This window comes from Benincasa hispida, chromosome 11 (assembly GCF_027475165.1).
Source record: "Benincasa hispida cultivar pf3 chromosome 11, pf3_genome.v1.1, whole genome shotgun sequence".
Taxonomy (NCBI): domain Eukaryota; kingdom Viridiplantae; phylum Streptophyta; class Magnoliopsida; order Cucurbitales; family Cucurbitaceae; genus Benincasa; species Benincasa hispida.
Genome location: NC_143488.1, coordinates 87,948,940 through 88,093,118, shown reverse-complemented (window position 1 = coordinate 88,093,118; position 144,179 = coordinate 87,948,940). Strand labels below are relative to the sequence as shown.

The 144,179-nt window shown below is 31.9% G+C and overlaps 5 protein-coding genes, 1 non-coding gene and 1 pseudogene across 6 annotated transcripts; 5 read left to right on the top strand and 2 right to left on the bottom strand.

Annotated features, from left to right (window-relative positions):
* The first annotated feature begins 25,323 nt into the window (after positions 1-25,323).
* Positions 25,324-28,200, top strand: LOC120089718 (2-aminoethanethiol dioxygenase, putative (DUF1637)). Its single transcript, XM_039047085.2, has 5 exons — positions 25,324-25,922; positions 26,725-26,843; positions 26,944-27,127; positions 27,510-27,716; positions 27,797-28,200. Exons 1-5 carry the CDS (start codon positions 25,694-25,696, stop codon positions 27,922-27,924), a joined length of 867 nt encoding a protein of 288 aa, XP_038903013.1. The 5' UTR covers positions 25,324-25,693; the 3' UTR covers positions 27,925-28,200.
* A 1,849-nt stretch (positions 28,201-30,049) lies between these two features.
* On the bottom strand, positions 30,050-37,026 carry LOC150033008 (uncharacterized). Its single transcript, XM_090307411.1, has 4 exons — positions 36,871-37,026; positions 36,152-36,612; positions 30,748-31,357; positions 30,050-30,611 (listed from the first exon to the last, which is right to left on the bottom strand). The coding sequence occupies exons 1-4, from the start codon at positions 36,964-36,966 to the stop codon at positions 30,156-30,158; spliced, it is 1,623 nt and encodes a 540-aa protein (XP_090163537.1). The 5' UTR covers positions 36,967-37,026; the 3' UTR covers positions 30,050-30,155.
* On the top strand, positions 34,302-34,385 carry TRNAL-CAA (transfer RNA leucine (anticodon CAA)). The gene has a single exon. It is a non-coding gene; the product is annotated as a tRNA-Leu (tRNA).
* Positions 37,027-40,234: 3,208 nt separating the features above from the next.
* LOC150033007 (uncharacterized) lies at positions 40,235-44,832 on the bottom strand (annotated as a pseudogene).
* Positions 44,833-64,608: 19,776 nt separating this feature from the next.
* Positions 64,609-68,079, top strand: LOC120089767 (uncharacterized). Its single transcript, XM_039047157.2, has 5 exons — positions 64,609-64,919; positions 65,031-65,080; positions 66,690-66,813; positions 67,046-67,153; positions 67,272-68,079. Exons 1-5 carry the CDS (start codon positions 64,673-64,675, stop codon positions 67,892-67,894), a joined length of 1,152 nt encoding a protein of 383 aa, XP_038903085.2. The 5' UTR covers positions 64,609-64,672; the 3' UTR covers positions 67,895-68,079.
* A 7,102-nt stretch (positions 68,080-75,181) lies between these two features.
* LOC120090059 (3-dehydroquinate synthase) lies at positions 75,182-78,801 on the top strand. Its single transcript, XM_039047545.2, has 10 exons — positions 75,182-75,343; positions 75,454-75,705; positions 76,192-76,358; positions 76,802-76,900; positions 77,015-77,083; positions 77,160-77,300; positions 77,376-77,465; positions 77,570-77,737; positions 78,355-78,433; positions 78,543-78,801. Exons 1-10 carry the CDS (start codon positions 75,259-75,261, stop codon positions 78,662-78,664), a joined length of 1,272 nt encoding a protein of 423 aa, XP_038903473.2. The 5' UTR covers positions 75,182-75,258; the 3' UTR covers positions 78,665-78,801.
* Positions 78,802-122,620: 43,819 nt separating this feature from the next.
* LOC120089699 (Glutaredoxin family protein) lies at positions 122,621-128,287 on the top strand. The gene is made up of 2 exons (XM_039047064.2): positions 122,621-124,493; positions 127,922-128,287. The coding sequence occupies exon 1, from the start codon at positions 123,187-123,189 to the stop codon at positions 124,477-124,479; it is 1,293 nt and encodes a 430-aa protein (XP_038902992.2). The 5' UTR covers positions 122,621-123,186; the 3' UTR covers positions 124,480-124,493; positions 127,922-128,287.
* The last annotated feature ends 15,892 nt before the right edge of the window (positions 128,288-144,179 follow it).

Genomic DNA, 144,179 nt, shown 5'->3' with positions numbered 1-144,179 from the left:
TGAAGTTTATTCAATTTTAGTCTATATATTTTCAATTGTCCAGTTTAGTCCTCGCTACATTGCTAATTTCTTCTTGATTTTTTAAAATATTTTTTATATCTATTAATTTTTTTACTACAAATTTTGAAAGCATATTCACATATTATATTTCCTTTCATGAAAATATTATTATTATTTAACCAATTTTTTTAAAAAAAAAAAAAAAAAATTGAGGGGCCAACTTGAAGGTTTATTGAAAGTAGGATGAGTAAAATTGGACAATGGAAAGTATATTGACTAAAATTTAACAAACTTCAAAGTATCGAAAACAAAATAGTATTTTTACCTAAAAAAATCAATATTTTTCTCTTAAAATTCCAATTTTGGTTTTAACTTATTTTTTCAAAAAAAAAAAAACAATTACAATTTTGTTGCTATTTGTCGTGAGTTAATAGATAGATAGGCTAACATGGTTATTGATATGTGTATTAATGTGTTACTTAAGTAATATAGTGTCAAAGTGAGTATAACTCTATAGTAATTCACACGTACGGAAATTTTAATTTACAAACGCCACTTGCAACCATCAAAATAAATAATAAATAAAAAACATGCAATGAAAATACATTAAACTAGTTAGGTATGCGTCGATGTTTATTACAATTGGACACAGATGAGGTGAGGTGAGAATTTAGTTTTAAAAATAACTTAGTATGTATGATTGGCTAGGATTATATTATTATATTAGTAGGGTGAGTATTTAGGCTTGAATATAACTTGGTTCTTTAAAAAAAATTATATTCATCAGCGTTCATCATCCTACACTTAGATCTGTTTGAATTGATTTGAGAACAAAGTATTTAAAAAAATTAAAAAAATTAAAAAAATAAATAAATAACTCATTTTTATTTCAATACTTTTTTGACAAAAATTGTTGACAATACACTTCAAAAATTATTTTGAATGGTTGCTAAATGCTCCATTTTTTTTCAAAATGACTTATTTTTTAAACTAGATATTTGAAAATGCATTCCAAACACACCTTTAATTGTAAAAGAATTGGACGAAATGAGAAAAAAAAATGAGGAAGGTAAAATAAGACCAGGGCTAAACGATTTTTCTGTTTAAAGATGAAAATGAAATTTAAACTTTTGTGTATGACAAAAAAATGTATGAAAATACAAAAATATTTATATATAGATCTTTAGATACATATATTTTTTTTTTTTTTTTTTACCAAACATATATACATGTCTTAATCGGAACTTGAAACTTACAATAATTTGGTTGAGTCTTCCAACATAGAGATTTTTCCCCTTAAATATAACAACTAAAAGTATGAAAATATGAACCTCTCAACTTCAAGAAAAGTAGCATGTGTGTCGATTATTGATCTTGAACTATGCTATTTAAAGTTGAGATTGAGGTGAAGTAATAATTAGACATATTACAAGTGTATAGTAAAATATTTAAAATAAAAAATATATATATTAATTAATTCATATTTTTTTGGTTAAAATATTCGATGGATTTTCATCTACTAGATTATGTTTGGATTGGTGACTAATTAATGCCTTTTTTTCCAAGAGAAAGATAATTAATGTTATAACTACTGATATACGTTCATATTGGCAATAAAAATCAATTCATAATTTAAATTCTAACGTTTTTCTTATATTATAAATGTTGAGATAATATTGAAACTTTCAAAGAGATTACTAATATTTCTTATTTAGTTGGGATATACCAATTAGTTAGGAAAAGAAAACCTTTCAATTTATAATTCGTATAAAACAACATACAAATATTTAAAAGCAAATTTTCAATCTTTTCTAGTGCTTATTTAGATAGTCAAATATTAATGAAAATATTATAATAAAACTTGATTTTGGCCACACTCTAAGCATGCCCTAGTTTTCTCAAGCAAAAAAAAAAAAAAAAAAAAAAAAAAAAAAAAAGTTTTTTTTTTTTTTTTAGTGAAACACATACTTTGGAGGAAAAGTAATTAATTATTTAGAAGTATTTTAAATATATATTATTACACGTTTTTAAATTTCTTAAACTATCATAACTATTATAATTTTTTTTAATAAAAAAAATATTTTTAATCCTTAAGATTTGTAAAGGACATGTTAAGAAACACTTTAAATTTTAGATTATTGTTTCATCTAGATGGTAGAAAAAGTTAGTGTTTGTTTGGTAGAAATTTGAAAACAAGAGGTTCGATGAAAACAAAGTTGTATTTCAGATTTTTATATATGTGTTTGGTAGTAGATTCAGAAATAGTTGTTTAAAATATGTTTGATACTATATATTTATAAATCATAAAACTAGTCGTCGATATCCACTAATATTTAGTTGACAATAAACTATTATTATTTTATTTTAAATATAATTTATATTTAATTAACAAATTATATCATTATTATTTTATACTGTTATATGATTTATAATACATTACATAATACATATATAATTTTTCAAAACTTGAATAGAGTTTGTAACCTGACATATTATATTCTAAATATTTTTAATATTATTTAATATAATTATGCATTTTAAATTTTAAAATTCAAAATTTGGATAAATGAAAACATAAAAATATTATTTTCAGAATTTGCACGATTTAGATCACAGAATCCGAAAACAATTTTTAATTCGAGTTTTTTGCGAAATACATATATGATAAACTCAACGAATCTAAAAACATAAAACAAAATCTGGATTCTCTACCAAATAGATCCGAATTATTTATATATAATTAATAAGGAGTTGACATCTCCATTGCCAACTAGAAGCATTTTGTTTATTTTGTAATTGGAATTTGGATCTGCCTTTTTCTTTAGAAAACTCTGGTTAATTTTTTTTTTAATCTTTTTTAGAGATATTCATGACCATTCAATATTTGAACTGTAATTATTTATAATAATAAATAATGTGTTTGGATATCTAAAGTAATTAATTTATGGAAATTAAATGTCAGTTATTGAAATTTAAATAACCAAATTTCTTTTAAAAAAATGTTAGAAAATTTGTCAAAAAACAAAAAAAAATTATTTGAGTGGATTTTTTTTTCTTATAACCAAATAAAATCAAGTTTATACAATTATTGAATATAAATAAAAGCATCAAAATTCAGTTGTGTTTAAAAATAAAAGTTTCCAACTATGAATTTTCGGTGTAATTTTTTTCGTATTTTATTTTTACCTTTTCACTTTTATCAAGTATTAAACTTATGCTAAAATAATTTAAATTTAACATATAAATCCAAACTATATTTTTCATTTAGTTATTATAAAATTTGCACCTACCTTTCTAGTAAAATAAACATATAAATTTTAACAACGCGTGGAAAAGTCTCCATGACCATTTGGATCATGAGTATTATTCTATGGATGTATATATTAAATATCTACGAGTTGAATATTTGAGATTTAAATATTTGAGATATCAAATATTTGTGTTTAGTATGCATGGTAATTAATGCATTAAAATGAAATATCACTTTTGTTTTATCACTTATATTCGAGAGAATTCTATTTAATTAATAAAATAGTTAAGTTAGTGTAATTATAAATTAAAATTAGTATTATTTAAATAAATATAGATTAATAAAGGTAATAATAAATATTAAAATTAATAACAAAATTTCATATTAAATAATTAAGATAAAATATAATATTAATTATAGATTTCTTTGGTTAAAATTATTAATTAAAATAATTAGTTACAATTAATGTCAATGAACCTGAATACATCCAATATAATCAAACTTGGCTTAAAAAACAGACTAACCTTATATTATAAGATACAATTGAACTTTTGATTCTTGTATTTAATAAGTTATTTTTTATTAGACAAAATGAGACATAATTTGGTATTATCAATCTTGAGATTGTATCTTTGACTTTAAGGTTAATAATATATTATTTGTACTAATTGAATTATATTTACTATGGGGTATAGTTGATTAATTAATATCTAAATAGGATTGAAATTTCATGATATGGTGATGATAATATTGGCCTATCCTATATTAATCACTTAACACCTAATTATTGCTTCTTTATGGTCATTGTCTTTAGTTTTTCTTGATCTTTGGATTAGATCCCCTTAAAAATCGTACATATATATCTCTCCTTTCTTTAAATGAGTATGATAAATTAGGGTCTTAGGGGTGATTATTGAAATCGCTAAAATCGAACAGAATATTAAATCGAACCGAAATCGAATAGTGTGGTTCAGTCTCGGTTTGACATATGTTGAAACCGATTTAATGCGGTTCGGTCGGTTTCAAATCAACCGTTTTTAAATGAATATATTAAAAATATATAATTATATATAATATATTTAATACTTTTTAGACCTTAGGGTTTCTTAATCTCTTTCAGTCTTTCTCATTCGCTTGACGCCACCTCAAATCTCTTCTCTCTCAGACTCGTTTGATGCCGCTGCCTCAAATCGCTCAACGTCGCCGTCAATCCTTCGATCAGCCGTAGACCTCTTTCCTCCATCCTCCGTCAAAGTTTTTGCAAATTTCGAAGTCCTACGATCAGTTGTTGAAGTTCTCCGATCTCACGTTTTAGCCTCTGAAGGTACCATACAATTTGTTTCTTTCTTATTTGGTTGGATGATGATGATAATGATGGAAGAAAGAAATTAGGATATTTAGAAAATAGGTAAATACATCTTTCTCCATGAAAGTCTTGGTTTTAAGGACATCTCCTTGGAAATGACAATCTTTTCATTGGAAGGGGAAATATAAATCAAAACATACCCAAATTTGAAAGAAAAGCTTGATTCTTTCATTCACTTTACAAGTCAAAGAAAAAAAATTCAATGTTAGTAGGTATTTTTGTTACATAACATTCCGTCGAGAGTCGTTGAATTTCTCGCATGTTGTGAGCAATGAAAAATGGTTGTATAACTGAAATGACTCGACCTTCGACCATCATCTCAAGTGTCCGATTCATATTGACTTTTAATTTTAAGTTATTGATTTTATCAATATGAATCCTACACTTCTACGAAATTTGGACTCCACCCCTAACAACTACAAAATTTGGGACAAATACGCCACATCCAAGATTTTAGGTAGAAGACACGAATTCATATAAATATAATTTTAGATATATCATTATAATATTCAAATCATATAATATTGCAAAAAACGAGTATGATTAACTAACATATAGACAATGATAGATTCAAAATTTCATGTTAGGGGCACAACTTAAAATTTTAGCCCATTAACGTCTCAATTTATGTGTTATATAGTTCTTGGACTTTAAAAACTATATACGAAATCACTGACATCTCAATTGTGTGTCTAATATGTAGTACCATACCTTTTTTGTAAAAAAAAGATGTAACTATTAGGGACAATATTAAAATTTTAAGGTTCAATTAGAAAAAAATATTTTTCTGTTTAATACAATGGTTTTTTTAGGCAGTTTTATGCTGTATGAGATTTGTAGATACTAAATTGAAAGTTTATATATTTTTTAGACATTTTTAAGAGACTTATTAGAGTTGAAATTGAAAGTTTAGATATTTATTAGTCATAATTTTTAAAATTAAGGATTATAAATTGTACTAAATTGAATGTAATTTAAAATAATAATAAAATAAATAATAAAAATATGTAGAAATAGTGTTTATGTACCTTAATTTTCAAAAACTTAAAATCAATCACCAAACAATTACAAGACGAGCTTAAAATTTAAAAATATTTGTAAATAGACATGAACACATATGTAAGAAAAAATAAAAATGGAATTTAACTTTTTAATTGATTATGTATATTTTAAATTTTAAGCAAATAAAAATAAGTTAAAAGGAAAAAAGAAAAAGAAAAATTGGTTAAAAGAAAAAATAAATAAATTGTTTCCTAGCCGCTTCAAACTCTGGTCATCAGGATAAATGATAGCTGTCAAAATGAGCTATTATTCCTAACTTAATTTAGGCTTGTTATTAGGTTTTACATGTTTATTTTCCCTATTTTGTGGGTACCAAGCAACTAAGAAGTAGAATCAGTGATTTGAAGCTGTTCAGGTTAATTTGAAGTAATTTGGAGTAGATTTGAGCATCCGGACTTCAAAGGATTCAAAAGAACCAAAATGCCCCTATTAGAGCGTCACAACGCTCTTGATTTACCTAACCTGACGCTCATGCAACGCTTGAAGGCAGCAGCTCGAGGAACAGGGCAACGTCGCAACGCTGCCCTGAGCGTTGCAATGCTCTGAATGATCATCATCACCACCGTTGCAACATCGTGCGACGCTCGACCCTGATGCTTGAAGAGCATCGCGACACTGTGAACTTTGATGGAAATCTGGCCGTGCGCATACTCAAGTGAGCGTTGCAACGTTGTTTTCAGCGTTTCGACGCTGCCTCTATTTCTATAAATAATCTCTTCAGCCCTATGTCAAAATATACTGAATTTGGGAGGCTAAATTTGTGGAGGCTGCAATAAAACTCGGCCCTTCTTCTATTCCCTTCAATTTTTAGCATCTCTAGGTTAGTTTTTCTTTTCGTTTTGGGTTGTAATCGATGGAACAGATGTGTATCTTGGATTTGTCGATGAATTGAGAGGTAAATTCTATATAGTTTATTTGAGCAAAAGCTCTGTGTTTAGTTTTTTAAAGGTTTCCTAATTAATTTAACTCCAATCTTGTGAATTCTTTGGTTGGATTCGTTTTAATCTCAATAGAGTTTCGATGAATTATCCTGACAAATTATTTTGTTGAAATTCTTGTTTGCAAAATCATTTTAGCCTATGCATCGTTGATTAATTTAGTTGCACGTATTAGGATTGCATGTTTAGCATCTAGACTTTTTTCTGGCCAAACTCATGTATGCCCTAGTATAATCTTTCCAAATAAATCATGTTATAAGATATGGCTTTTCGGCTTGTAGTATGTCTCAACAATTGAACCCTTTCGTAATGCAATTCAATTTTAACTTGTATGTCGCTAAGAAGAAAGAGTTGTAAATTGAATTAGGACTAATTTGGTTTAATATCGAATTTGGCTAATTGAGCTATTAGATTTTCTAATAGGTTGAGGGATTGATAGATTCACTGTAATTAATTGGCGTCTAATGAAAGAAATTACATGGGAAACTCTCTCTTGCTCTAGAAATTAGATAGACTCCTATCCTAGATTGCATTTACCCTTTTTATGTTCGCACATACTATCTCTTCCACACCAGAATCCCTAATTTGTCGCTCTAGTTAGAAAATTAACTCAACGAAACTAATCGCGTTTCTCTGTGGATCGACTCGGACTTATCACTGTTACTACGTCTTTGTAGTAATAGGAGTAGTTCGATATTTGTAAATTTTATTTTATTTCGGTTTGGAATCTAATTAACAACGTCGATTTTCGATCTGATCAATAAACAAGGCTTAAAGAATCACTTTCGAAAGCAAGCTCCATTTTCATGTCTAGGAGCACACGCTAATATATTCAAAATATAAACAATATTTTTTATATTTAATAAAAAGTAATATATATGTAAAACGACACGATGCAAGGGAACACATATTTTCTTGATTCCTTCGTAGATCTGTCCCTGCTAAAGTAGATTCAATTGTCTGTTAAAATAATAACTATAATTTATTAATAAATCAATCATTTTTTTCTTTTCAAATAAAAAATTATTATGTTTTTTTCAACAAAAGAAATAAATAATAATTATGTCTGCTTTTTCTCTCTCTCTCGAATTTATCGATCGTGTTAATTAGCGTAGGTGTGCCGCAACCGCAGTCCGCAATGTCCGAGAAAAAGTAAATTTAACGTTAAAAATATAGGGAATATGTTTTTTTGTTATTTTTGTTATTTTTCTTCTTTCTTCTGTCATTGCAATTTGATTGGTGGAATATTTTGATTGTTGTCGTATAAATTTGCGCATAAAGGTCAATCAAATAAAGGTCAAACTTTTAGATGACACAAGGTGAAGATTCAAGGTTCTAATCATTATAACTCTTTCCTAATCGATTGTTTTTTTTTTTTAATTCATTGAATGGTTTCATAGAATTCAACTTATTTTCCTTGAATGATATGATTGGATGCAAATTTATTGATTTGTAGGCCTAATTTCAAAGTATGATTTTATAAATAGGATTAGAGGGAAAGGACGGTTGAGTAGAAATTTTGACCAATTACGAAATGTAAGGTATCTCCTATCTGGCCATTTGATCACAATAAGTCCATCAACTTTAACGATGATAAGACCTAGACCGCGATCAACAAATTTGGTTGGAAGTTCGACTGGGCTTTAAGTCATAGATTGGACCAGGCCGAGTAATTAAATTCACTCAGATCCAAAATTTGACCCAATTCGAGCCTACAATGGAAAATTTGGATCGAAAAAAAGATTGCGCCAAAGCCCAAACTTTAACCCAATAACCTAAAAGCAAATGGGTCCAAATCCACCTAAAAGCCCATGAAAATCCTCTATAAATAGAGGTCTTCCCCTTTCATTTAGGGGAGATTGGACAAGTTGGCGACAAAGTGCTAAAGCTTTGGAGATCAATATTAAAGCTCTGAAGCTCTCAAGACTTTGAAATTCTTATTGATCTCGAGATTACCATCTTCTTAAGATGGAAGACTTGGAAGATTAAAACTTCATTGAATTCCAAAAGATTGAAGCTCAAATCAATATCCAAATTACATCCATTTGAAGATTAAATACTTGGAAGATTAAAACTTTCTCGAATTCCAGAAGATTGAAGTTCAAAGCAACTCCCTTGAAGATCAAGAGACATATTAAAACTATGAAGTCTAAAGCTCCCAAGTTTTGAAGATCAAAGCTCTTCAGCTTTCAAGTGTTGAAGATTGAAGCTTTTCTAGTTCCAAGACTGAAGCATTCAAGTTCTGAAGAACTGAAGATCGAGAATATTAGAAACTTCACATATTAGAAGACTTCAACAATTTGATCGTATCTTTACAATCTACAAGCTGAAGATTCAATCTCCTCAGACTCAAGGAGAAACTCACAAGTAGATCAACAAGCCAGAAGCCGATCCAAGCTAATCAACAAGCCACAGGCCGATCCAAACTGATCAACAAGTCCAGAAGCTACTCCAAGCTGATTGATAACTCCAATGGCCGATTCTCCAAGAAGATCATCAAGCCTAATAGTCGATCATCTAGGAAGTTTAGCAAGCTTAAAGTGAAGTTTATTTTTTGAGAGAAAACATCAAAAGATTATGTATTAGAGATTGTACTCACATACTGAAAAAATTAATATAAATACGAAGTTCAAATTCCACGAATTAAATTTCTGTCGAAATCTCATGTGAACAAGGACATATTTATTAAATGTGGTTTTAAATCATGATTTAAATTTAATTTGGTAGTTAAGTTTGATTTCCTTAATTTTAGATTTTATATCTAATTTTAGAACATATATTTTGATATTAAATTCCACTCTGACATTAAAAAATTTAAGAGTTTTTGAGCCAAAAAGTTTGTGGGTCTCACTACTCATCTTAGGACTTTTAACACCTTACCATGTGGACCCAAGAGTTCACAACTCTCCTTGCTTCACAACTCCACTCCTAACCTATCATTTGTTTGGAATCAAAAAAGTTAAAGAAATTATTTTAAATCCTATGACTTAAAATCTGAGAAACTATTTTAAATTAATTACTTAGTTTGGAACGAGAAATATTTGAAATGAATATATTTAATATTTTCTGTTAGGATGGCGATCGAAAAAGAAAAGAAAGTTAAGAATTTATTAATATAGGTTTTTATCGATGATGTAGTAATTGAAAATGAGAATATGACAATGTTAAGTTAGTAATTTACTTCTAAATCCTATGAAATCTTGTGAACTTCGACCCTTTTAATCAACAAAGTTTTTAAAGTAAAAACAGGATTTGAAATCACTTCAGAATTTTAAAATCATTATAACAAACAACGAAATTCATCTGAAATTCATTATGATTTGAAATCCCTCAAACCTATGAGGTTTCAAACCGACCATAAAAAGATTTTGAGTCAATATAAATATAAATAAGGTTTTTTTTCCATTTTTTTTATAATGTACTCTATCTTTGCTTAAGAAAAGAAAAGTAAATATCTTGACAACATTAAAGTTACCTTCCTAACCAAGGGTGTACAATGGCTCATTTTTTTAGCTAAATTAAAATAATATCAAGAAAAAAATTAGAAAAATTGAACCATAGACTTACAATTCAAAGATGAAAATGATAAAAGAGTAATGGTCAATTTAGTGTTATAATTCCAACGGCCTATTGTCCATATTTGTCTGATTCTGTTTTTGTTGGTTTTCCTTGGTACCTCTAGTCCCAATAAAAACAAATTTAGTAAGAAAATTTTCAATTGCTCACTAGGTTTATTTCCTTTGTCTAACACGCCAATTAAAGAGAACAAAATCTTTTAATTCTCTCACCTTTTAAAATTAATTGAACATGATACAAAAACAATCACATCAAATCTTAAAATTAAAAATAAAAATGAAAGGAAAAAAAAGATTCTTTTCAACGTTTAATTTCACAAAGGAGCTTAATCCAATAATAATGGAAAGAAATAGTAACTTGTATATCAAACATTGCAAAAGTATAGTATAAAAGAGAATGAGACCTTTGGCCTTCTAGACCACTTTATTTAAAGTTATTGCTTCTTACGGAGCAAATGAAGAACTCAATGACAGAGTTTATATCACCGTCAGGTCACTAGGATATGAAAAAGTTGAATAGTTTTTCATCTCGAAATATATTGAGGAAATAATTAAAATTTCTATCAACCTGATAAACAGGGAAGATAAGTGGATTAGACATTAGCATTGGGAGTACTCAATGAAGATTATGTGTAAAGTATCCATTTTTATATGGAACAAATGTCATAATTGTATTTCAACAATGGCCAATCTCAGAAGTAGGTTCATGGATGTTGATCCTAAGTGTCCAGGTTGCAGAAAGAAGGAAGAGACTGTGACTCATGCACTGTTTAGATGTCATAGAGCAAAGGTAATTTGGTCCGTTTTGTTCACTGATATTTGGCCTTTTGGTGTTACGTATAAGACAAATTTAGACATCTGGATTGAGCTTGAAGGGCATCTAAATTGAATCGGCACAAACTTGTATTACGACATTGATCATTTAGGGGGATAGGAATGAATTTTATAACTTAGAACCAGTTTCATCAGACGAAAATAGGTGTGAGTAGATCATGGAGTATGCTATAGATGTTGGCAGCATTCTGCAGGAGCAACCATTATGCCTAAAAAAATCCTTAAATTTATGATATATCTCAAAGAGAGTTGAGTAATTACTTGTGGATGCAGCACGTAAAATAGAAACCTCTACGATTGGCTTTCGTGATATTATTAGAACTACTTAGGGATCCATGATGGCTTCTATGTATGGTTTTTAGGAATTTACTTTTTAATCTTGCAAGTGTCGGTACCTTTGCTATCTACGAGGGCCAGTAACTGAAAGCATCACTAGCTTACTCTCTGACCCAAGTAGCATGGGGCACTGGAATCCCGTGTGCCTTCGATTGGTGGCCTGTCTGATTCTCTGGTAGTAATTCATATGATTAATGGCATAGTGGAAGTTTTGTTAGATTTGTCAAATTATGTGGAAGATATTATGACGATAGTAGCTTCCTTCCATTCAGTTACTTTCCAATATGTACCCCACATCTCAAATTCAACAGTGCATATGTTGGCAAGGTTGGGTGGATCAGGTTTGAGTATGTTGTGCCTTGTTGCTTTCCTCCATAGGTCCTTTCTTTGTATTCAAGAGATTTTTCTTGTCTCGTTAGCCATAGAACCCTAGTTGTTTCTATTATGTTTATTAGTATATATATATACATATATATATATACATATATATATATATATATATTTATATATATATATATATTAAAATGAGCAATGAGGGAGAATCTTTTCTTCCCATTTTGCCCCTCATTTTATCCTTCACTCCTATTAAAACAATCTTTTTGAAGCACCTTATAGAAAGTAACTATTATTTGATGATTGCCCTTTATTAGGGTTAGCAACGGGGGCGGGGGAGGGTTTTTTGTCCCCGTCCCCGATGGGAGATTTTATCCTCATCCCCGGCCCCCCCCCCCCCCCATCCACGCCATTTGAAAGCGAAGATAAGGACGAAGATTCCTCATCGAGGAAACAGGTCCTCGCGGGGACTCATTTCCCGTTTTTCCTTTTATTTTTCTATAGGGATTTTTTTAATTATTTTTTTGTAAAATTATCTTTGGTTTGGGGTTGGACATTTTAGTTAAAAAGTTAAATGCATAATATATATAGAGAGAGAAAGAGAGAAAATATTAAAAAAATCTAATTATATATATAGAAAAAAATATTTAAAAACCTAATCGGGGCGGGGTCGGGTCGGGGACACCTTTCCCATCCACGATTTGACCCCATCTTCGATCAAACAGGGGATTCCCCGCCTTGATCGGGGCGAGTCCCCGTGGAAAATTTTGCCAACCCTACCCCTTATTTAAGGGGGTAATACACAATATCTTTTTTTTTTTTTCCAACAAAACACATATTTTCATCAAAATCTACACATTTGATAGTGAAAAATGCATCATCAAATAAGGAGGAAGGTGTATTATCTATCTATCTATCTATCTATCTATCTATCTATATCTATATCTATATATATATATATAAGTAAAGCATATAATGATGGTAATAAAGGATCTCATATCAATGAGTTCCATCAGCGCGTTCGGATCATTCCGATCTCACCATGATCGAAATACAACATTATACATTCAACGCATACAGTTATGCAAATAAACTCTAATTAATGGCATACTGTGAACAACAAAAATATAAGGGAAAGAGTTCCATACCAGTTGAAGACTATCTTCAAACTTCAGAACTCCTACGCAACGAAAACCCTCCCAGTGATCTACTAACGCCCGACGGGAACGTCGATTGTAGTAGCATGATCAACGCGAGCTCACTACCGTAACGGGGACGAGACCACCACTAATGAGCCCCGGGTATTCTCGAAGTGAAAACCCAAAGGGTTGGCTTTGGTGAATTTGGTAGAGGAAGAAGGACACACGAATCGTGTAGGCGATAAACAAGTGGGAGAGCAAACGACGCTATGCATAGCAGAAGTTCTTATCGTCTAGAGGAACTACATGATCGTGTAGGATTTATTGAACGGTCATTTAGGAAAAGGTATATAATCGTTTAGTTAAATCGGCACACTATACGATCGTTTAGAGAAGCTATCCGATCGTGAAAGCGAGAATATGCGATCGTTTAACGCGAGATGGACGATCGTTTAGGCAGAGAAGCGACTATCGTATAGGCTCTCGAGCGATCATTTTACAAAACACCAGCGCGCTTTCACGAAATCTTTTGTGCGAATGACCGATTATCGATTGCACGACTAAAAAATGAAAACATTTTTCATTTTAACCCATCGGTTACTATAACCGACGTTGCCCACTAACCCACGTCTAAACGTGATATTATGATTAATTATCATATAATTAATCAATCAATCAATTAATTAATATAATCATATTATATTTTTATCCTATAGTTTGATATCACATATCTACTATAGTATTTTCTCCTCTACTTGATATAAATCATATTTATATATAATTTCCTCCAAAATAATGTATCTCATACATTTTCCAATTATACCACATATAATTAACCAGTCCAATTATATCATATATAATCAAACTACCTCTTGTCAATTTGAACATTTCAAATTAACCCAAATACTGGTTCTCGACTTTATCCAAGCTACCCAGGGGACCTAATGGACCTGTGGCTCGAAACTCCAACGATACGTGAATAGCTGACTAAACTCTTTAGCCACGAGATCCACCATCCGTTAACTGTCAGACATTCCACTAAAGACCAACAGCTGAACTCTTCTTACCACAGATATATTTCTGTGTCCATCGAATCATGAGTACGATGACCTTTCACAGATGCTCGTAAGTACAGTTGGGTCAAATTATCGTTATACCCCTGTAGTTACATCTCACTCATTAAGTACCACTGATTCCTCTAATGAACAATACAACATAGTCCAACTATGTGTGAACACCTCTCGGGCCAAAAGTAGGTGTGTGGCGCTACATCGTTCAATCTCCGGAATCAGCTCTTAAGGGAGCTATCTATCTACTTACCCCTGCCTCGGGGAAGGAGTGAATTCCATCTTGTGTAGCTGACTTCCCAGCTCCCAAATCAAACGAATCCCCAAAATGATAGGTTTGAATTGGCGACTTGGCCACTCGCACCCATACAAATCAAAGGACCACCCTCAATGGCAGGAGTTCCTAACTCACTCGGGATTGAGGTCATGTTACCTATGGTCATCCTTGTGAAGTGAAGTCTCTGTCATGAACGGTGTTATATAACGAGGCGTTAACACTTTGTGGTCAGGTCTTATACAAACTCTTTGTATAGGACGTCCCCGCTCGCATGTCCCCAATACAAATGATCAGGATCAAACCATATGTGACAAGTCACAACACTTGTGACCATTCCACAAAGCGGGTCGCGTCCGTAGCGTTACCAGGATAAGGTTTCCCTCATTTATCCATATACTACAGACCATTTTGGTTATCACTGAAGAATGATCCACTTGTATGTCACCACATACATGCTTGAGTCACATACAGATAATCAGTGATTTTATGTTTATTGATTTGTGGTAAAGCAAATACAACAAGTAACTGAGCAGAAATACAAGATGTGAAGTAAATATCATATATTAACAACACAAGTGTTCGTACATACTGTTTATAAACTACAGGACACGAGACTTTAGGACATCAACCCCAACAGGTAATTCTTGTGTATCTTTATGTGTGTCTCTATTTAATCACTAAGGGGATGTTTGATAAATGAGTATGAGTTGAGTTGAGTTGGGTGGGTATTTATTACCCATATTTGTTAAGCCCATAAAGAAAACCTATGGATTATTAAAACCCCTTTTTTACCCCCTCAAAACTCCCCTTTTTTATCCCCTCAACTAACCCTAAAAATCAATATATTTTCCAACTCAACTCAACTCAACTCTGCACAATAAACACAGACAATAATTACCAACTCAACTCAACTCTGCACAACAAACACAGACAATTTAACTTTCCAGATAATTTAACTCTCCAGATAATAATTACCAACTGAACTCAACTGAACTCTCTACTTTTATCACATACCAAATACCCCCTAAGTCTTTTAAGATATTTTTTAATAGTGAAAAACTTATTATTAAATAAAGTGTTTCATCATTTTTTTTTTCTTTTTTCTTAAATATGATGTGTCTAAATTTGTTTTTTTGGAACATTCTAAATTACATTCAACAATTATATAATAATAATAATAATAATTTTCATGTCCATTTTGGAGCACCCGATAAGGTTTTTTTTTTTTTTTTTTTTTGGTATTAATTGATGTGTCTCTTTAATCATTAGGGTTTTATTCCAAGAGACACATTGAATTTCTTGATGTATACAGATTTGTTTATCGAGACATTTTGAAATACAATAAATAATTTTATAAATATATTTATTTTCGTATATATCTTGGAACACCCAATAAGTTTGTATTTATTTTTTGTGTCTCTCTTTAATCACAAGTTTTTTTTTCAAGTGACAACCGCATCATGAAATAAGCTATTTCATCAATTCTTTTTCCTTTTTTTAGTATAGTTTTATTATCAAATGTGTATTATAAATTCGTTTTATTTTGATAGACATTTGTTTGTGTTCAATTTTGGAACCTTATATGGGCATTTCTTTAATATTTTTGAAGATTTGAGCGAATAACTTTTAATCAAAGGATTTTATTTTTGGTACTATATTCAAATTCAGACTGATTTAGTTGAATACTTTTTTTACCTTGTTTGAACGTTCAAATCTTGAAATCAAGGTACTTTATCTAAATAATTGAACTTTTTGTTTTAATATTTTGATATTATTTTTAAATACTAGGTCTTTTAAAAAAAAAATTGATAGTGAAAAAATTTTCAAATAAGTTTTTCATTTTTTTCATTTTCACAAAAAACTATTTTATTCCATCGAAAAAGTTATCTATTGTTTTAGTTCATGCTTAATCCATCATTAATTTTTTTTTAGAATGTCTTCTTAGAAAGAACTGTTCTAAAAATAAACCAGTATTTAGATGTAATATTCTTTTTTTATTTTTTTCAACCGGATTATATTTTTTTTATTGAATTTTTACTTTAATATGTCTATTATTTTTACATTTTATGGATGTTCAAATCTTGAAAACAAGTTTATGTATCTAAACAATTTGAGAATATATACTTATTTATTAATAACCTACTTGAAAATGCATGTAAATATAACAGAAAAAACTATGTAGAGCTCTTCCCTTGAATTTAATTTTATGAATGTTCGATATTTTTTGCAAATGAAATAAGATTTTGTATCTAAACTATTCCTTTTTATTTTATCATTTTAATTTTAAGAACATATAATATAACTGTTATTTGATTACGTATTTGAAAGTATAAGTAAGTTTTTTTAAAAAGCAATAAATAACTTATTTTATAATATTTTACGAATCTTTATTTTATTTTATTTTTTTGATAGAAACACAAACAAGTTTATATATCTAACCAAAGTAAAAAAAAAAAAAAAAAAAAAAAAAAAAAATTAAGGACAAAAATATAACTTGATAATCTTTTAGGAACCTTTATTATTATTATTTTTTCAATAGAAACACAGACATTTTTATGTATCTGATCATTTAAAAAGAAAATTAAGGAAAAAAAAATGTGTGTGTTCATTTTTATTTTATTCTTTTAATTTTAAAAACATATAATATAATGGTTATCTGATTATTTATTTGCAAATGTGAGTATATATTTTTAGAAAAACAATAGGTAACTTATTTGATAATTTTTTACGATTTTTTTTTCAATAGAAACAGAAACAGGTTTACGTATCTAAATAATTTTTTTCAAAAAAGAAACTAAGGAAAAAGATGTAAGTGTGTTGATATTGAATCTAAATTAAGATTTTTATTTTTAATATTGAATACAAATAGGTGCTTCATTTTTTAAAAATGTTTATTATTTTTTTTTAATTTTATAAAGCTTCAAAACTTGAAAACAAATTAGTGTATTTCAAACAATTATATATATATATATTAAAGAGATTTATTGATAACTTTATTTGTCCCAAAATTATGTGTTAGAACATTTTTGTTTTTTCTTCCAAAAAAAATAATAATAATAATACATATAACTTATTTCATAAATTTTATGAACCTTCAATTTTTATTTTTTAAAGATTTTAAGAAGACAGAAAACATAAGTGATGCTCTAGCCATATTGTTTTCTCTTCTTCTTCTTTTTTTTCTTTTTCCCAATTGATTGAATTTAACTGGAGTTTTATTTTTTAAACTTTCAAAATATATAATTACTTATTGATCACACATAATATCTTTTCATGGAATTAATAATAAATTTGCATAGAAAATAACAATAAATGGTTTCTTAAGATTACAAAATTGTTCCATTTTAAATAGTTATAACCCTTACCCCTAAATATTAAAGAAAGTACATATTTAGCTAATATGAATTTATATAATTTAAAATTTTAATATCTATTTACGCTACTTTTTTATTTTAAAATTCTCTAATTCAACGTTGTATCATTTTTATCTTTCCCCCCAAAAACCAATCAATTCAAAGAAAAAAAAAACATGTGAACCCCCTTGTAAAATTTAGTTTATAACTAGTCTTTTGATTACATATTTTAATTTTATCCATTATTTTTTCCCATTTCTATCCTTTTATTATTTTCAAAATTAAAATTTAAGGTCACATATATTTATAGTTTCAACATAATGAAAAATGTATTTATTCACTATGAAAATTATTTTATATTAAAAAAAAATCATCTTTGTCAGATTATTTTATTTTTATGGTAAGTTAACTTAAAACAAAATACATATAGTTTTAGTGACTATTTTTATTATTACTAAATTTAAGTCAAATACTTATTATCAACCTAAATGGCCCACACATATATATACGTACATATTCATTCAATATTCAAATTCTACCATAAAATTTTAATTTAAAAAAAATTAACCACAAGCATTGCTCACGTCTTTTAACTAATATATATAAAAGAGAGCGTTTTGTTTCTATATTAAAGTTAAGAAGCTGGTGAAAAGGAGTTTTTTAATTCCATTCACCTTATAAAATTTATGTTTGCTTTTTCCCTTAACTTTGGTCATATTCTTTGAAGAAATAATTAATTAATATACAAATTTAAAACAAAAAACCAAAATTTTAAGCGTCGTATGATATTCATTTTATTTTTTATTTTTGTTTTTTAAAAATTTAGCCTATGACACTATTTTCATCTTAAAATTTCTTAATTTTGACCAATAGTTTAAAAAACCAAGCAAAATTTTGAAAACTAAAAAATGTAACTTCTAAAAAGTTATTTTTGTTTATGAAATTTCGCTAAAAATTCAACCATTATACTTAAAAAATATGCAAATACAATTGAGAGTAAATATACTTAATTTTCAATAACCAAAAACAAAAAATGAAATGGTTACCAAACGGGGTCTTATAAATTAGTTTTCAAATTTTGCTTGATTTTAAAAAAAAAAAGTAAAAACGGTAGAAAGTGGATTATAAAATATTGAAACTTATAGGTGGAATAATATTTCTAAGTTTAATTTTAAAAAAACAAAATTGTATTATTTTAGATAGAACATGATTGATTATGTTAATCAAAGCATAGTTTAGTAGATAAGATATCAATTAGCATTAAAAAAGAATCCATAGCTTGATCTCTCATGGGATAATATAAAAAAGAATATATTAATATTAATATTATTTGTATTTATGTGCCACCCTTGTTTTATCGGTTCAAGCATTCAAATGTTGGTTTGGTGAACAGAACCTTTTTATTTATTTATTTATTTTTAACCCTTTACTTTTTCTTTTTTTTTTTTTTAACCTGTTTTTCAAAGTACATCACCCTTCGGCCTTACACCCTAACAAAAGTCAAATTTATTTAATATCAATCTTCTTCAACTTAGTTATGTCTCATTGGTCAATTGTGAAACATTCATGTTTTGGCTTAATCTATTTAATATATAAATATACTAAAAATTAGAGATGTTCACGGGGTGGGTCGAGGTCGGGATGTCATTTTCCATCTCATCCCCACTTTCCATTTCATTTTCTATCCCCATGAAATTCCTTAAGAAAATTGAGGCGAGGATTTCCACGGAATTTTTTTTCAGTTATTTTTTTAAAAATAAAAAGTCAATTGATTTAAATCACTGATGTGAGCAAATTGTAATTAAATAATTAATTTTATCACTAAATTGTTTATTATGGTTAGTATGACAATTTGAATCTAAAGATGAATTAATCAAATTTTGATCTAAAAAAACTAATTAAATTTTTTTAATAGAAAAAAATAAATATAAATCAAATTATTCACATATATAATCTAAATTTAAATATTCAATTTAAATATCTTCATTATCTTTCTCAATAAATAATCAAATTTAAAATTTAAGTGTAATACTTAAATAATAATAATAATAACATAACATTAGATAACTATATTAAATAAATATGTAGAAGCTAAATAAATATGTAGAAGCTAATCCAGGCGAGGACAGGAAACAAGGCAAGGGTGGGGACGAGGAATGCATTCACCGTCTCCGTCCCCGTTTAGCTCACAATAGATTTTTTCTCTCACTTCCTCCCCGTTTAGTTAACGGAAATTTTTTTCCCCATTCTCTTCCCCATTCCCCGCCTAATCAGGGACCCCGTACCCATAGAAAAATGGGATATCTCTACTAAAAACCACGCATTCTAAAAAAAACTTTTTTTTGGATAATTATGTCCACACTTTAATTTATATATTTAAAAAAATGTCATTAACATTAAATATTATTGAATATTTTATTAAAAGTGTTAACTTTGTATTAAATTTTTTCGATAATAGACCTTTTCAAATATATATATAAAAAAAACATTTTTAAAAATATTTATAGTATGTTAGAAAAGCATATATCTTGCTTGTTCCTTTTCATTATTTTTTAATTAATTAAATTAATTTTCAAAAGGTTCTTATTTTATTCCTCTCATAACCACGTTAGAAGAAGCAAAAATAAAAGTTTTACCTAAGTTTTTGTTTTTTTTACAATATTTAATACTTTATTTTATTATTTTCTTCCCTTTCTTTTCTATTGCAGTTAATTTATTTATATTTGATAATAATAATTTTCTTTTACAGAATTTTGAGTAAATATTTTTGCGATTTTATTTTTCATATACCAATTTTATTTAATTCTACTGCGACTTTCTCGTTTTATTTCAAATATTAATAATGATAACAACAAATATTTATATTTTATTTTGGGAAATTCTTATAAATGATGTGACTCTCACAGAAAATTTCTTATATTTTTATATTTAAAAAGACTTCTTTTGTTTTTTTTTAATTAAACTATATTAATTATTATTAAATATATATTCTTTTTTGGAAAATTACATTATATGACAAATAGATTTTAGGAAACCAAAACCATAACTTCAACTTTTTTTAATTACATGTGTGACAATCACATAACAAAATATGTTTCTAATTCTTATAAAAAATATGTTATTCAATTGTTTTTTAAAAAATATTTTTTGAAATATAAAAAAAAAAACTATATAATACACCCACAATATAGAATTATTAAAATCTTATTTGGTTAAGAAAATAAAATTGGCAAATAAAAATTTATTGTTCATTATTTATTAATTTTTCATATAATTGTGATATACAAAAAAAAAAGTACATAATGTTTCAAAATAAACCTTGATTTTTTCATCCAAGTAATCTAAAATTAAATTATTTTAAAATAAAAAAATATACGTGTAAATGTACGTGATAATACACTTTTTACTCGATAAAATGACTTAGTTGAAAATTTAATTATATTAAAAGATAACATTGAGAAATTTTAAAAGATTAAAAATAAATTTGAAAAGTTTTTGTTGGACATATATTAAGCTAGTGTATACTATTTGGATTGTTTTCAAATAAATGAAAATGAGTTAACTTATTTATAAATATAACAAAATTTCAATAAATTCCAATAAACCTCTATTATTGTCATGATAGAAGCCTTTCGCAGTCTATTAGTGATAGACAGTAACATTGTGTTATACTTAAAAATATGTTTACCAATTTTACCATTTAAAATAATTATCTCTTAAAATAATTATATTTTATAGTATAGCACTTTATAAATATCCTATTGTGATAAATTAATTTTAGGTTTTTCTTTCTACTATTTACATCCATAGAAAAAAAATAGCATATTAATTTTATTTTTTTGAGTTATAGTATATTATATTAATTCAATTTTATATTTCTCATCAACATGAGCCTAGCTTGATTAATATAGTGTTTATATTATCAATTTCAAATTAGAAGTTTCCATTCTTTCATCCTATATATTGGGTTTTTTTTTAAAAAAAAAATTCAAAACACTTTTTTTTTAAGAACTTTATAAGAATTGTTCAACACTTGCCAATAAAAAAGAAACAAATAACCACGTCATCGGTTTTGATCATGACGTTTTATGGACATTTAAGTATTTTCTCTGTCTCAAAAAGAAAAGGCAAGCTTTTCTAATTCTCATTTATTGTCAATTATACACATGCATCATAGATTGTTTTCCAAAATGATGTAGTTTTTTCTTTCTTTCTTTTTCACTTTAATTCAATTTGTAAATTTTGGGATATAGATAATTTAAAATATATTTTTTAAGTATAAAGAAATGTTTTCTATCCGGTAAATTGACTTAATGTTATGTACACATAAAATTCAGTCAAATTATAAATTTAGTAGTGAATTATTGGAAAAATTAGTAGTGTTTTATTATCAACCTCAAAGTCAGAGGTTCGATTCTCATATATTTTTGTCAAAATAATAAAATAAAGGTAATTCTGATAATATTTTATGAGATTTAACAAAATTGTAGTAACTAAATTAAAATCAAATTCATATGTTAGAGCTTCTAATCTTCAAATATCCCATATTTAATTAAAAAATATAAAAATAAAAATCTTAATTTAAGTTAATTATTGATGTAACATGATCTACAAAATTATTATTAAATCGATGCTAACAAATAAGACATTTAACATATAATCACTATTTTATCCAAAAAAAAAAAACACTCATTATTCCTTTTTGTCTTTTGATGTAAGATTTTTTTTTTTTTACTATAGGAGGAACCAAAGTTCCACCAACCCTTTTGGCCCTTTTGGAGGCTCAAAAGTTAAGTTTTCATTTATTTACTTTTAGACTCGAGTATTTATATAAATATAAATATAAAACTTTTCGCTCAAAATGATGAATCGATTAAACGTAAATATAATTCAATTGATATAAAATTTATTCTATAGATTAGTTAAATTAGATTCATCTTTTACCGTTTTCTTTTTAGTTTTAAAAGTACAAAGGATATTTTTAAATAAATACTTAAATTAAAGTTTCAAATCATTATAGACTAAAAAAATATAGTTAAAACATATGCTGATCATTTTCCTTTTCCTTCTAAAAAATAATTAAAACGGATGATTTTTTTGAATTTTTTATTATTCCAAGTACTATTTCATACATTATTGGACTACGCTAATCATTTTTTTTCTTTTAAAAAATGTGATTTTCAAATAAAATAAAATAAAAATGGTATAAATATGTTATTTTGATTAAGTAATGCATTCTAATTCGATGGAAGATCGGTGAAAATTCTTCTAATAAATTGATTCTTCTATTTATAAAATCGTGGCTTAAAAACCAAAATGATTCTATATTTAACTAGCATAAACATCATAATATCAATTTTAAAGTAAGAGGTTCGATTCTCTAATTTTGTTATATTGTTATAATAAAAATAAAAATTGAGAGTTAACATTTGCATAAACCTAAATCTATTGATTTTTTATGTAGTTTTTTAAAAAATGTTATTTTTTTTAAGAAATTGTTTAAGAATTCATATGTATTTATAGGAAATATGAAAATTAAGAGTACAAAATTGTGAGAAAACAAACACAAATTTAAAAAACTTAAAATTAAAAATTGTCGAGAATGGCTAACATAGTAAAAGAAAAGACACAAATTAATTGTTGATAATTAATTCTAAGAATTAATTTCAATTAATTCTAAGAATTAAATTCAATTGATTCTAAAATCGTTTTTAAAATTAATTTTAAAATGATTTTTCGTTTTTAGAAACCGATCTTACCTTTCCTTTAAATAGCTGTTAGTTTTAAAAACAAAGAGATTAGATAGAGCAATTTTTGTCTTTCATATTCATATGTTTTTTTCTCTAAATCTATTGTTTTTTAATCATAATTTTCATTGATTCTAATTAATTTTTCGATGAGAGCACACTTGAAATTGGAATGTATGATAATTTTGGGAGCAACCGGCACAATGATTAGCACCAAGATCACGTTGTCATTATTGGCAAGACAGTGATTCTTCCACGATATAACAACTTTTTGATATTTATATCTAACAAAAATTAAATAGTTATCCAATAAGACGTAAATTATTAATTTTATGAAAATACATGAACTAAGTTTATTTTTTAATCTTAATTTTAGTACTAAAAAAACTCGTGTGTCCGATTTGCATCTTCAATCTAAAAAAAAATGTAAAATAAATGTCATATTAAAAATACTATAAAAATAAATAGATGCCATCGTTGAGTGTCTTAAAAGCCATGTGTCAATATTCATGTTGCCTATGTGTCTTATAGTTATCACACTTGTGTCCACGTAAACCCACATCCTACTTGCCACTTTGCCTTAATGATATTTGACGAATTTTAAAATCACACACATTGGTGAGAAATCCACTTCAAATTTATACTAAATTTTAATAATTTTAGTTAGTTTATTTTATTATCTATTTATTATTATATTATATTTTCTCCATATTCATTGTGCTCCTCAATTTCACAACAGCATGGGCTCCTGTTTCTTCCATTGTTGAAGGTAGGTCGGTTTTTTTTTCCTCTTTATTATAATTAATAAATTAAATGTTATTTTTGTATATTTAGTATATATTAAAATTTCAATATTTTGTGATAGTGTTGTCATGACAAACATTACAAAATTATAATTTGCAGCCCTTGACATTGATTGTAATAATTATTTGTCATGGGTGCTCGATGTTGAAATTCACCTTGATACTATGAACTTTGAATAAACAATTAAAGAAGGAAATACGACAATAAAATAAAACCTGTGATTTTCCTTCATCATCATCTCCACGAGGGATTAAAAATTGATTACCTTATAATAAAAGATCCCTGTATCTTGTGGAAAAATTTAAAAGAAATATATGATCATAAAAAAACAGTTATTCTTCATAAAGTTCATTATGAGTGGTTGCATATAAGGTTACAAGATTTATAAATCAGTAAGTGATTACAATTCCGCAATATTTAAAATCAGTTCAAAAGTATTGTTATTCGAAAAGAAAATTATTGATGCTCATATGTTAGGGAAGATATTTTCTGCATTTCATGTCTCGAATATACTCCTATAACAACAACATCGAGAGAAAGATTTTAGACAATATTATAAACTAATTTCACATCTTCTCGTGGTCGAACAAAATAATGAGTTATTAATGAACCCCGAATCTTGACCAACTGGAACAACACAATTCCTTGAAGTGAATGTTGTAAATGTTAATAACCGCGGTCGAGGTCATGACCATGACAGTGAAATAAATAATTATTATTTTCGTGGTGATCGTTCTAATCATTCAAATTTCAAAGGAACCACACAAGGAAAAACTTCACAACATAAGAGTTCAAAGAGTGTTGAAAATAAATGTTTTTGGTGCGGAATGACTGCGCATTGATCACTTATCTGTCGTATGTCAAAACACTTACTTGACTTCTATTAACTATTCCTGAAGGAAAAAGAGAAAAATGTAGAAGCAAATTTTGTATACTAAGATAATTACATATTTGACGAATTATAGTCCTTTTAAAAGTATAGAGATTAAATAATAATAAACTAAAGTGTTACATTTGTAGGGACAAAAATGATTTTGAACCAGTAGATTATCAAATATAAATTCTTAAAATAGCAAAGAAATTAAAATAGAATCATATAGAAAATTGAATGTGAAATTTAGTAGAAGCAAAAGGCAAAATATAACGAAGGGAGGAGTAGACAAAGAGCAAAAGAGTATGAATCGAGAGGAAAAAGAGAGAGAATTATATATATATATATATAAGAAATAAACCCCACTAAATAAAAAAAAGAAAAAAAAAAAAGAAAGACAGAGAAAGAAAAATCCGCTGTTTGGAACAGCCCACTGGAATGCTCCGAATGGCCCCTGGTTTTCTCTTCTTCAAACCCATCTCTCCTCTCTCTCTGCTAAAACCTCCTTCCTTTTATACCCCTTCTTTCTCCCTTCCTCCCTTTTCTTCTCCATACGGAGATGCCCATTTTTACATCTCCCCACATTCTGTACTAATCTGTACCTTCTTCCCCTGTTTCTTGGCCTTTTCGCTTTTGGGTTCTATCCAGATCCCCATTTTCCCCGACCCCTTTTCCCAAATTCCCCAACTGGCCACTTAATTTCATTTCCCCCTCCAATTCCAACCAATTTCTGGAGGTTTAATGGGGATTGAGAGGTCTCTGGCCGATCGCAAAGGGAAACAGTTTTGTGAATTGCCTAAAGAAACGACTACGAATAACAGGTCCAGAAGGAACCGGCGCCGGTTGAGGAAGTCCTCCTCGCCGTTGCCGGTTCAGAAACTCTATGAAACTTGTAAGGAAGTTTTCGCTTCTAGTGGGACTGGAATCATTCCCTCTTCTGAGGATATTGAACGTCTACGAGCTGTTCTGGGTATGTCTTTGTTTATGTTTTCGTTTTTACTTATGAAATCCCTAATTCGATGAACCCTCATTGTGGGTTAAGCTCAATTCTCAATTCTGATTCATAATGTAGCTTCGTATTGTGATTATAGGCTTGTTTCCATTTTTTTAATTGATGGGTCTTTTTAATCCGTACTAATTGTACGTACCTCGTTTGAGCAAAGCTTTTGTGTTGGGCTATATGAATTTTTCATGGGGTTTCATTCTCCTTAATCTGATTTGTACTTTCCAATGACCTGTTGGATTGTGGGTGTAAACGATTATATATATATTTTTAGCTCTGTCTTTTGGGCTGTATGTGGCAACTTGCACTGCCTTTTGCACGTGCTGAGGTTTTTTTTTTTTTCTTTTTTTTTTATGTGGTTGTGTGGTTCTGTTCTAGATATTGGTGCTTTGAGTTATTTTAGTTTGGATAATGATTAGCTTCAACAATGGATTTGGTTTTTCTATTCAATGATTACATATGAGATCATTTGGAAAGTGCAAATTAGTTCAAGTTCCACAGAGGATTTTCGTTATAGAATAAGCTGCCCTATCTCAATTTTTTATGTCCCAATTGAAATTAGGAGCTTTTGGGAAGTTTTCTCGGAGTAAACCAATCAAAACCCAATTGGTTTCTTTTTTAACCTTAAAGTCTATCAAACTGGCTGACTTGTACTTTGTAAACAAAGATAGATACAACGCAACCCTTGAAGCTCTTTGTGTTATTGTCATTTCTTACTTTGTCTGGCTTTTGGTTTTTGTGTTACTCATGAATCTTCTTGTATATATAGATAAAATGGAGCCATTAGATGTTGGGTTGTCGGCGGAGATGCCGTATTTTCGGACGACTGCCGATCAACGAACTCCTCCTATAACATATTTGCACCTCTATGAGAACAGCAAATTCTCTGTATGCATTTTCACTTGCTTTATTAGAAAGAAGTCTAGTTGGGGAAGTCAACTTTTAACTCATATTGTTTTTGACCATTTGAATTATATTTGTGGTACAGATGGGAATATTTTGCTTGCCTCCTTCAGGTGTCATTCCACTTCACAACCATCCTGGAATGACAGTCTTCAGCAAGCTTCTCTTTGGGACCATGCACATCAAAGCATATGACTGGGTGGAGGTCGCTGCTGAGAATGGTGCATCTGCACTTGTTGACACGTCTAGTGGCACAGCTCCTTCAAGAAGTGAGTCTCCATACAATATTGTTCTATGCTTACTCTGCAATTGGTTGAATTAACAGTCATCTCTTAACCGGTTATGAATAGAGAATGTGCAATAGCTTTGTACTGATTGATGTTGATGGTTATTTGTCTGTGTTGTCTGTTTCATAACCAAAACTGATGAGGTCTTTCTGATAGAGAGATTATTAAATGGCTTTGCTTTCATAGGGTAATCCAAGTGGTATAGTCATTATAGTGGCCTTGATCTTAAGTACTTAAAACTTCATGGATCATATAATATAACAATGTAGAGATCACCTAATTTTCAGTTATATTATTCAGAGAAATGGATTTTAAGCAAGTAGGATTATAATCTATATGCATTTGTGTTGTTCAACATCTCCAGGTGTTCGGTTAGCCAAAGTTAAGGTAGACGCAGACTTCACGGCACCGTGTGACTCGTCCATTCTTTACCCTGCAGATGGAGGAAACATGCATTGCTTCACGGCTGTGACTGCGTGTGCAGTGTTAGATGTGCTCGGCCCACCTTACTCTGATCCCGATGGTCGGCATTGCTCGTACTACCTCAACTTTCCCTTCACTGAATTTTCAGGTACCCTGTGACTTCATAGTATGTTATATTACCATAAACTAGATGAAGCAGATGTTTGACATGGTGGTTTTGTTGGACAGTGGATGGGGTTTCAGTCCCAGAAGCGGAAAGGGAAAGCTACGCATGGCTTGAAGAAAGAGAAAAGCCTGAAGACTTAGCTGCAGTTGGGGCAATGTACGAAGGGCCAAAGATAGTAGAGAATCGATGAACTCTGGAAACAAATCTTCTTCATTCCATACAATGCTGTCATAGACTGCTTCCATTTCTGTGCAGCATAGAATCTTTGTTTACTTTCTACTTCAAGGAAAAGAAAAAAAGAGAGAGAAAAAGAAAAACAAAAGAAGCTTCTTTCATTGATCTTTCTTCTTTGTGGAACATGAATTAGGTGCTTTTTTCCCCCCCTCTTGTTACTGTTTTTAATCATCTTTTGTATGTACATAGTCAAGTTAGAAAGGGACAAGTAAAAAGGACTTTGAATTTGTTATGTTCTCCCAGTTTATTGATGGTATACTTATAACAGATTCACCTTTAAAAAAATACACAAGGACGAAAAGGCTTCTTTTCAGATTGTCCTTGTACTTGAAATTCATCCTTTTTTTTTTTTTTTTTTCTTTTTTGGGAAGAAAATGGTAATTTTGTAATTTACATGAGATTATGGAAAGCTACGAGATTTTACTCTGGTCAGTACTAGTAGTCTAGTCTCCATGGATTGATTTAATAGTATTGATTTTTTTCCTATTTTTTTGGGGGGTAAGTATAGTAATGGTGTAATGTGAGGTTGAATCTGTCCCTATCATCAGATTTGTAGAAAATGTGTTACAGTGTTCATATCCTTTTTTTTCCTGACATCTTAATAGATTTGTGCTCCAGAATATTTTTTAAAATATTTATGTAAGGTTAAGGTAATATTGCAATTTCCCCCCCAATTTAGGGGTCAATTTAATCTTTTTTTTTTTTTTTAAATGCAATTTTTGGCTTTTTCATATTCCTAGAAGGGTTTTTTCCCTTCCTTTTTCTTTCTTTTTGAAGCAAAAGTTCAAATCATATGATTTGATATTAAAGAGGGTGGGAAAGTATTTAAGAATGAGTATTAAGAAAATAGTATATAAGAACTGAATACACTAGTAAAGTGGATTATATTTTAGATATAACCAAGAACCTTAAGATATTATGGAGACATTAGTAGGTGGTCGAAGTAAATTTTTGAAAAATGTTGTCTTAAAGATAATTATTCATTCTGCACAAGATGTAGGCATACTAAAACGGTTATCTCAATATGATACAACGACCAATCCAGTAGAGCAACAAATTTGAACTACTCAGATCTGGCAGAACTGTTGGATACTTGCTATTAACTCAGCTCAAGAAAGAAAGGAAGAAAGAAAATAGAAAACTTTTCAAGTTGGAATAAGATATTACAAATGAAGAAACAAGTAGTTATTTATATGTGAACAACTTAGTAATTCTCCAAAATACCAAATAAAATCAAATAACTATAAAATTAAAATATTTGTCAAATTTAACTCATTTGAGTTGTTACTTGACCAAAATCGAACAATAACTCATCCAAATTGAAGAAACTACAAATTTAACTTTTATAATGTTAAATTTGTACGTGAAACATTATCTAATTTGATGGTTTTAATCCAATTTGAAGCTTTTAACTATGAATTTAATATACATAATTAAATTTAGTTATTTTTAATATTTTAATATTCAAGAATGTTTTATTTTCTTTCACTACCATATAAATATCCAACAAATACGTGTTGTTGTCTTTGGCAAGAACATGAGATGTATTTCTAATTTTTCCTCTCTTTTTTTGCAAAGAACATGACCTGTATTTTTTCTTCTTTTTCACAGAGATGTGTGTGACATGCAAGTACCTTGAATGCTTCTCTACCGTGCTTATAATAAGGAAGCTTGTTGTATCTAATTTCTCTGATTTAAATGAAATTTATTTATTTATTATTATTTTTTTTAAATGTTTGACTCGTGTATTTTGATGAGGGTAAATCACATGGCTATTTGTCCATTAATTTTATTGTTTTTTTTTTTTCAATTAGATGAAACTGAAAGTAACCCAATTCTACTTCATCCTTAAAAAAAATTGTAGTTTTTTTTTTTTTTAAAAAAAAAAATTCAACATTATGATTGTGGGAGCGGGAATTCAATTGGTTTCTACTTTTTCATTTTTAATAATTCAAGAGATCACTTTTCTTCTTCGTCATCTACAAAATATTTTATTCAAGAAATATAAAAGTTATCAATGGATTAAACTATAAGATATGTAGAATTATAGTGGGTGGTGAAATATAAATTAAAAATTGATAAATAAAAAAACTTTAACTTAGATCAAAATAAATTAAATATCCTCACATGCAATCACAACATAATCCCATTAACTAAAATGAGATCAAGATTTCCAAATGAGAAGGGTTAGACACAGAAGGCATAGAGGGAGGTCCCAGCTGTGTAATTTTTGTTAACAAATCCGATATGTTCTTTGTAGCCATTGCCAACATAAATGCACCCTTTGCTCACTGATATGCCTCCATAAACTGTACCTCCTGTGTCATGTGACCATAGAATTTTCCCCGTCTTCGCATCCATCGCATAGATTGGTCCTTGCCGATATGTAGATCCTGCAAACACCACCCCGTTAGCTACCGTGACGGGTCCTGGAGCGGTCGCATCGTTAAGGTTTGCAGTCGACCAAATTATGTCGCCAGTTTTAGCTTCCATTGCCACCCATCCTCCTGCAATTGTGCTTGTGTTTGTTGGTTTGAGTGTGAAGTTCTTGTGTTGGCTGTTGGCTATGTTTGTGTACACCTTTTTCTCGTCTGTCGCTGCACCCCACATCCCACCCCCGCCTAGACCACCCGGTCCAGCCTCCTGAAAATTAAGAAAATGAAGATATATGACATCTCTACTCAACGCCTCAAACATTCTAATAATAATGTAGGTATGTATGTAGATAAAATACGAAATGAATTTAATTCAAGTAACATGATCTAAGAAAGGAAGGAACAAAACTTTCCTTAACCCAGATGAGATCGCCATTGTCACGATCAAGAGCCCACGCAAATCCACTTTTCTGAACCGCAACGACGATATCACGCTTGGTGTTACGCACGAAGACGCTTAACATCATGGGCGACTCCCCGAAATCAGCGTCAGAGCTAGGGCCAGGTGGACATCTAGGGTCCAAATGCCAGTTACAAGCACCAAACCAAACATCATATCCACCCAATTGCTTATACCATTTAATATCACCAGAATCAATATCAAGAGCAAGGATTGAGTTGGAGTGGTTCTCAGGTTCAATACATTTGTCGGGCAGTGTCGGTTTGGTTTGGTTGTTCTGTCTTTCCTGGCACTCGCGGATATGGAGTGGGGCAGAGTAGAGGTTTCCAGTGGCAATGTAGAGGAGATTGCGGATGGGGTCGATGGCGGGGCTGCTGCCCCAAATGGCCGCTCCGGAGTATTGTCCGGTGTCACCGTGGTTGTCAGGTAGCATGAAGGTTTGCCACAGAATGGTACCAGTTCTGGCGTCAAGTTTAGAAAAGCTGCCCCGGAATGTGCAGCACTGCTCCACGGGAAGCCCTTCTTCCAGTGATGATGTTCCAACGAAAAAACTTCTGTACTATAACATAAATATTATATAGTTTACACTTTACATTTATTGGAACCTTGATAAAATATTATAATGTCAATTAAGAAAGTATGGCCTTTTTACACATCAGAGTATTACTAACTCTCCAGAAATAAAATAGAATTCATTATACACAACTTATTTATTTTTATTATTATTTTCAGTTCATTGAGGGTTAGGAGTAGAGATTTTATTATCCTCCTTTGGGACACTAATTAGTGATTTATTCATTGAGGATTTTTTTTAAAAAAAAAAATTGTAATTTAAATTTATTTATTTATTATTTATTAATACCCATTAAGGTAGCTAGGTTGAATTCTTAACCATCTAGGTGATAATTTTTAGTGGATAAAAAGATTTTACACAGTTTGAGTTTTTATAATTTACTAGGAGTTGAATTCTGGGTAGAAATAGCACCATTAAGTTTTTACCTTATAAAATTCGCATGTGTTTTTTAAAATTTGTAAAAGTAGTTTTTCTCGGTTCATTTTGAGCGACCATGAGGTTTTAGGTAAATATTCAAAAGTCTTTTGGGTACATGTCAGTCTGATCACATACGAAGATTTGCTAATTCTCCCAAATCTTATATCAAATCTTATCTTATTTTCAATTTTTTTCAAAGTCGGTTATGTTTACTAAATATTATATCAAATTGTTACGTAATTTTTCAAAATTTTAGCATAATTTATATTTTTACAATTATATGAATTTCCAAGTTTTCCAATTGTCAAAATAGATTTTTCAAATTGATTCAACATTTTTAAATTTTGGGAAATATCAAACTTTTCAAAAAAATTGGTTAAGATGTTGGATATATACAAAATCTCGGTGTTAATCTTGTCCTAGATTCCATCGAGAAAGCTCAAATATATGAATTTCGGTGTTAACTATGTCTGAGATTTCACCGAGAAAGATTAAATATATAGAATCTCAATGTTATTTTGTCCGAGATTAGCACTGAGACACATATAATCTCAGTGTATAATCTAGCGAGATGTATTGAGAAGACCTTAAACAATTGGAAAAAGTTGGTTTTTTTTAACTAAAATCTCGTGGTCGATCTTGTTTGAGATAAACCGAGAAAAATCATTTTTACCAGTTTTCAAAAAACGTGCCAGTTTTATAAGGCGAAAACCTAACCATGCTATTTTTGACAATTTTTGAGTTTTTAATTAATGTTTAAGATTATTAATTATTTATTTGTCGGCTATATCCCTTTCCCTAATTCAATCCTTATTTTTTAGGCTAATTCAGTCATTATTTGATGTTAATCGATTATTTTACTGATATTATTATTATTGTTTTTTTTTTTAAAAAAAATATTATTATTGTTATTAATTGAATGAAATGTGTGTTGCTTCGAAGGAACTAATTAGGAGTATTATATTCGTCCATATAACTAATTGGATTTCTATTTTATAATTAATGAGATTTTTTTAGAAGTAATTAATAAGAAAATTTACAAATGTGTGAGGACAAGAATTTTAAGTTCGAAGCGTAACTTATTTGTTTCTTAGTTTTGTCCATATTATTATACATATAACTTAAAAACTCATTACTTTTTAAAACCAAAATAATAATATCCATAAAGTTTAAAAACTTATCAATCACTAATTTTCTGTTGCCCCATGAAACTTTTATGCCTGGTAGTTGAATAGTTAAATGGGAAATTGTAACAACTAGCTATAAAAAAATAGCATGGTTAAACGACAAATTACTTATTATTTTGTAATTAAGTATTATTTAATTTTTAGCATCAATATATATTTTAATCTTCGGTGCTTATCATTTAGATTTACTAAATTTTTATTAATACATTCATTTATATAACTATATATTAAATAATAATTATGATTACGTTAATTTGTTCTCATACATTTAATTTTAATTGATTAAATAAAGAGATATTTTTAAATATAGAAAAATAAACCAAAATATTTATAAAATATAGCAAAATTTTAGAACTATCAATAATAAATAATGATAGATATTGATAGACTTCTACCAGTGTCTATAAATGATATTATAGACATTGATAGAAGTGTATCAGTATCTATTATTGTCTATCATTGATAGTTCTAAAATTTCTTTATAACTTTTAAATATTTTCAACAGTTTTACCATTTGAAATAATTTCTATTAAATAAATAGAATTCTTAAGAACAAAAGCCTATAAAATAAACACGAACAATAAATCCTCAAATATTAATTAACATAGTTGTGTACATTGGTTGAGTTGATTGAATTGAAGATATTTTTTTTGGACCACTCCGAAAATTCGGATTGGTTAGGTTAGCAACCCAAATGACCCAAATAAAATCTTCGACCCAACCCAACCCTTAGAATTTGGATTGAGTTGTCGAATTATAACTTATTTTTTCTTTTTAATTAAAAATATGTAATTTTATGGACAATACATGACTAGTAATTAAAATCTTATAAAATTGAAATTCTAAATACCAAATATTTATGATATTTATTGCAGACTTTAAACAAAGACAAATATCACAACAATTTTAAAAGAGAACAATATTAAAAACTCACAAATTAATCAATACAAAATAATCAAAATTTAAACAAAGAGAAATTATATATATTTATATATTGGATTGGGTCGAGACAATCCAATTTTTTTTTAATCCAATTCTAAAAAATAATAATAATAATAATTCAACTCAATCCAAGAACAAAATTAAACCAACTCAATTCTTACATTTTGGGTTGGACATATTCGGATGGTTGAATTATTTGAACATCCCGATTAACAACATATCTCAACATGTATTATTTGACCTTTTATATATACTTTTAGTTTTGATCTTTTAACGTTTAATCACGAAAAATAGGGTTCCTAATAATGCTTTGTCCGGTTGTGCTAGAATAGCTAAATATTATTAAATACAATAATTTCCTCATTAAGTAACATCAAAGTCAGGATGGCCGAGTGGTCTAAGGCGCCAGACTCAAGTTCTGGTCTTCGTGAGAGGGCGTGGGTTCAAATCCCACTTCTGATATATTTTATTTATTTTAGAAAAAAAAAATATAATATTAGATAAAGCTTTAACGCTTATTATGTGGTCAGGATGAGGATTAAAATAAAAAATACATGAAAAATATTAGTGTTTATACTAAAATTACTTATAAAAAAAATGCTGCTTTTAATGTTGATAAAATTAAATGAGTCATGAATTTGTATTTTCTTAAGTTTTGAATTTAAATCCCATGAATAAAAATTTTGAAATAACCACCAAAAATTGCATCTTTAACTAAACATTATATATATTCTCATAAAAGATACTAGTAATTCAGAAATATTGTATTATAAATCTTTAATATCTGTAATTAAATTGTTCTTCTTTTTTTAAAAAAATACTTAGAATGTTAATAAAATAAATTCATTGTTCATGATTTTTTTTTATGAATTCTAAATTTAATTTTCATGAATAAAACTTTTGAGAAAACCACAACATGTTTTGGTTATAAAATAATAATTATTGAGCATATATAATAAAAAAATATTTATTAATAATCTAGACACATTGTATAAGTAAAAAAGATATGTTTTATAATTTTCTCAAAGAAAAAACATCGTATAACAAAAATTTCATATGAGATAAATACTTAAAATATGGGCTGTCAAAAAAAAAAAAAAAACTTAGATATGTAAATAAAAAAAAAATTTATTTAGATTCTTTTGCAAACCAGTATTTAATAATTATACTCATCAATCAAACGATATTACCAATATAAATACCTTGTATAAGAAAAATTCCCATGAAATTCAATTTTTAGCCCTATATTTAGAGATTGCAAAATCTCCTAATTTGAGGACATATGTGACCTAAGAAGGGTGTGATTTTATAATAAATACTAAAAATCACTTTGGACAAAACTACAAGGTATTTTAAAAACCATTATGCCTTTTTAAAATGAGAATGTATAGACTAATTAATTTCTAAACTAAAATTATAATATTGACAAAGACTTCTCAAATACTAATGTATTATATATTATATACATATCAAAAAGTTAAGCTAATATTTTAATTCAAGTGGGCAAAAATAAGTCAATCCTAACTTTGACCTTAATTCACGTGGATTCTTATTTCTTTATGAACTAATTTATTTCCATAATCCATGTAGTGTACATTTAAAAAAATAACCCATATTTCTAGGTTGAGATATCATTTCAATTTTGATATTTGAAGTATCGTTTTCTTAATGTATATGTACTTTTAAGTGGTCACATTTAATTTGGTTATACTTTTAGCAAAATCTCAAATTAAATAATAATAGAAACGTTTATACAAAGAAGAGAAATAATTAATATGAATATGTTATCAAAAATTTATAGAGAAAATGTTCATTTAATTTATTTTTCTAAAGAAAAAAAAAATCAACACTAATCAAATAGTTAGACTAATTTTAAAATTTATTAAAAAATATAGAAACTAAAATGGATTGAGACCTCAAATTAGAGGACCAAATATTTTACTCATAGTAAAAACAAATACTTAAATAGTAAACAAATATTTTATAATTTTTAAATAAGTGTAATAAGTTTATTATTTATATTATATATAAGTGATATTTTATTGTTTATTGTTAAACCAACCAATGATAAAAAAAAAAATTAAGTAGATGGATTAAAGTAAATTTATTTATTTATTTATTTTTGATGATTTTTTTTAATTAATATCAATTTACTTCTAATTTATAGAAATATAAAAATAATTCGGATATAATTTTTAAAATAAAGATTGAGATGATAAATAACTAACCCTTCGTAGTATGTGCCAGACATGGTGATGAAACTTCTATTTTTATAATCCAGCCTCGTCGACCACACAAGCTTCCCTGTTGATCTTTTAACGGCGATGACGACGGCGGGTCCATAGATTCCAACAAGGAGCAAATCTCCAGCCACCGTGGGGGTGGATCTCGACACCGTGGAGTTAACATTTAGAATGAATCCGGTATTGTTGAACCCTGTCAGCTTTTGGAGATTCTTCTTCCAAATAAGAGCTCCATTGGAAGCTCTAACCGCATAGAGAAACCCATTCCAGCTCGGAAAATAGATCGCGCCATCGTAGATCGCGGGAGTTACAGAAATGTCGCCACCGGCATAAAACTCCCACTTCAAATGGAGATCGGAAACTGTTGATGGGCTGATTTTGGTTTCTCTGTTGGCGTATCTTCTGTTCTGCAAATCTCCGCCATGGTTCAGCCAGTTGCCTTGAACCTGACAATGTGAAAGGATGAATGAGACAGTTACGACATACTACGCTCATCATTTTAAAGCCCACTTCAACTGTATAATAGAAAATTTTAAAAATATTTAAGAAATAAAAAGAAAAAAATTCTCACATTAAAAAAAGTGGAGGTGATGTCAAACATAAAATTGATTTTGAATCTAAATAATTTCAAAGATAATAAAAGTGATTTTAAACGTTTTAAAATATCTCTCAAACATGAGGTGACGGAGAAGAGAGAGACTTACGTTAGGAAGTGCTGCGACAGTCGTAGCGATGAGAAGAAAAGAAAGGTAAAACGTGAGAGTAAAATGGCGAGTGTGAAAGAGTTGAGAATCCGCCATGGGAGAGAAATTGAGGAGCTTCTTCTCTGCAGCAAATAAAGAACTTTTGGCTGGAAGATGGTGTGTGTTGATTTAATGGATTATGGTCTTTAATTTAAATATTGTTTTTTTCACGTTTTGAAGGAGAAGTTGGAGATTTTGAAAGACTCAACCATTTTTTCTTTGCTTTAAATAATTAAGTTTGTCAGAAAATATGAAATAACAATTTTTTAATATATATTATGAGGAAGGGACAGAAGTTTTATTAGGATTGAATTAAATTATTGAATTTGGTTGCTTAATAAAATATTGAATTTGGTGCGGTCAACTCAAACATCAGTGCAATACAGCACTCTCTTGGACAAATTATATGCATAGTTTTGTTCTTTGATAATGTATAACTTAGGTTGTCCTTTAATGGTCATTTGAGCTACGTTTCATAACCTTCTTTAATTATAATTTCACGATTAATTTTTTGCTTTTAAAATTTATGTTTATTTCTTTCCAATCTTTCGGTTATGGTTTTTCATATCTTGAAATTAGTTGTAAAGACAAAAATAATTTCTTAAAAATTACTTATGATTTTCACTTATTAACTTAATTTTTTAAACCATTAGTAGAAAGTGTTTAGCAAGATATAGATACCTGTGGATGGAGGTTATATTTATAAGTTTAATTTTTGAAACTCAAAAACTAAAATTCAAATTTTTATAATATGGTCTTAGCTTTTGATGTTTGAAAATTAACTTTATAAACAAGATTTGTACTCATAATTTTCATGGTTTTGTTATCCACTTTCTATAAATATTTTAAAAAACCTTGAAAATCTTAGTAAGGAATAGGAGAATAAAAAAAAATAGAAAATTTAAAAAAAGAAAACTAAAAATTAGCTCATTATCAAACGGAGCCTTGGTTTTGATTTTTGAAAACTATGTTTTTTTCTTCAACGTTACTATAGTTTAATCTTTTCAAATAAACATTTGAAAAATTCTTGGTCAAAGTTTAAAATCATAAACAAATTTTAAAAACTACTGGTTTTAGTTTTCATGAAAGTAAATAACAAAACAAAGAAAAAAGAAAGAAAGACTAAGATCTTGTTAGATCACCATTTAGTTTTTTATTAAACATTCAAATAAGATGAAAATCTTAGTAAGGAAGTTTTAAGAAAGGATGCACAATTTTTAAAAACAAAAAGCTAAGGCCTCATTTGATGACAATTTCATTTTTTATTTTTAGTATTTGAAAATTAAGCATATTTCCTCTCATTTTCTTACAATGGTTTGCATTTTTCTTAAGTACAAGAGTTGAATTATTAACCAATTTTAAAGAACAAAAACAAGTTTTTAAAAACTACTTTTTTAATTTTCAAACTTTGCCTTGGTTTTTGAAAACTTGAGTATAAATTAGTTAACAAAACAAGAAATTTAGGGGTAGAAAAAGTGTTTGTAGGCATAACTTTAAAATATTAAGGTCCCGTTTGATAACCATTCCATTCTTTGTTTTTGGTTTTTAAAAATTAGGTCTATTTCTTCCCCATTTCTTACCGTGATTTGCATCTTTATTAAGTACAATGGTTGAATTCTTAGTGAAATTCCAAAAACAAAAACAAGCTTTTAAGAGCTACCACCCCGTTTGTTAACCATTTCGTTTTTTGTTTTTGATTTTTGAAGATTAAGTCTATTTTCTCCACATTTCTTACAATGATTTGCATCTTTCTTAAGTATAATGGTTGAATTCTTAGCCAAATTAAAAAAACAATACAAGTTTTTAAAAGCTACTTTTTTTAGTTTTCAAATTTTGATTTGGTTTTTCAAACCATTGGTAAAAAGTAGATAACAAATGAAGCAATTTAGATGAGGAAGTAGTGTTTATAGGCTTAATTTTCAAAAAAAAAAAAAAAAGATGATTACCAAATGAGGCCTACTTTTTAAGTTTTCAAAAATTTGGCTTAGTTTTTAAACTATTGGCAAAAGGTAGGTAACAAAGGAATAATTTTGAAGGTGGAAGTAGTGTTCATAAGCTTATTTTTAAAAAACAAAAATAAAAAACTAAATGGTTATCAGACGAGGCTTAAATAGTTATCAAACGTGTAATTCCTAAAACTTTCTCTTTCATTTCCTGAAGTAAATTTTTTTTGTAATCTTCTTTATGAGGTGAATGAATTAAACACTTAGTAAATTTTAAGAGTGAATTGGGAAGGAAAGGTTAGGTGTTGAGCTTACAAAGTGAAGACAATAGAAAGTTGTATGGTGAAATGTTGAAGGGTAGGTAGCTTAAGTGAAGGAAAAATTTTGCTAAGTACATAAGCTAAGTGTGGAACCTAAAGTGGGAGAAGGGAAATTGGCCAAGTAAAGGGCGAACTATGCGTTGATGAAGTGTGAGGTGAGGAGAAGGGTGTAGCATGCACTACAGAAAATCTGACTTGTCCTGACGTCATATTTCGTCGGAAAAGTGTGGAAAATTCGTTGGGAGAGGATCTTCTGACGCATAAACGATCGTCGGGAGTTTGATCGAGAGAAATCCGTCGGGAGAGGAACTCCCGACGCAATTTTAAATGGCGTCGGGAGTTATGGGGGAACTCCCGATGCATTGTAGTGCGTCGGAAGTTCCTGGAACTGCCAATATACAGTGTCGGCAGTTTCAAGAGCAAGAGGCAGGGAGAGAGCACGAACTACTGCAGTCTATCTTCGATTATTTTCAACACACACCATAAAGAATACAACTGCTTATGTTTTAAAATACAGAGCCCTAAACATAAGGGGAAAATAGTAAATGAATAAATAATGTCAGTGACATGTGTCACTTTTCAATAGGAGGCCCTTCTACAGAATTGGCTGGCTGGGATAAGGCCATATCACATGTTGACATGGGCTGGTTGGGCTTGTTTTTCTTTGTCCTTAATACAAAATAGCCAAGTTCAAGGACAAGACGGGTGTAATGAAACTCTACCCACCCCCCACGACAAACATGGAACCTCCCGAACATAAAAAACATACAAAACGAGTAAACAATGACCAACACACATAAAACTCAAATTTTTCCCTAAAATGGTTTAACCCAAATTTTACACTCCCTCCCCCCCCACAACACATTAAACTTCGTAAACATTCATAAATACACAAGACAACCAACAAAAAACACATCAAAATCCAGTTGTTTGGCTACCATAACTGCAGGATAGCCAACAATTCTTTAATTATCATAAAACTACTTAAGACATAACTAAACTTTGCTACCATAACTGCAGGATAGCAACATATTAGGCAACTAAATAATGTCGTAATCATACTTAATTTGATGGGTCTCCTCTATGTGATCGTACCATGTCTTCAATCATTTTTTTCATTTCTTCCATTTGTCTTGCATGATCCTTTTGCATTCTTTTCTGAACGTCTTCAAGTTCCTTAATCCTCGACTGAGACTGTTGGAAATTGACTCTTAATTACTCCATTCTCGCCTCCGTTCCTCGAGTAGATGACGAGCTTGATGAGATGCTACTCCTTCTTGACTTAGGCTTAGGGCCCCAACCTAGACCTTTTGAATATCCGGGTCGTCTACCCAAAACCGTCTCACAGATTTCATACCCTGTTAATGGTTGAGAACCATCTAAAGTGGGACTGGATTGTATTTCTAACATTTGATGCTAGACATAATAATTAAATGGGTAAGAATGAGAGACTACAGTTAAAAGTGAAAAAAAAAACACGATAGTAAAGCAAAAAATGTTACATGTGCATTTTCAGCTGCTTCGTTCACAAACTTGCCACCTTTAGAGTGTGTTTCCCTAAATAGGGCAACACGTCCTATTTCTCGACCCTTCTTTGCTTGCAACTCTGCATGAATTTGCAGGAATGACTTCGATCTACCTATGTGGTCGAACGATAATTTCTCTCTATTCTTCATGTTCGTCACAGACATTTCCTACATTTGAAGAAAAAAAATATGTCAATAGTGTGATGTATTAGTAAATGCAGCAAATGATACACGCCATAAATATTCTACCTGAAATGCTTCACTCTCAAAACGGTCATACAAAAAGTACCAATCTTCTGGCCTATTTTTAAGCCAATTAGGCAAACTGGCACATGCTTGCTGAGGATCTCCACATTTTCTGTAATGTTTATGCAAATCTTATCTAAATTCTTTGAAGGAGTTTTGCGTTTGATGTTCTATAAAATGGTTAAATCGTTGACTGGACAGATCAAGTTCGAAATGAGCCTACAAAAGAGGGAGGGAAGAATTAGCATAGATGATGTTCATGACTGTAAAAGAATAAACTTATAATTACTTACCAATAATTGACTTTTAGCCAATTCTATGAACTCGTTTGGAATCTCAGCAAAAGTACGACAACGTATTGGAAATGCAGATCTCACGGCAACACCGATCACATTACTAAATCGTACTGAATGTTGAGATATCGGTTTCGTCTCCCCCTCATTTATCACGATTGTAATTTTGACGTATTTTTCCAACTCGATGTTCCGCGAATGCTCTTGTTTCTTCCGATTGGATGCTGAGCTACTATCTGAAGAATAAAAAATTTAAAACAGTTTATGATGTATTTTAGTTAACAAAATATATGTCGAAATATACTAACCTGAAGTATCACCCACAGAAGATACCATGTTGCCTAGATATAACTCCTGGAATTCTTCATCAGCCTTTCGTTGCCTATTAGGGGTTGACATCATATCTATACAAACACAAAAAAGAGAAAACAATATTAAATTAACAATAAATGCATGTAAGCTAGAGAAAAAGAGAATTGAGTAGATACATCATTACTCATCATCGTAATCTAATTCAAATTATTCATCAGCACTTAAACTGTTATTGGGAGATAATTGTTCTTCATCATCATCGTTTATGAAGTCATGATCGCCATATACAATAATTGGTCTTTCCACAACTGTAGGATCAACTTCAACTCTACATAAAGTAACCTTCTCAATGGTTTCATCCACTCGAACACCACCAACAATTTCTAGTAAATCTAATTGTGCATTTTCAACATCATCCACTTCCAGTACATCCTATATTCATTTATTTTGGACTACTTGAACAACTTTCCAATTGCTACTATGTTTGATGTCATCAATGTAAAAGACTTATTGTGCTTGGATAGCAAAGATGAAAGGCTCGTCGACATACCAAAAGTGTGATGTATTGATCGATTTTGTATCCTAAAGCCACATGTGTCCTATTACTTTTATTGTTATCTGTGTCAAACAATCTACACTTCAACAACAAAACGCGTCTTCTGTTCGCATATTGGAAATCTAATACTTCGTCTACAACACCGTAGAAATTTTTATCCACACTTGTGTTCTCACTGATCTCCCCGGCCATTAAGACTCCATTATTTTGTGTAGCTCGACGATTATCACGCTCTATAGTGTGAAACTGTACACCATTAACAATGCATCCATTGTAAGAGCGCACCACAGACAAAGGTCCCATTGCAAGTGAAAAGAAATCATTGGAGATATCTTCTCTCTCGTGCCGTTGTAAAACCTGATAATTAATTATACATTAAAAATGAATACGAAAAATGAATCATCCCTCAACCGTTCCCTATAAAATGACCATGTATACCTGAGATTTGAACCAATAGGAAAATTTGCGTTAATGTTTTATATATAAGTCAGAGGCGCTTTGAGCTTCACGAGGAATTAACCTCAAACGTTGCCTACAAAATTGATCATTTAAATGTTATATCAAAGGAGATACACTAGAATTTAGAAAAAGAAAAAGTTTGAAACGTACTTGTGATAGTCTGTTATTTCTTTACAATTGTTGAGAATGTACCAATGTGCAATTGTTGAGAATGTACCAATTGTTGAGAATGTACCAATGTGCAATACGCTTTTCCTCTGTTGATAGCGTCCGTAAAGTTGACGCCCCTAATGGTCGTACCCTCTGCCTAAATAATTCAAATTCACCAAATATCTTGTGATCGGGAATGTTATCATCATTTCGTTCATCTCTATTGAATCTCGTTTTAATCCCACTTAGATATCGCGAGCAGAAGTTCCATGATTCATTCATTGCATATGCTTCTGCTATAGACCCCTCGGGACGTACTTTGTTCCGTATAAATTGTTTTAATGTTCGTAAACTTATTTCAATAGGATACATCCAACTGTAACTAATTGGACCCACCACTTTGGCTTCATATGGTAGATGAACTGCAAGGTGTACCATTACATCGAAAAAGGCAGGTGGGAATATTCTCTCCAATTTACAAAGTATGACTATGATGTCTGCTTGTAGTCTGTTCAAATAACTTACACATATTGTCTTTAGACATAAGTCGCGAAAGAATGTACACAACTCAACAATAGCAGTGGATATGTTCTTCGGTAGGTATGCTCGAATACCAATAGGGAGTAGTCTGTGAAGCAACACATGACAGTCGTGTGTTTTCGGCCCCGATATTTTTCCATCTTTGTCATTGACACATCGTGATATGTTAGATACGAATCCATCAGGTAATTTCACTAATTTCAAATACTTACAAAACGAAATCCATTCACCATTTGTTAATGTGTATGCTGCGTGTGGTTTTACAAATCTGTTATCGACCTGTATTAAGTGTAGGTCCTTTCTTATCTTCAAATCTTGTAAGTTTAATCGAGCGTTCGTTGTATCCTTTGTCTTTCCTTCAATATTTAACAATGTGCCCGCCAAATGGTCGCATATGTTTTTTTTAATATGCATTACATCCAATTTATGTCGTAACAATAGTCTGGACCAATATGGAAGTTGGAAAAAAATATTTTTTAGTCTAGTTTAGAATTCGCTTTTTTTTTTTTTTTTTAATTTTTTTTTTTATCTTGCTTCGATGGATGTTTGCTAAGCACAGAAAAGTTTAGCGTATTTATTTGTTGTAATATCTTTTCTCCATTCATTACGACTGGTGGAGGTCTACGTTCAACTTTTCCATCATGTTGTCTACTTCGACGCCAACTATGATTATCTGGAAGATAACATCGATGTCCCATAAATGATATTTTCCCTCTTATCCCGAAGGACGAGTTATCTTCTTTACATATTGAACATGCTTGATAACCTTTTGTACTCCACCCAGATAAGTCACCGTACGTAGGGAAGTCATTAATCGTCCATAATAAGGTAGCATATAGTTGAAAAAACTCACCAGTAACAAAATCATAAGTTCGCACCCCAATTGTCCACAAACTCACCAACAACAAAATCATAAGTTCGCACACCAATTGTCCACAACTCTTTCAACTCTTCAATCAACGGTTGCAAGTAAACACCAATTTCCTTTCCAGGAGATTTTGGACCAGGTATGAACAAAGACATGAAGAAGTTTATTTCCTTCATGAATTTCCAAGGGGGCAAATTATAAGGAATTATCACCACAGGCCACATACTATAAGAAATGCTCATATGTCCAAACGGATTGAAGCCATCTGAAGCTAATCCCAAACGAACATTTCGAGGATCTAAAGCGAAATGAGGGAATTCACGATCAAAATGTTTCCACCCCTCTACATCAGCTGGATGTCGCAATACATCCTCCGTTTCAACTCGCTTATCTTTATGCCATCTCATGTAAGAAACGCCTTCTTTTGATGCAAACAATCGTTTTAATCTCAGTATCAATAGAAAATGACGCAATACCTTATGTGGTATTTTTTTACCCTTGCCATCATTAACTTTGTACCGAGACTAACCACAAATAGGACATTGTTGCAAATCTGCAAACTCTTTCCAATACAATACACAATCATATTTGCACGCATGAGTAGACTCATAACCTAAGCCTAAATCACGCAATTTTCGTTTGCCTTCATAAAAGGAAGTAGATATAGAGGTGGCAGCCGGAAACGCTGCTTTTAACAATTCCAGCAACATGTCAAACGATTTGTTACTCTAGTCGTTCAGAACTTTGATATGCATCAACTTCACTAAAAAGTTTAAGAACGAAAATTGCGAACACCCAGGGTATAATTCATTACGTGCTTCGGTCACTAAATCCTCGAATAAGTTTGTGGTATCTCTTTCTTGACCATTAAAGGACATTTCATTATTTTCAATCCTTCCTTCATTTGTATTTTCGTTTTTAATTGGAACTTGTAAATCGTTTATAAGATTCAACATCTCATTTTCTTCGACAGCATTACTCTCTATACTATCTACTTCAACATCCTGTATTGAATGACTTGTATGACTTCTAGATAAGTTTACTGGCTCTCCATGATATATCCATTCACAATATGAGGGAGATATTCCATATGTTAATAGATTTCGTTCCTCAATATCTATCTTTTCCCAAATTGAATTCATACAATTCTTGCATGGACATCTTATTTGTCCGGAATCATTAACATGAAACCTTGCCATATCTAAGAACTGTGATATTCATTCTTTATACTCTACTGATAATTTATTCCTTAGTTTAATCCATTCTTTATTCATCCTTAAAAATAAATATTTTCTAACCAACTTGTAATCCAAAACAATAACCTGGATTAGAGGACAAAGTACAAAGTATTATTAAGCATTGAGTTCCATAATTTTCATTTCTTAAGGCAAAATAAACACATAGGTCCCTAGGTCACTTAAATTGTCTTAACAATTTTCAAATGTTTTATTTAGTACGTCTCCAAGCTTTCAATTTTGTGTCTAATATAGGCCTTTCTTCTATTCAAGATCTTCTAAAATTTACAAGCCTATTGGACACAAAATTTAAAGTTCAATTTTCTATTAGACACAAAATTTAGTTTTATGTCTAGTAGATTCTTTAAACTTTTTTAAAATATTAAATGTGTTAAGTACCAAATTGGAGGTTTAAAGATTTATTTTATATTTTTTAGATTAATATAGGTCTTTCATTTATTCAACATCTTCGAAATGTTAAATCATGCATGCTTAGGCTCCAAATAACCAACATCATATGACATGTTCGTTATAAAATTACTCTCAATAATTTCAGAGAATTGTAAAACAAATATATTCTGCAAAATTGACAAGATATTAATGGGCATGATTTGTACAAAAAAAAATTCAGATAAGATTTTAATGGGCATAATATTGATGGGCATGATTTGTACAACAATTTCAGAAAATTAACAAAAGCGAATACAATATTTAACACATTTTAATGGGCATTTCACATATGATTTAAATAAATATACAAGATAAAATAAAATGAGAAAATTACTGACAAGGGGACGACGACGGCGACGGGTAGTTGATTGCAGCAGCGGCGGCGGCAGCAAAAATTGATGGAAGAAAAGGGAGAAATGGAAGAAAAATTTTATGGGGAAAATGGAAAGTGTAAAAGGATGGAAGAAAAAGGGAGAAATGGAAGAAAAATTTGATGGAAAAAATGGAAGAAAAGTTGGATGGGAAAAATGGAGAAAATGGGAGTTAAAGTGTAAAATGATGGGAAAATGGGGAAAGGGAGGAAGAATGGTGAAGAAAAATAAGGAAAATGGGAGAAAGAGGAAAAATTTTGAAAGGGAGAGGAAGAAAATAGGGGCGGCGGCGGTGGTGGGGAGAAAAAAATGGGGGAGTGGGGAAGAAGAAGGTCTGGTTTAAACCAGACCCCTCTCCCGACGTCGTCTGACGGTCAACACCCGGCGTCAAGAGTTCCCCGACGAACTCCCGACGAACCTTTACGGTGAAGGAACTCACGACGATCTTTTACTTCGTCGGGAGAGACCGTCTCTCCCGACGACCTAACTCCCGAAGCTCTATTTAGGCGTTGGGAGAACTTTTTCTTGTAGTGATGCGTTGGTGTGGTTGAGCATGAGGCGATGAAGAAGGGAATGTGTGGCCAAGAGGGATGCTAGTAGGTAAAGAGCATCTCAACTATCTTTTAATTTGGATAAGTATTGGAAAATTTTATATTAAATAAATTATAATTGGTAAATTAAGTGGCTTGCATATTTATGAGATTGCATTATACTAGTATGATTTGAATCAATATGTTCTAAGGGAATCTATTTATTATTCATGCTTTGATGCCTATGATATGTTTATAGTATTTTGATGTTAAAGCACAATTTTATGAACTCTTGAATCATTTACCCTAATTTAAAGGCTCCTGATACTAAAGGAGATGAAGGTATTCAGGAAGTCTATTGGATGGATATAATATAGGTCTTTGAGACTGACCTTGACACACACATAGGCTTTGGGCTGTGTGCGGGGGTGCTAAATCTTTTGGGGGCATTTCTACCTGCATGTATGAGAGTTATCAGCGCTAATTGTATTGAGATTACTCTACACCAACTAAGGTTATCGACTTCGAGTGTATTGAGCTTGCTTTACCTCAACTAAGGCATTGATCCCAAGTTCATGAACTATTTATGAGTAATGAGATTTAAACATGTTTTCTAGATTTGAAATTTTCTTAATATCTCTATAAGTTATGGAAATGTTCCTTGGATATTTTATACACTTGAGGTTTGAAAGCATGTTTCGATTCCAATCTTGATTATTTCTTCCAAGTATGTTTATACTTAACTAGTCACTTATTGAGTTTCTCAACTAATGTTTTTAAAATGTTTTCTTCCCCAAGTATAAATAAGTTCTCGGTGCTTAGCCTATAGCAAAAAGATTTGCCACATCCTCAGTCGTAAGATAGATTAAAGTCTTCTAAGTATTAATTATATATCTTGTTTGTCACAATGTATTGTACATATTAGTTAGGGTTTTGAGAAACTTTCTGGATGTACTTAGAAATCTGTAAATATTCTTATATGTTGGACCTACATTTGTAAAAGTTTTTAGTTGCCTAAGGGCTTGAAGAATGAAATGAATGCATGTTATAAACATATTTATGTTTATCAGGTCAAACAAGTAAACAGGTCTAATAGGAAATAGGTGGGCAGTAGATATCATAAAAGATTGATATTTGCTATCTTCACATCCCTTCCTAGGTTAAGAGGGTAATCCGGAAGGGGATGTGACAAGTTGGTTCCAGAGCAAAGATTTTGGGAATCTACGATCATGCATATTAGCTAGGAGCATGCATATTCTGTAATATATTAATATTATGATATATTATAGGAATTACAGCCCAACATGGCAGACTGCAGCCTGGAAAATGGGACTTAGAATGCTACTAAGAACCAGTAGTGGGGAGTGTAGCATTTGAAGAGGAGTTTAGTCACCGTCGGGCAATCTAAATTAAATTGCATATTTTATGTGGTCTCCAAGTAGGGAAATATTCGAAGGAAGACTTTAAGTACATGGTGTTATTTCCCTTCTTAAACTGGCTTATGAAGGTTTGGAGAAACTAAGATCCTAGCTAAGGTGAACTTTGATACTCCACTTTTAGCTTTTGAAAAAAAGGCTTCAATATAATTTATCACGAAATTTATGATGTACAGTCCTGTCAAACATGAGAAAAAGTTACTGGAGATGATAGGAAGGAAATTGAAGAAGAACAATGTGGCCCTTGACATTGTTGATTTTGGTGAAGAAGATGATAGCAAACTTAAGAAACTGGAAAGTCGAATCCAGAGAAGAAATAGAGAATTGAATAGTAGATTTTCAATAGGATAGCTCAGAGGTTATCTATTACTGTAGGTTCGTATAGGAGGATTTAGAGAAGAAATATGGTATTGAGAGGCTGAAGGCACTAGGTGCCTCTATATTTGAGGGTACTACAGACCCAGAAGATGTTGAGGCTTGGCTGAATCTGATAGAGAAATGTTTCAAGGTTATGCGATGCCCTAAGTATCGAAAAGTTAAACTAGTGGCATTCCTATTCTAGAATTGGGCAGAAGACTGATGGAGAATCTTGAAAACTAGAAGAGAAGACACAGGTGCAATGAGTTAGGAGGGCTTAAGGAAGACATTTTAGGATAAGTATTATCCCAAATCTTTCTGTGAAGCCAAGCAAAATGAGTTTCTGAGATTGGTCCAAGGTTCAAGGATAGTGACCGGGTATGAGAAAAAGTATACCAAACTATCAAAGGGTTATAGCACCATTATTGTAGAAGAGACCAATCATTGTAAGAAATTTAAAGAAGGATTGTGGAAAGAGATTCCTAGAGATTCATACTTCTGTGATCTCTACTACTGACTAGACGATTTTTTCCAAGCTAGTGGAGACTACTATGAGAATAGAGAAGGGCTTAGCATAGGAAAAGCAAGAAAAGAAGGTGAAGTGGATGAGCTGCTCAACTATCAAGTGGACCACGTGAATGTTCGAATAGGAGATTTATGTCAGGAGTATCTAGTAAGGGAAATTTTATGCCCCATTCAGTGGTCAGTCTACTTCTAGGGGAAATATAGTGGGATGTATGCAAAGACGAACAAAGAAGTTCTAGTTATCCAGCAGAGTCTGCTGAGGTGGCCATTTAGGTTAACCTGGAGAGTCTACAGCTAGTTCAGCAAAGAAACCAATGTGTACGACTTGTGGGAAGCATCATTGAAGATGGTGTTACAGCGGATGGAAAATAGGTCATTTCAAGAGAGAGTGTTCTCAACTAATTCAAAAGGACAAAATTAAATTGAATTTTGAATTCAATTTCACATTTAGTGGAGAATTCTCAATTTGAACACCAAGGTTTTCCACATTCTTTATGCCTTTGAGGTGTCAATTTGAAGTGCAATTGGGTTGCATGGAGAATTGAACAAAAATAACTCATACTTGCTGTGATTTGGGATATAGTTTTTTTTTCCTGAAAAAAGAGATGAAGAACGGTTCAAGCTCATTTTGGTTCCAACAAACCAATAGGTCTAATAGAATAGTAGGTAAGATCAAGTGGTGATCTATCTAGTTAGATGAAGATTCAAGTTGGATTGGAGAAGATTTGAAGATGGCTTCTTCAAAGGTATGTCCCTACCTCCCCCCCCCCTCCCCCCCGAAACCCTAATGAATTGCATGTTTGATTACTCAAATTAACTTAATTAGGATTGCTTAATGATTCTGATTGCTTCCACTAATTGCATGCCAACTCCATCAAGCGAGGATATTCTATACAAAGGAGTTTATATAAAATTGGACCATAAAATGACTAGTCTCATTATATAACGGTGTTTATAATAGAGACTTACATTTCACTAGGATGACCATAGGTGACCTGACCTGAATCTTGAGTGAGTTGTGAAATCTTGCCTATGGAGGCGATTCTTTGATTTGTATGGGTGACAGTGGTCAAATCGCCGACTCAACAGGCCTATCATTTTGGGTATTCTTTTAATTGGGGAGTTGAGAACACAACTATACAAGACGAAATTCACTCCTTCTCCAATGTCGGGGAAAGTAGATAAATTGCTCCCTTAAGGGCTGATTCTGGGGCTTGAACAATGAGGCGCCACACCTTCTCCTGGCTTGAGAGGGGTTTGGTCATAGTTGGACTATGACTTATTGTTCATAAGAGGGATCAATGGTACTTAAAGAGTTAGACATAATTACATGGGTAAAACGGTAAGTTTTGCCTAACTGTACTTACCAGCAATTTATGAAGGGTCATCGTATTATTGATTGGTTATATCCAATGGATACAAGAATATATTTATAGTGTGAGTGTTGGGTTGATGCCCTAAAGTCTTGTATCTTGTAATTTGTAAATAGTTTGTACGAACGCTTGTGTTGTATAATATATGATATTTACTTCACATCTTGTTTTTTGCTCAGTTGCATATTTTATTTGCTTTACCACAAACCAATAAATTTAAAATCCCTAGTTATCTGTATGTAACTCAAGTATATATGTGGTGACATACAAGTGGATCATGTCTTGAATGATAACCAAAATGGTCTGTAGTATATGGATATAGGAGGAAAACCTTATGATGGTAACGCTATGGATGCGGCCCGCTTAGTGGAATGGTCACAAGTGTTGTGACTTGTCACAGTTGATATGATCCTGATCATTCGTGTTGGGGACATGTGAGCGGGGGCGTCCTATACAAGAGTTTATATAAGACCTGACCACGAAGTGTTAACGTCTCGTTATATAACACCATTCATGACAGGGACTTCACTTCACTAGGATGACCAAAGGTAACACGACCTCAATCTTGAGTGAGTTGGGAACTCCTTCCATTGAGGGCAGACACCGATTCAAAACTACCATTTTGGGGATTCGTTTGATTTGGGAGCTTAGAACTCAGCTACACAAGATAGAATTCACTCATTCCCCAAAGTAGGGGTAAGTAGATAGATAGCTCCCTTAAGGGCTGATTCCAGGGCTTGAACGATGTAATTGTGTTAACTTATAGGGAGAAACGTCAGAAAATCAAATCAGACGAATCCCCATGCTGGGAACTTACCTGGAAAAGTGAATTAGATAGATTTTCTACAAGCATGCAATTGTTGACTAAAGTTTATTAAAGTGTTTAATAAACATTAATCAAAGTTATTTAACTATCCAAAGTAAGTATTACTTTTGGGAAAATTTAAACAATCACTTAGTAAAAATAATTAGCCTTATTTTTCTAATTTAAAGAACCATAGGTAAAACACTCAGTGGGAGGAAAATGAATATATGATACTTCATTTTTCCTTTCTCACGTTTCTCCCTATAAGTTCACACCGTGAGATATATACTCAGCCTCGAGGCACCTTTGCTTATGTCCCTCTATGGGTGGTGTTTATATAGGTCAATACCAAGGTGAATGGAGAGAGTGTTTATAGTAGTGGGAGCGGGATGTGTATCAACACATCCCTCGGTCTCTCTCATTAGTTTGTAGTAAATTTTCATGCTCGACCTCGAGGCACCTTTGCTTGTGTCCCCCTACGGATGGCATTTACCTGACTCTTTACTCAAACTCTAAAAATGGATAGGATTTCTTTAGTTCTTGCCTTAATTGGTTTTCCCATATGGTCGGCTCATTGGGGCGGAACTCTAGAATCTAAAATGAGGGGTTCCACTTACAAGAAAATGTTAAGCGAGTTAACAGTTTCTGGACTTAACAATGGTGACTGATATTTACAGTAACAAGGAATTGTTCTGTAAATTATTTAAGATAGTCTCATTTCAGTGAAGTGGTAACTGATCGCCCTATGGTGGTTTTTACTCTACCTCACTGAAACATCATTGCAAAATAGATGTCACGTAGGGCGCATTATATTATTTTTCTAAATTTGATTGGTTTTTTTTTCCCAAATGGATAATGATTGAATACTAATTTAAATAAATTGTATGTTTTAGCAAATTTCATTATGACTTCCACGACGCTAAATTTACTCGCCGCCGACAAACTTACTGGTGAAAAGTACGCAACATGAAAGAACACAATCAACACAATAATAATCATCGATGACCTAAGATTTGTCCTTATGGAGGATTGTTCTCCTGGTCTTGCTCAAAATGCTCCTTGAAATGTTCGGGAATCATATGAGTGTTGAACACGAATAAATGAAAAGGCTTGAGCCTATATCTTGGCAAGCCTTTCTGAAGTCTTGGCCAAAAAACATGAGCCCATGATCACTATCTGTGAGATCATGGAGTCCCTGCGGGTGATATTCGGACAACCGTTTGCACAACTCAGGCATGATGCTCTAAAACACATCTTCAATGCTCGTATGAAAGAGGGGGCATTTGTTAGAGAACAAGTTCTCAACATGATGACCCATTTCAACGTGGTGGAGATGAATGGGTCTGTCATCGATGAGGTCAATTAGATTAGCTTCATCTTGGAATTTTTGCCTAAAAGTTTCCTACAGTTTCGTAACAATGGTGTTATGAAGAGAATTGACTACAATTTGGCCACCTTGCTCATTGAGCTACAAATTTTCCAGTCCTTAATGAAAAGCAAGGAACAAAAGGGAGAGGAAAATATTGCCTCGTCCTTTAAGAAGTTCTACAGAGGTTCAACATCTGGGACTAAGGTTGTACCTTCTTCTTCCGGTACCAAAATTTGGAAGAAGAAGAAAGATGGAAAGAGGAAAACTAACCCACCAACTGCTGCCCAGAAGGGCAAGAAGGCCAAGGTTGCAAAAGGAATATGTTTCCATTGCAAGCATGAGGGACATTAGAAGATGAACTGTCCCAAGTACTTAGCATAAAAGAAGAAGGCCAAACAAGGTAAATGTGATTTACTTGTATAGGAGACTTGAGTAGAGAATGACGATTCAATCTGGATAATTGATTTTGGCGCCACTAACCATGTTTGTTCTTCATTTCAAGGAATTAGTTCCTGGCGGCAACTGAAAGTTGTGGAGATGACGATGCGTGTTGGAACTGGGCACGTCGTCTCAACTGTGACAGTGGGAGGACTTCGACTTACTTTACAAAATAGATATATTTTGTTGGAAAATGTATTTGTTGTTCCTGAATTAAAGAGGAACTCAATTTCTGTAAAGTGTTTATTGGAACACAATTATACTATTTTCTTTGATGTAAATAAATTGTTTATTTACAAAAATGGTATCAATATTTTTTCTGCTAAGCTGGAAAATAATTTATATGTATTAAGACCGTTAGTAACTAAAGTTCTCATGAACACTGAAATGTTTAAAACTACGATAACTCAGAATATAAGACTTAAATTTTCTCATAAAGAAAATGCCCGTCTTTGGCACCTGAGGTTAGGACACATCAATCTTAATAGGATTGAGAGATTGGTTAAGAATGGATTTCTAAGCTAGTTAGAAGAAATTTATTTTCCTGTATGAGTCATACCTTGAAGGCAAAATGACTAAAAGATCTTTTATTAGAAAAGGTCAGAACCCTCTGTCACAATCGCTCTTTCTGAAGCTTCTCATAGCGATTGTGCGACACTTGTTTCCGCTCATGAACAAGTCAGCTAACTCAAACATGGACCGCAGGTGGCACACCAAGTGCCTATCGCAACCTCCACCCCCGTTTTAGAGAAAACAGTTTTAGAAAACGGGTTTGGAGAAAAAGGTTTTCGAAAGCATTTTTTAGAGTGTGAATAAAGAAAGAAAGATTGTAGTATACTAGAAAGCAATGAGCAACAACGACTTTATAGAGTACTACTCCGGGTATGGGAAAGTGATAGTTAGAGTTTGTACATTCAGACCTCTGTGGTCCAATGAATGTTAAAGTAAAAGGAGGGTTTGAATATTTCATTATTTTTACTGATGAGTAATCAAGATATGAGTATATTTATTTAATGAAACAGAAGTCTAAAACTTTTGAAAAGTTCAAAGAGTTTAAGGCTGAAGTTGAAATGCATTAAATAAAACAATTAAAACATTTCAATTTGATTGATGTATAGAGTTTTTGGATCTTACATTCCAGAACTATTTGATTGAACATGGAATTGTATCCCAACTTTCAGCACCAAGTAAACCTCAGCAGATTGGTGTATCAAAAAGCAGAAATCAAACCTTGTTGTACATGGTTCGGTCTATGATGAGTTATACTTCTTGCCTGACTCATTTTAGGGATATGCAGTACATACTGCAACTTATATTTTGAACTGTGTTCCATCCAAGAGTGTCACGAGATCACCTTTAGAGTTATGGACTGGTCGTAAATGTAGTTTACGCCATTTCAGAATCTGGGGTTGTCCAACACATGTGCTTCAGATAAATCCTAAGAACTTAGAACCTCGTTCAAAATTGTGCCTATTTGTAGGCTACCCTAAAGAAACAAGATGTGGTTACTTCTAAGATCCTAAAGAAAATAAAGTGCTTGTGTCGACAAATGCTACATTTTTAGAAGAGGACCACATAAAGAAGCATAAGCCTTGCAGTAAGATTGTATTGAATGAACATTCCAAGGAAACTATTGAACCTTCAACAATAGTTGTTGAAGTACCTAACACCTCAACAAGAGTCATTGAAGTTAGTTTATCTAGTGGGTCATGTTCACCTTAAGTGTTGAAAGAACTTCGACGTAGTGGGAGGGTTGCGAACCCGCCTGTCTGTTATATGGGTTTAATAGAAATCCTAGCTATCGTAACTAACGGAGATGTTAAGGATTTATTGTCTTACAAGAAGGCAATGGAGGATGTTGACAAAGATGAGTGGATCAAAGTTATGGATCTCGAAATGGAGTCTATGTACTTCAATTCTGTTTGGGATCTTATAGATCAACCTGATGGTTTTAAAAGCAAACTCCCTCCTTGGACGAGCACGAGGCTTAGTCAAGTAGAACTTAGCTTAGGAGCCGTGTGAGATGAAAGTCTCATTCACAGTTTTGAATGAGAGAAAGAAGTGAGGAATCCTTTTTTCGACTCTAACTCTCCCAAACCTATAGGGTGCACATGGATATACAAGAGAAAACGGGGTGTTGATGGGAAGCTGCAAACCTTCATGACTAAACTTGTGACAAAGGGTTATACCCAAGTTGAGGGAGTCGACTATGAGGAGACTTTCTTACCTGTTGCCATGTTGAAGTCTTTCTGGATCCTCCTGTCCATTGCCTTATATTATGACTATGAAAACGGCAAATGGACTTTAAAACTGCCTTTCTGAATGTCAATCTTGAGGAGACCATTTCTCTGGAGCAGCCTGAGGGATTTATAACCCAGGGTCAAGAGCAAAAAGTTTGCAAGCTTAACCAGTCCATCTATAGATTGAAGCAAGCTTCTTGATCTTGGAATGTAAGATTTGATACTACAATCAAATCTTATGGCTTTGATCAAAATGTTGATGAGCCTTGTGTTTACAAAAGAATCATCAATAGTTTAGTAGCTTTTCTAGTGCTATATGTAGACGATATCCTACTAATTGGGAATGATGTAGGTTTACTGACTGAAATTAAGAACTGGCCAGTGACCCAATTCCAAATGAAAGATTTGGAAGAGGCACAGTTTGTTTTGGGCATTCAGATCTTTAGAGATTGAAAGAACAAAACGCTAGCTCTATCTCACGCATCATATATTGACAAAATGTTTTCAAATTTTCGATGCAAAACTCCAAGAAAGGTTTACTCCCTTTTAGGCATGGAGTTATATTGTCTAAGGAACAGTATCCTAAGTGAAGGATCTCATACCGAGAGTTCCATGAGCGGGCTTAGATCACTCCGATTTCACAGTGACCGAAACACAAACGACATACATTCCAAACATATAGTTATGCATATAAAACTCATTATCGGCATGCTCAGAATACAAAAATTAATAAAGAAGAAAGGTACATACCAAATGAAGACTGTCTTCGTATGTCTGAACCCTCAGCAGCAGAAAACCTCCCATCGATCTATCGGCACCCGGCGACTATGTCGACTGCAACAGCATGATCTGAACGTACACGAATAATGCGCAGGGACGCACCACCACAAGAGAAACCCGGGTATCCTCGGCGTAAAAAACCCAAAGAGTGGGCTCGGTGTGTTTGGTAGAGGATGGAGGAGAAGACGTCGTGTAGACGATAAGCAAGTGGGAAATGAACTCTGCTATCGTATAGCGAAAATGCTTATTGTATAGTAGATCTACATGATTGTTTAGGAAAAATTGAACGATCGTTTAGGAAAAATGTATACGATCGTTTAGAGAACGCGTGAGCTAGACGATCGTTTAGATGAGCGAGCTTCTATCGTATTGGCTCTCGCGATTGCTCTTTCACGGATTCTTTTCGGCGCAGGCGATACGAATGCATGATTGAATTATAAAATGAAAACGATTTTCATTATTTTAATCCGCCAGTTACCATAACCTTTACAACCCCACTTCCCACATCCGAACGTGAACAATCGATTAATTATCAAATAATTAACCTATTAATTTAATTAATAAATATAATCATATTATATTTACATCCTATAGTTTGATATCATATATCTACTATAGTATTTTCTCTTTTACTTGATATAAATCATATTTATATCTAATTTCCTCCAAAATAATGTATCTCATATATTTAGCCAATTATATCATATATAATTAACCAGTCCAATTATTTCATATATAATTGAACTTCCTCTTGTCAATTTGAACATTTCAAATTAACCCAAACACTGGTTCTCGACTTTATCCAAGCTACCCAGGTGACCTAATGGACCTGTGGCTTGAAGCTCCAACGGTACGTGAATAGCTGACTAAACTCTTTAGCCACGAGATCCACCATCCGTTAACTGTCATTGATTCCACTAAAGACCAACGGCTGAACTCTTCTTATCACAGATATATTTCTGTGTCCATCAGATATAACCAATCATCAGTACGATGACCATTCAAAGATGCTCGTAAGTACAACTGGGCCAATTTATCGTTTTGCCTCTGTAGTTACATCTCACTCCTTAAGTACCATTGATTTCTCGAATGAACAATACAACATAGTCCAACTATGTGTGAACACCTCTCGGGCCAAGAGAAGGTGTGTGGCGCCACATCGTTCAAGCCCTAGAATCAACCCTTAAGGGAGCCATCTATCTACTTACCCCTACCTCAGGGAAGGAGTGAATTCCATCTTGTGTAGCTGAGTTCCCAGCTCCCAAATCAGACGAATCTCCAAAATGGTAGGTTTGAATCAATGACTTGGCCACTCACACCCTTACAAATCAAAGGACCGCCCTCAATGGCAGGAGTTCCCAACTCATTCAGGATTGTGGTAATGTTACCTATGGTCATCCTAGTGAAGTGAAGTCTCTGTCATGAACGGTGTTATATAACGAGACGTTAACACTTTGTGGTCAGGTCTTATACAAACTCTTTGTATAGGATGCCCCTGCTCGCATGTCCCCAACACGAATGATCAGGATTAGACCATCTGTGACAAGTCACAACACTTGTAACCATTCCACAAAGCGAGTCGCATCCGTAGCGTTACTAGGATAAGGTTTCCCTCCTTTATCCATTTACTATAGACCGTTTTGGTTATCGCTCAAGACATGATCCATTTGTATGTCACCACATACATGCTTAAGTCACATACAGATAACTAGAGATTTTATGTTTATTGGTTTGTGGTAAAGCAAATAAAACAAATAACCGATCAAAACTACAATATGTGAAGTAAATATCATATATTAACAATCACAAGTGTTCGTATATACTGTTTACAAACTACATGACACGAGACTTTAGGGCATCAACCTCAACACTAAGACACCTTAAGAAGTTTTGGAAATGAGACATATCCCCTATGCATCGACTTTTGGCAGCCTGATGTATGCGATGTTATGTACTAGACATGACATCTGCTATGCAGTGGAGATAATTAGTAGATATCAGTCTAATCTAGGATTTGATCATTGGACCACCGTTAAAAACATCCTCAAGTATCTATGGATAACGAGGGACTACATACTCGTGTATGGTTCTAAGGATTTGATTCTTACAGGATACACGAACTCTGATTTCCAAATTGATAAGGATTTTAGGAAATTCACATCAGGATCAATGTTCACTTTTAACGGAGGACCAGTAGTTTGGAGGAGCACCAAATAGGGGTGTATTACTGACTCCACCATAGAGGCTCGGTACGTAGTGACTTGTGAAGCCGCTAAGAAAGTCGTATGGCTCAGGAAATTTCTGATTGATCTGAAAGTAGTTCTAGACATGTCAAAGCCCATCACCCTTTATTATGATAATAATGGTGCTGTGGCTAATTCCCGAGAGCTTTAGAGTCACAAGCGCAGGAAACATATAAAACATAAGTATCATCTCATCTGAAAGATTGTGCATCGAGGGGATATGATCGTTAAGTAGATAGATTCGGAGCACAACGTTGCTGATTCATTTACAAAGACCCTCATGGTTAAGATGTTTGAGGGTCATCTGCAGAGTATGAGTCTACGGGATATGCTATATTTAGTCTAGGGCAAGTTGGAGATTTTGCATTGGGTGCGTGTTATGCCCTAGTTTATTGCTTTGTGTACTTGTATATGACTTGTATATTGTACACGCTACTAGTTTTAGGATAAGTGGGAGTTTGTTGGGGTTGATGCCCTAAATCTCATACGATCCTATAGTTTGTAATTGTATTGTACAAACATTTTATTTATTTAATAAAATATGATATGTCTTATTTGACATTTAGTAGCATTAAACCCACAAACCAATAAGCTAACATCAAAGGTTATCATCTGTAGCTTAAACATGTATGTAGAATGTATGTAGAGACATATAGGCGGATCATGTTGAAGTGATAACCTAAACAGTCTGTAGTAGATGGATAAGGCTGGATACTTTATCCTTGTGACACTATGAATATGGCTCGTTTTGTAGATGTTATAATTGTTGTAAAGTGCTACAAATGATCTGATCCTGATCATTCATGTAGAGACATGTGAGCGAGGGTATTATATATCAAGGAGTTTGTATAAGATCGGACCACGAAATGACTAGTCTCATTATATAATGCCGTTCATAATAGAGACATACATTTCACCAGGATGACTATAGGTGACCCGACCTGAATCTTGAGTGAGTTGTGAACTCTTGCCTGTGAAGGCGGTCCTCTAATTTGTATGAGTGAGACTGGCTAGATCGCTGACTCAACAAGTCTACCATTTTAGGGATTTGTCTGATTGGGAGCTGAGAACACAGCTACACAAGACGGAATTCACTCCTTCCCTAATGTCGGGGAAAATAGATAAATTACTCCCTTAAGGGCTAATTCCGGTGCTTGAATAATGTGGCGTGACACCTTCTTCTAGCCCGAGAGGGGTTTAGTCATAGTTGGACTATGACTTATTGTTCATTAAAGGGATCAGTGATACTTAAGAAGTTAAATGTAACTACAGGGGCAAAAGGATAATTTTGACCTAGTTGTACTTACGAGCAATTTGTGAATAGTCATCGCACTATTGACTGGTTATATCCAATGGACACAAAAATATATTTGTAGTGCGAAGAGTGCAACTGTCGGTCTTTAGTTTAGTGCCCGACAGTTAATGGATGTTAAATAATATAATTAAAGAAGTTTAATTAATTATTCAAGTACCATTGGAGCTTCAAGCTACAGGTCCATGAGGTTCCCTCCGTAGCTCAATGGAGATTGAAGAGAATTAATTTTGGATTAATTTGAATTGTTCAAATTAATTGAGGAAATTAATTATATGTGATATAATTAATTTAATATAATTATATATGATATAATTGCTATAATATATTTGATACCTTATAATATAAAGTTTATTTGAGAGAAAATAAATATTTGAATATGATTCATATATGAATTATGTGAATTGGATGCATATAATTAAATTTAATATAAATAGAATTTATATTAAATATCTTTGTTGAGAAAATTAAAATTATAGGTTATATTGTATGTGATATAGTATTAAACCATAGGTTATATGTTATACATGATATAGCATATAATTATATACATATATGTACATATAACAAGTTGGTTATTATATATATATATATTAAAATTATTTTAATTTAATTTTGAATTTTGTTTAGGGAGGGAAATAACTTCCCTCTATTTTCTTTCAACTCATGTAGTGTGAGTGGGTGGTTGGGAGAGTTTTCATCTTCTTCTTCGTTTGACAGGGGAGAGGTAATATAGAACAGTTATGAAAAATTCCCAATTTTTTCATCTCCTTGTTATCTCTTATCTCATCTTTCACTCTCCTAGAATTCTAAGAGCCCACAAACTCCTTAGATTCTCATCCCAAAGAATACAGATGAAACCAATTGGTGGTGGCCATCTTGATTGTTTGTGATTTTTTGGAGAAGGAATTTGAAGAAGAGTTCTCCAAAGGTATTCTTGTCTCTTTTCTATGTTAGGGGCTCTTTTACCTTGAAAAATCATATAGTTACCTCACGGAGAGTTAGCCACACTCACAAATGAAATAAATACTACTGTTGCTTTAGCTTTACTCACATTAGTGGCATATTTCTATGCGGGTCTTAGCAAAAAAGGATTAAGTTATTTCGGTAAATACATTAAACCAACTCCATTTTATTCAATTTACCAATTAACATGTTGTAATTTTTAATTTGATGCATAAAGTATAATGATTTTGTAAAATTGTGCATTTTGTAAAAATTGGGATTTGAGACCGATCCCTATTTCCACTCAAGGACCTTCACCGGTAACATCTACAAAGTGAACCGTATTCATAGTGTCACAAGAATAAGGTACCATGCCTTATCCATTTACTACAGCCAATTAGGTTATCACTTAAACATGATTCACCTGTATGTCTCCATATATATGTTTAAGCTAAAGAAAATAATCTCGGATGTTATTTTACTGGTTTTGTGGGTTAGTGCTACTAAATGTCGAATAAAACATCTCATATTAAATAAATAAATTGTTTATACATTACAATTACAAACTACAAAATTCACGAGATTTAGAACATCAACCACGGGCTGCCATACCAGCTTTGATATTTAAATAGAAAAATGAAGTAAAAAGGGTGTTAGGTCTTTAAAGGATGTATATTTTCTATGTTAATTTCCCCAAAATTATGTTAATTATTTGCTTTAATTGCTAATTTTGTAGGTAAAATGATCCCTGAGGAGTTTAGGAGTCATTACAAGAAAACCGGGCCAAAAAGATAAAAAAAAATGACTAAGAAAACCAACAAATTGAAGAGAGTCGAATAAATTCCCAGAATGCCATCGAGTAAGGTTGTTGAGTAATCGAGCATCGAGCATTTAGCAGAATTCTATCAAATACCATCGAATAAAGGCTAGCGAGCATCGAGTGTTCTATATTTCATATCATTGAGTAATGCATCGAGTAAATGCCAGTGAATATCATCGAGTAATCAACCATCGAGTCATCGAGTACTATCGAGTTTCTTCTTATTCATTTTTTCATCGAGTAAAAGCTATCAAGTAAAGGCCAACCAGCGTCGAGCATTGAGTAAAGCATCATCGTGCATCGAGGATCGAGTTTAAAACAGAAAGCTCACTTTTTAAACTGCAAAAACTCGATGCGTTCATTCTTTTTTCCAGATTTTGATTTGATTCATCCCCGCGCCTCACGTCGCTTTGCTGCTGATATAAATTTTGGTCCAGTTCTTTAGCAAAACATATATTGTAGATATAATTTTTTAGAGAGAAACTTGGAAGAAAAGAAAAACCTATTTTTAGAGAGAGAAACTTCGAAAAGAAGAAAAACCCATTTTTTAGAGAGAGGTCTCGAATTTACAAAGCGATTCTTGTAATTTTTTATTCAGTCTTTGTATCAATATGCAACTATCAATGGATTGCTTGAAGAATTTCATTATCCATGGGTAGGTAATCCTTTTTCTTGGGGAATTATGTAGATTGACATTTTCTTGACACTTTTTCTTATTTTCTTTCATGTAATTACTTTCTTTTGAATGTTCTTGCTGAGATTTGGAATAAAATTAATTAAGATTGAATTGACGACACAAGATCAATCAATTTTTGTATGCAAAAATTACATGGTTCTATAACAAAATTGTAATTATGGTTGCAAGAATTAGTAGTCTTGATAGAAATTGTGACTTCTTTTACTCTTTTCTATAAGGAATCTATTAGTTCAGAACATTCATGCAATCAATCTTGAATTTTCAAATTTTTGATTTCAAGATTAAAATAGTTAAGAAAACCCATGAGTTTAATGCAATTTAGGGATTAATTGTGAAATGTCTTTAGGAAGCAATTAAGACTAGATTAGGGTTAATTGTCAAATTAGCTAATTAGGGCATTAGGAATTTATTCTTAATGAACTATCGAATAATCTAATTGCATGATTTTTTGTTAAGTCAATGATAGAATTGTCTAGTTTACATAAAATCCCCAAGATTTCATTTCAATTGAATCTTATCTCATAATCTCTTATTTCTTTCATCAATAAATTTTCTATATCAATTCTTGTCTTTTTACTTAGTTACTAGTTCTTAAAAACAAACAACCCCCATTTAATCTTTAGCATTTTGCAATTTAAGTAGTCTATTTTAGGCCAATTAATTGCGGTTCTCTTGAGATCGACCTCTTACTCCGCTATTACTACGTGTTAATTCTAGTTGTAGTTAGAGTATAATAAATTTCATTTATTTTGGATAAGATAGAATTAACGACACCTATTTCACACCAAACAATACCTCTCTTGGAGCGATGTTTTTCTATTTGTTGTGTGTTAAGGTTTCTCATTTTTCGACTTAGAATCAAATAAGAAGAGGTTGAACTAGGCTCAAAAGATTTTACCTGAGCCAGATGCGTGCCTGAGACATGCCTAAGTGGAGGATAAGCATCTCGACCTCGCCCTTCATTTAAGGGGCCATGTGGGCCTTTGGCCCTTGCATTGTGGCTGCTACCTTCTTCTTCTTCTTGATCCTCTTTTTTTAGCCTTTGAAGTATTTTATTGGTCCAATTTTTCTATGTTATAAAGAGGTCAATTTTATGTAATTTATTTTGATAACATAAGAAGCCCAATTGATACTAAAAAACATTTAGAATTCAAACAACTTACCATTCTTAAATGCTATTTCTTAATCAAATAAATTAACATTATCTGGAAGAATCCAATGAAACTAAACCTAAATATATTAATTAACACATAATAATAACAAACTTAAAAAATTTGGGTCTATAATAAAATCTCCCAACTTTGTGCCATGAAAAATGACATTAAATAGAACATATATATCTAGCTTCAAACATGACAACTTGCATCATCTAGTATTAAGAAAAAAAAACATTAGGATATATATTCATGTACTCTTCATGGGTGAGCAGATAAGTCATCCTTTTTTTTTTTTTTTTAAACACTGTTTGTTAATATTTAAAAGAATCTTAAAGCTGGCTATTTCCACATCATAATTCATAAGGACTTCATGTCAATATTTATTAGCAATTTCAAAAGTCCAATTAACTATGTCCCATGTGCTAAGGAAAATGATCCTCCCCCCAATAAATATCTTCATCATTTTCCTTTTTTTCTTCTTCTTCTTCTTCTTTCATCTTAAAATAAATAAATAAAATAAAAGTATGTTTTGAATTCTATTTTGAATCTTAAAACCTTCCATATTTTTTTTTTGTTTCTGTAGGACTTCTAAATATTTTATTTTAGTAAATTAACCAAACATGAACTAGGTAGATTTTTTTTTCTTTAAATATTAGACATCATCTTCATGATTTTGGTTTTAGATTTATCCAAAAAGTCTTGTTATTTACATATGATATGATCTTTTCATTATTCGTTCAACGTAAATTTTATCTTTATACATAAAGAACATCCGCAAATTTTCACAAAACATGATTATACATCACTTTTAAGAGAATTTATGTCTAAGATATATCTAATTTCTTTTTATTCAAATTAGACCACTAGTGGTTGATTTGTATATATACAATTATCTAAATAGGGTTAATTTTTCATGCTGTAATCAACTATTATTCATCTATTCACTATAAACATGAGAATTTAAATGCTCCAACATCTAGGATTCCCATGAAATAAAGTTTAAACACTAATTTTTGGGATCTTTAACATAAAAGGATAATATACTTTTTATGGCAAGATAGAATTCATTTTACAGCTGGTCCCTTCTCTTATATTGAAGCAATTCACAGTGATCATTAAAATACTAATGATTATTCATTGAAAAGATGATGTTATACATGGTCCTAATCACTTATTTTTATAATATAAGTAGGACTAAACTTTCTACTTTATCTTATCTATCACCCGTAAAAAATATACTTTTCCCAAAGAAAAATCATTGGAAAGATGACACATTTTGACTTGTTGCCATTGAAGAAAGGGCAAAATAAAGTTGGGGCCACTACGTCCAAAATTCAATTTGATGATAATAAATTTTTCTCTTTTCTGTTTTCTAAGTCAAACCCAGCACTCACATGTCTCTTTCCAGCCAGATGGGTCTGTCAGTTTCACGATTTTTATTCTTCTTCTTCTTCTTCTTCCATTTCGATGCTTCTCTTTATAAGGCAGCTGAAGCAGATATGGAGGAGGGCAAAACTTCTTCTCTCTTGGGCAAATATGGCCAAATTTTTCCTTGCTTTGCTCTGTGTTATTGCTTTATCTGTTTTTGGGTTTGCTAATGGGTATGAGAAGAAAGGGGAGATTGGGATATTTGAGCTTAAGAGAGGTGACCTTTCAGTGAAATTCACCAACTGGGGTGCCACTATTGTGTCTCTTGTTGTCCCAGACAAGCATGGTTTGTCCCCATTTTGGTCATCTTTTTGTGGGGTTTTTAAGGTTTCCGTTCTTGTGTTTGTTATTTTGTTTCCCTTTTTCTCTTATGGGGGATTTTTCTTTTTTCATTCAGGGAAGTTGGATGATGTTGTTCTTGGGTATGATTCCATTCAGGAGTATCAGGTGAGGTTTTTCTTTTTCCATATGGCTTGTTTTAGCTGCTTTGAGCCTTGTTTTTCCAACGGGACACTCTGATTGTGAAGTTTGATACTTCTACTCCTGTTTCTGGCTTTCTGTTTGGTTTATAATTGCTTCCATTTTCCATCTTTCGAAAGGTAAAAAGCCATAGGGAATAAAAATATCTCATAACCTTGTCATGATTAAACAAGCCTGGCCCAAATTCTTTAAGATGTGATATTTAAAGTGAGAAAAAATTGAGGTTTGTGCTGATAGTAGAATGATGCAACAATTAAGGTGAAACAAATTGAGGTTTGCTATGATAGTAGAAAGATAATGCCTGTAAAGAGAACTTTGGCTGTAGATTGTTCTTTTCTGTTTGTGATTTGTCTTTCCTTTAGAACGATGTTCCCACATGTTGGTGTAAGTTAGTTAAATTATAAGGTTATTCCTTCAACTTTCATGTTTGTATCTAATAAGTTTTTGAACTTTTAATTTTCATAATAGGTCCCTAAACTTTTATCTTTCGTTCTAGTAGATTCTTAACATATTTAAAATTTTAAATCATGTATTGATTTGTTAGATATCAAATTGAATTTTATGTTTGATAGGTACATGAAAGTTCAATTTGTATGGAGCAAGTCTATGAATTCTAAAAAAATTCAAAATAGGTTGTGAACTTATAATAACGCAAAATAAAAAGTTTAGGAATCTACTGGATATAAAATTGAGAGTTCAAATATCTATTAGACTTCTTCTAAAGTTTAGGGACTAAATAAATATAAACTAAAAGGTTAGGGACTAAACTTGTAACTTAACCTAGACTCTTCTTTTGATCTTTTCTATTGGCAATTTCCCCCCTTTTAAATAGGTGTTTTACCATGATATGTGTGTGTGTTTTTTCTTTATAATAGTTGTAATATTTTTTTAAAAAAATGTCAACGTCCTAAACAGGCTAATAAGTAGGAGCTCTGTGTGCCCTACCTTTGCTTGTTTAGAATTAATATTATATTCAACATATTTGATAAATATAATAAAAATGAATTGTGTAGACAAATAAATTAAAATAATAGACATATGGAGCCTCTGACCTCTTGTTAAACATTAATTAATTCCTAAGAAGTCATTAACACTCTTACTTTTTTCATTCTAATGTTGCTTGCATATCATACTAAAGGAATTAATATTTCTTGAGTTGGAATATTATTCTTTTCAATAGGATCAGCCAAAAAAATCCTTCTCCTGCAGAAAAAGAGGAGGCATTGATAAATGAAATGCTAACCCTTTTGAAGCAAAGTGATCTTTGACCTTTGAGTTCTCTCTTAAAATTTTTACTCTCTTTTAAAATAAAGGAGATCTTGAGTTATCAATTTGTATAAGGTAATACTATGTCTATGAATGATGCGAGATAAAACTATCAGAATGTTTAACCAAATTATGGAAACTCTAAAAGAAAATTAAAGTCATAGGGACCAAATTGAATCTTTGAAAGCCATAGGGTCAAAATATTATCCTTCTTAAGCTTGGTGTTCCTTGATCTATGAGTTTCCTCTTTGGAAATTTTCCTTTCCTTATTAAACTCAAATAACAAATGAAAATTTTCTTCGTTTTGTAGAATGATACATCGTATTTTGGTTCGATTGTTGGAAGAGTTGCTAACCGAATCGGTGGTGCAAAATTTACTCTGGATGGAGTTCTATACAAGCTGATTGCTAATGAAGGCAACAACACACTTCATGGTACATTATTTCACATAACTTGATACTTTCTGATCTGGTTTATTTCTGAACTTTTCTGGCCAAGTTAACTGATGTACCATGATGTAAGTTTTTGTTGATATTTTCATAAATCTAAGCATCTCCATGGTATGATGGGGGTGATATCATTTTTCTCAAAATATCAACTGAAGTTTGAGATTTTGGCATTTCTGTCGACATTGACACCTAACTCATATGTGATTACAAACCTTAGGTGGCACTAGAGGTTTCAGTGATGTTGTATGGAAAGTGACCAAGTATCAGAAAGATGGGAGCTCTCCTCAAATCGTTTTTTCCTACCGCAGTTTCGATGGTGAAGAAGGTGAGAATAGAAAGATGATGAGCAAATCATTCTAACCATCTCTTAATCATGAATGATCCTGTTGAGGATGTTCGAATCGTCTCTTACAAACTTGCTTGTTTCGCCTTTCTTCCTGCAGGTTTTCCTGGTGATCTCTTGGTGACTGTCAAATATACACTCATTGCAAACAACCAACTGAAGTTAACAATGAATGCCAAAGCTCTAAACAAGCCTACTCCTGTAAATCTAGCTCAACACACCTACTGGAATCTTGGTGGACATAACAGTGGTGATATTCTATCAAACCGTCTTCAGATCTTTGGATCCGATATCACTGTCGTCGATCACTATCTCATTCCCACTGGAAAGTTAGAACCTGTCAAAGGAACTCCATATGATTTCCTCAAGCCGCGGACGGTTGGAAGCAGAATAAACAAGCTTCCAAAAGGCTATGACATAAACTATGCTCTTGATGATGGCACCGGGGAATATAAACTGAAGAAAGCAGCAGTTGTGCACGACAAGAAATCGGGACGAATGTTGGAGTTATTGACAAATGCTCCTGGTGTGCAGTTCTATACAGGAAACTATATAAAGGATGTAAAAGGGAAGGGAGGATTTGTGTACCAAGCTCATGCTGCGCTTTGTTTGGAGACTCAAGGCTTTCCTGATGCAGTCAATCACCACAATTTTCCTTCAACCATTGTAACTCCTAAGAAGCCTTACAATCACATTATGCTGTTCAAGTTCTCAACTAAGTGAATTTCATCCTATTTTACCTGACAGTCTTTTTTTGTTAACCTCTTTCATAATGTGTTTTTACTGATGTAGCTTTGAAAATAAGATTCCTCTTACTTCTAGCTTTTGGAAGCTCTGTATTATGTACCATGTCAATGGAATGAATGTGGAGACTGGAAATAAAGAAGAGTGCTTAGCTTTCTCCATCAGTTCAACTAATCTATTTTACCCCCTTCTTTGAGGTGTATCCATATGAAATTACTGTAGGCTCAAATAGACATTCTGAAGTTTTAAAAGTTGCAAAAATGACATCAACCATAGTTGAAAATATTTATAACACCGACTGAAACATTGGTGTTGTATTGGTAATATGAGAGGTTTGATAACTTATAGAGTTGTTTTCTAACATGTCAGCGATATATCGTTGATATCGTTGATATTAAACTCCAGTTTTATTAGCAATTGTCCGCATACTAGTTTGTTATCATGTCTAACGTTGATATACAATAAATTAAATGATGTTTGACTTTATTTTCAATCACTGGTTGATTGCAGACTCTCTTACTTTCAGAAAGCATCTTCCTGAAAGACATTTCCTACACCAAAGGGTTAAAAACAACCTTTCCCTCCCAACCAACAAAATTTTTTCCCTTAAAAACAACAAAAATAGAAAACAACATAAACCACATGAATGAAAACAAACACCATACCTGCTGTCTCAAAGGGACCTCAAGAAAAAGGAAGAAAATAAATTCTCTCATTATGAATCTCTAAGTATAACTTTTTCATCAAAATAAAATGGAACATTTGAAGTTGTGGGTATGAAAAGTTGTGTTATGTAAGTTAGGTAAAGGTAAAATTGAAGACACTCAAATGATGGACAAAATAGATTTTTAGCTACGTGAGAGTTAGAAAGTGAGGTTGAAGGAGACAACAGACTCACACAGGAAGTCGAAGTGCTCGTTGGCGTTTGAAGAGGTATACGATTGGACAATAAATGATAGTGCTAGAGAGGTAGACGATAATGTCAACAGGTAGACGATAGTATCAAGAGGCGAACGATAGCACTTAGACAAGGTAAACGATAGCGTCAAGAGATAGACAATAGCATTTAGAGGAGTAGACGATGACCTCTGAAGGAGGTAGACGATAGCGTTAAGAGATAGACGATATCGTGTAGACGATGGCATCAGAAGGTAGACGATAGATGATATCGTGTAGACGATAGCGTCAGGAGGTAGACGATAGTATCAGAAAAGGTAAACGATAGTTTCAATCAGACAGACGATACACGATAGTGGCAAGCCAACTTTTCCTTTATGATTTCTTGTATATTGAAATGTATATAGGTATTGTATTTATACAATACGGAATCCCTAATTTGGGAATGCAAGAATAACTCAACAAAAAAATGGTTAGACACTTGTTGTAACCATCCTATTCTTTTGGTAAAGAGGTAAGATTGTAATTTATGAAGTCTTGCACTGCTGATGGAGCTGCTGAGTGGATTTTCTTTTGGTGACGTGGCTAGCTGTGTTGGCATACTTAACATCACCCTTCAAACGAGAGGGTAGTTCTACTACACCGAGTTTGGATCGAAGGTGGAAGAATTGTGAGTGTGTTAAGGTCTTGGTGAGGCAGTCAGCGATTTGATCGGAGGATGGTATATAACGAACATCAAGCTGATCACTGAGGACTTGATCACGAACGAAGTGAATGTCGATCTCAATGTGCTTGGTCCACGCATGAAACACCAGATTGACGGCTAAAGCACCGGCGCTAAGGTTGTCACACTACAGAACTGGAGCCGACTTATGCTTGACACCAATCTCAGACAGTAGTTATTGCACCCAAATGATTTCTGCAGAGGCATGAGCAAGCGCTCTATATTCAGACTCTGTGCTGGACCGGGCAACGACGAATTGTTTCTTTGAGGACCAGAAGACAAGATCACCACCAAGGAAGATGCAATAAGCAGCAATTGATTTTCGATCGTCTATGTTGGCTGCCCAATCGACATCGGAGAAGGCCAAAACAGACAGGTTGAACCCATGTTGAATGTAAAGGCCAAAGTGTCGAGTGCCACTCACATATCTTAGTACTCTCTTCACTGCTTGCCAGTGAACGTCCGTAGGTTGCTTTAAGTACTGACTTAGATGATTAACCGCATATGTAATGTCAGGTCTCGTGGTGGTTAAGTATTGTAGGGCGCCAATGATGCTCCGATAGATATAGGGATTGTCAAGAGAAGTGCCATCGAAGATGGAGAGTTGCTTGTATAGAACACTCGGAGAGGGTGCCGGTTTTAGATCTCCAAGGTCAAGGCGGTGTAGTAGGTCCTCGACATACTTTTCCCGTGGATCAATGCTGTTACAAGCTTGTTGATTACCCGTGGATCAATGCTGGTGATAATTACATCATCAACATATACCAGTGAGAGTATCAAGGCAGAAGTGCTCCAATATATGAAGAGAGATGTATCATACTTAGCATTCTGAAAGCCCTAGCTACATAGTGCTGTTTTCAGTGTGTTGCTCCAAGCCTTTGGCGCTTGTTTGAGGCCATATATGGTCTTGTGTAAGCGACAGACATGATTTGGTAGTTGAGGATGAACAAATCCTTGCGGTTGGCACATGTAAACTTCTTCATCGAGGACACCATTAAGGAAGGCGTTATTGAAATCTAACTGTCTCAGCTGCCACCCTTTGGATACAACAAGGCTAATGACGATCCGGATGGTGGATACATTTACCACTGGACTAAATGTCTCGAAGAAATCAATGCCTGGGTTTTGATGGAAGCCTTTTGCTACGAGTCGTGCCTTGTAGCGTAGAATGGAGCCATTATGACTCCATTTGATTCTGAATACCCATTTATTCCCAACAACGTTCATCGACGGTGACGGAGGAACTAAAGTCCAGGTCTGATTTTTCATCAGTGCTTGAAATTCATCACTCATCGCTTTGTTCCACTGCGTGGTTTTGAGCGCATCACTTTGAAATTCATCACTCATCGCTTTGTTCCACTGCGTGGTTTTGAGCACATCACTGACTCGTGTAGGCTTTGTTAGGGACCAATCTTTGTGGGTTTGGGAGGACAGTATTTTGGGTTTGAAGATGCCTGCCTTTCCTCGAGTAATCATGGGATGAGTAGATACAAGTACAGGGTGTGGGATAGTATTGGGTGAAGACTGGGCAGTGGACGATGAAGGTAAACGATTGATGGGTTAGGCGGTAGGCGATGGTGAGTCAGGAGGTAAATGATCGGAGGGTAAACGATTGGTGGATAAACGATCGATGGGTAAACAAGTGGGTTGTAAACGATCGATGGGTAAGCGGGTGGTGGGTAAACGATCGTTGGGTAAATTATCGGTGGGTTAGACATTACACGATGAGGGTAAACGATCGCTGGATAAACGATCGATAGGTGAACGATCGTTAGGTGAGCGATCGTTGGGTAAGCAACTGGTGGGTAGGCGATCAGTGGGATGGACACTAGACGATGAGGGTAAACGATCATTGGGTAAACAATTGGTGGGTAGACGATCAGAAGAGGTAAGTGGGAAGGTTGGGCTGTCTGTAGAGTTATTAGCTGGTGATTGGGTGTGGGTTGTTCTAATAATTGATAAGGGTGAGGTTGTGGACGTAGAGGGCATTGAGTCACTGTGCGGTGTGTTCTGATTGAGAGGCAGCCAGGAAACCGGGTGGACAGTAACTGCTTGCTTGGCTGGTCTGCAAGCTGAAGAAGACACCTGACAAGGAAAGTCAGTTTCATCAAACACAACATGCCGCGAGATGAACAACCTACCATTGGGGTTGAGGCATTTATAGCCTTTTTGATTCGTAGCCGAACCGAGGTAGATGCACTTCTCTGTGTGATAGCTCAACTTATATGAATTGTACGGTCTCAAGCAGGGGAAACATGCACACCCAAATATTCGAAGCTCTTCAAACCTGAGCTTCTTTTTTAACATCACTTCCATTGGAGACTGTCCATTTAGAATAGGGGTGGGAAGACCATTAATCAGCAGAGTTGAGTATAAGAAAGCATCCCACCAATGATGTAAGGGAAGATGTGCTTGGGCTAGTAGGGTTAGCCCTGTCTCCACTATGTGTCTATGCTTCCTCTCAGCCCTTCCATTTTGTACTGACGTATATGGACAGGTGTACCTGGAGGCAATGCCAAGTTGATGACAGACTTTGTGTATCTTGACAAATTCTCTACCATTATCCGACTGTAGGGACTTGATTAGTGTATTGAACCGAGTTTGTATCATGGTGAGAAAGTGTTGAAAAGCTGCAAGTGTGTCACTTTTTAACCTCAGAGGATAGATCCATGTGTACCTATTGTGATCATCAACAAAGATAGTGTAATATTTGTACCCATCTGTAGAAAAGAGAGGAGTTGGACCCCACAAATCAGTATGTATAAGTTCAAAGGTTGCAAATGCTCTTGAGTTAGAGTTAGGGAAGGCTAAAGAGTGTGATTTGCTATAGCTACAAGAATCACAAAATTTGAGCTCTTCATTAGATAACATAGGGAGATTACAAACTTTGATAATAAATTCTAGTGTTTTTTACGAAGGATGGCCAAGCCTTCTATGCCATGTAACCTTAGACAACCTATGCTTCGAAGATATGCTAAGAGCAGACAGATCTTTATTCTTGTGCACTGGTTGCGATAGTACTCCGTTCCCTACTGACTTTGAGCTGACTTCTGCACCTTCTGACTGATATAGTCCATCTTTAAGCATTCTCTTCATTACTGTTTGTCCCGTACCCTTGTCCTTAACAAGACAGTAATCCGTGTGAAATTCAATAAACACATTATTATCTTTTGTTAGCTTAGATATACTGACCAAATTTTTTGCTATGGCAGGCACACATAACATATCATTCAGTTTCAAATTGCAGGCATCACTAGACAGACATGCAGTTCCAAATGAGAAATTTCTAGAGTATTACCATTAGCTACAGTGACTGCTTCAGTACCTGAGTATTTAATCGGGTTGCCAAGATTGTTGAAGTCTGAGGTAACATAATTGGAGGCACCACTGTCAGCATACCAATTTGCATCAGTCATGTTTTCTTGTCTTGTCAGAAAGGGGTTACTTCCATAAGCAGTGGCTAGGGCTGTTGGGTGAGATTGTGTGTTTTTTGTCTAGTTGTTGGGGAAAGGTTGTCTCTTGTTTTGAGGAGAATTGGGAACAAAATCTCTGTTATACCTGTTGAAGCAGTAAAACGCTATGTGTCCTACCTTCCTACAGACTTGACACACAGGTTTGTTGTTGTTTCTTCCTCTGCCTCGATCTCTGCCATGGCCACCACCACCTCGTTGTCCTCCCTTAGTAGACTGATTGCTGCTATTGGTCTTGTTATTTTGGTTGACATGTCTAGTATTTGTCATATTCACTGATGCATTACTGACTTGGTTGATGTCTACTGTCGTCTTTTGGTTTGACTGATGTTCCAATCTCTTTTCATACAGGAGAAGTTTTGATTGCATATCAAGCCACGACATGTCTGTTCTCCCTTGGATCGTGGCCACGATGGCATTGTACTCTTCATCAAGTCCTAGTAATACCTGTGAAACAAGAGCTTTTGGTGGCACAGGACTACCAGCTTGCTCAAGATTGTTATCATTCATTTTCATAGTTCGAAGGTACTCTTCCATTTTCAAATTACCTTTTCTGGTTGTTTGAAACACATGTCTCAGATAATCTTCTTCAGCCCTGGACTGAACACCAAAGAGTTGTTGAATGCTAGTTCACAGATCCCTTGCACATTCACATCCCATCACTTGAATGGCAACCTCTGGTGTCATGGAGTTATACAGCCAGCCGAGGAGGAGTTGATCTACAGCCATCCACACTTCGTATTGAGGATTTACCTCAACTGCTGTCGACGAACTGGAAGCACCACTGCTGGAGCTTCCTTCTGCGCTGCGCTGAGCAGCTTCTACTCCAGTTGATCTAGTCGGTATGCTCTCATCGACTGCAGGTTGCAGAAACATTGGGGGACAAACCTTTTTTTCGATCAGGTGCCCTTCGAGTCAGTAACTCCTAAGGATTGGAAGCGCCAAGTTTTTCCATAGGAGGAAATTGCTACGATCAAGTTTAATGGAGGTTATCTGATTGAGAAGTTGGTTTAAGGGTGGGCCACTGAAGTTAGATGTGTTGAGGGTGGCTTCCAGGTTTCCTTGATTGACGTTGGTCATTATGTGCTCTGATATCAAGTTAGAAAGTGAGGTTGAAGAAGACGGCGGACTCACGCGGGAAGTCGAAGTGCTCATTGGCGTTCGAAGAGGTATATAACTGGATAGTAAACGATAGTGCTAGAGAGGTAGACGATAGTGTCAAGAGGCGGACGATAGCACTTAGACAGGTAAACGATAGCGTCAAGAGATAGACGATAGTGTTTAGAGGAGGTAGACGATGACGTCTGAAGGAGGTAGATGATAGCGTCAAGAGATAGACGATATCGTGTAGACGATAACGTCAGGAGGTAGACGATAGTATTAGGAAAGGTAAATGATAGTTTCAATCAGGCAGACAATACACGATAGTGGCAAGCCAACTTTTCGTTTATGATTTCTTATATATTGAAATGTACATAGGTGTTGTATTTATACAATATGGAATCCCTAATTTGGGAATGCAAGAATAACAAAAAAATGGTTAGACACTTGTTGTAACCATCCTATTCTTTTGGTAAAGAGGTAAGATTGTAATTTATGAAGTCTTGCACTGCTGACGAAGCTGCTGAATGGATTTTCCTTTGATGATGTGGCTGGCTGTATTGGTATCCTTAACAGTGAGATCCTCAAATTAAAATCTAAAAAAAGTAAAAAAGAAGTTTAAAAATATAGTTTTTAAAAAAGATGCTAGTTTTGAGATGTAAAAACTTTTTTAGGTTAAAAGAAATAATTTTCCATTGCATGCAGATGATCCTTGCCTAATTTTTTTAAAACGAAATTGAATATAGCTCAATTGACGTCAAGTATGTATTAATATCGAGATTAGAAGTTTGATCCACTCAAACACATATTGTAAAAAAAATTTAAATCCTATTTTAGTCTGTGGACTTTGAATTTTTGCAAAAATAGTGAATAGTAAAAATATTGAATGCAAAATGAGTACTTTTTAAAAATTTAAGAAATCAAAATAAGTACTTTTAAAAGTTTAGGGACTTGAATGAAAGTTTTTAAAAATTTAGAGACTATGATAGAACCAGATTCAAAGTTAAGAGACTTAAAAAAAAAAAAAAATGTTTCAAACAAAACGACTTGTCGTTTTACTAGTATAACGGCCCACCCTTTTGTTTTTTTGGTCACAGGGCCATTGGGCTTTCAAAGGGACGAGCGAGAGAGAGTTGTCAAGGAAGAAAACGATGGGCATGGCCTTGCTCTGTTCCTCCTCGCCTGTTTCTCCATTTCTTTCCAAACAGCGCATCAGCTACTACCACAAAACACCAGGTTCTCCCGTCTCTTCTCTTCAACAATTTGAGATTTTGAATCCCATTTCTCGTTTAATGTTATGATACTGATTTACCCGTTTGCCGCTTAATCTCTGGTGAGGTTCTCAGAGAATTTAACACATCGGCCCCTAATTTCGAGGGATTTTGGCGAAGCCTATGCTGGTGAATGTAAATCTTCGAATGTGAGTCGTTTACAGTGTTCTTACGCTTCCTTGCCCTCTGCAATGTCTCCGACTGAGGCGTCCAAGGGGGTATGGATTTGGAGTGAGTGTCAGCAGGTTATGACGGCTGCGGTTGAGAGGGGATGGAGCACCTTCATCTTCTCGCCTCATAATACGGAGCTTGCTGATGAATGGTCTTGTAAGCTTTACGTTTCACTTTCTGTTTATCTGAATATAGATTCTTTTTTGCTATTGTTTATCTTTGTCAAATTTATGAGCTTTTGTTAGGCAAGATAAATTCAAGGAGTAGAGATGTTTTTTAAGTTCAAGCATTCGAACTTTCGACTTCTTGGTTGATGCTATATGGAAAATGATGATTTATAGGACTGATGCCACGATGATGAAATGCTGTTATTGCCCTTTTAATAATCATTTGCTTTAGTAAACAATATCTTTTAAATGACAAATCACCAGTCCATTTTATAATTTTGATGGTGTCATTCAGTAGAGATTTGCTTTATAATTTTGATATCTTGAGTACAGAAGTGAAACAAGGGATGAAATGATATGTTTAGCCTGAAATGGAGGAGCAGATCTGATATATTTGGTTCAGTTCAAGAGTGCCATGATCACTGTGAACTTGTTATTAGGTATATATTTTGAAGTTTGGTGTTGGATTGTGCAGCAATTGCACTAATACATCCTCTTTTTATCAAAGAGAATGGAGTTTTTGATGGAGAGGGTAGACTAATTGCCTCAGTCGTTGAGGTCTCTAACCCCCAGCAGTTGGAGCAGCTTCAACCAGCAAATGCATCTGCAGACATTGTTGTTGTTGATTTACAAGACTGGCAGGTTTACACTTTATTTCTGATAAGGCTGCTCATAATTCTAACTATTTTAATTTTGTTTTGAGATCTTCAAATCCGAAACATTGGTTTTTCATTACTCTATATCAGTAATTTGTGCTCAATTTGAATGTATAATTTAGAGTAGGGAGTAAAAAAAGGATTTGATCTGTTTGGATGAGTCCATAAACACTCTGCTTTTGAATTTATAGTATTAAGTGGTTATGGGGTTTTGTTGATGGATTCAGGGCGACTTGTTTATTCAGCAGGTTTGGTTTTGAATTCAAAACAAAAATCTACTTGCAGATAGCTATATTAAAAGTACTTTTATTGAAAAGACAGCTTGGAAAATTTTGAAAGTGCTTTCCTTTCAACTTAGGACTCCCCATTTGAACTAAAGCAACTCAATTTGAACTAAAGCAACTCATAGGTCTTAGTTTTTATGTGCAGATAATACCTGCAGAGAATATTGTTGCAGCGTTTCAGGGGAGTCAGAAAACAGTGTTTGCCATCTCGAAAACTCCTATTGAAGCTCAAATCTTCCTTGAGGTGCACATTTGAGGCTGTATCAGAGCAGAAAGATGGACTAAATAAATACAACCGAAGAACTGTGTAATTTTCTTGACATCATTATAATATGATTGAATTCATTTGTGTTTCTAGGCGCTTGAACATGGTCTGGGCGGAGTTATTTTGAAAGTTGAAGATCCTGAAGCTGTTTTTCAGCTAAAGGTGGTTTATTATTTTGCCTTATTTATTCTAGTGCAAAGTCTTGCTCCTTATTATGTTATATTTATAATGTCATCAGGACTATTTTGACAGAAGAAATGAAGCTAGTAATCTCCTGAGCTTGACTAAGGCTACTATTACTCAAATTCATGTTGCTGGAATGGGAGATCGAGTTTGTGTCGATCTCTGTAGTCTCATGAGACCCGGCGAAGGGCTTCTTGTAATCCTCCATCCTCTTCTTATTTTTCTACTGCCTCCAAGTTTCTTGTGTAAAAGGGATGAAATTCTTCCTTAGGTCGGGTCCTATGCCAGAGGACTGTTCCTTGTTCACTCGGAATGCTTAGAATCAAATTACATTGCTAGCCGGCCTTTTCGTGTCAATGCTGTGAGTTCAACAGTTATCTTCTGGCTCAATTGTAGTCTCAGAGCAAGCTATAAGAATGGCACTATATTCTGTTGTAGCCTTTTCATTATCTTGTGAATGTTCAGGGACCTGTCCATGCCTATGTAGCTGTCCCGGGAGGGAAAACTAGCTACCTTTCCGAGTTACATGCAGGCAAAGAGGTAATTGTAGTTGATCAAGAAGGCAGACAACGAACCGCTATTGTTGGACGTGTAAAGATCGAGACCAGGCAGCTGATCCTTGTCCAGGCAAAGGTGCGCCTCATGTTGCTATCCAAATCTTGCATGTTAGTTTAAAATCTGTTGATGTTTCTATGAACGGGGAAACTGAAAATGTTGTGTTCGTTTGTTTAAGTTACTCAATTTCCTTAGAGGGTATTTGGGGTTAGGAGTGAAATAGAGGACTGAGGAGTAAGAAGTTATGAAGTGTGGGAGTTGTAAACTTTTAGGGTCCATAGTGTAAGAAGTTGAATAAGGTATAAAATTGATGTTTTTTTGGTAGTGGACCCACCAATTCCTTGGGCCAAACAAGGAGTAGAGTTCATAACTCCTACTTCCAAACTCCTCGGGCCAATCATACGCATACCCAAGTTGAAATCTATGCTTTGTACTTTGAACGTTACAATCAACAGCTGAAATATTCTATTTGTCCATTTTTGTGAAACAAAATGAAATCGACTATAATCCTACATCAATTTGTAAAGTTTTGAAAGTTTCAATTTGAAAACATAATTCACATGACAATAACAGAAACCGCGGAATATATAAGAATAACAATCGGGATTCCTTTATCGATAATGTTTGGATAATTCAGTTTAATTTAGTAGGTCTGTTGCTGGAAATGTCTTGTGAGAATAATTTACTATTTGCAGAGAGATTCAGATGAGCAAACTCCTTACAGCATCCTTCTGCAGAATGCGGAAACAGTTGCCTTAGTCTGCCCTGGTCGAGGTCGTCTTTAACTCGTGTCATTTCAAGTTTAGATTTTTTGTTTCAAATCAGGAGTTTTTACTGATTTGCTTATTTGTTTTTGCCAAATATTGCTTGCAACGCTGTGCAGGAAATGAGAAGAAATCGATCCCTGTTACCTCACTTAAAGTTGGTGATGAAGTGTTCTTGAGATTGCAAGGAGAAGCAAGACATACAGGAATTGAAATCCAAGAGTTTATCGTGGAGAAATGATGATTGATCACCTTTTACCATTTGAATATGTTGTATATTTTATCTTTTGAAAACACCGACTTTTAATTTTTGGTTTTGAAATTCCTAAAATAGGTAAAATCAATTTTATGTTAAAAGTGATAATAGCTTAACTTGCATCCGAGATGTGTTAGTTGGAGTTTGAATCCCCTCAAAATATTTAAAAGTGTAAAATTAAATATTAATTGATTTAAAGTGATTAAAAGTGCTTAACAAAAGTGATTTTAATTATTTAAAAAATACTCTCAAATATGGATTATTTATTTATAGTGTTCATATTTTGAAAATTAAGTTAAAAAAGTACTACTACTTAGGATATTAAATTTTTGGCCACATGTAGATATTTTTAGATACTTTATCGATATTTTTCTTGAAACTTTTGTGTAGTTGAGATCTTGATATTTTTCATGGTACACAAACTAAATAGATAAGATGCTGCTGCTGCTACTGTTGTTGTTATTATTATCATTATTATAATAATAACTATTATTATTAGTAGTACTATTCTTATTCTTATTATTATTATTATAAAGTATAAGAACTTAGGAAAAAAAAAAAATCAAATTTTACTATTTAACTTGTTACGTTGGATCAATTCTTACCTTTAATTTTTTCATTTTCATTAAACAGGACTCTAAATTTTGCTAAATGTTGCATTTTTTACCAACTATTCAGTTCACTAATTAATTATCCACTAACATTTTTAGAATTTGAATAATATCAAGTTGTACCAAAATATAGGTTTTGAGTAATGCACAACTGAATTACTTTGCAAAAGCTCACAAAAATTTAACAAAAAATCAATATTTTTCTCTCTTTAGAATTTTATAGATTTTATATCATTCAAATGTTTTATAATTCAGTGAAAGTATATAGAATAATTTTCTTAATAAATTTTCAAATAAAAACTTATCTTAGGTATAAGTTGCAAGTTTAAGATCAACATTTCATTTTTTTTCCCCCAAGAAACTAGAACTTCATTGGGCCAAAATTTAATGAAGGATAGCCAAATTCAAACGACAAAAACCCCAAGAGATAGCATCATCATCTGAAATGAAAATGGAAGACCGATCAAAATTTGATGAAATTGAAAGTCGAGGATAAAGATTGAAACAACTTAAAAAGTGTACGGTTAAAAGTTGAACTTTTTTTAACTTATAATTTGACACGATTTTTATTTAGTTAATTAAGTTAGTCTTCGTTAAATTGTCAATTGGCAAGTTTAGATTTAATTGGCAATCTAACATATTTTTGTAAAGTCTGATAATTTTTGTTAATATTTTTTTTTTTTGGAAAAAGGAATTGGCTTTTGGCATTGATTAAACCTTATACTTAAAGAGATATTTGAAGCAACTATATAGTTTGGTTAAAGATATGAGTATAAAATTTCCATGGATATGTACTCTAACTAAAGGTAGATCTAATTCATTATTTCTCCTAATCTTGAGCCAATTTTCTTAATCATGTATTATTCCTCTACACGTTAAGTTATATAACACCAATAATACAGTAATAATCAATTACAAATATACTTTAATTATTGAGTCTTTTCTCAATTAGAAAATACTTTCTTCTTTCAATCATTGAGCTTATAAAAACACAAAAAAGATATTATTTATAAATGATTCTAGAACTTTAGAAGAAAATTATATATAAATATCTTTATTGATACTAGAATATGTAGACATGAGAAAACACGCATGAGTTTAACGTGATTCAACGATGGTAAATTTATTAATTTAGAGAACAAAGGACTTACAAAAACATAGGAAAAAGATTACGCTGTCAAAGTTAAGATGGAGAATGTAGAATGAAGAAGAAGTCAAACCTTGAACTTATCTCATATAAAGTTCTAATTATGTATTTATAAAGAGAATGTCCTGAGGTTTCCTTATCGTCTCAAGATTAGAATGTAAGTTAGGATTAGATATGACTAGTCTAAGGATTGGTTGACCGTAGACTTATTTGAGACTAGATCTACTCTCATCTTTGACCTATTTTTATTAAACAACATTTTTCAGCTATTGATCATCTATTTTTTCAGGTCCAAAATTACTCATAACAAATCTTAATAAATGATGTTTAAGAATTATGTCGTGGGAGGTGAATAACAACTGCTTGTCTAATTTCACTGAGGTGAAGAACACAATTGATGAGATTCTTATATTGGTGAGGATGTTAGGAAATGTCTCTTTCTCCTTTTATCTTCGCATTAGTAACCAAGTTGCTCACCATATAATCCGCTACACTCCTGAATTTAAGTTTCATTATGGTTCTCTCGTCTCTTCCAATTCGGAAGACTTAGGGAGGGTTGGGGACTTGTTTCCTTATTTAAGTTTTTGGATGTAATTAATATTGATCTTTGTCCTCTTTTGTTCCTTTGAGCTTCGGGTTTTTATGGAGTATTTGTTTAAAAATAAAAGAAAAAAAAGAAGTATGTCATTCTGGTGCTTGTATAATAGGAAAATATTCTAGTTGGAATTTTTAAAGGTTATAAACTGAACAAATTCACAAGTATTTAGAACTAAATTTATAGTTAATTATTATGTTGCTATTAAAATAATATCAAAACTTGTATGCATGAGATACATAAAAAAAATAGTGGAAGGGCATGAAGTAATGAAGAAGGCATTTAGGAGACAAACATTCTACCCAAGAAGCCACCTTAATTATAATTAATTGATAATAATTACTCTTCCTTTTATTTAAATATACAAATTTTACAAGTGGGTATCTTTTGATATAATTTTAGTTTTCAATACATTTATCATTTGATTAGTAGAATAGAATAAGATAATAATAATAGCAATTAAGAAATGGATCTGTCGTATAAAAAGAATTGCAACCATAATATTATCTTTCTTATTTATTTCATCATCACGTCGTAATTCTTGAATTTATGTTTGATTATAATAATGATGGGTGTGTTGTAAATGTGGAAGTACACACAATAAAATAAAAAAGAAAATTTGATAAGATTGAATGATGATAAGAAAGGAAGATAAACTAGGAGGTAAAATGAAATTTAAATTTATAAATTTATATAAAATTCAGATCGAACAGGCTTTTTAGGGGTATAATCTCAAGTTACAACTTACATAAATTAAAGTACTAACACCCCATATGAAAAAGAATGACAAGCAAGTAGTAATTCTGTATATATTGGTAAAGTTTATTAGAAGTTAATTGGATAAAAAACTTGAAACAAATTTCTTGGAGAGTGAATCAATATTTATTTATGTCTGTCATAAAAAATTGACAAAAATATTAAAGATAATAAGAAAATGAATAATATGTCTCAATTTATTAATTGAAGTCTCTTCAAGTGTTTATAGGGATGATACACTTTAGATATAGAGAATTTAACCGATAATTAAAAAAATTTGTAATAAACTAACAACAACTAACCAAACCTAACCATTCAGGGTGTGTTTGGGGTAAGAAGTTGGTTATTATAGTCTTAGGTTATTAGAGTTGAGTTACAATAGTTTGTGTTTGAGGTGTAAACTATTTTAGTTTGAGAAGAAAATAATAAATACTGTAGCCAAGAATAAAAAAAAAATGATGAATGTAAAATAGTAAAAATTGTAACAAATAGTAAATAGTGTAGTAAACGGGATTTTGAAATAGTGTTGACTGTAGCTAATTGGGAGTTTCGAAATAGTATTTACGGTAGCAAGAGATGGTTTTTATAGTCTTAGGATAGTCTTTATCCCAAATGTTCTCTTAGGGTGTATTTAGGGTAAAAACTATCCTAAGACTATAATAACCCCCTCGCTACAGTAAATATTATTTTGTATTCCCCAATTAGCTATCGTCAACATTACTTCAAAATCGTCATTTGCTACAGTATTTACTATTTGCGATAATTTTTACTATTTTACATTCATAATTTTTTTTATTCTTTGTTACATTGTTTACTATTTTATTCTCAAACTAAAATAGTTTACATTTCAAACACATACTATTATAACACAAACTAAAATAATCTATATCCCAAATACAAACTATTATAACCCAACTATAATAACCTAGGACTACAATAGTCAACTCTTTGCCCCAAATACTCCCTTAGTAATTGATCTACTATATTCTATTATTCCCTAGCACCAAGAAGCCATGAGTTTGCATCTCAAAAATAGTAAATGATTAGTGTCTAAGTAAAATGATATGCAGACCGCTAAATTGTAGAAATGAAATGAAGTTACGTATCTCGTGAAGCTACTTTTCCCTTACAAAATGAAAATCAATCTCCACATGATTAATATGTTCATGGAAAATATGATTTTTGGCAAACTGAAGAGCTAATTGATTGCCACATAAAAATAATGGAGCTTTAGAAAGATAGACAAATATATCTTTCAACACTCGACGAATCCAAGATAACGTAAATTTAATATCTATAATAATGATTTTACATTTATTTTAAAAATGGTGAAATGTTTATTTATTCATTTAAATATTTTAATGAGGTTTTTATATATTAGTCATAATTTTCTTACATTTTTTTAACACTAAGATATCATAATTTTTATCGACATTAACCTTTAAAACCTGCCATAAATATGGATAGATGAAAGGTGAAGTAACAACTATTATGGGACACAAAATGCCCTTAATGGCACTTGTGGAGGGCATAATACTAAGGATGTTCAAATCAAAATCAAGTAGACAAGACATCTAAAGAAGGGATGTGATGGATCATTTGTCCAATATTTGCCAAATCATTATTACTAAATCCTACAACTATAGATAGTGTTTTGCTCAATATTTTGATTTGATATTTAAATACTAGAGAGATGTTTGGAAAACATACTACACTAATGTTCATTTAATGTGCAATTTTAAAGCTATCTTTCAATCTTTGTTTAGTCCCTAATTTGAGTATTCTTTTCAATTTTACTCATATTTTATTTCTTTTTTGTTATAATTGATTGAATATGAACTTACCAAACATGAAATTAATTAGTGAGTCACTAGAAGTTATTAGGATAAGAAAGTTTCTAATGGCTTCTTATAAGTTACTAAGAAGTTGGAAAAAAGAGTGACTTATTTCTGTTTAGTAGCTTTACCTAAAGTTTTTCTCTTCATAAAGTTTCTACCAATTTACAATAAATATCATACCTTTTTAAGTACATTGATGAAAAAAATATAATTGAAATAGGTTAAATATAAGGACCCATTTAAAAATAATCCAACATCACCCTTGTCATTGCTAAAATTACTATGATGTATTTAAAATGAGAAAATTTTGACCATATAGTGGATAATTTATTTTTAAAAGGACTCAAAAGACTATATTTGATATATTTTTTTTAAAAAATTTCCTCTTATTTCTATTTATTTATTTTTCTCTTAAACTTTTCTTTTTAAATTTATCTCTCTACAATTTTTTAGGACTTCTGACAGATTTGATAAAATAAGTTTAAAAATTAGACCCATAGTCGAGATTTATTACTTTTTGCACAAATGGCAAAAAACAAGTTCAACCCATGAAATGTAAAAAATGTACGGATATACATGATACACCTGATACACACTTGATACACTACTGATATACCTTCGATACACTTCATACATTAAAAAATATCATAACTACAAAATGAAAAAAGTGTGTGACATATTTTAAATATCCTATTCTTAAATTGTCACCTAGTGTAATTTCCGTGTTCATTATAACTCTCTCATTATTTTTTTTCGATTTAAATGTAATATGCTCCCTTTTAATTAGTGGGACGATTCTAAATTATTTTGAAAAATAAACATTAGCTATTTAAATTAAAATCTCTTTTAAGAAGTACTGTGTCAAACAAAATAATTAAATGTTTTTATAATTGAACTTGTTTTCAAAAGTAATTACAATTAAATGTTTATTTGAATTGATTGTTTAAATGTAAACTGTTTTTAAAGTAAACAATAAAAACATATATTTTTTTTAATCCAAAAGGACCCTAAATCATTTGGGCTATTTTGAAGAATTTTCCAAACAACTATGCTAAAATAAAGGTTAAATTTTTAAAAACAAAGATTAAAATAATAATTAAAACAAAAGAAACTCAAACAATTAGAGACTAAAACATATTTCTATTCGTAATTTTGCACCATTATTTTTACATTATTATTATGACAATAATTTATTAATTCTAGAGATAATCCTAATTTGTCTCGTATGTCAAACTAAATTGTCTAATCATAATCTGTCATATAACAAATTTTTCTTACTTCTTTTTAAAAATATTTTAATTTTTTTTAGAGTGTGATGAGAGTGTGTTGCATATAGATAGAACATCTCGAAATGCATGAATTACTCGTCTTAATTTTATATAGAAAAGAAGAAGAGAAGAGAGTACCTTACTTTAACCTAGTAGAAACCAGCAAAAAGGAAAATCATTGCATCCTCCTCATGTGTAAGACACTCAATCTGTATAGGAAGAAACACTTAAACCAAAGGGGAAAAACAAAGGAAAAAAAGAAAAAGAAAAAGATGTAAAATATCATAAGAGGCAAAAGGTAACAATAATTAAACATATTATAAGAGGAAGGACAAGAAAAGGGGAAAAAGCAAGCCATGAAGGGCCATTGAAGACATAACAGAAAGCTTCCTATCAAAAGGGGGCACCTCATGGGGATGATTTATTTGATAACTTGGTGAACAAAGGGGGAGCTCCCACGAAATGTGACACACTAATATATAATAATTCAACTCTAAACAATAACTTATATCTTTTAATATATGGGAAAACTACATTTTAATATTCCTATAGACATCAAAGAAAATAATAATCATTTTATTGTATGATCGGTTATTTAAGAGATATAAATCACTTGTGTTCTTCAACCTATATTAACTATATAGTTGAGATTGTTGCTATAAGGAGGAAGGCTACTAATCAGAAATGGATCAAGAAATGAAGAATTCTGATGGATGATGAGTTTGTTGGGAATGTGACCAAAATCACACATTGGTTAAATAAGAGGATGATCATGAGTTTATAAAGGAGGACAACTATCTTCAATGGTATGAGATATTTTGCCTTAATAGAATTCAAGGGTTTTGTCAGGTTTTACTTAGTCTCTCACAATGACATATTAAAATTTTGGTTTTAACCCTAATGAAGATGTTGCTCTAACACCCACATGTATACAGTGCATGAATGCTCCTCTCTAATCTAGCTTAGGCAAGCCTTTAATATATGTTTTCATATCAACTAATAGATATAATAAGAAAAATTACTTATAAGGGTGAAGAAGCTTTGACTCAAGTACCTCAGATTTCTGTTTGTTTATAGCTAACATTTGTAACGGCCAACTGGTATATCCTTATAAATACCACTGATTTCAAATTCAAATTACAGAGTTATCATCATTTTCTTAGTTTTTTTTTTTTTTTGCAAACAACAAATCTGTAAGTAATCTTCATTAAGTAAAACAATTTCAGATCTTCCCGTGGATGTAGGCAACCTTGCTGAACCACACGAACACTGTGTCTCTTTCTTCTTCCCTTATCTTTCTTGTTCAATCGAGTAATTCTTTACTGCAAATTACACGCCATTTGTTTATATTTCAAATCGCATTGAGTAATCAGATTATCGAGTCAATCGTGCATCGATTCATCGCTTCAAAGAGGTCCGAGTACATCGTTTTCACCTTCGAGTTGCACCAAGTATTGTTCAAGAATCGTCGAGTACAATCGAGTATTAGCTCTGTTGTCATCGAGTTGCATCGAGAATTTAATAGAGACTAGTCAGATGAAGAACATAATTCTGATCGAGGATCGAGTAGCAAGCAGTCGAGCATCGAGTTCTGAGTATCGAGGATTTGGCAGAATTATTTTGAGCCATTTCTTCATCTCTCAAAAGTTGATTTTGTGTATTTGGAACTTGTGAAGGGTCATCAGCCCAACAATTTGTGGTATTAGAGCGTTTAAAGGTCATCAAGGTCATCTTTCTTGGAGCTTCAAGATTTTCAAGAAATCAAGACTGGATACTTGTCCGATTAAAAAATGACTGTTGCAAGGTATGAGATTGAGAATTTTGATGGGAAGGGCAATTTTGGCCTATGGAAGGCCAAAATCAAAGCCATTCTTGGACAACAAAGAGCATACAAGGCCCTTTTGGACCCATCAACACTACCAATCACCTTATCAACACAAGAAAGAGAAGACTTGAAGCTCACAGCATATGAGACTCTGGTTCTGAATCTTAGTGACAGTATTTTGAGGTAAATAATTGATCAAGACACAACCTACAAGATGTGGGTCAAGCTAGAAGGTCTTTTTGCTACCAAGGATCTCCTCAACAAGATGTATCTGAGGGAGAAGTTTTTCACGTTCAAGATGGATTCTACCAAGCTTCTTTTAGAAAATTTGGATGAATTCACGAGGATAGTCTCAAAGTTCAAGAGCCTTGGTGAGAAAATTGGTGATGAGAATGAGACTTTTGTGCTATTAAACTCTCTACCCAAAGCCTATAAAGAGGTGAAAATGCTCTGAAGTATGGTAGAGAATCAGTCACCACAAATACCATTATTTCAGCATTAAGAACATGAGAGTTAGAGCTTCAGTCAGTCAAGAAGGAGCAGCCTAGTGCAAAGGGGCTATTTGCCAAGGGGAAGAATAAGCAAAACCGGTCCAAGGGGAATAAAAACCAGTCAGGTGAAGAACACAAGCCTAAGACCAAGTTGAGATACAATTACTGCAAGAAGAAAGGTCACCTGATGAGAGATTACTACAGTCTGAAAAGGAAAAACCAAGAAAAAGAGAAGGATCAGAAGGGGAAACAACTAGAAGCATCAGTAGTTGAAGGTTCCTATTTTTACTTTGATGCCTTAGCCTCCACCAGAAATCAAACCAATCAAATCAGTCCTCTTGGGAAGCATGATTGGGTGCTAGACTCTAGATGTATCTATCACATGACACCTTTCAAACCTTGGTTTAATACTTACAAGGAAATAGATGGAGAATTAGTGTACATGGGCAACAATGAAGCCTGCAAGATAAAAGGGGTTGGTTCAGTGTCCTTGAAACTAAAGGACGGATCAATCAAGCTTCTAAGAAATGTTAGACATGTACCTTTGCTCAACAGAAACTTGATATCTTTGGGCATGTTGGACTCCATTGGGTGTGAATACAAAGGAAAAGGTGGAGTTCTTGAAGTGATAAAGGATTCCAAAGTTGTGTTAGTTGGTGAGAAGGTCAATGACCTTTACATTGTGAGAGGAGTAGAGATGATAACAAGTGCCTACACAACTTCAACAATAAGCTTAACAGAGGCTGACTTGTGGCACAAAATACTCTTCTATATTAGTGAGAAAAGGATGCAAGCTCTGTCCAAGCAAGGAATCCTGCCTAAAGGTATCAGTGAGCATCTTTCCTTTTATGAGCATTGCATCTTAGGTAAAGCAACCAGACAAAGATTCACAAAATTTCAGCATACCACCAAAGGAGCTTTGGACTATGTCCATTTTGACTTATGAGGACCATCTCCTACACCAAGCCTTAGTGGCTCAAGGTATTTTCTAACCTTTATAGATGATTTTTCTAGGAAAAGCTGGATATACTTTCTTAAAACTAAGGACCAAGTATTTGGGAAGTTTAAAGAATGGAAAACTATGATAGAAAATCAAACATCTAAAAGGTTAAAATACTTTAGAACTGATAATGAGCTTGAATTTTGAAATGAACACTTTGATAAAATTTGTAGTGAGAATGGTATAACTAGGCATAGAACAGTGAGATATACACCTCAATAAAATGGGGTTGCTGAGAGGTCAAATAGAACCATAATGGAAAGGGTTAGGTGTTTGCTCTCTGATGCTATCTTAGGGGAAAGTTTTTGGGTAGAAGCTGTATCCTATACCGTGTATACCTTAAATAGGTGCCCTACACATCTTTAGATTTGCTTACCTCTGAGCAAAAGTGGACTAATCATCCTCCTAACCTAGATAACCTCAAGGTCTTTGGATGTGTAGGGTTTGTACACCAAAATAAGAGAAAATTAAAGGTCAGAGTAGTCAAGTGTATGTGTGTAGTCTTTATAGAGGCTGTCAATGGGTTCAAAATGTGGCATCCTATTGAAAGGAAGTTCTTAGTGAGCAGAGACATCACCTTTAGGGAATAGGAGATGTTTATGCTAAATAAGAAAAAGGTAGAGGATGAAGGAGGGTCATCCAACACCGGATTTGAGGTGGAGTTACCATATGAGTAGCCAAATTAGTCTACCAACCTAGTATCACAAGAGAAATTGAGGAAGATGTAGAGGAACATGATGAGACAGTATGTGAGCAACCTGATTTAAGCCAATATGTCTTAGCTAGGGATAGACAAAGAAGAACTATCACACCTCTAGCTAGATATACTGAAATGAATTATATGAATCTGGTTTTAAATGCTGTAGTAGCTCCTACTAACCAAGAACCAACTACCTTTGAGAAAGCAACAAGTTGTGCTAATGCAAGGGATTGGATTGAGGAAATGAATGAGGAGACACATTCACTAAAGGTGAATGACACTTGATCTTTAGTTCCTCTACCAAAAGGGTATAAACCTGTTGCTTCTAAATGGATTTTTAAACTTAAAAAAGGAGTATCCTGTGATCAAAAGCCTAGGTTTAAAGCTAGATTGGTTACAAGGGGTTCCCTCAAAGGGAAGGAATAGACTATGTTGAGATTTTCTCTCTTGTTGTAAAACAACCTTCCATAAGATTTTTTCTATCCTTAGTTGCTCAAAATAATCTAGAATTGTATCAACTAGATGTCAAAACTGCCTTTCTTCATGGACATCTAGACGAGACAATCTATTGGACACAACCTAAATGATTTGAAGTTAAAGAAAAATAAAATCTCTTTTGCTTACTCAATAAGTTTATATATGGGTTAAAAAATCACCTAGATGATGATACAAGAGATTCAATGACTATATTTCTAGCATTGGATTCAAAAGAAGTTCATTTGATATATGTGCTTATGTAAACACAGGTTCTTACAAGGATAAAGTTTACCTACTCATATATGTAGATGACATGTTACTGGCAGAAAGGTCCAAAGAAGATCTAACCCAAGTTAAAAACTTCTTAAAAAGAGAGTTTGATATGAAGGACTTAGGAGAAGCAAGCAAGGTCCTAGGAATAGAGATCCATAGGAACAAAGAGGATTCTATTCTAAGCATCAGTAAGTCCAACTATTGTGAGAAGATCCTTAAAAGGTTCAACATGAATGATGCCAAACCTATAAGTTTACCCATTGCCCAACACTTTAAGCTTTCCTCAATTAACTCTCCTAAGGATTCTGACCAAGAATATAAAAAACAGATGGTTGTCATATCCTATAGTCAAGCTGTCGGAAGCCTAATGTATTTAATGATTTCTATAGACCTGATCTCTCATATTCAGCTAGCTTAGTTAGTAAATATATGTCTAATCCTGGTAAGAGACACTAGAAGGCTACTAAATGGATCCTAAGGTATCTAGTTTGGTCTAAAAACTCAAAGTTAATCTATCAAAGGTCAATTGAACCAAAACTAGAGCTTTATGGATATGTTAATGTTGACTATGCTCGTGATTTGGACAAAAGGAGGTCCTTAACAGGTTACCTTTTCCTTTTTGGTCCTAATCTAATCAATTGGAATGCATCACTATAACTTATAGTAGCCTTGTTTACAACTGAAGTTGAATATATGACTCAACTGAAGTAATCAAAGAGGCTTTGTGGCTCAAGGGACTGCTGAAAGACTTTAGAATAGATCAAACAATAGTGAAACTCTAATGTGATAATCAAAGTGCTATCCATTGTCCCGAAATCCATAATTCTACACTAGAGCAAAGCACATTGATATCAAGTATCATTTCATTAGAGATAAAATTGAGACAAGGGAGATAGAAATTTTAAAGGTCCATACTTCAGAGAATGCATCTGATATGTTAACAAAACCCATTTCAAAGCTTAAATTGTTTAAATGTTTAGAACAGGTTGGTTTTGAGCTTTCAGACACAGGGTAGACAAACCAGTCAGAATCAGGAATATCATGAAGATTGCAAGGCATTGGAGTCAAGATGGAGAATTTGAAGAAGCTTTGACTCAAATACCTAAGATTTCTGTTTGTTTATAACTAACATTTGTAACGGTCAGCTGGTATATCCTTATAAATACCACTGATTTCAAATTCAAATTAGAAAGTTATCATCATTTTCTTAATTTTTTGCAAACGACAAATCTGTAAGCAATCTTCATTAAGTAAAAAGATTTCATATTTTTTTGTGGATGTAGGCAACCTTGCCGAACTACGTAAACACTGTGTCTCTTTCTTCTTCTCTCATCTTTCTTGTTCAATCGAGTAATTCTTTACTGCAAATTACACACCATTTTTTTATATTTCAAATCACATCGAATAATCAGATTATCAAGCCAATCATACATCGATTCATTGCTATCGAGTAGGTCTGAGTACATCGTTTTCACCTTTGAGTTGCACCGAGTATCGTTCAAGAACCGTCGAGTACGATCGAGTATTAACTCTGTTGTCGTCGAGTTGCATCAAGGATTTAACAGAGACTAGTCAGATGAAGAAGGGAATTCTGATCAAGGATCGAGTAGCAAGTAATCGAACATCGAGTTTTGAGTATCGAGGATTTGACAGAATTGTTCTGAGCCATTTCTTCATCTCTCGAATGTTGATCTTGTATATTTGGGACTTGTGAAGGGTCATCAGCCCAACAAAGAGTTCATTTTTAATCACTCATTGATGCATGTTCAAAGTTATATTACATAATCTATTTGCTAAAATGGAATAAAGTTTCAAATATTATATTAAGGCAAAAGTGAAAGATTAATGTTTTTAAAATGCTATTAAAACAAACAAGTTGAAAATGAAGTGAAATATGCCTCCTTCACCAGCTGCAGCCATGATGGCAAATGGAAATTGGGGCTGTGAGATCCAAAGTTCTTTTCTTTTTCTTTTGTTTCTTTTTTTTTCTTTTCGCTTTTAGAACATTGGATCACTGGTCTCACACAATTGTCGGAAAACTACAGCCTATGAGCTCACGTGCACCACGTGCCTATTCATGGTCACACATGTCTCTATAATTATTACCCTAACTTCTTTTCTTTTGCCTCGTCATCTTGATTCACTCCATGATTTTGGTTAGACCAATACTTAGATGGTCCCCATTTTTCTACATGCAAAAAGTAAATTTTAATATATATTTTTAAAAAAATTTAATTTCCACGTGATAATTTTTCATTGAATACAGCAGGGACGACAAATGAATTACACCCAAATGGTTTACTTTTAATTACGTAAATTAAATGTCGCCTCTAATAAATTTAGGAAAAAAGTCTATATTACTTAGTGAACGTACTCTTTCCATTATTTAACACATTATTGGAAAATATATTATTCTATTTCATAGGTTTCCACATAGTTATTAAGTATTTCTTTTATGATAAGTAATGAATGAAGCCGAGAGGTACTAAGTAGTATATCAAAATAAATCTTGATGAAATATTTGAAGGGTAATTTCAAGAATAATATATATATTTTTTTAAAAATGACAAAAATAGAATAGTGGCAATATTTTCTAATGACAAAAATAGAATAGTGGCAATATTTTTTATGAAAATATTGTTCAAAAAACAGATTTCTTGTTTAAGGTTCACCTTGAAACTATTGACAAAATAGGATAGTGTTGTTGAAGTAAATCATGTACCTGGGGTATACGGTTTCCATTGTTTCACCTCCTCTGTCATAAAGGGCAGCCAACTATACAGGACTCGTGGACTTGATCCACAAGTAGGGTGAAAACTCCTGTACTTCGTACACGAGCTCAATTTTTTTTTAAAAAATATTTTAAATTTAAATAATGCCTAAGAAATTCTAGTTTAATTTTAATGTTGCCTAAGAAATGTAGTTTAATTTTTTGTTATAAAAAATTATCAATAAAATTATATTTAGAAAAAATACATATAAAGTTAAAAGTATCAAAAGAGTTGATAAGGATATCTTTTCTTTCTTTGAAATAAGAGGTTCATATTCCCTTTTCGTATTTACCATACTAAAAATTTGACATTGTATAAGGACTATATGTAGGATGTATCAAATTAATTTCTTTTTATTCTTTTTATACTAATGGATTGTTTGTTGGGAGAAAAAAACATCTCACTTTTATGACAAGCTAAAAATCAAAGGATTTGATATTACGATGAAATAAAATTCTCTTTCAAATTCTAATTATAAAAATTATACACTCTTAAACTTTGTTTTCGCTCACTTCTTTTTCTTATTCAAAAACAAGAAAATATAGTAAAGAAGAAATTTAACTACAGTTAATATACCAGAGCTTAAAATGTTTTTAACATCGAGTAGAAAATAAAGTCATATATTCCATCTTATAACACGTGCACCATTCAATACAAACTCAAAAGTAAAAATATCAAACTGGTTTATAAATGGAGTTAGAGAGATTTCTATATATTTGTCCCTAAAAGCCTATATATATAACTTACGCATATGAACAATGAACTTTAACCCAAATAAAGGATGAAATTAATATATTTGATGATTGCACTATCTTCTTGCATTTTTGTGCTTATGATGAACATTAATTTATTATGGACTAGTTTTAACGTAATTTGTTGTAATTATAAATATAAGTTTAATGGTAATCAAATTAAAAATTTAAGGTTAAAGTGAGTATAGTTGATCAACGATAATTCACATCTATTCTTTCTTTTGAAGTTAAAGAGGATCAAATACCATACTACATACTACGTACCTATTATATTCAAATTTAAAATTTTAAGATCAAGATGTGTGTGTGTGTGTGTTTTTTTTGTATGAATAAAAGAAAGAAAAAAGATGTCTCAACATTTTTATTCAAATAATTTATTCATATTTTTAGATTTGCAAACAAATAGTTAGATCAACATAGGGCATTGCATGCCGACAAGGTATAAAAGAAGGATCTGTTTCAATTATTTTCTCAATAATATATACATATTAAAAAATTTAAAATATTCACATGAAAAAATAAAGAAGGCTGAAAATACAAAATTGCCCTCAAATTTAAGGCAAAGCATTTGTAGAATAACATGCAACCAAATAAATTTATTGGGCAAATTGTAAAACCAATTTGAAATATGGTGGTGGTTGTAATTACACTCTTAAATTCCAATTATAACAATTAGACCTTCAAACTTTTACAAGTATTAAAATTAGACCCTCTTATTTACAATAATTGTAGAAATTGAGCCTCCCACTGATGAAAATTAGACCATCAAATTTATTCTATTATTACAATTCTATACTTATGTAAGTTTAAGAGTCTAATTTTAACATTTGTATAAGTTTGAGGACTCAATTTTTACGATTTAAAGTTTTTGGGTACAATTAAAAGTTTAGGTGAGTGATTTTTACAATTTACCCTTCAATAAATTAAGAAGATATACACAAATCTTTAAATTAAAATAAAAAGGAATTTGAAGAAAGAAAAAAAAACATTTTTTTAGAAAAATTTAAACTTTCTTTTGGCAATATGGTTTGAGGCTGCAAAAGTTACAAAGAAAAGACTTTTCTACTTATTAATGAAGTTGTTCTTTTTCAAAAAAATAATTACAAAAAAGGCTTTTTCATGCCCATATCCAATTATTTTAGGTGAAGGTTCCATGTGCCTCCAAATCCCTACCCTACAAATCCATCTCTAATAATTTTTTTGTTAAAAAAGAAAAATTAATTAATAGTTCGTACAATTCATTGCATGAGTTAATATCTTTATAGGTATTTGATGCACTAACTTGGTTATTATAATTGATAGGTTATAGTAGTTTGTAATTTATAATAGTTCATATTTGAGGTGTAGACTATTTTAGTCCGAGTAAGAAATAGTAAACAATATAAAAAATAAGAAGAAAGAAGATGAGTAGAAAATAGTAAAAACAGTAACAATGAATACTTTGAAATAATAATAATGTAATTAATTGTAGATTAAAATAATTAAAAACATCAATTATTATAATTAGAGTTCGAGACATGAAGTGGACTATAATAGCCAATTCCACCTATTTGAAGTTGATGACCCAAAGATCTACTTAATTTAGATCATTTTTCATTCTTACTTCATAATTTTTAATTCTTAATTTTACCTAAAATGTAAACAAAAAGTTTCAATCAAATGATATCTACTAAACTACAACATTGTTGAAATCAAATAACAAAACGGTGGTACGACCTTTTCTTCGTTTTCTAAAAAAATCAATCTCTTCAAAGAAAAATACTTGAATGAATTGTGAGAGGCAATTTCGTTTTTTTTTTTTTTTTTTTTTTTTTTTTTTTTTTGCCTACCTAAATTTGACAGCAAAAAAACTAAAAAAAAAAAAATATTTTGTTAGAAAAAAGAAGAAGAAAGAGTTTGTCATGATAAATTGTGGTTGGGCCATTAAATCAAATTATAAAAATTAAGTGCAAGGACTAAAATTTAGACTGTGGTTGGACCATGTATCTACAGCTTCAATATTAACACAAGGGACCAACCAACATTTCCATTATAATATCATAAAATAATCAATAAAACATAAAAAAAAATAAAAAAAAATATTATTAATGTGAATATCGCATATAAATAAGGGTTATTTTTAAATATAGAAAAATAAGTTAATTTATTTATAAATATAACAAAAAAGTCACTATTGACATTTTGTTATGTTTGAAAATATTTTCAGCAATTTTATCATTTCAAATAATTATTCTGTAAATAATATTGACAAATCTAAGCATGGTAAAATGTTGATTTATTAATTTGTATATTTTTAGTTTGTTTTAATAATTTTTTAAGAAATATCTGTTGAGGTGTTATATATATATATATATATATATATATAGAGGTTCGTCAGCTTTGATGGATCATTGTGTCTAATAGGTATAGGTCCATGTACTTTTAAAACTTTATGATGGGCTCCTAATCTTCTAAATATTGAGTCAATTTAGTTATAATAATATATACATTACTGAGATTAAAGTTTTTCTACAACAAACTTATATAGTGTACCAAAACTTAAAATCAATGGAGAAAAATCAGACAAATAAGATAAATAGAAAATATTACAAATTCAAAAAATTAATTTATATCATTGATTTTGGTCAAGGAAAAATACGTCTGGCCTTCATATGATAACAACGATAAATTTATAACTTGGAGAAGAGCGAACCTACAAAACGAAGAAAAATGACTCTGATATCTAAGTCAGTAATAGAACTAGATAATAGAGGAGTCAGTTGAAGTTCCAGTTACCTCATATATATTAGTAATTACTTAGGTTTTTCTCTTGACTTATTAGGTTTGGATGTGTGAGGGGTGTGCCCTGTTTTATATTTCACTAGAGTGCCAAGGTTGAGGTGGAGCACTTAACTTTAGCTATACTTTAGGTCTATAGTAATCACTTGGGTTGGAACATGTGTGAGATATGCCTCTTAGGCATTTGATGAGGCGGCCAAGGCCGAGCATACTAGCTTGAGCCAAGACCCAAGCCAACCTTTTCTCTAAGCCCATTTTGGTCCTAGGTTGTTACCCTCTATCCAAATCATACTATCTTCTCGACTTTGTTGTCCATGTTAATGGCAAATGTTGTTTATGTTTTTTGGTCCAGAATCACTCATATAATATATAATAATTATAATAAAAAAATAAAAAAATTAGTAAGTGTGGAAAGAAAAACCAAGTATTCATGCATATTTATATTTAATAAAATATTAAGTAATTAAGATTAATAATATTAAATTCAATTAGTTGGAAAAATGAGGACTGGGTCAATTCGTTCCGACCCACCATAAATAATAGGGAAATTATAGCAGATAGTACAATCAGGAAAACAATATGAAAATATAGCACATCTTTATAATATTTGTAAATATGGAAAATGTTAACCGATCAACTTGTATTTTTTTTTTAAAAAAATTTTAAGTTTGCCCTTTTGTAGTGCACACATTTCCATTTTCTTCTTCACTGCATGAACTCCACGTTTGCCCTCGCATACTTTGGGCGCATGACAGAGAAGATGGATTTTAGGGTTTAGATGGGAAGGACCCATATAGCTGAGATTGCGAGAGGAGTGAAGGAACAACTCGAGAGTTTTGTTTTCTTAATATTTCTGAAATGAAAGCTAACAATGATAGCAACTGATAACATATTTCTCAAATTGAAAGCCATATTTGATAACAGCTATGAGTGATATTCATTGATGGTAGCAATTTATAGCACATTTCTCAAATTAAAAGCTATCACTGATAGCAGCTATTAGATAGCTTTCAATTTGAGAAATCGGGAAAAAACGTGCGAAATGATGGGCTGGACATGAGCATTGTAGTCTTTTACCAATTTTTGTGCTATATACGCAATTATTTTATCCCTTGTGCTATATACTCTATTATTTTGAGCTTGAATGTCATTTATACAACTAACCCTAAATAATATTTTTGCTCTAGTTTTCTTGTCTATGAGAAAAATCACACCGGTGCCTAATATTTTAAGTTAGGGTACCTCTAAACTCAATATTCTCTTCAGAAAAGAAGGATTGAAGTAACACAAATAATTCCTTTAAGAACCATTCCAAAACAAGACTCCTTGATGTGGCATTATTCTCAAGATGGCTCCTACAATGTAAAAAGTGGATGTAAACTAGCCTTCACCAACAAATTCCAGCATCTTCATCAAATTTTCAATCCACTTCTTCTTAGAAGAGTCTATGGAAGATAAACGAGCACAACAAAATTAAACTCTTAATGTGAAAAACTCTAAAGAACTACTTACCTTCCACAAGTCGTCTATTACGTAAAGGCATCAACTTCACTGCTATTTGCCCTTGCTGCAACTGAAAAACTGAAACAATAGAGAAAAAAAAAGTTGATAAATATATGGTAAATTTAATCTTACATATTAATACTTTTAATATTTTTTCATTTAAGGATTTGAAAATTTAATACATAAGTCTAACAATTACTCACCCATATTAATTGGAGAGAAATCACATCATATGATTTGAAGTATAAGACCACATAATCTAATAGTTTTAATGAAAGCATGATGTGAGTAACTCTAGTGAAGGCTATATGATGACAATATAATACCCCTTTTGTAATTAACTAGAAAACCATAGGTTTTTGTTTTTTTTTACAACAACTGTAGGGTGGGGATCAGATCTCTAATCTCTAGGGATGAAGGTCATGTCGATTATCGTTGAGCTAATCTCACTTACTTACAAATTTACTTTACTTTTAATTCGACTCATCAAATTAGAAATAAGCTAATAGAAGTCACACATGTTTTTTGTGGCAATTCTATAGTTACTCAAATCCATCATTTCCGATGTAAGGTGGGCAAAGCGATGATCTGACACTCGTTCCTTTATCCTAATGTTTGTTTTGGTCTTTCTAATAGAGATTCTTAGTTGAAAATTGTTTTCATGTGATTTTGTGGTGTATGTGGTGTTTGCAAAATTAGGTTGGGTTTAATGGTGGACTGGTCTCTATCTTGGAGATTATTGAGTCTACACAGGAGTTTGTTCGATGTTTTGCATCCTCCTATTTTGAGGCTATGCAGACACGAGAGGTGATAGAGGAAATTTACTGTCTTCTGCAAACCTCCACTAATAAAATGAAATTTATAATATACCAAACTCTACAGCTACTACTATAAAATCGTAGTAATAGTGGCCAATTCGGGTCAATCCGCAGGGAAACGTGAAAGTAGTTTTGAACTAATTAAAGTCCCTAGCTAAAGCGGTAGCCGGAGGAAGAGGTTTGGAATGGATTAAGTGTCGATGCAAAGAAAATAAAGTGCTGGAATGTAAATTATGAAAAAGTAAATTACGAGAAAAGTAAAAATGGCTAACTCAAAACTTATCCAATGTTCGATTGATCAAATGATTACTACGGAGTATTTCCTATGATTTTATGTGCAGTCAACTTCCTCGGATAGCCAAGGAAACTATCCTTATCACTAATTAATTACTTAATTAAACTACATGCTCGATTAACTGAGTTCAATAATGTCCATAGAAATCTTACATCTATCCTAATTAATTCTTATTTAGCTAACTGCTCAAATGTTTGGGGTTCATTAGTGTCCATAACAAATAAACAACAACATTAAGTACGATAGGTTCAACTGAGATGATTAATAACCTAGATAGCCTAGGTTACTAATCGATTTCATTCTTGAATTGATTAATCATGCAATGTTATAAAAGTTTTGTCTTAAACAACCTAAAATTTACCAACATGCATGCTTTAACCCCTTGTCATAATGATATTCATACATATAGATACATTTATCCCTAGCCTAACAAAGAATATATGAAGATTGGTCATATCAAACATACATTCTAAGCATATAAGTTTATATCGAAAGGATTGGAATTCCCCGCAACGGAAGTAATTGGATGCCATTGTCTCTAAATTTTGTTTTACAGAACATACAGAGTAATTCAGAGTGACGGGAACTAAAGGAGAAACATAATTAATTCTAAGCATGCTTGTACTGTGATGAAAATAGAGAAGAGGGAAGGGATATCACATATCCTTGAAGAATACCGTCTTCTCGCTTCCTCTTCTAAGCACGAAGATGGACTGCTTTCTCGATCTCCCGAACCTGCAACCACGAACACAACTTACAGGAGAGGATACCACCACGAGGTCTTCCTCGTTATTCTCAAGGACAAGAATCATTAGAGAGTTGTGGGCTTCTAATGATCGATTTTAGTGGAAAGAGAGAGGAGAAGAGCTTGAGAGAAAGAATAACACTCAGAGAGGGGGAGGGGGAGAAAGAAGATGATCTCTCCAGTGAAAAACCGTTTCACGTATTTTTCTCTCCCTACAATAACATCCCCTTATTCTAATTAATTTGAGAGAATAACTCCTAGAGGGAGTTGTTAATTGAATTAAATACAAATTCAAAATTTGAATTTGATATATATTAACCATTTTAATATATATAAACTATATGTTATATCACATATAACATATAATCTATAGTTTATATATATTACATATAATATAATTTTTAGTTTGTTATTCTTTCAAACAACCTAAGGTATTAATAAGAATTATATTCGTGTTAATTTTAACCTATAGTATTTATATGAATCACATTCATATAAATAATATTTGAATCACATTCAAATGATTATCTCTCTCATAAAACTATATAATTTTAAGATGAATCACATTTACATTAATTTTAGCATATAGTTTCTATATAAATTATATTCACATAATTAATACTTGAATCATATTCAAGTATTTGTTTCTCTCATAAAACTATATACATTTAATATGAATCACATTCACATTAATTTTAACATATAATTTCTATATGAATCATATTCATATAATTAATATTTGAACTATATCAAATATTTATTCCTCTAAAAAAAACTAATATAATGTATCAACATACATTACACTTTATAATGTAACAACATAAATTATAATGTATCAATGTACATTATTTAATTGTGCCTTATATATTTAATTTTCTTTAATTAATTTGAACAATTCAAATTAAACCAAAATTAATTTGTTTCTCACTTAAACATGATTCACCTGTATGTCTCCACGTACATGTTTAAGTCACATCAAATAATCTTGGATCTCTGTTTAATGGATTATTTCATATAAAACAATCAACTATTAATTCATATAACACATAACTACGAGGCTTTAGAGCATACATCCCAACAATCTTCCACTTGGGTTAAAGTCGAGGAAATGTAAGTCGGTGAGACATATATCCTAGGGCATACTCTATACCCTACATACTCTCCCACTTGCCCTAGCATATTAGAGACATGTCTCGTAGTCCCAGATAGTCTAGGAGATCCTCTCACACTTTAGCCTAGAGAATTCTTTTATATAATTCAAATTGTTATAGCAACAAGAACCCTCTATTCACCAATAAAATGTTTATCTTATTCTGTTTTATCCCTACAACTTGGTGGTTACATATGTCCTCAAACTCAATTCTTGCGCCATATTATCTCATAAAGTGGGCAAATTAAGTTATATCTGAAACAACTTTCAAATATCTTAGGACATACTTGATTTTTGCAAATTATTGCTTCACAAACAAAAATTTTCCTTACCGTCTAATATACATCAACTAGGATAAAACACAGATTTCTCTAAATCCATATGAAATAGTGTATCCCGTAAAAGATCAAATCTTAAACTATATATATATACCAACATCTGATTATTCATAAGTTTTAATTTTTAAAAAATCAATGCTCATGCAATCGACTTTATCGATTTAACTAACCAATTGTATATTAAGTCTCAAGTAAGATTTACATCCCCTCAGCATTTGAGATGTCTTAGAAAACTTTTCCCTTAGACATATCGACTTCATTGTAGAATAGTACATTACCATTCAATCTGAAGTAATTGCATCAAACATTAAACAACTACTTTGTAAACACAAGATGCACGAGACAAATTTAACATCATGTCCTAAACATTTATATGCGGATTTTTAATATACAAAAATACTTCAAATCACATATTTGAAATTGGTTAAATAGTTAAACTTTAATATTGATTTCCACTTCATTCATAATGAGCAAATACCAATATAAAACAGATAAATATTGATGTTTCATTTTCTTGTCTATACAAGAACATCGTCATTGTTCAAAGTTATTGTTTATGATACTATATCAAACCATCTTCTCAAAGATCCCAATTGTGAAATTTATTTCTCAAATGAACATTAGAATTTTGCAAACCTTTTTGCAATTCAATCTTTGAACATTTTCTTGAAATTGTTTGGAAGCATTGAACTTCTTTTTATAAAAGACATTATTCATTTTTACATATTTCATATGCAATAATGAATAAATAATGCATAAAGACTATGTTATGAAAACTAGTTAGAAAATTGACTCACAGTCCATTTTTACCCTACAGTTTTAGCGATGGTTTTCATTTGATGCCAAGAGTCTTACTTTGAAGATCTCCGTCTCTCATTACTACACTTTCAAGTCTCCATTTTTGTAAATCTATTCATATCTTTTGAGGTTGACCCCATCAATGAAAATCTATAAAAAGCTAACTGAGATTAAGTATACTACTTTATCTCAAATTTATGACTTTAACAAAATTTCTCTTTGTCAACTCCATTCGATTTTTGTCATCCAATATGACAGCTTTGATTTCCAATAAATCATAGGGAAGGTTAAGTCATCACATAACTCTCCCACTACTGCAAGATTTATAAGTTTTCATCTTGTCATTTTATATGACAATAAAAACTTCAAGTAAGCCTTTTGTAAAAGGTTGAGTTATCTCATAACTCTCCCACTACGATGAAGACTTATTTATTTGACAATTAGAAATTGATGCTCAAATGAAAATACGTGGTTTTACTTGAAACTAATTCATCAACACAACTTAACCTTTTTGCAAATCTGCAATCTTTTACTTTCCAAATGAATCAATATTTGTCACACATATATATCATTTTGCTTTGGACTATCCAAAAGGCCATTTATTGACTCCTTAAGAACTGCCTACATCTAGGCATACTTTTGAACATTTATTTCATCAAAGGTTTGTTTTGAAACAAGTGTCTCAACCAACCCAAAACTTGAAACGTCATAAACTAGTTTTACAACACTTTCATAATCCAACATTGTTTTGCAAACATTTTGGAGGAAATAAGGTTCAAAACTGCAATCTTCATTGCATATCCTTAGTGGAGTCAGACATCAGTGTAATTTTAAAAGATTAGGACTATGTTTAACAAAGTACTAGGTCAAATTACTCTTGTTGCAACACAATTTCATCCAAATTGTTCCTAATTCTCAAAATTGAGATCTCATCTCATCTCTTCAATTAGGCTTAGTATAATAAATCTTGTACTAATCATTATGATCTGATATGCATAAAATGAAAACTAACAAAATCATTAAGCACTCTAATTACACTTAATTTGATAACAAAGCATGCTGAAAAAACAGAAAGAGGGTTTCATTGTATACCTTTGAAGATTTCCACTTGCTCCTTGCTTGATCCACAAAATTGATCTTCAATTTCTTCAGTAAACTACCAAGAGAATCTTCTCTATTATTTTCAGCCTTAGATTGAATAGTGGAAACTCAAAATTGAGAGGGATTTAAGTGGACTTTGGGGAGCTTGAGAGTAAAAAATATTTTAGCTGAAAAGTTTTCAAAATTCAGAATGCATGAAATCAATACTCTAAAAATTTGGAGTATTTATCAAATTGAATCATGCAAGCACTTACTCATTCAGCTAATTGACACTTCAATTAGCACTAAGTGAGTGACCTAGGTGTTGAACTGTGGAAAAATCCACTAAAAAACTCAATGTTGGATTTTTCTACTCAAACTTAAAATTCTTAATTCAATTTATTTTAGTACATTTAATTTTAAAATAAATTAAATATAATCTAAATTCAATTACAAAAAATTGAATTTTCTTTTAAATTTGAAATTAATTAAATAATAATAATTTAATATCAAATATTAAATTAATGTAATACCTAATTCAAACATGAATCCCCATTCATGTATTCAATATTTAAATATTTTGAACTCTTCAATTACATTTAATTTCAATAGAAGTTAAACGTTAATTATATCGAATATAGTTATACAAACCCTAAATTGATATTGAACTTTTCAAATTCAAATCTAAATTGAAATTTTTACACTTAAATTTCACTCAATTTCTAATCCAAGGTTTAATCTTTGAGCTAGTAGAGGGACCTTATGGACCTACTGATCATGAGCTCCAATGATTTGAAATCAATCGGTTAAACTCTTTATCCCGAATCAATCAATATTCTGAACCACCGAGACATACCACTATAGCTCGATGGTTGCACTCTCTTTACTGTAGATGTATTTATGTCCATTGATTTAACCATGATCAGTAGTTCGTATTTACAACTAGATCAAAAATAGTTTTACCCCGGTAATACATCTTGCTCATTAAGTCACCATTGATCTTCTATTGAACAATTGGCTTATAGTTCAACTAATAAACCTTGTCCTGGCCGTGAGAGGGTGAGACCCCTTTGTTCAAGATCGAGAATCAGTACTTAAGAGAACAACCTATTTGTTAATCGTAAAATGGGTAGGAGTGAATTCCTTCTTGTAGAACTATGTCCCTAGCTATCTATCCAGTCCTATCCCAAAAATGGAGGCTTGTTGAGTAATCCTGTTGAACTACTCTCACCTATACAAATCAAAGGATAATCCCAAATAAATAGGAGTTCATAGTTAGCACAGGGTTAAGATCGAGTTACCCTAGGTCATCGAATTTGAAATAGTCAGTTTTAGCAGTAAAGAGTCGTTATAAAGAAAAGTGACTATTTTGTGATTTGGTCTTATGCATACATCTTTTGCATAGGATGTCTCCACATGAACGATTTCAGGATCACATCGTTTATATCAGTATACAAAGTGAGCCGCATTCATAATGTCCCTAGGACGAGGTACCTAATCTCATCCATACACTTATAAAACTTTTATGCTATATACTATAACTTGATACTCTTTTATGTCTCTACATAAAGTTAAAGTATTTATACTATAGTCTTGGGTTCGTTTATTGGATTTTATAACATAATGAAATTTCAATAACACTTTTATTGAATAAATTCTTTAACAATACTTTTATTGATAAATAGAATATGTTTCCAGAATTACAAACTGTGAGTTTTAGACATTCCCAACAACCTAAATGACTTAAACTTTAGTTTGATTTCTTCTGAACATTTCAAAGAAAATAAGACTTAAGTTGCATTAGAATAAGCCACATTTGTTCATAAATACTCATCAATCATATTAATGACTTATTTATGAAGTCAGACTTATGCTTTCAATCATAAAACCACCTGGGTCATAATAAGAAAGTCTAATAATGGCCAGGTAACCTTATCTAATAAGGTGTTAATGACACACCTGCATGAGAAACAAGACTTTTGATAGGTAATAATAATTTAACTCTAACTCTTAGAGAATTACCTGTAACTGTCATTTAAAAGCCAAAGATATATATCCCTTTAGGAGAATATAATCTTTCTTTCTTTCTTTCTGGTTTTATTAATCCTTACACGCTCTCAGTTTAGTATGTAGATATGTTAACCTTTAACATACAAAAAAATGTATTTATTTAAAGTGGAGCATATTTTCAAAACAACTTTTGAAAATATGTCTTATTACTAAATCTATTCATACTATATGGAACATTTAGTAATAAAGTTTGGAGAAATTGAATTTCTCTTATGGTAGTAAAAGTACTACATTCAACGTAAATAAACAATATTTTAATTTAACATGGAAAAATATATTTATTTAAAGCTGAACATATTTTCAAAACATTTTTTAAAAACATGCCTTATCACTAAAACTATTCATACTCTATGAAATGTTTAGTAATAAAATATGGAGAAATTGAATTTCTCTTATGGTGATAAAAGCACCATATTCAACATAAATAAACAATATTTTAATGTCCCCACTAACTAAGATGAGCTTCCTGTTTCCAACTAGTAGAACTATTTTACTAAATTAAATATTGGCCAAGATTTACAATTAATTATAATGAAGAAAAATTATGATGGTGAATCATTATTCAACTATCAAAGTATGAATTTGTATTCTCCACCAAGAACTTAGTAAATCAAATTTACTTATTCTTATTTTTCTTCCTTTGGAGGCATTTCTAAAATTCTTCATTATGTGACATTCCAAACTAATTTCGAAACACTTTCCATATTAGCTCTAATTATTTTCTTGGACTCATATAATACTTAACTTTGGAGGTCATATAGCTTCCCATAACTCCAACATACAATATGTTTCATCATGACTTTATCTTATAGTTAATCTAGACAATAAAAGTAAGCTATCACTGCAAAGATTATTCATGAACACTTCATGAATTGGCAACAATTCCTTTTGAGAATATTTTCTAAATAAAAGATAAAATTACACTATCGTTATGTGTTGATGACTTTTCAAAGTAACATATTTATCAAACCCTTTTACTTATATCAGTAATTAAAAAATTAAAACCTTGAAAGAAAATGACATAACTTTGAATTATATAAAACATGTTAATTGACTATATGAAATCTATTATCCATTCTTATTCAGTATAGAAATTAAAAGAATGAACCTAATAGATTTAGTATGAATCCCATTCATTTAATTCAAAATTTCTATTGCTATGATACTCTAGTGAGTTAGAATAAAATCCACCTTAGGGCAGTCAGTTATTCCTTCACTGGATGAGACATTCTTAACCAAATATTACACCATAATAACTCTTATTCTTATAATATTTAGTTACCATATTTTGGTCAAGAAACCATTAACTTGCTTAACCATTTCTCGTAAGTATAACCCTTCATTTTAGACTCTAGAGTTCCGCCTCAATGAGCCAACTTTAGGAAAAAATTGATTGGGGCAAAAAACTAAAGCAATTCTATCCATTTCTAGAGTTTGAATAAAATTTCATGCAAACACCATCCGTAGTGGGACACAAGCAAAAATGTCTCGAGGTCGAGCATTAAAGACTGTAAGCCAATGAAGGAGACCATGGGATCTGTTAACACACTTCCCTCTCCCACTTACTATACACATTCTCTCCATTCACCTTGATATTGACCTATGCAACCACCATCCATAGGGGGACACAAGCAAAGATGTCTCGAGGCCGAGCATAGATTTCACGGTGTGAACTATTTAGGGAGAAACGTGAAAAGAAAAATGAAATATCATATATATCATTGTCATCCCACTGAGTGCTTTACAAACGAGGGTTCATTACTTAGATAAATTAGATTAATAAATTTATCTAAGTGAATTATTAAATTGGCCCAATATAACTCATGTATTGGATAATCTAACAATATATGATTCTTATTTATTAAACATTTTAATAACCACAATCATTTATTGCATGTAACATTATTGTCTAATTCACCTTTCACTTCAGTTGTCAGGTAGGGGTGTTTCGTTTTCGTCACCTTAAATACCCTAGCTTTAGACAGAACCTTCCTTAAACAAAGATTCCTTATAGGTAATTATGTTATAAATTTACTCTTTTATTTAATCCAATTTAATCCTATTAAATGAAAATTAAAAGATTAAACCTATTTCTAATTATATTAGAAATATTATTAACATAAGTCTAAGTGAATATTAAATTTAAATCCTAATTGCCTCTAGGAAGTGAAACATGTTTAACATCAATATGCTCGAGGGGTTCGCCTATCAGGGTATGTAGAAATTCTCATATTTCTCTAGTCCTTTTTTGTTTGAGTCAATAAAGCCTTCAAAGCCTTCCAAGAATTCCTACAGAAAAGTACCAAATAGGTCTTTTTGGATTTTTAAATTTAATAAAGAAAAATTAAAACAAAAGACTCAAGGACTAACTCAACCAGAAATAAAGACCTGATAGAATTATAAGGATGAGATTAACAATATTTAAATATATATAAGATGTTAGAGGGAAGAATAGGATGAGGCTTAACAACCTCTAACTCAATCATCTGAGGCTCCTCGAGATGAAGCTTGGGCTCATACTTAACCTCACAATTTTGTTTTGGACATAGCAGGGGCAGTCAACACCGTAATCGATGAAAGGTAAAACTCCTCCAAGAACTCGACCTCAGTGTTATGGACACCATTCTGCTCTTGTGCTTTCTCCGACCTTAGCACTGAATCGGTTAGCTTAGCGACAAGGCCAGCCACGCTCTGCAACTCAACTTGGACGTCCTATTGGAACTAAAGTTACTCTTCCTTGATTAGGAGAAAATCTTGTTGGAGCTAAGAAGAGGAATTAGCAAGTTTATAAACTATTTGTTCAAGTGTCATACTTTGGCTTGAAGCTTTAGGAATCTTCTACTCATCTTGGCCTCCGAAGCTCATCTAAGGATGATCCTCCCATCTAAGATGGTATGTATGAGAATCACCATAAGAGAGGTATGGGCTAGGAAACTCTCATGAGGGGTAGGCATTGCGCACAGGGGTACGCAACAGCTGAGGACATGCTTCAAAAGTGTGACCTTGAAGTGAACATACTCTACATGCCTCCAAATCTTGCAATTCCCTAATGGCTCAATCTCGAACAATAAAGGTTAGCTAAAATAAACAACTTCTAATATCAGAAAGCTCATTAACCTCTTAACCACATTGAGTGGCATGCCTTGCACACAAAGTATAATATTGACATAAAGCCTCATTCACCATGATAGAACTAAGACTCAAAGGAAATAAGATTAAAACAAAAGAAAACTTTAGCTAGAAAAGCAATAAGCTGAAACTAATTGGCTTCTTGGGCAAATACGCCAATTTGATAGAGGAAATTTACTGTCGCCTACAAACCTCCATTAATCAAATGAAATTTAAAATATATCGAACGCTACAACTAATACTACAAAGACGTAGTAGTGGCAAATCTGGGTCGATCTGTAGGAATCACGAATGTGTTTTTAAGCTAATTAGATTCCCTAGTTAAAGCAGTAATGGGGGGAGGGGGTTGGAATAGATTGAATGTTGATGCGAGGAAAATAAAGTGTTGGAATGTAAATAGTGAAAAAGTAAAAAATGAGAGAAAAGTAAAAATGCTTACTTCAAAACTTAGGATCCACCTAATATTCGATTGATCATATGATTACTATGAATTATTTCTTATGATTTAATATGCGCAGTCAACTTGCTCGGATAGCCGAGAGAAATGTCTTGATCGCTAATTAATTACTTAATTAAACTAGATGCTTGATTAACTGGATTCAATAATGTCCACAAAACTTTTACATTTATCTATTTAATTCTTAATTAGACTAATTGTTCAATTGTTTAGGATTTGATATCATCCTAACAAATAAACAATCACATTAAGTTTGATGGGTTCAGCTAAGACAATTAATAACCTAGATAGTCTAAGTTACTAATCGGTTTCATTATTGAATTGATTAATCATGCAATGTTGTAAAAGGATTGTTCTAAACAACCTAAAATTTACAAACAAGCATGTTTTAACCCTTGCTCTAATGATATTCATACACATAGATGCCTTCATCCCTTGCCTAACAAAGAATATATGATGATTGGTCATATAACATACATTCTAAGCATAGAAGTTTAAATACATTCAAGAATCACAGAAAATCAATAAAAAAAAATTATAGACTAAAAGAAAAAAATCCTCAAAATAGATCCGTGGATTTCACCATAGACCTAAGCTAGCTAATCATTTTAGCCATGAGATCGATCCAAGACGAGAATTATAATCATAAAATATACCCAAGAACTAAGAATTACATAGGATAGGAGAAGAGGAGATGAGAAAATTGATTTTTAGTGTTGAAAGCCCGAGCACATTTACCTTAAAATCGGCCAAAATCCTTTTATAAAAAGGATTGGCGCCTCAACTCCTAGAGACAACGCCCAACACTGGCCATGCTTGTTGAAGCGTAGAGGGGTGGGTATTGAGGAGCATAGGCATGCAATCTTTCCATCAAAATTTGGAGCATCGTGGTGCTACTCCAAAAACAAGTGCTTCTGGAAATTGCGTCGAACGCAACACTGAGCAGAGGCCGAGGACAATTTCATCATTTTTATGTTTCTTCTCTTTTGTTTGACCTAGTTGCTTCGTTAGGGCGTTGAATTGATATGTTTTAGTTTTGTTAGCTTCCTCGCTTGGTTCTATTTCTTGGGTGCTTGATATCTACAAAATAATATCTTTATCACATTAAGTAGCAAAACAATCACAAGAAAAATAACACATTTAAGGTGCTATGAAGAAATTTCTATGGGGTTGGAGTCAGTTGTTCTTGCAATGCCTACTCTTTCTCCGCTTGTATCTCAGTGGATTTCGCCTCTAAGGGATTCGTTGGCATTATTTTGCTATGCATGCAGCTTGGTCGGAGTAGGCTTATAAAGTGGTCTTGGTTGGTTGGTTCATGATGGTTCTAGACAAACCAAGAATGCATGGTTCTACCTGATGTAAGGGACTCTCAGTTCTTCCATTGGAATTATTGGCTATTGTAGAAGAGCTCAGGTTGTTTGGTGTGGATCCTTTACATGCATTGGTGGTAGAGATTGATTCGTTTAGCATTGTCCGTATCTTGAATCATGAAGAGGTTCATCTTACGGAGGTGGTTTCAATCTCTACGGAAGTGCAGAGATTGGTTTCATCTCTATGTCTTATGTCACATTTGTTGAGAGCAGAATACAGTTTCACACTTGAGCATTTAGATAAGATTAATCAACTTGCTTATGAAGTGTTCAAACTTTAAATAGGGAAGTAGTTTTTCTTATGTTATGGTCTTCCATCATTTTCAAATGGCTACGTCTTTCATATTACTTTCTATCTAGAAAGACCCCATCAATTCCACTAGCCGGCCAATTAGAATAAGGGAAGAAAATTATTAATGATATGTGTGAAGTCCTTATAAATTTGCAACATATTTGACCTACTATAAAATAAAATAAACTATTGCCCCTGGTGTTTATATTTTATTATACCTTCATAGTCGGAATGAAAAAATAAAATAAAATAAGGAACAATCTTAATAAGAGGTTTGAAAATGAAATGGCTTACAAATAAAGCGTCTATATAATTGGGGTTTTTCTGGATGATTGCGAATGAAAAGAAATGGGAAATATTAATTTATACCTTCCATCTCGAGGGTTGTATCCATTCAAACTCTAAATTAATAATTATATTAATTTAAGTCTTGAACTTTCATAAGTGTGTATCATATCAATTAAAACCTTTTATTACGATTTTTCTTGGATAAACAAGCGAATCAATTTAGACTTTTAATTAAAATTTATTTTAAAATTATCCATTAAAATTATAATCGTCAATTTTGTTAAATCGACATTTATAGAAGTCTATACACACGTATAATAATTTATGCATTCACGACTTTCAAATAGAATCCTAATAAAGGTTATAAATTGATTCACTTACAACAATTTATAAGTTTAATTGAAAAAATTAAGTGTTTTGCATGATATTTTTCAAATTAATTCTGAAAGAAAGTGTAAATTTATACACTTACGAAAGTTCAGGATTTAAATTATATATTTATGAAAGTTAGAGTTTAAATTGATAGAACCACCAAATTTCAATGTTTAAAAATAATATAATTATTAGCTTGAGGTTTAAATTGATATAATTTCCAAAATTTAGAGCTAAAAAAATTATATTCACCAAAAAAAATGTAGTGTTAAAACCAAAAAAAATTGTGTTTGGTAGGTGAAAATGAGATGTTTTTAAATTAATAGTAAATAATAAAAAAATTGAGTTGAGATTGTGAAACTAGTTTCATGTAGCTATGCCTCAACCAAATGGGGATTATTTATTCTTATACTATTGCACAATAATAATAATAATGCAACTATTTTTTTTTTTAGAAAAACATCAATAACAACACTAAGAAAGATCAAAAGAATAAACATCCGCCTTAGAAAACTAATACTAAAAGAACAAATATCCATCTAAAAAAACCGGTGGATCCAAAGCAAGAAATCTTCCCACCATAATATGAGAACAACATTCACCATAATAAACCTTTTTTTTTTTAATGGTTACTAATTTCAGAGTTTCTCTTTAGTCAATCACAGGAATAATTTTGTCACCTAATTTAGCCGTTGATGTTGCAATTTTCATTTTTGACTCCTTGGCTTGACGACATCCCTCCTTGGGTGCTTTCTCTTCTCCATTCTAATTTATTTTACCTTCAAATTATCTTGTTTTTCTTTTGTTATACTAAAAACATTGAATGAAGTGAATCTTTTTCAAAAGAATTTGTTTTAATGAGCGAAAGGCAACATTTTTTTTTCTATCATTAATTCCATTAATACGAGGACTAAAAAGATATTCAAAAAACCTTTTCTAAAATATATATATATATATATATATATATATATATATATATCTTAAAATGGCAACACCATTGAGGTCATATTAATAATTTTCTTACATATAGGAGACTGGTCCAATTCCTAAGTTTAGTCTCGAAACTAAATTTTTAGGGCCCGTTTGATACCTGTTTTTTATTTATGTTTGTCATTTTTTAAGAAACAAACTTATTTGATAACTGTTTCTGTTTCTTATTTCTAAAATTTGAGGAACGTTCCTAAAAGATGGATAAATTTTGAGAAACTAAGTTTCTCACTATTTTGTTTCTGTCTTATATAAACTGTTTCTTTCCTTTAATAAAATATATCATTGGCTTATTGATAGTTTTGAATATCTACATTTTTGTCTCACCACTTGATTGTGTGTTCAAACCCTAAGAGGCACTTTTATTTTCTTTTATATTTATTTCCATCTTTCTTATTTTATTTTTACAAAAAAAAAAAAATCTGCTATATTTATATTTTATTTAAATTTTAAATTTTAAAATTCTCTAATATTTAGATTTATGTATTATTTTAATTCTCTAATATTTTTATATTTCAAATTTCAACTCTACATTTTTATTTACTCTTTGTTTTTTTATATTTATTTCCATCTTTTATATTATATTTATTAATTTTGCTATTTACAAAAATAATGTTGCTATATTTATATTTTATTTTAATTTTGAATTTTAAAATTCTCCGATATTTAGATTTATATATTACTTTAATTTTCAATATGTATACTACTCTTTTTTATATTTCAACTTTTGATTATTAAATTTTGCAATATACATGTTTATATATTATCTTAATTCTAATATTTTAATATATCTGAAATTGAGTAGACTATTACAGTATATATAAATTTTGTCAATTAAGACATTCATTTAACTTAACTTTAATATTTTACAACCACGACATTTGCATAATAATATAATTAAGTTGAATTTGACTTAACATCGTTTAAGAAAAATGACTCGAGCTAGAGACGACAGTGTAAATCAAATTTAGGCGACATATAAAGAATATGATACAATTTGTTATTATATTTAGTTTTCAACGGGACTTATTTGTATTAGATGACATAAACTTTTGATAATATCTTTTTCGATGTTTAATGTATAATATATCTTCTCTTTTTATATTATATTGTTAAAAAACAAAAAAAAAAAAAAGAGAAAAAAAACTAAGAAACTAGAAATAAGAAATAATTATCAAACAAATTTCTGTTTCTGTTTTTCTCCTTTAAGAAATAAAAATAGTTAACAAACATATTCATGTTTCTTATTCTAAATAAAGAAATAGGAAATAGGAAATAGGAAACAGGGAATGGAAAACAGGAAATAAGAAACGAAAACGTTATCAAACGGGTTCTTTTAAAGTCGGAATCATCTTTGTAACAACAAAATTTCTAATAGCTATTTATTTCTAAACTTGTAGCTATGTTCATAAAAAAAAGTTCTAATAATGTGTCCTTAAATACTTACTTTTATATGTAAGAAACATGTTCCAGTTCAATTCCATGAAACACGTTTCTTCAAAATTTTCGTGTGAACACATACAAAGACAATATTTTTAAAATACTACATACATGATAAACTAATTTCCAACCATTTTAGGCATTTGGCCACAGCAAAAACTAATTGCCTCAAAGTGAAATTTAACCAAAAAAACCATATCAAAATTTTAACTTTTATTCTCTCTCAACCAAGAGAGAGAGAGAGAAAAAAAAAAAGAAGGAAGAAAAATGGTAAACTACAAATTTGAACCCTATATTTTGGAAAAGGTTAATTTAGTCCCCATGATCTTAAAAATTAGAATTTTGTTGTGCAATTTAGGAGCAGAATGGAAAAATGGATATGAAGAAAATATAATATAATAATAAAATATATAAACAAATAAAATAAAATACCTAAATAACTAAAATTTGGAATAAATAAATAAAATAAAGAAAATAACCGATTAGCTACAGTTAACACTATTTCAAAACCCTCATTTGCTACAGTATTTATTACTTGTAGTAGTTGTTACTATTTTACCTTCATCATTTTTTATTCTTTGTTATAATGTTTACTGTTTCATTTTCAAAATAAAATAGTTTATACTTCAAACACATACTATTATAACCCAAACTTAAATAATCTACACCCGAAACACAAACTATTATAACTCAACAATAATTCCTCCATATATGAACAGATAACCTGACTTTGTGTGGATCAGATAAATATCCAGAATCTACATAACCAACTAAATCAAAATTTATTTTATTTGAATGAAATAAGCCCATATCAATTGTTCATCGGAGATAACAGAATATATGCTTAATTAGGTTCTAATGTCTTTTTGTTGGAGAATAATTAAATCTAGCTAAGAAATTTACTGAAAATGCAATCTCTAATCTCGTATTATTAGCAAGATACATAAGTGCACCAATTGTACTAAAATATGGTACTTCAGGACCAAGTAGTTCTTCATTATCATCTCGATGTCGTAATATATCTTTCTTCACATCTAGTAAACAAACTTCTCTTGGAATGTTTAATGGATGTACTTTGTCTATATAAAACCTTTTCAAAATTTTTCTTGTATAAGTTAATTGATGAACAAATATCACATTTACTAAATGCTCAATTTACAAGCCAAGGAAAAATTTTATTTTCCGAGATTTTTCATCTCAAATTCTTTCTTAAGATATTTTATTATTTTTTAAACCTCTTCGAAAGTTCCAATTATATCTAAGTCATCAATATATATAGTTATAATAGTAAATTCAGACTATGATTTCTTTATAGAAATATACGAACATATTAGATCATTTTGTTCTTCTTATTTCAACAAATATAATTCACTCAGGCGATTATACCACGTCCGTCTTGATTGTTTTAATCCATATAGTAATTTCTATAACTTCATTGAATACAGTTTCCGAGAACTTGATTTATATATGTCAGGTATCTTAAATCCTTATGGGATTCTATATAAATGTCATTATCAAGACATCCATATAAATATGCCGTGACAATATCCATGATATGTATGTCCAGACTTTCATACATAGCCAGACCAATTAAAAATCTTAATGTAATTGCATCTACCACTAGAGAGTATGTCATCTCATAATCAATATTAGATCTTTGTGAAAAACCTTGTACAACTAGTCTTACTTCTCATCTTACAACCTCATTATTTTCATTTCTTTTTCCCACAAATACCCATTTGTATCCCACAGATTTGACATCTTCTGGTGTTTGGATTATTGATTAAAAAAACTGACATTTTGAAAGTGAGTTTTATTTTGCCTCAATTGTTTCGACATTTTTCAACAAGTTTTGGTTCAGGATTCTCATTTTCAGATATAATATCAAGAGCAATATTATACGCAAAAATGTTGTCAATAACTACATTAGTTCGGTTTCATCTTTTTCTATCATGACATAGTTTATTGAAATCTCATTATTATCTTTAGGTATTTCACCTTATTCACTATTTAGGATTTCCTCATGGGTATTTATATCCTAAACCAAGTCTTTTTTACTATTGACTATTTTTATTTTTCGAAGATTTCATTAGTGACAACTTGCTGTGTTGGGATATAAATTTTTTATGGAACATTTGCAATTGTTACATGTTATTTAGTTACTTTCTTAGCATATATAAATACATTGGTAATTGATTTGCTATATTTTGTAAATGAATTATTTTTCTAAACTTCAAGTTCACATTGATCTGTATGAGGATCTAAATGAGACAATAACGATGTATTCCATGTAATTTATATTTTTTATCTTCTTAATTCCTCTACCTAATGTTGAAAATTTTGTCTCATTAAAATGACAATAAGCAAATTGTGCAGTAAATACATCACCCGTTAGGGGTTTAAGATATTTTATAATTGATGGGGAATCCTATCCAACATATTCCTAACCTCCTTTGAAGACTCATCTTAATGGTGGAGTAATTGGAACATATATTGCACGCCCAAAAATTCGGAGATGAGAAATATCTGGCTCATGGCCATAAGCTAATTGTAATTATAAGTACTTATGATAAGCTATTGGCCTAATACGTATAAGTGATACAACATGCAAAATAGCATGTCCTAGCAAAATAGTATGTCCCCATATATATGTAGGAAGCTTAGCTTTTCAAAGCAATGGTCTAGCAATTAATTTCAAACGTTTTATAAATGATCTTGTTAAACCATTTTGTGTATGAATATGAGCTACATGATATTCAACACTTATCTTAATTGACATATAATAATTATCAAAAGCTTGGCATGTAAATTCACTAGCATTATCAAGATGAATGGTCTTAATTGTATAATCAGAAATTTGTGCTCTTAACTTAATTATGTAAGCAAGTAATCTTGCAAATGCAAGGTTTCAACTTGATAATAAGCACACAAATGTCCATCTACTGGATGCGTCTATTAATACTATAAAATATCTAAATGGTCCACTTAGTGGGTTAATAGGTCCACATATATTACCATGAATTTGTTCTAAAAATGCAGGTGATTCAATTCCCACTTTAATTGGTGATGGTTTAATTATTAGTTGACTTTGAGAGCAAGCATCACATGATAATTCATTAATTGAAGAATCTTCTGGCTCTTCAATGGATGTCCACACTACAAGAATTTTGGGCTTTAATGTCGGTTGGAAAAAGTGAAATCGGATGTATAATGTCGGTTTTGTTTTTTTTAAAAAAGTGGATCTTTAATGTCGGTTTTAAACCAACATTGTAGGGGTACCTTTAATGTCGGTTTTAAATCGATATTAAAGACCCATTTCACTTTTTCCTCTAACTTTCTATTTTCCCACCCATTTTTTTCATTTCCCTCTTTCTTTCTAAAGATCTTCTTCCAAGACCGATATTAAAGGCTCGTTTCACTTTTTCCTCTAACTTTCTATTTCTCTCTCTCCCCCTCATTTTTTTCATTTCCCTATTTCTTTCTCAAGATCTTCTTCCAAGCCCCGTGAAATTCATTTTTTTCATTTTTTTCCATGACATTAAAGACACTTCCGAAAAACGCTTCCCCTTCCCGGAAAACCCATATTCTTCCAAGCCCTAGCCCATCTTGCCTTCTTATCTCCCTTGGTCTCACTCCCATGTCCCTCCCCGTTCTTGTAAGGCCTATTTCAGCAATGGCTTCACCCATCACTACTAGGACTACCTTATCCTCCGAGATCGCTCCCAGCGGTGGCTTCCAATCTGCGACTAGTTTCACCGTTGAAATCATATGTATAATGGATTTTGAAGGCTTCAGGCACATTCACAGTGAATTCGTTTTGTAGCAAGGGTTGTTTCCTCCTCTTTATGAAAAGATTTGTTCGCTGCCTTGTGGAAATCAAAGTCTAATTCTTTCTTTTCTTTCCATTTCTACAAGTCCCCGTGTTAGGAGTTTGGCATGTGTGTTTTTCTGAAATGGTTGTGATCTTTTTGGAATTGGAATCGTTGATCATATAAGAGATACTTCTATACTCGTACATGGAGTCTCATCATAATTCTTCACTAATTTAATGAGTTTCCTTTCTTCATGTTCTTTTTCTTAATTTTTATTTGTTGCTTGTAGGATCATTTTGTCAAATTATGTTGTTGTTTTCAGGATATTAGTTCCGAATGAATAGGTGATTACTATTGCTTACCTTAGAAATCTATCTTTTTGCATTTATCTGTGTTTTTTTTGTTTTTTGTTTTTTTTTTTATGTAAGGTTTAAAGCTAAAAGGATTGCTTAAAAATCAAACAGGTTTTGTGCCATCAGATATGTTCCCTTCTCATGACATCACTTCATACAAATGCAGAGGTAATTAATTTGGACAATTTGTTTAATAAATCTTTAAATTTGATGGCCATTCTTGTTGAGATCTTGGTAATGATTGGCTTCCTTTTGCCCCATTCCCATGTCATGTTAGCTTGAAGGGGAAGTTGGGGAGCCTTATTTTCGACATATGGTCTTGCGGTCAGTAGCCCATATAATCAGACTATATAGTACATCCCTCATCACTGAATGTGAGGTATGTTCTATGAGAATAAAATTTTTAATTGTGACATGAAAATTTGGATATGAACTTCATTAATTGTTGTTTTGTTATTGTTTAACATCCTTAACTCTTGGTATACGCATATCCAACCTTAATTAGTTCACAGATTTCAATACCAAGACTTGACTGCTTCATATGTGTCTGACTTTCTGTCAACTGTTCCAGTTCTTATTTATATGTTTTTTTAAACAAGAAATAACTCATTGATATAATGAAAAGAAAAATGTTAAAGGGGTACAAATTACAAAGGGAGTGAGAGAGAATAAAGGAAAAATCATGAACTCAGAGAAAGAAGCAAAATCAAGAACTTTAGAGACAAATCAAGCAAATAGAGGTCAGTTGAGAGAACAATAAATCTGCTAAAGAACAATGGATTTATCAAATAATCCCACCTTCTTTGAACCAAAAATCGTTAGAGCTTGCAAATCAAGGCTGAGGTTAAGATGGAAGACAAGGCGTATTATCGTCGATGGCTTTCACGCTGCACAATCCCTTGGTTTGTTGGAGAGGACAAGAGGTCAACGATTACGTGAGTTGCTCAAACAATCTCAATCAATCTCTCTCACAGTACAAGAATAAAAAATGACTATTTATACTGGAGTGAATGGTTATCTTGATTCTCCACTAACCACTCCAAAAGAAGCTGCAACAACCAAAAAGAAACACACGGTGACTGAAACACTACCAAAAAGTAAATTTCAACCAGAGCTTGTGGAAATTCAATGAAAAGTGAACGAAGTTTTTAGTTTCATATCCATTTATCTTTTTTATTTTATTTGTTTTTTTTGTGGTACATATATTCTTGTCACTTTTGTTGTAGACAAGCAATACAATATTGAGCTTTTTATGGAAATGCTTTGAACAATGTTATACTGCTTCCTCATTATTCTATATTAAAGCTTAGACTTAAATAGAATCTAAATCTACTGTATAACTATAGTTTTCCCTTTTACCAAATGCAGGTTTTCCTCAGTATGCTATTGAAGGTTACTTTTCTTGATCTACCATCTTTTCATGGTGGGAGACTCTACTTCCTGACTGATGATGCTTCCTCTAGGAATGATTATAGGTACGCCTTCTATCCACATCTCTGAGCATGTGATGAAAAAGAAGATGGGCCTACAGTCATTAATTTACCTTACCTCGTTTCTCATGCAAGAGTATTTGGTGCCCCAAGAATATGTCCAGATAATGAGAGAATATATGTTGAACAAATGTCCAATATCCCCGTACAATCAAGTGTGTGACGTATTCAAGAGAGAGCTTGGCATGACACCGGATAAGGTATATTTGCTTGGCTAAACCTGTTTCATATAATCAGATTATGTATTCATTCTGTTGAATGGAGATTACTTTTGCAAACTGACAGAAGCTGGTTATCTTGATTATGTTACTGTTACATATGAGTTGACACTTCTGTTTTCTGTATCCTGATCACATTATAGCACGTTTCAATGTGCGTGACAAATTGAAGTTTCATTAACATTTGACGTTTCATATGATTATATAAATGTGATTATGGTTATAATATTAATTTTTCTCCTTGGATCAGAGTCTGCCTGAGGTTCATGCAAATACAGCAGAAACATTATGTGCTATAGCTCGTAATGCCCCATCTGCTCTTGCTGCCAAACTTTCTAGCCCCAGGTTGACCAAGAACCGCTTCTTTATTTTTCATTTTTTATAGTAGTATGTAGATAAGTCATCGTTGTTTTGACTTATCAATCACTTCTTATGCAGTCTTGTTGCAAGGATATTTGATCATGCTTTGGAAGATTCACATTCAAAGTCTGGCCTTGTGCATTCACTTTTTGTATGCATTTCTTTGTTGGATCCAAAGAGATCATCAGCATATTCTCCTTTGTTTCACTCTTTTCGAAATCAACATATGTATGAATGTTCAGTTCTTGTTGATCCAAAGACTGTTGGTGTAATGCTCCCTAAACTTGGTTAGTGTATGATGCTAGTTTCATTTATTTGATGGTGCCTTAGTTCACACTTGTGCTCTCTATATTCTCTAAATCAATGGGCTAGATGTATAAAAGAAACTATAGAAGGTATACAACTATCAATATCAGGTCAATAATCATCAAAGTTTCAGAAAAATATTTAATTGTTATTGATCTGATATTGATAGGTGTGTGCGCTTTGTGGTTTCTCTTATAATCTAGCCCATTGATTTGGCATGCATGTACACAGTAGGAAAACAGCATTGTGAGTAGCACTATGAATACAACAGCATGGTCTCCATAATTGCAAAGATTTGATTTACTTGTGGGAAGTAAAATTCTTCTATTAGTTTCTGATAGCACTTGTCTCACAGGTGATTTGTTAAAACTCTTAAACTTGTCATCTGATGATGAAAGTATTACCCACAACATATGGAGAATTACGGCCTCCTCTTGGAAAACATCGTTTGAAGGTAGGTGCTTAATTTGTGTTGTATAAATTTATATGTTCAAGGTATGGCTCTCTGCTAGAAGTTAGGTTTAAGAGAATTTTGTTTTAGAACTTGATATTGTTCTTGTGTATTGTGATGTGTGTTTTCTTAACTCATATCCTAACTTCAATTTTGCTTCTTTGTAATAAACTTTCAGGAACTATTGACATGGATCTGATTACCACGGGAGTATCAACAAGTAAAAGGATGCGAAGGGAGAGTTTATTATCGACAACTCACAGCATTATTATGGAGAAAATGTAGCTTGGAGGACCCTCAATGCGCCTGGCCGAGGTCTGCTGCTAACTTTTACTATGTGCAGTAACTTTACTTGTTAAGTTGAAGTTAAATTCTAAATCTTTCCAATTCTTCTGTAGTTGCTGGATGAGCTGAAGAAGAAGAATCCTGATAATGAAGTCCATCTCAACAACGTATATTACATCTCTTAATCTCTCAAACCTTCCAAATTTGTAGACAAATAAAATTGTGTTGCCCTTACACGAAAGATTCTGTTACCCTTGTAAAATCATAATCTTTGTATTACTTGTAATTTGTGTTTTCAAGGCGTGAATTATTGTACACCTTTTAAATTATAATTCTATAGTAGAATTTACAGATTAAATGTAATAGATTTACAATCCATACATGAATAATATGTCATAGCCATACGTTCGATGATGATGTGTCATGTTATACTTTTTTACCGAAGAAATGGATTTGGCAAGGGAACTTTAAAAAACGGACAATTCGGGCTTCAATGTCGGTTAAGAATAAAAAAAAAAGGCTTTAATGTCGGTTGCAACCGGCAGGCTTTAATCACTAAAGACCTTTAATGTCGGTTGCAACCGACATTGAAGGCTATGTTATTGGTGCTATTGAAGCCCTTTAATGTCGGTTTAAAACCGACATTAAAGGCAACCGACATTAAAGGGATTTAATAACACTATCTTTAATGTCGGTTGCCAACCGACATTAAAGCCCAAATTTCTTCTAGTGCCATGTGAATTCTTAATAAATTTTCTCATCCTTATAGACCCTGGATGACCCAATCGGTCATGCCAAATTGTAAATATACCTGATATTTATGAATTTCAGGTTCATTGTTGTATATGTTTCAATTACTCGTATATGAGTATAATATAATTAAGAAGATAAAGCAAACAACTTTTTTAGTATTATGTTTTTCAAGTGAGAAACTAGATATAATATAAAGATATTCTATCTCATTCTTTCTATCAATCTCAATATGATAACCATTGCACCGTTTAGTAGATTTCTTTTTGATTGACTAGAGAACAATGCATTGTCAATTGTAAATTTTGTTCTTATATGCAAAATAATATTTGTTTTTCCAAAACATTCAATCAAGTTTGTAGAACCTAATATTGTATTGACTTTTGCTTTTATCATTGTTAGTTTAGAAAAATATTTTTTACTTATAAGTATTATATGTTAGTTTCATAGTCTGTTAGACATATATCTTCTTTACTCATTTTTCAGTAACTCAACATATGAAAATTGTTCATACTTCTTCATTAAAAAAAATAATTATAATAAGAGAAACAAAACTTTGAATATTAAAAGTTTAACCTTAGCTAAAATTAATATGAAAGATAGATTCTAAAAAAAAAAAACATAAATCCTGGATATTCTCAAAAATAAAAGAAGCAGTTGCTATGCCATCAATTGTACTAATTTTCTCTCTAGGAGATTCGAAAAAGTTACCTTTATCATATTGGATAGGTCAACTATCATTATCCTGCTAAACAGATCTTGCTTTTACATTTTTCATATTTCTTGAATTCTTATCATGTGGAGCTTTTTCTTTATAATCACCATTTCATTTTGTTCTCTTTGAAATTTGGATGATTACCACAAAAAGAATACTTATTTCTTCCTCTACTGCGATCATGACCTTGACCATGAACACGATTATTAAAATTCACAACATTCACTTCAGAGAATGACGTTGTTCCAGTTGGTCGGGGTTCATAATTTTTCATTCACGATTATTAAAGTTGACAACATTTACTTCAGAGAATGCTGTTGCTCAAGTTGGCTAAAATTCATGGTTTTTTTTTTTATCAGTAATTCATTAATTTGTTCAACCTCGAGAAGACATGAAATGAGTTCAGAATATTTTTTAAAATATTTCTCTCGATATCGCTACTGCAGGAGCATACTTGAGACAAGAAATATAGAAAATGTCTCTCTAACATAGTGAGATGATGACATTAAGCATTGGACATCTATTTTGTAATATATATAATAAATTTAAATTTGATAATTAGAAAAAAATGTCACAAATAATACCCATGTAGGGACTATCCATGTAAAATTGATGAAATTATAATAAGTAAATTTAAAAGTTAGAGGGATAAAATAAGGAATTTGAGTAAGATTAAAAAAAGAAAGTTTGTAGTTGAAGTGAGATAAAGTTTAAAAATGGGTTTGGATTATTGTTATTTGTTATGGAAAGTGTATAAACTGTATAAGTAGAACCTCACCATAGAATTTCTGTTCGGAATTCTCCACTTTTAATGCCCAAAAAATAACATCCTCTGCTTCTTCCTTCTTCCTTCTTCCTCATTTCTCTCTCTTCAAATCTAGAGAGAGAAACCGCTTACATTTCTCAACACACTACAAACCAAAACCAAAATCAAAATCCCCCTCTTCCCCTGATTTCCTCACTCCCCTTTTCCCCATTTCTCTTTCCAAATCTTCACTCCCAAATCCCTTTTGGGATTGGGAACAAACAATCCATCATTCCTCTGCCATTGTTCTGATTTTCTATGACAATTTCATTTCTGTAGTTTCTCCATTGATTTTCCCTTCACGATCGGATGAAGAAGAGAAAGGGGGAACATGGGTTCTTGCTAATTCTCTGTAATATTGTTTTTCATTTGTTTGTATTTTCCTCGAAATTTCGCTTCCATTACATGTGAAATTCCACCTCATTCTTTCATTCAGTTCCTGATCTTCCCCTCCTTTTGATCTGATTTAACCAAAAACCATAAATCGTTTTGAATCATTTGTAATTAATTTATGCAATCATCTCTTTCACCCTTTTGTTAATTCGTCAATGGGATGTGTAAACTCGAAACCAAATCGGTGCCGTCATTGCCGGCGCCCATATTCGCCGATTTCTCGAAGCTACTCTATGCAAGTTCATCATCCACCACAGGCTAAAGGCGATAGTTATCACGTTGTAGCCCTAACCTCCTCCACATTAGGCTCGTTGGAGCTCGGAATCAATGGTCACAGTGGTGGTGGCGGTGGAGGTGGCGATGGTGGTGGTTATTATCGTTGTCAATCGCAGAGAAATGATAATTACAAGAAGATTGACGATTTCAAAACAGGATTGGCCGAAGCGAAGACATGGTCAAACATAATTACAGAGAAAATCCCTAAGACCGCATCGAAAACTCCGATCAGGACGCCGCCGGGGGAGCCAGAGACGATCAACGCATGGGAGCTCATGGAAGGGCTTGAGGATGTTAGCCCTCTCTGGTCCCCGAGCCGATTTCGAAGCCTCTCGTTCGATTTCGGTAGCCGTGCGGTTGTCGATCCCTCTCTAAATCGATCGCCCGAGCCGATTCCGAAAGCAAATGATAACAATTCATCTCAGAAACCTCTCTGGCTTCAATTAAAAGAAGAAGATGCTGAAATTGATGATGAGAATCTAAACTCCGATTCAATGGCTTCCGATTTCGACCCGGAAGTGATTTCTTCGTTTCGAAAATCTCTTCAACAGCTCTCCCCGGACCACCCATTTCATCTCCGCCCGGTGGAAAATCCAAAGCACCAACAGTCACCGTTAGCCACCGTGGATTCAAAGAAATTCTACAGTTGGCCAGGGGAGAAGAAAAGGGATAAGGTTATTCTGTACTTTACGAGCTTGAGAGGGATTCGTAAGACATATGAAGACTGTTGCCATGTTAGAGCCATTCTGAGAGCTATCAGGGTTCGTGTAGACGAAAGAGATGTATCAATGCATAGTGGGTTTAAAGAAGAACTCAAGCAGCTTTTAATGGAAGATCAGAACAACAATGGCGGAAGAAACTTACCCAGAGTGTTTATTGGGAGAAAGCAAATCGGTGATGCTGAAGAAATTCGAAGGTTACATGAAGATGGGCAGCTAGAGAAATTGCTTGAATGTTGTGAGAAGATTGAAAATGGCGATGGGGGTGTCTGTGAAGCTTGTGGGGATATTAGATTTGTGCCATGTGAGACATGTGGTGGAAGCTGTAAAGTGTTTTATGAAGAAGAAGATTATGATGAAGAAGAAGAAGAAGAAGAAGATGGATATGGCTTCCAAAGGTGTGTTGATTGCAATGAAAATGGGCTTGTGAGATGCCCAATTTGCTGCCATTAATGCCAAATTACAAGGTATAAATCTGAAAATTCTTTTGCCTTTTTTTCCTTTTTCTGGGTTTTGCCCTGTTCTTTCTTTTTGTTTGTACAGTTGAAGAAAGAGTTTTTGATCTGTTTTTTGGAGGAGAATAGAGAAACATAATCTAACAAGGGAAAAATACTGAACAATAATGATAATAATGTTATGTGTGAAGGGTTTCCTCCTCCTCTTTGTGTGTTAAGAAAAAAAAAAAATTGTATACTTACTGAAATTTTTGTATTCAGATTACCAAATACAGAGTGTTTATACCTTTTTTTCCCTATGGAGCATTGTGAGAACCTCATTATTTCTACTCTGTCTTCTTGCCTTCTTAAGCTTGGAATCTTAGGCATAAAAATGTGAATTTGTTTATTTTTTTGGTTGGTTTTGAATCCAAGGTTTGAAATGAATAAAAACCCATTTCATTTTGGCATCAAGAATGTAATTAAAAGTGAGTTTGATTGCCATTCTCTTTCTTCTTGAAGAAGTAATGAACTTGTATTGGGAAAAAAATGTCATAACCATAATCAAATGTGAGTTTTTAATTTTGTTGAAGTTAGATGAACATTAATTAAAGCATCTGAATCAATTGAGATCCACTATTGGTCAAAAATGAAGCATTAGAACATAAATGCCATTGAATATACATCTAACATAACAACTCTAATTAACATAGAGACTTTTTGAGAATAAAGTTTTTTCTTTTTGAAACAATAGACATAATGATAACATGCAGTGTATATATATAAAGAAAATTCACTTTAGGAAAAGGCAAAACTCTGTCTTGTAATATGCAAATCTCTTGATAATTAAGTATAGAGATCTAATTCAACAAAATTTCAACAAAAATAAGATCAAAGAGGAGAGTAAACTTGTAGATCCCCTAAAACTCAGCATTGTTCATCAATTCATCAAAAAAGGGGAAGAAATAGAGAAATTTGATTGAGAGAGAGAATTTGTGAATTGTTGGGTTTTTTTCCCTTATAGAAAAAAAGTGAAATTAGATCCTTTTTAAATACTATTGATGAAAAGTTTGATAAACCCATTTGATCTCTTGGGATGAAATTCCAATATAGCTTTGGTTGGCCACAACTCACAAGGACTGGACAATAATTCATCCAGAGAGAGGGGGGTGGAAAGTCATTTGATAATTGCTTCTTGTCAAAAGCATGGGCCATAAATTCTTTTACCAAACAATGCAATTTATTTCTCTTCAAGCCATCACTACAAATGGATCATCATGTGGTGTATATTTTTCAAAGAGTTATCTCAGCACCCAAAAAAAAAAAAGAAAAAAAAAACTATAAATGTGAATAAATTTTTTAGGTTTGTTTATTCACTTTGGTTCATGAATTTTTTAAATATCTATTTTGTCTTATAAGTAAAAAAAAATCATTTTATTCTAAATGTTTAATTTTCTTTTAACAAAGAAATAATGTGACTTTGAGGATGCATGTAGCTAAACTGATTTGTTTAAGAATCAAGAATCAAAGTGTATTGAATTAAATTTTTTAAACAATAGCTAAGGATGCTAATACTACCATTCGGATAAAAAACTTTAATGCTAGTACTCTCGATTCTAACAACCATATCCCGAATAATTTTGGGGTAAACACTTTAGTAAAGAAAAAAAAAAATTATGAATGTAAAATAATAAAAATGGTAGGAAGTAGTAAATACTATAACAAATAGAGATTTTGAAATAGTATTGATTATGGCTAATTGAGATACTCTTTGCCCCAAATGCGTCATTAGCTTTTATTTTGATTAACTTTTTATTATCTTCTTTTAGCTGGGTGAGATATATTTCCATGTTCGTTTTTCCGATTATGAAACATGGTTAGTCATGGTTAGACAATCTAGTGAAATATATTTCATCTTGAAATAAATTATTTCTTACTCTGAACAGTATTTTCTTCTTAATTTGGAGTAGGTTTATTAATTTGAGGACTTTCAAGTAGGCTAAAGTTTTTGTTTTAGGTTTAAAAATCCCATTTTGATCGTTATATTTCATAAATTTTCAATTGTATAATCTTTTAAGTTGGTAATGTTAAAATCGATTCAAGGTATGTTTACGTATGATATTTAATAACTTGGCAGAACTTTAGAGGAATAATTAGATTATTTAAGAGAGACATTGAAATTTCTATCAACTGTTTAGAAAGGAAAATACTTGGGTGCACTTGTTGCACCCAATTAAAAACCGACACCTGTCAATTCTTTTAAAAAAATGATTAAAAGATATATATATATATATATATATTTTGTAGGTATAGAAAAGGAGAGTATAAAACTTAGGTGCAGTCCCCTTATTTAGAAATCTAGAGGAGAAATTAGAAGCTTTTAGGGGGATTTTTATATATAGAAAAGTGGGGAAAAATATTTACAATTTATAGCCTAAAAGATTAAGAAATGGTTGTAACCCAAATCAAACCCAAAAATGATGTAAAATACCGAAAAAACCTAGTCCAAACGCAAAAAAAAAAAAAAAAAAAAGGGAGAAAAAACGGCGATCCGAACTGGAACCTAACCCAACCACGATTAATTGACGCGATTTTCTTCGAGGATTTTTTTCCTCCAACGAATGACGCTTCATCTCCTCTAATCCTCTCCATTTCATCATATACCGAAAAAGCCTAGCCCAAATGCAAAAAAAAAAAAAAAAAAAAAAAGAGGGAGAAAATACGGTGATCCGAACTGGAACCTGCCCCCACCTCCCCCCTCCTCCTCCTCAAAATAGATACTAATAGACTACTTTCAGTTTCTATATGTGAGATTAAGTGTTCTCTGTTGTCTATCATTTATACCGCTACCAATGTATACACATGTTTTCTTAGATATGTTTAGTTGGGGGCTACTTACAGTTGGTATTTTTATCATTCATAGACTACTTACACTTGATGTGATACTTTAGTATATAAAGAAGTACTTGATAGACAGTGATAGACATTATCACTATCTATCACATTTCATGGTTTGTAATAGACAGTGTATATCGTTGATAGACAGTGATAGAAGTCTACTAATGTTCATTGAATAATAACAGTGATAGTTAATGATAGAATATAACTTATAGTTGTATGTTTAAATAGGTGGAACATGAACATGAACATCAAACAATAATGCAAGACTAGAACAAGCATTTGAGGATAACATATGCATCTCATTAGATGTAATACAAAAAAAAAAAAAAAAAAGCAATTAGATGCATCTCATTAATTAACTTCACGTCATTTTTGTCTTTTGCCTCGTAAAGTTCGTCTCATGAAGACGAACTTCACGAGAAATGAACTCAATGAACTCAATTTCACATCATTTATGTCTTTTGTCTCGTGAAGTTTGTCTCGTGAAGTTACTTGAACTTCATGAGAAATGAACTTAACAAACTGAACTTCACGTCATTTCTGTCTTTTTTCTCGTGAAGTTATAACGTGGTCGAGGAACCATGATGCCATGGACGAGGAAGAAAACATAGATGAACACGTGCAGAAAATCAAAGAAGAGAATTGAGGAAGAACCGTAGACGTACACGTGCAAAAAATCGAAGAAAAATATCAAGAAAAAAGTCATACCGTGGTCGAGGAAGAACGTCTTCAATGGAGAAGAATGCTGAGGAAAAAGATGTCGTCAATGAGGAAGAAGACGTCGAGGAAAAAGCTGAAGAACGACGAGGAAGAAGCCGTAGGTGAGGACGCACGAATTTCAAATCGCAAGAATATTTTAAGAATTTTGTAAATGAAAACTTCGCTTCTTTTGAAATTTTTTTTGCTATAGATTATAAATACATTTTTTTTTCTATTTATAAGAACTACTCAAGCTTTTATCTATTACGTGGTTTTTTCCCTCCAACATACTACCAACTTGCTATTCAATTATGTCATATAAATTTATCAAACAACCAATTTTAACTTAATCATAGAGTACAATTTGAAACATGCAAAAATGCTCTATAGACTAAATAAAAAACTTCTAAATATAGGTGTCTAAATTGAAATACATTGTCAATTGAGCTACACTCATATTGACATAGTGCTCGTACTATCGATCTTGAGGACAGAAGTTCGATTCCTTTACCCCATACTTTAATTATAATACATTTGTCAGAAAAAAAAAAAAAAAAACCAAAATGTAGAGTACATCTTTGTGCATCACAAATATAGGCATTTTGGGTATGATTTAAACCTCTTTAATTTTAGAAAGGAAAATATTTAGTACATCTCGATAAAACTATCTTTGTGCATCACACTAAATTATTCAATTATAATTTGTCACGTAACGTATTCTTCTTACTTTTTTAAGATTTTTTTTTGATAAAAATAAGATGCATAAAGATGGATGTATCTTGTATTATTTTTTTAGAAATGTTAGCCTGAATGATTTAAGAGAGAGTCGGGAGACAAGAAGAATAAAAATGGATTTTTTCAAAAAAAAAAAAAAAAAAAAACTACTATTTCATTATAACATGTAGGATGAAATTTATTATAACATGTAGGGTGAAGATTTATGAATCTCATCTTTTGACTGAGGGTACATTCATTAACTAGTTGACCTTTGTACATGCAACAAAATTATGAGCTTTTAAGAGTGGTTGTTACCTTCCTATATTCTAAAATAGAAAGTGGAATGAGTTAACATTGTTTGGAGCAACCTCTCAAAATAAGACAAGTGAATGAATGGGATGACTATTAAGGGACATTGATCCTTTTTTAGGTAATAGTTATAAAGAGATTAAATTAAAATTCTAATTTTATTAAGGTAAAGTTAGAAAAGTTGATGAGTTTTTTTAATATGATATTATAATAATGGGTCATAATTTAAATTTTTAATCTATTAAAGAGTTATTAAAGATTTAACAGCATATTAGCCCAATTGACATATAAATATGTTAATAATCAAATATCTGTAATTTGAAACTTTACCGTGAAAAAAATGAAGTTATAAATGATTTAACCTATTCAATTAAATTTTATTTCTCTGATTTAGAGAACGTTAAAATTTAGTCCTTATAACTTAAAAAGTTAGAATTCATAAAAACACATAGATAGTTTCTATCATTTGAATCTTTCGTGACATTTTTTTTTTTTTTTTTTTATCAAAATCCCATTCTTATATACGACTTCTTACAACCAAGAATATTAAAATAAACTTCTTTATTTACCACAAATTCTAAACATATTAATTTTAGATGAATTTATATATCAGTTGAGCTAGGCAAGTTTAATTTATAATAATCCCTTTGAAACAGTAATCATATATATGTTGGAATAATGCAACAATGGTAGCATTTGTGATGAAGATAGTATTTGTTTGGCAACTGAGAAAATGACAAAGTTGTTGGAAAGTCATTGGAATTTAGCAAGCGGCCTTTTAATTAAATGACACAGAGGAAAATTACAAATCTGTCAACACTCATTATTGTTGTGTGAAAATGGCATTTCATGTAGAAGATGTATGAAAATTACTCTCATCCACATATATTTTATAACTTTCAATATTTTTTTTAAAGAGTAACTTCATTTTTATCTCAAATGGGATGAAATTCCTCTCCATTTACTTCTTTTAATTTCTCCGGTTAGTAGTAAAAGAATAATTCTTTTAAAAGGAATATTGCATAAATATTAGGAGAGGTTCATGCTACCAGAAATATTTGACAGAGAAGAAAATCATCCAGGAGCAACAACATAATTCCTACTAATAATTCCAGAGACGCAAGAAGAGGAATTCACAAAACGAACTCTATGACTGCAACCAGACACCTTTGCACAAGCGAGGCAATGGGTTGCCCCATTCGTAGAACACAGACAAGAAAGGAGTCGACCTGAGCATCCATAACCAAGGTATTTATTGGGATTTATGTCCTACATCTTGTAGTCTGTAATCCATAAATATATTATCTATTAATAAAATAAGAAGTTATTTATCTATGCCTAACTTGCTTTACTCAATTCAATAAACTAAGATATGAGGTTATTTTATGTAATTTGAATAGTAGGTGGTCGACATAAAGTTGGATTGTGTTCAAGTAATAATTTAAAAGATCTATAGTATATGGATAAGGTTAGGTACCTTATTCTAATAACACTATAGATATGACCCACTTTGTAATTGTTACAAATATTACAAGTGTTACGAACAATTTGATTCAAGTCACTCATGTGTAGACATGTGAATGGAGGTATTCTATACAATGAATTTGTGTAAGACAAGACTACAAAATAGTTAATCTTTCTTGGTAACACCGTTAACTGAAAAGATTAACATTTCATATATGACCATAGGTAAATTGATCTCAATCCTGAGTGAGTTATGGACTCCTGTCTATGAGAACAGTTCTTTGATTTATATGGGTGAGAGTGGCCCGTGTTGTCGACTTAATATGGGGATTTGTCCAAGTAAGAAGCTAAGAACATAACTACACAAGATGGAGTTCCTCATTCTCTCCTTAAGGAAAAGTAGATGAATTGCTCCTTTAAGTGCTGACTACGAGTCTTGAATAAGGGCCCCCTCCCTTATATTGGCCTGAGAGGGATTTGTTTATGGTTGGATCATAAATAGTTTGTTCATTAGAGGATTAGTGGGACTTAAGAAGTAAGAGTTAATTATAGGGGTAAAATGGTAATTTGACCTACTATGATTACGAGCAATTTGTGAATGCTCGACTTACTGAGAATTGGTTATATCCATGGACACATAAATATATTTACAGTGGGAAGAGTGCAATCGTGGGCTTTAGTGGAATGACCCACAGTTAATGAATGTTGATTAATCTAAGTAAATAGTTTAATTAATTTAATTTCGAATAATTAGAGCTTCTAATCTTTACGTCCATTAAGCCCTCTACTAACTCACTAAAAATAAAACAAGAAAGTAGTTTTGGAATAGTTTGAATTATTCAAATTATTTAAGGGAAATAAATATATATATTAAACATATATGATATGAATAATATAAAGTATAGTTAACTATAAGTATGATTTATAATTAAAACTACATAAAATGAGAGATTAACATTTGAATAAGATTCAAATAGTAAATTAATATAAATTGGATTCATATTAAAACTATAGAATAAAATTAATGTGAAAGAAAGTCATATTAAAACCTTACATTATGAGTGAAAAGTATATTTGATTATGATTCAAATGTTAAATTAATAAAATATATGATGTTTAATTAAAATAAATAAATATTAATTTGATTATTTATTTATTTATTTATTTATCTATTTATTCAAAATTAAATTAGATTAAATTTAAATTTGAATTAAATAAATATAATAATAATACTAAAAAGAGGAATTAACTCTTGTATAGTTGCGGGAGTGGGGGAGTTAGTGGAGTGAGGGGAGTTAACTCCTATCACGTATTTGTGTGATTCTGTATTAGATACAGCGAAAAAGAGAGCACAAAATACAAAAGGTCTCACTACATTCTCAATCTCTCAAAAACTCCCTCAAACAAATGATAGAAGAAAATCTTCTTTTCCTTCCCCAAAATTAAGGATTCCACAATCTCAATTCCTTGCCGTAGACATAGCGAGGAAGGTCTAATTGGTGGTGTTCTTTTGTTCCTAATCTTGGAGATTCATCAAAGGAAAACTTGGAGAATTTGAAGAACAATTCTATATTAAGGTATTTTCTCTGTTATTTAGATTTAATTATGTTAGTTCATTATCTTAATTCAAAAACAAAGCATTAAATCGCTTCCACATTGAGATTCAATCCTTTCAGCATCAATTTCCAATATAAAATAGTTCAACTCAGATAAATCAGGCCTTTCACTGTTAACAACATTAATAAGTTCAGCAAAGTTAGATTCAACAATGAGAGCGGGGAGAGGCCAACATTGAACCTGGAAAGAAGACCAGACTGAAGGGATTAGAATTTCCAAAATGGAAGCGTACGAACGCCTTGTATCTCGAATTTCATTTTATAGAACTCAATAAAACAAAGGAAGATAGAAACAAAATAAACATACACTCTTAAGCATGTTTTTTTTTATTGAATTTAAAGAGAAAAATAGGGAAAAAGAAATACTAACCTTTGAAAAACCTTTCTTCACGTTTCCTCTCTGGTGAACAAATCTCCTCCACTGAATCATGAACACAACAATTTTTCTTGAATACAACAACCTCCTTTGGATGCCACCACAATGAAATCTGAGTTATTCTCAAGGTGAGAATCACAGAGAGTTGTGAGCTTCTGATTTAATTTTGTGAAAGGAAATGAGTGTTCTTTAGAGAAAGTGTACAGGAAATGGAGAATGAAGAAAGAGAGATTAAATCTCTTGAATTTTCACATATTCTAAAAAAACTAACTTCTTTACACACCACATGGAGAGAGAGGAGGAATTTGTAGAATAACTCCCCCCCACCATTGTAAAATAACTCAAGGGAGTTATTTCAATATTTCAATATTTAAATTTCAATAATTATATTAATTAACTTAATATAATTAATTTAAACTATACATTATATCTCATATAATATATAACCTAATTAATAAAACTAAGGTAGGCTAATCAAGATCATTGATTCTTACTACCCATTCCAGTATGGTATGAGAAGTTATGAGAAAGAGTATATTACAACATCTTTAATCTAATAATCGCCATGTTCTGCATGCTGGATCCTCTACTATTCTATGTTCTTCCCGAAAGCGTGCCAATCCCTATGTTGTATGGAGCTGAAAATCTTAGTTTAATTTCTCTCATATATCTATAGATTTAATATGAATCAAATTCATATTAATTTTAATCTATAGTCTATATATGAATCGTATTAATATAATTAATATTTGAATCTTATTCAAATATTTAGTTCTCTCATTAAACTTTTTATTATAATGTATCATATACATTATATTAATTGTATCACATATAATTAGTTCCTTTTAATTAACTCAAACAATTCAAATAATCCAAAATTAATTTGATTCTCATTAATCTTTATTGAGCTAACAAGGAGACTTTGTGGACCTATAGACTGAAGATCCAATGATACGAGATTAATTAATTAAACTCTTTAATTAAATTAATCTTCATTCATTAACTGTCGGCCACTCCACTAAAGACCGACAACCACATCCTTCTCACTGTAGATATATTTCTATGTCCATTTGATATAACCAATTAATAGTGCATTGACTCTTCACAAATTGCTCGTAAGTACAGCTGGGTCAAAATTACCATTTTACCTTTGTACTTACATCTAGCTCCTTAAGTACCATTAATCTCTCTCTAATGAACAATTAGTCATAGTCCAATTATAACTAAACACCTCTTGGGCAAGAAAAGGGTGAGACGTCACATTATTCAAAACCCGAAATCAGCCCTTAAGAGAGCAATTTACCTACTTACCTTAACAATGGGAATAAGTGAATTCCTTCTTGCATAGTCGTATTCCCAGCTCCCCAATCAGATGAATCTCCAAAATGGTAGGCATATTGAGTCGGTATATCTGACCATTCTCACTCATGAAGATCAAAAGATCGCCCTCATAGACAGAAGTTCACAACTCACTCAGGATTAAGGTCAAGTCACTTATGGTCATCCTGTGAAATGTGAGTCTCTTCTAGTAATGATGTTATAAAAAGAGACTCAACATTCCATTGTCTGATCTTATACAAACTCTTTGTATAGGATACCCCCACTCACATATCTCCACATGAATAACTTGCGATCAGATCATTTGTAACAATTACAAAGTGGGTCGTATCTGTAGTGTCACCAAGATAAGGTACCCAACCTTTTCATCTACTACAGACTATTTATGTTATTACTTAAACATGATCCACCTAGATGTCACCATATATATGTTTAAGCTACATCGAATAACTTTGGATCTTAGTTTATTGGTTTTGGGTTAATGCAACTAAATGTCAAATAAATTAACACTTATTTTATTAAATAAATAATCTGTTTGTACAAATAAAGATTACAAACTACAAGACAACGTGATTTAGGGCATCAACTTCAACAATCTCTCACTTGTCCTAAAGCTAATGGAGTGTACAAATACAAAGTACAAAAGCTAATGATAGTACACAAAATAATAAATTAGGGCATACATTACATACTCAGTAAAAATCTCCCATTTGCCCTAAACTAGATGATACATGTCTCGTGGACCTAGACACTCTAGGTGACCCTCAAACACTTTAGTCGTGAGAACCTATATAAATGGATTGGCAACATTCTGCTTTGAAGCGATCTTTGTGAAGATCACGTCCTTAGATGCACAATCTCCAAGATGATATTAGCGCTCTATATGCTTCCCACGTTTGTGGCTTCTAGGCTCCTTGGAATTCATCACAACACCATTATTATCACAATAAAGGGTGATGGGCTTTGACATGTCTTGAACAACTTCCAAATCAGTAAAAAAAACTGATCCCCAAAATCTGTAGCTGTATTCCCAACTCTTCAATCAGACAAAACCCCAAAATGGTAGACATATTGAGCTGATGTATCTAGCTACTCTCACCCTTGCAGATTAAAGGATCACCCTCATAGGTAGGAGTTCACAACTCACTAAGGATTGAGGTCAAGTCACTTATGGTCATCCTGGTGAAATGTAAGTATCTTATAGTAACGGTGTTATAAAGAGACTCAACATTTTGTGGTCTGGTCTTATACGAACTATTTGTATAAGATATCCCTGTTCACATATGTCCACATGAATGACTCATGATCATATCATTTGTAACACTTTACAATAATTATAATAATTACAAAGTGGGTCGTATCCATAGTGTCACCAGGATAAAGTACCCAACCTTATTCATCTACTACAGACCCTTTAGGTTATTACTCAAACATGATCTACTTATTTTTATTAAATAAATAATCTGTTTGTACAAATAAAGATCACAAACTACAAGACCACGAGATTTAGAGCATCAACCCTAACAATGTCCCATTTGTCCTAAAGCTAATGGGGTGCACAAATACAAAATACAAAAGCTAATTACAATACACAAGACAATAAACTAATACATATACCATGTGCCCAGTAAAAATCTTTCACTTGCCCTAGACTAGATGGTGCATGCCTCGTATACCCAAACACTTTAGTGACCCTAAAAACTTTAATCGTGAGAGGCTTTGTAAATGGATCAACAATATTGTGCTTCAAAACGACCCTTGTGATGATCACATCCCCCGATGCACAATCTCCCGAATAAGATGATATTTGCTATATGTTTCCCCTGTTTGTGACTTCAAGACTCCTTCGATTTTGCCACAACACCACTATTATCACAATAAGGAGTGATGGGCTTTGACATGTCTAGAATAACTTCCAGATTAGTAAAAAAACTTCCTAAGCCATATAGCCTCCGTGGCAGCTTCATATGCTACTACATACTCTGCCTCCATGGTAGAGTAAAATATGCAACTTTACTTTGTGCTTTTCTAGACTACAGTGTCAGGATCGAATCTTGAGTGGAAGCGTGTGAGCACCTTGCATCTTGAAAATAGATTTTTGAATAAATAAAAACAGTCTTCTAAAACAGAACATATGAAGGATAAACATATGAACATGCTTTGGATAAGGGAAACTAAGAGAGAACCATTCTTACCTTTGAAGATTCCCGAGCTCCATGAAAAATCCTCTCGATCTTGGCACGAACTTCTTCTAAATCGAACTTAAATATGACCACGAGAATAACCTTGTTATTCTCAAGGATTCCAATAGAAGGATGGGTGGTATCTGACTAATTGGAAGATGAAGAGGTAGAGAGATTTCTCTTAAAGAGTAAAGAGAGGATTTGTGTTTTGGTGGCCAGGGTAAATCTCACGAAAAATCAATTATAGCCCTAAAAGGATCATAAGGAAGAATTTATATGGAGAAGGGTTAATCCATTTTCCAAGTCTTTCACAATTTACCCTTATGCTTAGTTAATTAAATATCGTTTATTTAATTAATTAGCACATTAATTAAATAAGCATCTATACATTAAATCCAATTTAACATATATATTTAATTAACATAAATAAACATCGCATGTTTATGTGCACCACCTCTGTATTAATTTAATTAATTAATTCTTTATGAATCTAATTCAATTGAATTAAATATTTGAATCTCATTTAAATATTTCTATCCAACTTAATTTAAATTATAGAACACATCCATAATCAGTTACATGTTAATCACATTAATATACAATTTCCTCAAATTGATTTGAACAATTCAAATCATTCCTTTTTAATATCCTTTAGTAAGTTAACAAAGGGACTTGGTAGACTTGCAAATCAGAAGTTCCAATGATATGACATTAATGGCTAAACTCATTAATCAAATTAATTAATATTCATTAACTGTGGGAACATTCCACTAAGACCCATAGATGCATTATTCTCACTACATATATATTGTTGTGTCCATGGATATAGATCAAGAACAGCAAGTTAGTCCTTCATGAGTGTCCATAACACCAATTGGGTCAAATTACCATTTTACCCTTGGGTTACCTCTATATCCTTAAGTACCAGTGCTTCTCTAATGAACAGCTTGTTTATAGTCCAACCAATAAACAGAAACCCCTCTCGGGGATAGGGTCATTTGTTCATGTCCCAAGGACACTACTTAAGGAAACACTCATCTACTTAACATGAAGTCAGGAATGAGTGAATTCTATCTTGTATTATTATGTTCCCACCTTCTCACTCGGTCTAGTCCCCTAAATGGTAGGCTTATTGAGTCGAAAAATTGACCACTCTCACCCATACAAATCAAATGACACTCCCTTGTGAACAGGAGTTCAGAATACATCTAGGATTAAGACTAAATTGCCTAGGTCATCCAATTGAAATAAGAACCAAACTAGTTGATTAAGTTGCCTAGGTCATCCAATTGAAATAGGTTAAATTGATATCTATTGACTATCCCCACTGCATAGCAAATGTCAAGTTCAGTACATAATATTACCTACATTAGGTTGTCAATAACTGATGCATAGGGGATCCGTCTCATTTCTTCAACCTCTTGAGGTGTCTTAGGACACTATTCCTTAGAAAGGACAATTTCATGCTTGAAAGGTAATAATCCACTCTTGGAATTCTACATCGAATATTTGAAAGAATCTTGTCAACGTACGATGCCTGAGACAAGACTAGCTTTTTGTTCTTGCGATCCCTGAAGATCTGGATCCCTAGAATAAACTGCGCCTCTCCCAAATATTTTGTTTGGAATTGGGCCACTAACTACTATTTAACGTCAGTCAGTAGACCTACATCACTCCCAATGAGTAGGATATCGTCCACATACAACATTATGAAAGCTATTGAATTGTTCATGATTTTTTTGTAGACACAAGAATCATCAACATTTTGATCAAAGCCATAAGATTTGACGGTAGTATCAAACCTTATATTCCAAGATCGAGAAGCTTGTTTCAATCCATAGATGGATTGATTAAGCTTGCAAACCATTTTCTCTTTACCTAGGGAGATGAATCCCTCTAGTTGTTGCATATAGATGGTCTCCTTAAGATTACCATTCAGAAAAGTAATCTTGTCATCTATTTGCCAAATCTCATAATCATAATATGCAACAATGGACAGAAGAATTCGGATAGACTTTAACATGGCAACAGGTGAGAAATTTTCTTTATAGTCCATTCCCTCAACCTAGGTATAACCATTTGCCACCAGTCTAGCCTTAAAGATTTATACCTTACCATCAACACCCCTTTTTCTCTTGTAGACCCACTTGCAACCTATAGATTTGACCCAATCAGGTTACTCTATAAGATTTTAAACTAAATTGAATACATAGAGTCCACTTCAAGATCCATAGCTTTGGCTCATTCATCTTTGTCCACATAATTCATTGCCTGTTTATAGACAATGGGTCCTCAATTATCCATTTCTTATGATGGTTAGGGCTTCTGTAAAACCCATATAATGAGTAGGGGTTGGTAACCTTCCCACGTTGAGGATCCCTCAACGGTTTAGGTGGATGCGTTTGACTAGATGAATCGACATTAACAACTTTTGTTGATGTTCTGTAAAACCCATATAATGAGTAGGGGTTGGTAACCCTCCCACGTTGAGGATCCCTCAACGGTTTAGGTGGATGCGTTTGACTAGATGAATCGACATTAACAACTTTTGTTGATGTTTTAGTAGTCCCATTGGAAAGCTCACTCAACACAATCTTTATTATCTTTAGAATCATAGAAGTAACCATGATGTGATGGGCAACCCCTCTAAAAATAGAGGACCAAATTCAAATTTTTCACAAGGTGGGTGTGTTTATTGTTCTCTAAAAATTGTTGGTGGTTTTTGTTTCCAATTATCCTGGTGTAGAGGTCTGCTTGAGTTTTGGTGTCTTGTCAATCTTGTATTACATTTTCTGCTGGTAGTACAAGAACTAGTGCTCAAACATCTAGAAGAAAAATGATAAGATATAAGGAAAAAGCAAATAGAAAATGAGTAGTTGAAGATGTGTCTCTGATTGCTACAAACAACTACCGTGTCTGTGTTTGTGGAATGTTTATTGCAAAGAAAGAAGTTGGTGTTCCTTCCCCTTTGGCGAAACGAAGACGGTCTGGTATAAGCTAACCGGTGGAAACAAAAGGAAAAGAGAAAGTAAGTTCTTCGTCTCTTACTCTGATTGACTTAGTAGGAAAAGGAGTTGAAATATACCTTGTAAAGAGTAAGCCTTCATCTAAAGGTTCGTCGATAGCATGCACGACTTATGTAATATCTTGAATTTTTTAGGTAATTTACATTAAATTATCTTGAAATATTTGGACATTATTATGATAAACGGGAGCTAAAAATTTAATTTGGAAGCAAAGATAATTGATTTAAAAGATGTTTGTAAAGAATTGAAATGTTAATTCAATTTAAGGGAAAGTATTAATTTATTTTGGGAAAAGTCTGTTTTTAAATCGATTAAATATTTGGAAGGATGTAATTTATCTCAACTTTTGGGTTGTATGTTCCCTTTAAATTTATTTGGAGCCAAAATTATGTTAATTGGAGAAGTCAATTGGGTTAAGATTAATTTGATAAGAGATTTGGTATTTATGGATTATTTTAGATAAAGGTTTGAAAATAAAGAAAAAGGAAAAAAATTAGGATTTCAAAAATTAAAATGAATCTAAAATTTAAGAAGAAGATGAGACATTGTGGTTCTAAATTTATCTATTTAATTTGGACTAGTTGCATAAATAGAATTCAAGCCCATAATAATAGAATATGTAGTACAAGGATAAAATAATTGCATATATAGATCAAAAAATTGTAAAAGATTAAGAAACCCATGCCTAGCCACCATTTTGCTCTCTTCTTGCCAGTTTTCTCGAATTAAAAGCTATCACTAATAGCTGCTATCAGTGATAGCCACTGATAGCTGCTATCAGCTACTACTGCTGATAGCTGCTATCAATTGCTATCGATGATAGTTGCTATAAGTGATAGCTTTCAATTTGAGAAAAATTAATACAATCTTGAAATATTAGCTTTTAATTTGTTATCAATTATCAGAAGCTATCATTGATTCACTTTCATCAATTGGAATCAACCTTGAAATATCAATACTTAAGGCTATCAGTGGCTATCAATGATAGATTTATAAATAGTGATCAACTTTGAAAGAAGATCAACAACTTTGATTACCACAATAACTATCACTAATAATCTTTTTATCATGGCTATCACTGATAGCAACTATCAGTCGCTACCAGTGATAGACTTTCATCAATTAGAATCAACCTTGAAATATTAACACTTAAGACTATCAATGATAGACTTCTATAATTGGTTATCACCTTTGAAAAAAACTCGATATATAGATATCACCTAAGTTCTATCACCGATATCACTAACATCACTCATATTGTGGTTATTAGTGATAGCTTCTGTCACTGATAACATCACTGATAAGATGGTATCAATGATCTCACGGATATCATAGTATCAGTGATAGTTCTCTATCACTGATAACGTGCTATCAGTGGTAGCTTATATCACTGATAATGTGCTATCGGGTAGCTTCTAGCATCGATAATATGCTATTAGTAGTAGTTTCTATCAGCCACTGAACACCTTTTTGCCTCTTTCTTGTCCTTCCCAAATATTTATAAGTCCCTTTTCTTTTCAATGATAGCTTCTATCATTGATAAACATGTTATTAGTGATACCTTCTAGGCATTCCACTTACATTTTAGTTCGAGATTCAACTTTATTAATTAAATTCACTAAGTTGGTTATCAATGATAGATTTCTATAAGTGACTATTAACTATGAAAATATAATCAAAGATTAAACTATCAATGATAGAAAATATTAGTGTCTATCACTGATAGACTTTCATTTGCTATTTATATTTATTATTTGTTATAATAATCAAACTTGATGATTGACTTGTTGGTGTTAAGTCATTTATGAATTGAGTACTTTCAAGTCTTGGGTACAAGAGTCAACCTCATAATTCTTATGAAAAAAAAAAGGGAAAAAAGAAAAAATTGGAGAAAGAAAAGAAAATTAAAAAAAAAAGAAAAAAAAGGAAAGGAAATGAAAGAAAATAAAAAATAAAAGAAAGAAAAAGAAATGAAAAAAGAAAAAATAAAAGGAAAGAAGCAAAAATTGGATAAAGGAATTAATAAAAAAAAGGGGGGGGGGGGGAAGTAGCAAAAATTGAGAAAGAAAAGAAAATGAAAAAAATGGAGGGAAGAAGCAAAAATCAAAGAAAAGAAAGAAAATAAAAAGACTAAAAAAAGAGAAGGTGCACAACAAGATAAGACAAGGGAGGACTAAATTGGAAATTAAAAAAAAATTAAAGATTGACTAGTCAATTCATCCATATTTGCAAATATTTTAAAGATGTAATATATTTTTAGATTTTTTCTCTTATTCTACTATGTATTACAAATATCCATTTAATTTTGGAGTTTGGATCCAAATTAGAGAAGATAATTAATTTAAATTGAGTTAACAAGAGAAATTTAGATTTAATTTAAATTAATTAAATGATAGATTTTCTAATTAATTAAAATATGGATTTCCTAATTAGAGAAAATGTCTTACTAAAAAAAGAAATCTAATCTATCTACTACTTCAAGTTATGGAATCCCAAATAATTTAAGATTAAGAATATTTTTCCTCTATAAATATAACCATCCACTTCATTCTAAGCCATTTACTTCATTCCAAAGAGAGGTCAATTAGAGAGAAAATTTTTTGTTACTTTCATTTTTTTTAGCCGTTCGCCATTGTGCATCCACCGATGCTACTCGCCGGATTTTTATTTGATGAGTTGTCGATGATTTTTCTTTGGATTTCTCGATTGGTTCTTTAGTACACACTAAATTTTGGGCCAACTTGATTTACTTATAAGATTTGGAGCATCAATTCAAGTTTTTAAAAATCGTTAGTGTACTATTCAACATGTTCCAGAGCTTTGGAGTGCATAATTGATGAGTATTAAGACTATGAAACTTTTTGGATTAGTTATAAATTTTGGAAATTAGATTTTAAATCCTAAATTATGGTTTATCTATAGATTTGAATCTTTGAGTGAAGTTTGGAATAAATTTGGAGTAAACAAAGCGTTTGGGACATTAATTAAAGTTTTTGTTAGAGGTTGATTTATTGGATTAATTTTTTAATTTCAATTCGAGGTAAGTAATCTTACTATTGAAACTAAGTAATCTTACTATTGAAACTGTCTTTGTGCTAGACGATAAGTTTAAGAATAATTTTGAGGATTCTAAGATTGTTTGCATCGAGATGTATGAGGAAAAATAAGCTTATTTTAATTATGTTTTGAAGCATATTATGAGTGCAAGCATGGATTAAACTTTTTATATGCTTTTCTAGAAGAATATTGAGCATGATGATATGTATTTGCGTTATTGTAGGACTTTAGTTTATGATGCATGTTATTGATAATAATGATAGTTACCCCTTACCCGTAATTAGATACCCACTAGAGGTTTGTGTTTCCTTCGGGATTCATTAGATGTTTGAGTTTCCTTTGGAATTTATCAGAGGTTTGTGTTTCCTTTAAGACTCACCAAAGGTTAGTGATCTCCTTCGGGACTTCACCAGAGGTTAGTTATCTCCTATGGGATTTCACTAGAGGTTAGTTATCTCCTATGGGATTTCACTAGAAGTTTGTGGGTGTAACACCCCACACCTTTTTATTTATTTATTATTAATGTAAAACTTTTCCCCTTTTCAGTATTTGTCCTTAGTTGAAGGGCATGTTTGGAATTCCGAATTTAAAGTATGAATGCGAGGATTTAAGTGTTGTCATGGAATTTATTCATAAACTTTTCAATTTTCAAATGTAATTTAAAAAGTTATGGCAGGAATTAATTATTTTTGGAAAAAGGAAAGGGATTAAATAGTATAAAGTGGATTAAGGAAAGGATTTAATTAAAAATATACTATTTTCCTTATTATTATTATTATTATTGTTATTATTATTATTATTATTAGTTTTTCTTTAAAAATAAAAAGGGCACCCCCCCATCTTCATCCCGAGCCGCTCCTCACAGCCGTTCCTCACAGCCACCGCCCCTCACGTCCGTCGCCAGCCACGAATCCCAGCAGCTCGCATCCCTTTCTCTCTCGGCAACCCAAACCGTGTGACCTCTCCCTTCTCAGTCGCGTGTCCGCGCCTCGCCTCGCCGCCGACCCTTCGCACTGGGGCTTCGCATGCCTCTGCTCACACCGTGATGGTCGTCGTTGACTCTCAGCCATCCGCGGGTGCCAGATCAAAGATCGTGGGTTCGACGTCATTGCTGATCCATCTTGTTGTCCGACGTTGCTTCTTTGTCCGGCGTCGCTTCTTCGTCCAATGCCGCCCAGCTCTTACCATCGTCGCGGTTGCTGTCACACCTCTTTTGGGTAAGATTCTTAGTTTTAGGTGTTTTCCTGGGAGTTTGGGTGTGGTTTGTTTTGGAATAATTTTGGATTAAAATTCGTTAAGTTTGGACTTGCAGAAGCGTTATTCAGAGGATCTTGAGGACGTTGCTCATCAAGGAGGAGACTGATTTTTTTCGTCAGGAATTGTTAAGTTTGGGTGAGTAGTTGGGCTGTTTGTCTTTTGGGTTAAGGGTACCTATAAGAAAATTAAGTTACTAATTTGGGACTAAAATCATGTTCAGATTGGCGTTTTGCCATGAGTTCTAAAATCTGCTAAGAGGAAATGTTGGAGTCGAAGTCTTGTTAGTTTCGTTTGGGTAAGTTTTGGTGACCGTCTGATTTAAATTTTTATGTTAGGTCCTGATTCCAAAGACTGAAATTTAGTATTATGTCTATATTAAGGGACTTAATTCAAGGTTTATTTTGTTGAAGAGCATTAGTTTGGGTATGTGATACAGCCATGGTGTTAAGGATTTTTTTTATGTATGCTTTAGAACCGTACCATGTTGAATTTTAGCACGTTAGGACTGTGTGAATATCCTTATTGATTACTTAGATGCCCCCAGTTTGTTTTCCTTCGGGATTCACCAGTTTTATGTTTCCTTCGGGATTCACCAGTTTGTGTTTCCTTTGGGATTCACCAGTTTTATAGGCATACTTAACTACAATAGGATAGGACTCAGTCTCTTATATGTTACATGCATTTATGTGCCATATGTGGGTATCTAGAGGACATAGATGCCTAGCCTGACCCCAGTGGTGGGGTTACTTACTGGGTATTTCATACTCATTCTTTCT

Coding starts and splice junctions, on each gene's coding strand:
- LOC120089718 (XM_039047085.2), top strand. CDS start 25,694: ATGGGGATTGAGAGGTCTCTGGCCGATCGCAAAGGGAAACAGTTTTGT. Junction 25,923..26,724: donor ACGTCTACGAGCTGTTCTGG/GTATGTCTTTGT, acceptor TTGTATATATAG/ATAAAATGGAGCCATTAGAT. Junction 27,717..27,796: donor TCCCTTCACTGAATTTTCAG/GTACCCTGTGAC, acceptor TTTGTTGGACAG/TGGATGGGGTTTCAGTCCCA.
- LOC150033008 (XM_090307411.1), bottom strand. CDS start 36,966: ATGGCGGATTCTCAACTCTTTCACACTCGCCATTTTACTCTCACGTTT. Junction 36,613..36,870: donor CTGTCGCAGCACTTCCTAAC/GTAAGTCTCTCT, acceptor TCACATTGTCAG/GTTCAAGGCAACTGGCTGAA. Junction 30,612..30,747: donor TCTGGGTTAAGGAAAGTTTT/GTTCCTTCCTTT, acceptor CTTAATTTTCAG/GAGGCTGGACCGGGTGGTCT.
- LOC120089767 (XM_039047157.2), top strand. CDS start 64,673: ATGCTTCTCTTTATAAGGCAGCTGAAGCAGATATGGAGGAGGGCAAAA. Junction 65,081..66,689: donor ATTCCATTCAGGAGTATCAG/GTGAGGTTTTTC, acceptor TTCGTTTTGTAG/AATGATACATCGTATTTTGG. Junction 66,814..67,045: donor AGGCAACAACACACTTCATG/GTACATTATTTC, acceptor TACAAACCTTAG/GTGGCACTAGAGGTTTCAGT.
- LOC120090059 (XM_039047545.2), top strand. CDS start 75,259: ATGGGCATGGCCTTGCTCTGTTCCTCCTCGCCTGTTTCTCCATTTCTT. Junction 75,706..76,191: donor GCTTGCTGATGAATGGTCTT/GTAAGCTTTACG, acceptor TGGATTGTGCAG/CAATTGCACTAATACATCCT. Junction 76,359..76,801: donor TTGATTTACAAGACTGGCAG/GTTTACACTTTA, acceptor TTTTATGTGCAG/ATAATACCTGCAGAGAATAT.
- LOC120089699 (XM_039047064.2), top strand. CDS start 123,187: ATGGGATGTGTAAACTCGAAACCAAATCGGTGCCGTCATTGCCGGCGC.